Source organism: Orcinus orca, chromosome 2 (assembly GCF_937001465.1).
Source record: "Orcinus orca chromosome 2, mOrcOrc1.1, whole genome shotgun sequence".
Classification (NCBI taxonomy): Eukaryota; Metazoa; Chordata; class Mammalia; order Artiodactyla; family Delphinidae; genus Orcinus; species Orcinus orca.
The window spans coordinates 107,290,366-107,434,544 of record NC_064560.1 but is presented as its reverse complement, the minus strand read 5'-3'; the positions used below and the strand labels follow the sequence as shown (position 1 = coordinate 107,434,544).

At 43.1% G+C, this 144,179-nt stretch overlaps 1 protein-coding gene across 1 annotated transcript; it reads left to right on the top strand.

Moving 5' to 3' along the window:
* Nucleotides 1-63,065: 63,065 nt before the first annotated feature.
* GLDN (gliomedin) lies at nt 63,066-131,824 on the top strand. The gene is made up of 10 exons (XM_004281274.3): nt 63,066-63,617; nt 93,105-93,156; nt 107,419-107,436; nt 107,804-107,911; nt 118,048-118,185; nt 120,498-120,626; nt 123,318-123,401; nt 123,499-123,624; nt 125,163-125,313; nt 127,687-131,824. Exons 1-10 carry the CDS (start codon nt 63,255-63,257, stop codon nt 128,162-128,164), a joined length of 1,647 nt encoding a protein of 548 aa, XP_004281322.1. The 5' UTR covers nt 63,066-63,254; the 3' UTR covers nt 128,165-131,824.
* Nucleotides 131,825-144,179: the final 12,355 nt, after the last annotated feature.

Below are 144,179 nucleotides of genomic sequence, written 5' to 3'. Positions count from 1 at the left end.
CAAACCACCCTCCAACTTTAGCTGGGTGGGTGCTTTGGAGCCGAGCCTTTGGCCATGCTCGGATGGCAGGTTTGCCTACAGAACTCTCAGCTGCCCACTGTGTTCCCTTTCCTCCCCACTCCCCTCAGACAACCAGACAGGATCCTTCACCATCCTCTCCACACCCTTGCCAGAAAGCTTTCCTGAGTCTTTCATCTCTTCTTGTAAATGGGAGGCAACCTCGGCACCTTCTCTAGAGCTATTTGCTTTTTAAGCCTTTTTCCAGTGAATCAAGGAATAAAACCTGGCCCCTTTGAAGGGATTTATCATTAACCCTCAGGGGGCTGGAGGAGTTCTTCCAGTGCCCTGATGTCCTCCACAACACTCCTGCTACCAGACCCAGCAGAGGCTGGCGAGGTCAAGCGTGAACAGCCCCCGTATTCCTCCACCATGCCCCCGCCCCAACACCCAACTTCAGGCCCACCACAGAGTGAGCGGAAGGCAGACAGTGGGTATGAAACTGAGGATGAGTTGCAAACCCAACTGTTGAAGGCTGTCACCCCTGGCTGGTCCCAGCCTGCATGAGCCCACACTCCCCTAACTCCTCAGAGTTTCTTTTTATCTCACATTCCTGCTCAGTTTCCCAGGACCTAGCTGGGAATGAGGCAATGTGTTTCTCCTTGCACAGTGCCTGGCACATAGTAAACACTCAGTAAATGTTAGCTATTAGTAATAAGAAGAACAAATCCAGAATGAAATACTGGATGCTTACATAGAAGCTAGAAGGAACAGCCAGGGGACTGCCCAGTGGTGGGCAGCTAAATTCTCAGCACTTGGTGGACTGACTATTCATTTAATGTTTCTGAACTGGAGGGAGTTTCAGTTCTTTAAAGTGGAAACAGAACGCATTTTGCCAAATGACAACGATAAGAGTTCTTTATTATTCCTAAATCTCCAGGAAAGTTGAAAAAAGGTTTTTCACACACTGGCTGAACATCCTGCTCAATACCTAAGATCGAGGTTTATGACAAAACACCACCCATCTGTCTTCTGTCTTGGCTGCGAGAATTCCAACTGGTCAGGTGATGTAAAAGGTTTCATAGGACCCAGCACCGTCTGTGGAAGGAGGTAAAGCTAGTGAGATGTGTAAAACCAAATAAGCAAGCAATACTTGCAAGATTCTCACCTAAAGCTAGGGAACAGAAAGATGAACAGCCAAGGTTCTGCCTTCAGAGTCCAGAATTAATCTTGTTGCCTTAAGCCCAGGATCACAGCACTGCTTTCTTCCCTCCGCCTCCTCTGTCATGTTGCTCTACACATGGAGGTTGGAATTTTGCCTCCATTTCCTGAGACTCTGGATTTCCAGCTGGTCCTCTTGCACTTCCTTGACTTCTAACCTGCTCAGCCAGGGCACAGGTTTGCTCCGCTGCCTGAGACTTGTCACGCCCCCTGCCGTGAAGGCAAGAACACAGCACCTAGATGCAGGTAAAGCCCCCACTTCACTTTGAGCATCGCCAGGGCCCAAAAGCATTGCCCCCAAGCTCTACACTGGATCCCATTGGGTAGAACACTGGCTACCCTCCCCACCAGATGCCAGATTCTGTGTCACTTTCATCCCAGCCTGACTTGTGATTGAGCCAGTCAAAGTTTGGCAGAAAACTAGGTTGGAGGGAGATTATTTAAGACCTTGAAAGTCAAGATATGGTGGGGTCACTGCAGGTGTTTAAGCAGGGAATCCAAATGATCAGAACTGTACTTTAGGCAGTGGTGGTGGGCAGGGTGGACTGGATGGGCAGAGCCAGAAGGCTCTGGGAGGCTGGTTGCATGGACCCAAATAACTTCCCCTCAGGGTGGAAAGGAGGGGACCAATGTGAGAGATGGTTCAGAAGAACTGACATGGACTTGGGGAGGTGTAGGGGAAGGGGAACAACATTATTACATTAAACAACTAGATAATTGCAAAAACATCTTTTGAATGGCGTCTTTCCTGACTGGCTCCAGCCCCTATGAGCCCATGCTCTTCTAACTCCTCAGAGTTTCTATTTACTTGAGGTTCCCACTCAGTTTCCCAGGAACCACCTGGGGATGAGGCAAACCCACTTTAGAGGAAAATGTTCATGCTGAGAAGAAAGGGACAAGGGGACCAATATCTAGCAAGTGCTTATTGCAGAATGAGCATTGGTAGCATTCATGGAACATGAGAAAAACGGACCTTGCTTCAAAGGCTACACATAAAAGTGCAGAGCCAGAATTCCAACCTAGGGGTGTGACCCCAAAGTCTTTGCCCTTTGCAGTGCAGAGTGTTTCTCTAGAGAAGCCAGAAAGAGGAGCAAAATGGAGGGGGAAGATGACGGCTTTGAATGGGTTGAAGGGCTGGCAGAACAGGCAGCAGTCCAGTCAGCAGTTAGAACTGTGGGCATGGAGATCTGGAAATAGATCAGGAGCAGCAGATACAGATCTGATCATCAGTCACGAAGGAAACTCTGGGATACATCAAATCTCCAACATAGAAATAGAGATCAGGAAAGAAAGCTCAAGCTAGAACCCTGAGGGACATCCTTGGTTTAGGAACTAATGAGGAAGCAGAAAAGAAGCCATGAGAGTAGAAGAAAAGCCAGGAAAGGATCATTTAACTGGAGCCCAAGGAGGGCAGTGTAAAAACAGGAAAGAAAAGCCATCAGCTTAGAACACTTTATACTGACTAGCTGAAAAAATTAGAAGAGGCCAGCAGCTTCAGCAATTAGGAACACACTTGTGCTCTCCTGTCAATCAGATTCAGTCAGATGGTGGACAGAGGAGCTATTGAGCAGCAAGTGTGGACTCTTCTTTCAAGAAATTTGGCAGTAAAAGAGGAGAGAACTGGAAAAGGTAGGGTAGGGGAGGAAGACCCTTCTTCGGACCAGGATTGCACAGATTTAATCATTCATGTCATAATCCCTGCAATGCTCAAAGAGAGAAATCGTCCCTAACCAGAGTATTTATTGGCTCTGGACAGACCACACTTTAGTAGCAACAGTTTTACAACACCTCCCTTTCAACTCAAACTCCCTGGTGGGAGTAATTTTGCAATTACCACTGGCTGTAAAGTAACAAATCTCTGATATGATGCTAGAATCTTGGAGATCACCTCATCCAGCCCTCTACTCTATGCAGCAGCAGGAACAGCCCAGACTGGCAAAGGAGCTTGTAGACCCAAAAATCTACCGAAAGCTTTGAGCATTTTCAAAACGAGCCAATTGTATCCAACTTTTGCATATTTAATCTGTTCCTTGGCATTACCCATTTTTTCAGCCTTTGAATCAGAAGGGGCTGTCTTAGGAGGAACAATGTTAAAAGCCAAGGGGAAAGGCCAGTTCACTTAGGGCCACAGGTGAAGGGGCCAAGTGGGAGCAAAATCCAGCCCCTGCTTCCTTGCCTACTAGGATGTGTCCATCCAGATGGGACACTTTTTTCTAAATGGCACAAAGGAACGTAGGCTAGTGCGGGCTTGCTCATATGTTTACGATGGGAGAAGGGCTAGGGTCCTTCTGAGTGGGTTGAGAGTGGGTGCAGAGCAGCTGTCTCCTCAAGAGGACCCATTTTTTCCTGACGGGGCCCTCTAGCACTCACAGGCCTAGTCCCCAGCAGCCAGGCTCTCTGGCTTTCAGCCCAGGGTTGAGGAGAGGCTGGGATTGCTGGGGCTGAGTGCTCCACAGGCCATGGTGGTCTTGGGTAGGCAGGTCGGCTTCCAGAGGAGCACTGGATAAAATAGGGGAAGGGGCCAAGGTGATCTGCCGAGTTGTGGGAACAAGCCTTAGGTGTTCAATGTCTGGTTCAAATAGTGTCAACTGCGAAATCTGCGCAAATTATTTCAAACACAAAATTAACAAGTCTGAGCTAACCTCACCCCTGTCCTTGAATGAGCTAGGTGAGAGCAGCCTACAAGGGTTAAATCATGTGGAAAACCTTATTTTATTAATTTTTTTTAGGAAAAGAAAAGTGATATTTATTTTATTATTTTTTTATAGATCTTTATTGGAGTATAATTGCTTCACAATATTGTGTTAGTTTCTGTTGTACACCAGAGTGAGTCAGCCATATGCATACACATGTCCCCATATCCCCTCCCTCTTGAGCCTCCCTCCCATTATCCCTATCCCACCCTTCTACGAAATCCTTATTTTAAAATGGAGCTACATTTAGTCAAGAACCACTTAATGTAGCGTATGTCTTCAAATCATTGCCATTTGCTGGAGAAAATGTGCTTTAATTCCTTGATGCCAAAGAATGTCAGCTACATTGTGTAATGAAAGTAGAATAATTGAGCTACTTGTTCATTACAAAGCTCTCCAGCTGAATACCCCAGATTCTTCAGTGGCTGAGTGGGCTTGCAGTGAATTAACAACGTTCCTTCAAAAAAAATTTTTTTTGAGGTAGGACACAATGTTTACAATAGAATTTTTTGTGAAGTGCTACTAAATTCTTTTTACTCCAAGAAGGATCAACGCATTATTCTTTGTTGATAATGCCAGGATGATTCAGAAGGACAAGCAAAACGTTAACCAAGTGTTACACAGAAGTCCAGACAAGCTTTACTCTGGCCACTTTTCTCTCAGTTTCCGCCAGTGATCTTCCTTGACGTTTGTTTTCCTAATTTACTGCCCCTTTCTCACAGAGTTCCTGCCAGTTGCCTTGCCTCCAGGTACCTGAAACACCAATTTTCCCCCACGAACTGGAGAACCCCATAAAGGCAGAGACCATGTTGTATTTAACATCCCCGCCCTCAAAAACATGCAGTAGAGTACTTCACGCCTAGGAGGCTCTCAGGAAGGCACTGATGTTGGTTGGCTATAGAAAGCTAAGGTTAGGTGAGAGACTGGAATAAAAACGGATAAACGAAGTCCAAGCTCAGAAAGACTGATGTCACCGGGTATGACTGACACAGTCTCACATCTTCGCATTTCCTGGAAAGATTAAGTGAAGTGCCAGCTGAGTCAGGGCTGTCTCTGGCTTTGGGAAACTTGGCCGCACAGTGAGTCACAAAGCTCCGGCAGCAGTGGGGTTTGGGGAGTGGAGAGAAGAGGGAGAAAAGAGAGGAGGGACACAGTGAAACGTGGCCAGACCAACGAAGGCAGGCGGCAGACAGAAGCATGCTTCCAGGAGTATGGGAGCATTTAAAAGATCACAGATAGGTTGAGTTTGAAGAAAAGAGAGAAAGGCTCCGATTTCAGGAAGTTGCTCCTTGATTTGATTTTTCGGTTGATTCCAGAGAGGTGAGGCTAGAAGCTAGATAGCAGGAAGGTAAGAGGGGCTTGGTGGGAGGTGAGGGGGATGACGAGACGAAGATCTAAAAGCTGGCAGGGCGGTGCCTTTGTCAGACTGGGGCTGGGGAGGGGAGTGGATGCTGGCGTTTTATTTTAACAGCAACCCTCTAGGCAGTGGTTATGGCAGAAGTGGCCTTGAGAGAAAGAATCTGAGGAGCAGAGGAAAAGTACATTCTTCCTCTGAAATTGGAAGGAAATAGAAAAGAATGGCTATAGATTTGATTTGCTTCCATGAATCTCCCTCTCCCAGGTCAAGACAGTATACGGGGTAACGGGATGGAGACTGTCACAGTCACTTCCTTGTAGCGTTGTCTGGTCGCTAAAAAGAACAAATGAGCAGTGGTGTGGACCCACTGACCATCAAAGAACACTGTCACCTCTAAACTGGTGATCTCTAGAGCCAATCCATGGACCAGTGTCCTTCCGTGCTAAACTTCTCACTGAAATATGGACAATGAGGTCCTTTTCTTCATAGGGCCAAATTCAATGTAAAGCACTGCCCTTTATGCTGGATTATATCCTTTTTCACTTTTTTTGGTATTAAAATGTTCTTTGCTGAACATGAAACAATGATAGTAGATCAGAGTTTGGGTTTTTCCATTAATATCTTTACTTAGCAAAAGAAAAAAATGCTGTTTCTTGTGTGTCCCCCTCTACCACCACCATCGTTTATTTTTTTCATACTCCTGTTTGTAAAATAAATTCTTGGGAACCATTGTTCTCAAGCTAATGTTTCTATAGCTCTAAAATACAGTACAATTATTTTATATAAAGTATTTCAGAGCACCCAAGGAAACACATTTTGGGTTTGGTCTCCCGGGAGGATTAACCACCTCATGCCTGTGCTGCAGTCAAATTGTGAATTGTTTCCTGTTTCGCCTTGAAGATGAGTGGGACGACAAGTCTTTTCGACTCAACTATTTCCAAAAGGACCACGTGATGACTCTTGTGTACACCTCCCTCCAGACACACCAATGAACAGATATGTGGTGGGAAAGAAGCTCATGCAGCCCTGAGATCCCAGCCCTTTAGACCTGGAAGGAACTTTAGAGTTCATCTTGTCACCTAATCTGGATTATTCTATGAGGCCCTTTTTAAGGGAACAGATTTGCCCAAGGCTGTACAACCAACTAGCGGCAGAGCCAAGATGAGACGCTGAGTCTCCAAACCCCCAACCAGCCCTCACCCATCTCCACCTATTCCTAGCTCAGAATTATGGCAACCCCCTCTATTCCCAACAGGCAAGCCTCAAGGCCTACAACGGGAGCCTTGGCCCAGCATGCTAGGCCTACTGGGTGGTATATGGAGTAGAGTGCCATTTTCTCCTTTGTAATAATGGCTATTTGCCTCAAATGTTTAATGCCTTTCTGATTGTATGACTCAGAGCTGGTGCTGTAGCCTCAGTCCCCTCCCAGGGGGGCTTTTCTTCCAATGACCCAGGGGTCAGTTCGTGGTCCACCTCTGCTTCCATGATTTCAACAAGGCTTTCCTGCAAATGCCTCCACTGCCCTGCTCCCTCCCCCACTTCCCTGTTCAATGCCCACCCCCAAGAGTGGAATTATGTCTCTCGTGAACCAGACCTCATGGGAATTCCAGTTCTGCCGATTGGCACAAAAATTCTTATAGTAGCCTGTGAGGCTGAAAGATCAGGAATCTCTAGGGCTGGCAGAGACCTAGCAAAGGCACCTCATACTGTGACTGTAAGGGACATTGTGGACAGGGGCACCATGGAGCCATTAGAATAGGGGAGGATTTGGGCCACTCTGAGAAATGGGGGAGGACCCAGGAAAGCTTCACAGAGGAGACATTTGAGCTGGACCTGGAAGAATGAGTTAGAGGCAGAGAGAGGACTTTCCAAATCCAGCTCCCTGCCCCTTGTCATAGAACCAACCTTCCCCAGAGAGCAAAGCAGCAGCTACAGAGGAGACTCTCATTAAGAGCCAGGGAGGAGCTCCAGCTGGGGTGCAGCTACTGTTTGGGGTAGTGTAGAACCAAATGATCCTTCCTTACTGATTTGGGTTATGCCCCACCTGATAAAATAAGGTCATCTGTCCACAGACTATAAACTGAGATTTCATGCCCAAATGCCATTTAGGTTACTCTGTACTTTTGGCTTCTTTAATTATCTTTTTTAGAGTTTGTAGAATAATTTGAAATTTTATTGAGCCCATGCCATGAAAAATAAAGTGTAATAAATTAATGTTTTGACTATTACACTGGCAAGTTTAACAAGTTATATTGACATCTCACTATGATTTATGCCCTTGGGTAATGATATAATCACTTCATGGCGCCTGTTATGATAAGGTGCTCAGCTGGAGATGTGTCATGAGCATGTGTTTTCATGTGTATCATGGAAATTAACATAAAGGAATCCAGAAACAGATTCTATCTGTTGGAAAGAGCATTCACATGGGAATCAGGAAGACTTGGCTTCTTTCCCCACCTCAGCTCCTGGCACTAAGTCTCATCTCTAACTACCATCCACTTCACTTTCTCATCTGTAGAAGGGAAGCAGTTGCCTAGGGAGGGCAAAAAGGGAATAGATGGTTTCTAAGGACTCTTCCAGCTCTGTCATTTCTATGATGAAATTCAAGGAATTCTTTTATTGAACAGTGGTCCAGAACATTCCCTCCATGCCTGTCAATCTTGTGTAACGTTTGCTTCTGAAACCCTGAATCCTTGGCTTTCTCAGGAACCCTTAGCATTAGTAGTTTGCTGACTCAAAAATGCCTCAACTGCTAATGCTTATTGTCTCACTTTAGCTGTTGCTGAGAAAGAGCCAGCAGGGCTGGGGGTAGTGAGAAAAAGGAGCTGGATCTGGAGCAAAGAATCACCCCTGGGATAATGGATCACTGCTTTTCTTTGAATTAGAAAATGAAGCCTGAGCTGACTGCAAATATGAGATTGCTCATATGGCTAGCAGGAAGCTAGGAAGTGGGGTGCCTGAGGCCACGCCCCCATCTGCCAGCTCTGGGCAGGTTTCTGGGAACCAACAAAGGCATTTTCTGGCTCCTTCAGTCCTCTGCCTCAGAAGGCTCCATTCAGAAGCGAGAAACCTTCTGCCAAAACAGAGGACACTTCCTCCTAAGCCCCCCTGTACTCCTTGCCATTGTGGGTGGCATCTTCTGTCTCGTGTCACCTGGGCTTCTTGCCATCACCAGGGCTTCCTTTTGATCCCTGGTTTACATGGCTTTCTGTTGAGCAAATAAACACGCGTTCGTCCCCACCCCCAACAAGACAAAGGCGATTCATTCACAGGAGCTGCTGCCCAGCTGATAGGTATTCTGGCCTCCTTGCAATGCAGCCAGGCATGCTGCTGATCCCAAAGGTGAAAGGCTCTATCAGGCATTCTCATCCCCCGTCTGGCCAATTGCTACCCAGGATCATACAAGAACTTTGATATTTGCCTTTCCTCCCCTACTCCTGCCTCCACAGCTCTTAGTGGCTCTTAGGACAGAGCTGTTTCCAAAGTGGCCTTTGATCAGGTCAGCTGGAGCCTGGAAAGGATGGGCCATGTGGTCAGGGTTGCCTTGCTACAGCTGCTCAAATCCTACATCTGCAGATCTGGCTGTGCCTTTGGAAAGACAAGGCCATGAGGAGCCCTTTTGGGGTACTTTCCCACATGGAGAGGGAGAGAGAACAAGAAGCCCCTTTGTAGGAATGTAATGGCTGAGAAAACAAGTGCCACCTTTCTGGCTTATCCTGACTTTGGGGCTCAGCAATCTTCCTTTCACTTTTATTTTATGGCCTAGCAGGTGAGACAGGACCTTCACTGACATGCTCTCCAGCTTTTAGAGTTTAAAGGAGAGCCCAACCAAATGGTCTCTGAGTCTAGAGGAGGCAACATTGACTTCCAACAGGACACTCATGAAAGGTTCTAGAGGTGGTGACATTTGAGCTGGGCCAAGAGGAGAGGTAGGGTTTCACTGGGCAGAAATGGAGATGGGAGGACTCTCATTTATGCAGCTGCCTCTGTGTGAAGGCAGGAGAATTCAGAGCCAATCTGAGCAACAGGGAGAGTGGAGCGGCAGCCGATGAGGTAGGACAGACCACACCACTACAAATAAACATGCCCCTCCAGTTTGTCAGTCAGCCCACCGGGGAGTCCTGAGCCACCAGGAGTCCTGAGCCCAGTTTGAGTAACACTCTTTAGACTCTCTTCTTCATAGAAATTCACGAAGAGGATTTGGAGGGAGAAGTGACCCCTAAGAAGTCCTTAAAGGGCAGCTCCATGATCTCAACTCAACTTACTCCTTCTCTAGGCTTCTTTGGAATCATTCCAACAAATGTTTGGACTCTTCCAACATTTTTCCACATAAGTTACTGAGTGCTCTATGTTTTACCCCAAGCCACAACTGACAAGAAGGGCTACAAACAGCCTATTAACTTGTTGTTTAGGGCTAAGAGTCTTTAGAAATCATTTTGGTGCTTTTCAAAGTCATCTCCAGGGTGCAACAGAAAGAGGTTTGAGTCACTTGTGACAGCATTGAGTGAAACTGACCCCTTGCTCCCCTGCCAATAGTCAAGGCAGAGAGTTTCGGGAATAAGACCCTAAAGAGACTACTCCCACCATACCTGCCAGGCCTGCAGCTCTAGAACATCCTGTGCCAGAGGCCTGCAGAATCTGAGCAGGAACACCGCCAGCTCCTCCTCTAGCCCTAGCCCTACATTGGGAACCAGCTCCTGCTGCTTTTTCCTCCTATGAGGAATAGCCTTTCCCCTGAATTATATCCATCTTCTGTGCCTTTTTAGTGTGTCAAATGATCAGGGTTCCCTGTTAGTGCAACTGTTTTTTTATCTGTTTAAAAACTATAATAAGAAGGACATTCCCTTTAAGAAAATCACCACCCCAAGAAACAGAAAACAATAGTAGGGGACAAACTGTATTGGACACCAATATGATTGAAGGCCAGCGAAGTGCAATCAGAGAAACAGCAGGAAGGAGAAAGAGGCAAAGAGACGTGAACAGAAAGCTAAGAAAGGAAACCACCTCTCTAAGGAAGATAATGCAGTCAGACCAGGGGCAGGTGGGGATGGCTGTCAGAAGAGAAATCAGATCCAAAGAGACCTGCCATATTAAGGGTTGAAGAGGTACTTTGCTTGGGCTTAAAACGGGCATAGGAAAGCTGGACTTTGGAGGCAAACTACAAGGCAGACAGAGGCTGGAAAGACTCAGGACTGAGTTTGGAGGCTGAAAGAATACCAATGTGGGGAAATTCCCAAAGGCAATTTCTCACACTGGACTTGGCCATGTTGCCCCTTGTCATCTGCGTCCTCCTCTCTGATACCCTGAGGTTATTTGCACTATTCTATAGTTCCCACCCTACAAGGGCAGCCACTGAGCATGCACCTGAGGGGGCACAAAGCCTCCTTTCCAAATTAGGTCAGTTTAGCCTTTCTGGTCCTGAGTTGACCAGAGGCAGGATTCACCTAATTCTGGGTGCAGGGGCTACACCTCCAAGGCCAAGGCTCCTCCCACTGAGCTAGGTGTATAAAAGGTCAAGCAGAGAATGAATGTCCCCTTGCCACTCCTGAGGGTTCTCAGGATCAGGGCCACAGGGCTGCATGCTGATCCTACTCTGGCTAACCCACCGTGCCTTCCTTCATTTTCTTCTCTGGCCATCCAAGACATGATTCTGCTGTCTCAGGCCTGAGTCTTCTGCTCTTTATCCTTTGATTGTCTAGAACTGATTTATCTGCCATTTTCTTTTCCATGAAGTATCCTTGGGTTGCTTTGTCTTTCCAAGGCTAGGGTTACTGCTGGCTAAATTCAGCCCACTGGGAATGACTAGAATCCTGGAGAAATACTGGTTATGGTTGGGCTTAAAAACAAAAGTCCAAAGGGTGCAATGCCGCCGAAGATTAAGCAAAAATTGTTCTTGAAAGTTGTATAAACATTTTTAAAAGAGTAAAATTTGGGTAACAATTTCCCTGCCAAAGAAAAATTTTTACAAGATTCCTTCTGTAATCTCCACAAAATGGTAGAGCTACAATTCTAAAATGGCAACAAAGGGGAAAAGGAAAACTGGATTAAATATTTAAAGTATAGACTTCTTAAATACATTTCCCCTTTTGTATTTTATTATCATCCTGTTGCCCCTTCTTGACTTTTTTTTGTTCGCATCAAGCAACTCATTGCCATCTTCTCCCCACCTTGGGTCAGTTCCAGTCCTCTTCTCACTTCTATCTGCCTACACTCTTCAAAACCTGTGCCCATACTGTTTCTGCTGGCAGACATGAGCTAAACATGAACCTGACACTCTTGCAAATTCAAATGAACAGTCCTGAGCATCTTCACTCTTTGGGGTCCCATCTCCCACTCTACTGTGAAGCATCATTGCTCACCTGAGGGTGTTCGCTGATGGAGGACCTTGTTTAGGCCCAAAGGTATGTTACTGGCTCCCCTTCTAAACCACAGACACATAGGATAACGGGGCTGAGGGTCAGCCTAACCACCCTCAGAGAGCACTTGTCATTCCAACCCTGAGTTCTCAACTTTTAACCATTACTCCCAATAAACAACAACCTATTTTCCTCTGGGCAATATTGGGTAAAATGATAAAGCAGGCAAAGCGTCATCCTTGGTGTCCTCTTTCTAGAGAATATGCCCAGAGTCTCCTGGCCTCTTTCTCACCTTTCTCCAGCTATCCCCCCTACAGATCACAGTCTTGGACTGAAGGTGTCCGTCACCATAACTAGCACCACCTCCAATCTCTGCCTGTGGAAAGTTCCATCTCAGCCTCCTAGGTCCAGCTCAAATGTGACTTCATCTGGCAGCCCTTCCTTGATGTCCAGCCTGCATCTTTCTCTCTTCTGAAGCCCCATGACCCTTGGTATGGGCTTTGCTATGGTACTTGTCATTTTCTACCACTAGACAGTAAGCTCCTTGAGGGCAGGATCCATGTCTGATTCATCTCTGGGTCCCCTGCAGGCTGAACTCAGTGAACCCTTTCTGAGGCATGCAGAAACGGCTAAAGGACGAGTGAGGCTCTAACCATGGCACAATGTGCTATGCCAATAGGCTGGGAGGAACTCGGGCCTGGAGTCTACCTCTTCCTAAGGCTGGTCCTTACCTTTCCCCTCCCCTTCTCACTCCCAGCCATTCCTAAAGGACCTCTCTGTTTCACTGTCTTCAGCCAACTGTCACTGTGGGACAGAATCCTCTGGGAAGGCTTCAGCTGTTAACAGCTTAGAATGTTGCTGTTCCCAGAAGTCTCTGCACTGAAGGGAGGGGTGGGAGAGGGGAAGTGGGAGGAGGGTTGAAGGAGGTAAGGGTGTGAACTTTCACTTCCCAATGACTCCCCCTTAGTATTCTGAGTAGCTTTCCTTCTCTTTATGCCTATGCCGTTTAGAAAGATATATGTCCTGGCTCTTAACAGCCCTTAAATAAATAGTAATCATTCTTAGTATTGTCATTACCAATAAGTCAAGAATAGCAACAACACAGACATGTAAAACACAGAGCCCACCCCAAATACCTGAGCACTTGGAGGTGCCAAGTGGGAAATACAGATGGATTTTGGTAGGCAGAGTTTCTGGAACGAATTTTCTGAAAGGAAGGAGTTTTGAAGTATCTGCCTCCCTGGTGGTGGAAACAGTCTGAGCAAAGACGAGGAGGTGAAAACAAGCAGGTTGTGTGTGCACAGGGAATGGCCAATGACTGAAGAGAGGGCCCTTCTAAGAGACTGACAAGTGGAGCTGGTTAAAGGGCAGGAGGCAGTGGGAGGGGAGAGAGGGGCCAAGCTGAAGGGACACGTAATGACAAATTCAACTTGGAGTTGCAGTCGCATGTACTGGTGGGTCAGTAAGAAGAAATGTCCCCTAGGAACCTGAAGTTCCCAGGTTGAGAATGGAGAAGCTGGACCTAGGGTTACAGGTGTGAATGGATCTTGTAAAGCAGCAAGTGTGAGGGAAAGGGCGGGGTGAAGGATGCAGCAGGGTCTCCAAATGGAAAGTGTTGCAGGCTGACGATATAGTAATAGGAGCAGAGCTTCCAGCCCTTCCAAGTTCATCAATTACAGCAGAAAAGTCCAGAAATATAAGGCCGGGGGGGAAAGTACAGGATGGAGGAGAAGGTTGTTAGAAACCTGCAGTGTGCTCTACAGGCAACTTTGTTTAAAATAAATATTGACATTTTATTTAGTTAGTGATTTCAAAGATTAACATCTTCATTGCTTTTCTGGATTGGGAGATATATTGAGGGCTCTATAAATGTTGAGTTGAACTTCCCACTTGGCCCTCTCCCTGGTGCTAGGTTTGAATAAGTGTATCCCTTGTCTCGGGTGTTGTGGAAACCTTTGCTTTCTCCCCATTCTTCTCCCTTTAGCTGCCAGCCAGGCAGTAAATCTTGCCAAATAAAGTCACCTTTACATGACTTATGCTTCTCCTCCGCCCACTATCACTAAGATAACGATTGCTGCAAAATCTTGAAGGGAGAAGGCAGTCCTTTGCAGGAGTAAAACTCTCTCCCTATTTTTTTCCATCCCAAGTCATGTTAAAATGGTTTTCAGTGGATAGTGAGATGATGAGGAATGTTTATTTCTTTTTAACATCTTTATTGGAGTATAATTGCTTTACAATGGTGTGTTAGTTTCTGCTTTATAGCAAAGTGAATCAGTTATACATATGTTCCCATATCTCTTCCCTCTTGTGTCTCCCTCCCTCCCACCCTCCCTATCCCACCCCTCCAGGCGGTCACAAAGCACCGAGCTGATCTCCCTGTGCTATGCGGCTGCTTCCCACTAGCTATCTACCTTACGTTTGGTAGTGTATATATGTCCATGCCACTCTCTCGCTTTGTCACAGCTCACCCTTCCCCCTCCCCATATCCTCAAGTCCATTCTCTAGTAGGTCTGTGTCTTTATTCCTGTCTTGCCTCTAGGTTCTTCATGACATTTTTTTTCTTAAATTCCATATATATGTGTTAGCATATGGTATTTGTCTTTCTCTTTCTGACTTACTTCACTCTGTATGACAGACTCTAGTTCTATCCACCTCATTACAAATAGCTCAATTTCATTTCTTTTTATGGCTGAGTAATATTCCATTGTATGTATGTGCCACATCTTCTTTATCCATTCATCCGATGATGGACACGTAGGTTGTTTCCATCTCCGGGCTATTGTAAATAGAGCTGCAACGAACATTGTGGTACATGACTCTTTTTGAATTATGGTTTTCTCAGGGTATATGCCCAGTAGTGGGATTGCTGGGGTCATCTGGTAGTTCTATTTGTAGTTTTTTAAGGAACCTCCATACTGTTCTCCACAGTGGCTGTATCAATTTATATTCCCACCAGCAGTGCAAGAGGGTTCCCTTTTCTCCACACCCTCTCCAGCATTTATTGTTTGTAGACTTTTTGATGATGGCCATTCTGACTGGGTGAGGTGATACCTCATTGTAGTTTTGATTTGCATTTCTCTAATGATTAATGATGTTGAGCATCTTTCATGTGTTTGTTGGCAATCTGTATATCTTCTTTGGAGAAATGTCTATTTAGGTCTTCTGCCCATTTTTGGATTGGGTTGTTTGTTTTTTTGGTATTGAGCTGCATGAGCTGCTTATAAATTTTGGAGATTAATCCTTTGTCAGTTGCTTCGTTTGCAAATATTTTCTCCCATTCTGAGGGTTGTCTTTTGGTCTTGTTTATGGTTTCCTTTGATGTGCAAAAGCTTTGACGTTTCATTAGGTCCCATTTGTTTATTTTTGTTTTTATTTCCATTTCTCTAGGAGGTGGGTCAAAAAGGATCTTGCTGTGATTTATGTCATAGAGTGTTCTGCCTATGTTTTCCTCTAAGAGTTTGATAGTTTCTGGCCTTAAATTTTAGGTCTTTAATCCATTTTGAGCTTATTTTTGTGTATGGTGTTAAGGAGTGATCTAATCTCACACTTTTACATGTACCTGTCCAGTTTTCCCAGCACCACTTATTGAAGAGGCTGTCCTTTCTCCACTGTACATTCCTGCCTCCTTTATCAAAGATAAGGTGACCATATGTGCGTGGGTTTATCTCTGGGCTTTCTATCCTGTTCCATTGATCTATCTTTCTGTTTTTGTGCCAGTCCCATACTGTCTTGATTACTGTAGCTTTGTAGTATAGTCTGAAGTCAGGGAGCCTGATTCCTCCAGCTCCGTTTTTCGTTCTCAAGATTGCTTTGACTATTCGGGGTCTTTTGTGTTTCCATACAAATTGTGAAATTTTTTGTTCTAGTTCTGTGAAAAATGCCAGTGGTAGTTTGATAGGGATTGCATTGAATCTGTAGATTGCTTTGGGTAGTAGAGTCATTTTCACAATGTTGATTCTTCCAATCCAAGAACATGGTATATCTCTCCATCTATTTGTATCATCTTTAATTTCTTTCATCAGTGTCTTATAATTTTCTGCATACAGGTCGTTTGTCTCCTTAGGTAGGTTTATTCCTAGATATTTTATTCTTTTTGTTGCAATGGTAAATGGGAGTGTTTTCTTGATTTCACTTTCAGATTTTTCAATATTAGTGTATAGGAATGCCAGAGATTTCTGTGCATTAATTTTGTATCCTGCTACTTTACCAAATTCATTGATTAGCTCTAGTAGTTTTCCGGTAGCATCTTTACGATTCTCTATGTATAGTATCATGTCATCTGCAAACAGTGACAGCTTTACTTCTTCTTTTCCAATTTGGATTCCTTTTATTTCCTTTACTTCTCCAAATACTACTTTGATAGTTAATTTTTTTGTTTCGAAGGAAAAAAATTATATTGGACGTGATGGAGTTATCACTCTTAGAAAGTCTTCCAAGAGAATCTTCATAAGCCATGGAATTCCCAGTGACATGACAATACCTCTGTTTCCTTCAAGAGAAAATTCTTAGCATAATATTCAATGTTTTAAATTTATTTTTAAAAAGATGCATGAGCATAAACTCTACAAGGTAAGCTTTAGGGTTGCACTTCAAAATAAATAGTTTACTACCCCCCCCCATGGCTGCTTCTCTTCCTTTCAATGTAGGACATCACCCATGAGTATCAACTCTCCAATGCATTATAGGAAAATGTGATTTTGGAAGATCCCTAAGAATAGAATTGTGAGGGCATAACCTATGTCATATGGCTAGCAGGGAAACTCAGCTAGCAGGGAAAACAGTCATAAGGCTAGGACTGTCTCAAAAACAAATTCAGCCAATACAAACTTAACATGTGAACACAGGTGCTGCTCACTGGCCTCCACTGCTGCCTTGACACCCCCATGCTCTGGGCCAGCTGACGACTCCCTCTGTGTTCCCACATATTCTCTGCTCGCCTGCTGCTTGACCTTCCATTCATTGATCCAGCCTTTACTGAGCACCTGGTATGTGTCTTTGGCCCTGAGGTGACAGAATGGACATGACAGATCCCTGCTATAAAGAGACACACAGCCAAGAGGAGAGGCAGTTGTGCCAAGGTCACAGTATGACAAATGACTGCGGTCACAGAGGTCCATCCAGGATGTTAGGGAGCACAGCTCCCAATTCTGCTTGGGTGAAGGTGATGAGGAAGAAAAAAGGGAAGGCGGTCACACAGGAGGGGACACTTGTATTGATTCACCAGGCACACTGCAGAAGTGGCTATGAGAGAGGAGCTGGGAGGTGATGAACCAGAGAGGAAAGCCAGGGCAGGCCACATCAAGAGAAAGGCTCGGGAATGACAGTTATCTGGATCCTATTCTGCCAAAATGTGAAACGGAAGACTGAGCCACATTGACCTAGGACAGGAGGGAAGGTGACGTGGTAGGCGGAATTCTAAGGTGGCCCCCAAGATTCCAGCCCTCTGGTGCACATGGCTGTGTAAGTCCCCACCCCTTGAGAATGGGCAGGACTTAATGAATATGATGTAATTTCACTCTCGTGATTGTTACCTTATATAGCAAAAGGGATTTGTAAATGAAATCAAGGACCCTAATCAGGTGACTTCGAGTTAATTTAAAGGGAGATACTCTGGGTGGGCCTGAACTAACCAGGTGAACCCTTTAAAAGAGTTCAGGTCTTCAGAGAAGTCAGAATGATTTCAAGCAGCAGAGATGCTCTTCTGTTGACCTTGAAGAAGCAATGTGCCATGTTGTGGAGAGGGCCAAATGACAGGGAATGCAGGTGGCCTCTAGGAGCTGGAACTGACTTCTACCAACAAGCAGTGACGTTAGAAGAGAGCCCTTAAGCCTCAGATGAGACTGCAGCCCCAGCCAGCACCTTGATTTCAGTCTGAGCAGTGGACCCAGCTAACCCATACTTGGAGGTAAATTTATATTGTTTTAAGCCACTAAGCTTGTGGTAATTTGTTACATAGCAATAGAAAACTAGTACAGTCAGCAAAGGAGGGAGTAAATGTTGAGGACAGAGGATGTAAGATCTGGAGTCCTTTGAGAAGCTCGGAAGCAAGAGAGCGTCCTGGCCAGCTGGAGTCATTCAGTGAGAGGTGCTGAAATATAAAATCAAGCGAAGAAGACTTGCCCTCCTCCTAAGGATCCCCACGGTAGGGATTAAATCCATGTCTTTCCTTCTCAAGAGGAATGCTCAGGGGAGTGGTACTGGCTACAGGTCTGTGAGTTCTCCCACCCAACAGGAGACTGGTATAGAGAAGAGAATCTGCAGATGAAATTTACACTCTGGGGAGGTGTCAACAGTGGGTTTCCGTCAAAGGCAAATCCTTCACTTTTGTCCCTTGAAACATGGCAAGTTTCTTCCCTGAAATTTAGTCGTTTCCTAGAACTTCCTTTCATGTTGTTACTTGCTACCGAAGGCACAAAAACAAGCTCCACCATTTTGTGGTGCATTTTCAATTCTTTTAGAATATTGGAAAAAAAAAAAAAAGCACAACCATTTAATTTTGTCTCCGAGAAGAGCCAATATTTGTTTTTTCTTTCTTCTTCTTTAAAAAAAATTTTTTGCAAGGATCACACCAGTTTCTTTTGAACTGGTGAATCATTTTAATATTTGAATCATTTTAAAGGGTTCAGATGGACTATTTCTTTAATATTGGAAATAATTAGAGGTTATGTAATATGCACAGGAAGGACAAATAGCTTTAAAAAGAAAACCCTCCATCTCTTTTTCTTCTACCATCTCAAGGGCCCTAAGTCTCCACTAAAAACAATAAAACATTTAAAATGATAAAGTTATCTTTAAATGACATTTCAAAGCTCTAGTAGATTGTGCAATAGAATATTAAGTGCCTATTTTGTGAGAAAAGTATGGCACAGTGCTGCTGTCACATCCCCACATGGAAACAAATTACAGACATAACAATAGAGGATAATTACATGTGGCACGAGGAGTGCAGACAAAGGTGCAGTTGCAGAGGACGGGGAAATTGCCTAGAGACCAGGTGACTAGCCTTGAGCCCATATTTGAAAGAAGGGTAATCTCCTATTAGTGATGAGGACTGAGAAGGGGGGTGGGGCACTGGCATGGGGCAGGAAAAAGTTGGGAAGGTTGGAGGAGTCTAGGCATATTTGTGTAGCAATAAGTGAACCAGTTGTGTTGAAGGTGGAATTCACAGCAGGAAGTAGAGATGTTTGGAAAAGCAGGCAGCTGCGGAAGGTTTTGAGTCTAGATCTTTCCTGTATGCAGTGGAAAGCCACTAAAGTCGTTTGGATCCATCAAAAGCAAATGTTTTATGAAAATCCATGGTTGGTTGTGTTTGTGTGGATTGGTGGCAGGGAGACTGTTGGGAGTTTATGGTGAGAGTGATAAGGACCCAGCCAAGGCAGTGGCAAGGAGAGGAGAAGATGGCACTCAAAATATAATACACAAAAAAATCAAAAGGACATGGTACCTCTCTAGGGAATCTGTTGACATCACAAGCCTTCAAAGCTTTTGGCTGGGACGCTGTATTTTGGTGCGGTCCAGTGGTCTCAGGCAATCTTCCTTTCTCTTTCCAGAGAAATATATGTGGTCTTACTCTGACGATTTTTGCTTTTTTTTTTTTTTTTTTTTTTTTTTTTTGCGGTACACGGGTCTCTCAATGTTGTGGCCTCTCCCGTTGCAGAGCACAGGCTCCAGATGCGCAGGCTCAGCGGCCATGGCTCACGGGCCCAGCCTCTCCGCGGCGTGGAATCTTCCCGGACCGGGGCATGAACCCGTGTCCCCTGCATCAGCAGGTGGACTCTCAACCACTGCGCCACCAGGGAAGCCCCACTCTGACGTTTTTACAGAATTAGCTCATGACTAATTGAGAACTACAGGGATTAAAAATTAGTCACATCTGGAACAGAGCATTGTAATGGTGTAAAAGGCTGCTTGCTCTGGGGCAAGTGTGAGCCAACTTTTAAAGACTCTATTTGGGTGCAAATTGATGCTAAGAGATGCTGCTTGGACCCCAAGTTTCCATAGGCTTCCACATATCTTCTTACTTGGCTCCCTGCTAAGCTGTCTGTTTCTGGGTTGCCTCAGTTTCCTCCTCGAGAAATGCGTGTGATTCAACCTAATGCTAGTCTCATTTTCACCGCTGCCATTTTGATGTTGTTCTTGTCTCTACTCTTCAGCAGTCATGAAACTGAACACAGTCACCCAGTGCCTCGTACCTGGATTCTAGTGAAATGAAGGATGGAGACACTAAGGGTAAGAGCTAATTAACTACTGAGCACCAACAGTGTACTGGGTCCTCTGCTAGAAACTAATGAATGTGAAGTGCTTAGCACAGTGCCTGCTACAGTTGCGGCTCAATCAATGTTCATTTCTTTTCTCCTTGTTATTAAATTATAAAGAGGGCATGAGATGGTGAGAGAAAAGGAGCCAGAAGGGAGGTGGGCAAGGAGAAGCCCTGTCTGGTCTGCAATGCGACATGCAGGTAGCCCCGACCCTCCTGGAGCAGGAGGAGAAGCTGGTCCTCACTGACCAGTTAGGAAGGAGAGAAGCCTTCCACCTCAAAACTCTTAGCTCCCCTCTGAGCCAGGGCCAGCATTGAGGCCTGGGGGGAACTAGGAGGGATAACCCTGCTCCTCTGCTGCTTCTGAGTAATGGGGGACAGTCTTCTATCCCCAGATCACCCTCCTGGTCAGAGGAAAGTGTCTTGGAAAATGATCCCTCCCTTAACTTAGCTTTTCTTCCTTTGTATCATGGTCAGTTTCTGATTATTTTATTTTTTTAGAGAGGGGGATTAACACTTACTTGAATTATGATCAAAGGAGATCTAGTTCTGGAGAACATGGGACCTGGCTTCCTAGTGGACTTCTTCCTCTCTTGTGAGCGTCCAGATCCCATTGTCAGGGGCAGGGTCTCTTTTCCCCAAAGTCCTCCTCAAAATGACACACTTGTCACACAGCAGACTGCTATGGCTCTAGTGGCATGAGAAGGGAACATAGTTAGACCCTAAAGTCCTAGATGCTGACGCAGTGGAGAAAACAGAACCCATACTCAGGAGACCTGGGTTCTAGTCTATGTTTTGCTGTTAAGACCTTGAGAAAATCATGTCACCCTTTGAGTCGCAGTCTCCTTATGTACCATAGGAACCACAAAGCTTATCACAAAGTCTTGCTGGATTGTGGCGAGAATGGCAAGACAATTGATACACAGAGCACCCTTGCTGACTTATGGCACCTACTTGTGCTAGTTAAATGGCTGACCCCTGTTCTTCCTCCCATTTTTATCTCCTTTCCCAGATTCAACACTCTGGCCTTACTTTGATGTAGAAAGAGAAGGTAAATGCTTTCAAATAGAAAAGGCTGCAGAGGTGGAGTGATGGAGATAGTTTATCTCCCTTATGAAGGATTATATCCTTGGCAGGTGGCCTCAGCTTCTCCCACTCTTATTTTTTTAAATATCAGATTCCATTCTTTTTCCATTTCAAGTGCCACTCTGGACACTGTCCAATGTCTTCACTTCCCTTTTGAGTTCTGGAACCCCAAACCAGGTTGTGTTCTCTAAGACTATATATAGTAGGCAAGAAGACTGCTACACAGAGTAATCTTGGCATTTTGTAGAGTTCACAAAACTAAAAGTAGAACTTTATATACTGTTTGGTAGAAGTGCTTTGTGGTTTGTTGCCCTCAGAGGAGAGAGGCAATATAGATGTTTTCTAGAAAGGCAAAGCCCCAGAACTGGGCTGAGAAATGCTCTCTGACAATGTGTTGTGGTTTGGGGGCTCACAAGAGACCTTGAGAAAGATCTCAAGCTTGGGTCCTAAATTTCTAGTCCAAATTCCTGTTATTCCACTGGACTGTGAGCTCATTGAGGGCAGGGACCATATTTTAGCCATTTTTGTATCCCCAGGATATAGCACATAGGGGCATACAATACATCTTTGCTGAGTGAACATCTATATCAAGTATCTACCCAAATAAGGCAGAAAACTTGGAGCCATAGACTCCTGGGAGCTGGCACCACCAGACCAGGGTATATAGGATCCCCAAACACAGGTTCTGTCAGTGGGCTGCTTCCAGTAACACTTTGGGGAGCACCAACCAAAAGAGAAGGATTCCAAGTGTGTTGCTAGACTTCTGGTTCCAACCAAATGGAGGAGGCATGCTGTACTCTGTCTCTCCCACTGATTATAACTAAACACTCTGAACAACGATAACAACAAAGACAACTAACTGAGGACTTTGAAGAGTAAATAAAGCAGGGGGATTGGGGAAAAAAATCAAAATATGATGAATGACCAATATGGTAGCAGCAAGTTTCCTGGGATTTTTCTCCTGGATTTGACCTGTCCGTGACTACTGTACAGAGTTATGAAACTGCATGGCAGTCATGTACAGCAACAACTCCAAGAAAGAGCCCATTTTCTCTGGCCAAATGACCTGGAAGATTGGACCCTACAAGCTAGAGAGTGTGGACAAAACCCTGTTCTTTTTTCTCATATTTTTTATCTTTTAGTTCAGCTTTAAGGCCATAGGTAGCCCCCAGACTGCACTGCCACCATGCTAGCAGCTCAGATACCTAAAACCCCTGAGAGAAAACCTATAACTCTAGATAGAGGAACTCAGAAAAATTCACATAACCCTGTTATGTAAAGAGTATGAGGGTAGTTCTTATTTTTTTTTGTCTTGTCACTTTGTCCTGATTTTAAGAGGACCCAGAGTCTCATTACATACCATACAAAAAGTCCAGGTTACAATCTAAAATTATCCAATGTGATAAGAAGCAGAAAAATCTGACCAGTTATCAAAGAAAAGATATGATAATGTTGGAATTACTAGAAAAAAAATTTAAAACAGCTATTATACCATCCTTCATGATGTCAATGTAAACACTCTTGAAATGAATGGAAAGATAGAACATCTCAGGAAAGAAACAAAAACTATTCAAAAAAAAAAAAAAGGAAGGACAGCCAAATGGAAATTTTAGTACTGAGAAATATCTGAAATAAAAATTCACTCGATGGGCTTAATAGCAGAATGCAAATGCCAGAAGAAAGTATCAGTAGGCTGAAACATAGACCAATAGAAATTATTCAATCTGAAGAACAGAGAAAATGTTTGAAAAATAATGAATAGAGCCTCAGGGATCTGTGAGAGGATATCAGATGGTCTAACATACATGTCATTGGAGTTCTTAAGAGAGAAGAGAGAGAGATTGATAGAGAAAAAAATTTGAAAAAATAATAGCTGAAGATGTCCCAAATTTGGTGAAAGATATAAATTTACAGATTCTCTGCAAACAGTATATAAACTTAAAGAAAACTGAACTGAACATTCTACCCTTTCCTACCATCTTACCCACCAATACCCTCCTTCTTACCTGCCTGGACCCTAAAGACATCTGCGTTTTTGACCCTGGTGTCAGGGAAGGAGCACATGAATACAAGACATCAGGAGCTTAGTCCTGTCTCACTGACTCAAGTGTGAGACCCAGGGAATACTAGTTCCCCTGCCTAGGCCTCAGTTCCTTGTCTGAAAAATCTCAATGTTGAGCTACATGGTCTTCTAATTTACCTTCTAGATCTAAGATATCGATGATCAGTTCCTATGTAGACTTTTTCTACTAAAAAAATTATAACATTATTTATCAAAACCTAATGGTATAAAACAAGAGAACATTTTCCTGCCAAGAGTTTTGCACCTTTTGTAATGGTGCAAATGACTGAAATGGAGATAATCACAGAACCAAAAATGGAGTTTCAAAGCAACCAAAATGGAGGTTGGCTTTCCCCAGCAGCTTCCTACAGAAACTTTCAAGCACCATGGGAAGCCTGGAATTCATTGCAAAGGAAAGGAAGCTCTATAGAAAACTTTCACTCCCAGTAAACTCGTTTCAAATGTCATCATATTTTTCAGATGCTAAGGAATGGAATGGAATGCCCTCATTGCCTTGGATTCCTAGTGTAATGTCATCTCTCAGAATACATTAATTCCCTATGTCTGTAAACATGATAATAACTACCACTTGTGTAGCATCTTACAGTTAATAGAGTAGTTCTCATTTCATGCATTTTCTCATTTCATCCTCCCAACCGCTATCTTCTCAGGTAGATGAGAGCAATCACCTCCTGTTTTCTCAGAGAAAATAGTCTGAGAGAGGTTGAGAATTTTGCCCCAGACCATCCAGCACTAAGGTGGAGAAAGCGCCAACTGTTCTGGCATCCAATTCTGTCCTCTTTTCCCACCACCAAGAACCAGAGGCCCTGGGCAATGCCAGAGCCAAGCTGTGAGCTACAGCTACTGGGCGCAGGGCCAGTTACCCCACTTTAGAAGGGCAGGATGTAGTAGATTAGATCCTCTCATTTCATTCCTCCCGAGAAGAATACAGTGTTGAGAGTCAGCTCCAAGATGCTCTGTCCCTTTCGCGTTCCCTCATTTGCCCTCCAGCCGGGCTGTTTGGCTGGAGAGGCTTTCTGGTATTAGTCACAGAAAAGTTCTCCATCCCCACACCCTGTGTATGAAGGCTCTTTTGAAAAAGTCTTCTCTTCCGTCCCTCCAGTGCCTGTGAATGTGCTTGGCTTTAAGTCAATTAGGCTTGGGGACTGGTGGTTGTTTCTTCAGGTTTTGCCATTGAGGAGCTTTGAAGGGCTTTGCTGCATGGCCCTCACATCTGCTTCCACTCGGCTCTCCTCTCCACCAAGGAATTCTGTCCCCTCACATTCCTGCACATTCATTCAGCCTTCATGCTGCATTGATGTGCCCAGAGGTCTTCTTTTCCTCCCTGCATGAGCCATTTTCAGCGCATTTATTCACACATTGCCTTCATTTTCAAGAAGAATACAAAGTAGTTTCTTTGAGTGTGATAACTCTGAGTCATTGCATAGTGTCATCATTGCAAAACAAAAAGAAGTCAAAATGTGGGTGGGTTCATTCCCTGGCAAGGGAATAGGCCTTCTCTTCTTTGTTTTACCCTTAATGACTCATTCAACCTGAATCAAAGCTGAGTTGTCTTGGCCTTGGAACAGGAGGGTGGGGGTAGGAGGAGCAGAGGGTAGGCATCCTGTAAGCTGGGGCCTTGGGCCCAAACCCCAGGAACCATGTCCATGAGGCATGAAGAGGGCAGAAGGGACTGAGAAAACAGAGTGGTAGGATGGTGCCATGCAAAGCCCTCCGTCATCTCTGGTCCGCGTTCTTCCCTCTATAAAAACTTCAAAAGGCTCACATGAGTGGGTTGGGAAAGGACAGGGCACATGACTCCACTGTAACTATTTCCCTGAATCACTGTGCTTTCCTACCGGGGCATAGGAGTCTTGATTCAGGACAGGAGGTTTGACCCTCACCTGTTTAGGCACCTGGAGAGGTGGAGAGAGGAGGCTTTGGTGACACACTTAGGTCTGGATCCCACCTCTGCCACTTCCTGGCTATGTGACCTTGGAATAAGTACTTAACCTCTCTGAGTCTCAGTTTTCTCTTTGTAAAAAGAGAATAATTGTACTTATCTTGTTAAGTTCTTGTGAGGATAAAATGTAACATTTTCGAAGTGCCTAGCACAATGCTCCTGAAATTATCTCCTAGACTTCCTTGGCTCACATACAGGATGTGTAGGGCAGTGGACAGGTTGGCTTGTTGGCCTTGGATAGCCATTTAATCTCCCTCATGGGATAAGATGGGATAACATGTGCTTCGCAAAAGGATTGTGAGCATTAGAAATGAAGGCATGAAGAGTCCAGCACAGCTCCAGGGCACTGTGGCTCCTTAAGTGGTGCTGCTGGTCAATTGGAGGTTATAATTATTTACCTTATAGGTCGCTGTCAGGGGCCAATGCCCCTAGAAAGGGGTCCCTGGGAAGATTGCAGCAGTCCTTAGATCAGAGGCAATGTCAGAGACTGGAGGGTGGACCAAGACAGAAGACGCCAGCAGGTTTTGAGCCAGAGAACATGGGATCAGGGGGCCATCAGCTGGAGCCAGTACCCAGAGGTGTGGGGCAGGGTGGTCAGACAGGGCATGATGCCTGGCAGGACACTTGCCCCCTAGGGCCAGAGAGGCTGCTCCACATGCCCGGTTACGCAGCTGTGTCTTCCACAGTCTTGGGCTCAAGAAGTCTTTCTGCTGGGTCCACAGGCCTCACTCACAATGCAGGCTTCCAGGCAGGGTTCTGCAGGGGTCTAGAAATTGTAAAGCAGCACCCTGGTATAGCAGCTCTAAACATGGGGACCTGGGTCACTGCAAAAGACCCACAAGCATAAAAGCATTCCTTTGGGGGAAGGAGGACCTTTTGTCTTTTTCCTGGTAGAAGCTGAGATATGTGGGGTTTTGGTCATGCTGGGCTGTCTAGTGGCCCACAGACCCCTTGAGGTTCCAACACAAATGGCCTTGGGATACATGAAGAACTCTGTACCACTCTGAAAGAGCAATGAGATTCATCTCCCCAGTCCCACCTTTCAGCAAAAGTTTTAGTTGCATCGCCTGGAGAACCAGCTCTTTGTGGCTTTCCTAAGAAAACCACAAACAAACCATCTGCTAAAAAAATCACACACCGTTCTGCCTCAGTACTCCTACTTGCATCATTGTTCAGTCTGTAATGTCCTCTCCATTCACCAAAATCCTACCCATACACAAGGCCCAGCTCCAATCTCAACTCTTCCAGGAAGCCCTCTAATATCTGTCCAGCCCACAACAATTATCCCTTCCTTAAAACACACCGATCATGCCGCCATTTTCTTTCTGGATAGCTCTTATTCCATGGCTTTGTTTGTTAACATCTGTCTTTGTTATTTTAACATTTTTCTTTATGAATGTTAGTTTCCTCTGTCTTTCTAGTTTCTTACTTCCAACTAGTCACCAAAGACTGTCGGTTGTACCTCTCAGCAATATCTCAAATCCGTCAACTTCTGTCTACCTCTCAGGGCCTTTTTCTGGTTCAGGCCACCAGCACTGCAACAGCCTCCTAAGTGGTCTCCCCACATCTTGACCTGCCCCTCCAATCCATTCTCTGCCCTGAGGCTAGAGGACTCTTTCTAAAATACAAATATGCCTCAAGCATTTTATCCCACTAGCCTCAAGATAAAATATAAACTCTCCAACAGGCCTTTCAAAGTCCTGCCCACCTTTCCAGTCACATTTCTCAACATTCCCCACGCCTCTCTTCCACCGTGGTCACCAAGGCCTGTCCCACTCTGGTCATGATAAAGCCCTCTCAGCTTCTCACACACACACTCCTTTGGACATTCTATCTGGAGTACTCTTCCTTTCCACCCTCCGTGCCCCTTGACCTACACATCCTCAGTCTTCAGGTCTCCACTTCAATGTTATCTCACCCACTAAGCCTTGACCTTACCCCCAACAGCCTAGTCCAGGTGACATACTTGGAGTAGCTTGTCCCCTCCCATCAGGGCACTTTTAATTCCATATTGTAGTTGTCTGTTTACTGGTCTCTGTCCTCCACTGGACTATAAGCAATTTCAGAGCAAGAGGCATGTCTGCACAGTTTACTGTTGTATCCTCAGTGCTGCACCCAGTGTCTACATTTAGTAGATGCTCAATAAATAATGTTTTAATGAATGAATGAAAAGAAGAATGAATCTGTACATCCACATCTTCAAGGGCAGCAACCATTTCTTATGCTTCTTTTCAGGACCTCATTCAGGACCCTGTGCATTCTAGGTACAAAGGAAAGGAGGTAATTATTTGCTGTGAGCAAAAAAGCCTCATTATTTAAATAGCACGCTCCTCTATTTCTTGATGTTTCCCTCTCTCCACATGGAAGGCTTTTTGAGCTGCACGCCAGCAGGGATGCAGCTGACAACATGGTGACCTAGATCTGCCTGCAGGGGAGCTGGACAAGCAGCGTCCCCAGCCAGTATTGGGAGACCCACAGAATTCAAGTCCTCCAGAACCTGAATGGGCCACTCATCGCAGAGAAGCAGAAAAACCCTTGATAGAGTCCAGAAACTGAAGTATTAGTCCTAGCTCCTTCATTAGTCATGGGACAATGAGCAAATTACTTAGCCTTTCTGGAGTTCAGTTTCCTCATTCGTAAAATGTGGTAAGGGAGAAGGGCCAAAATGTATCTTCACTTATAGCTCTGAATTGTCATTCTATGAAAAAAACATGTCACCACATTCCCAGCAGAGGTGAAGAAGAATTGGGCTGTTTCCAACCTAAAGATCAGGACACCAGTACCATTTCGAACAAGGTAAGTATTTTGTAATCATAATCTCATCCATTGTATGAGGCTTTAAACTTGGTAGTGCGTTTTCATAATTTTTATTCTTTTAATAACTGCAGCAGGGGTAACCATATGGGTATGTCAGTATCCTCTCCCTCTTCCCTATCAATTTTATTAGAAATAGGAATATGCTCAGTTAAAAAGTATATTCCCCAGCCTCCCTTACAGCTAGAATGACCATGTCACTAAGTTCTAGCCAATAAGGTGATATGAGCAGAAGTCACATGTAGCATCCAGGAAGTCTCCCTAAAGGGAGAGAAGACAACTTTTGTGCTCGCTCTTCTCTCCTTTATGCTGGCTGAATGAGAATGAGAATGAGATGTCTGGAACTTGGCAGCCATAGTGTACCATGAGATGATGTGCTAAGAATGGTGGAACAGGAAGACAGAAGGAGCGTTGGTCCCTGATACCTGGAGCCACCATCCCAGCCCTGGGCTACTTCTGTTGGACCTCTTTTCTATGAGAGAGAAATAATTTCTATCTTGTTTAAGCTACTATTTTCATTTTCCTGTCACATGTAAGCAAACCTAATCCTAATCGATAAAATAATCATCTGTTTTATGCAAGACCCTGTGCTAAGTGCTGTAGGGAATGCAAAGGTGTTTAGACACACAAGATTTGGGCAAGAAGGTTCTGTCTGGGTATGAAGGAAAGGCTAAGAAACGTTTAGCTTCGCAGGTCCATGTGGGTATGAAGAGGATTTACAGGAGCTGAGATCAGGGAATATAATGAAAGGAGGTTGAATGCCAGGCTAAAGAGGTTGGATTTGATCCTATGACAGACAAATAGAGCAGATGACCTTGCCCCCAATTTTGAAATGAAGAAATCCATGCCTAGGTTACAGGACTTGTCCAAGGTCACCCAGCCAGGGAGTGACAGAATCAGTCTCAATTCTCTTGACACTTAGTCCAGAGTCATCCCACAGTTCTGTTCTGCCTTTGAAAGGATCTGGGGCAGAAAGTGTAAGAATGGAGATTTTACACTTTGACGTAGCCAGGTAACTGGACTGTGCACCCCTCCAATCACCCCCAAACCTGCAAGAGGAAGCTTTGGGAATTGCCAGAAGTCTAGGATCCAGACCTACCTTTAAGTCAGAGGACCCTTTCTGGGGCCCCTGCTTCACCACCCCCATGAGGCTGCTGTGGCCAGGGTGCTCCTTTACTGTGTAGTACGGCTCCAAGTGTCAGGCACAGTGCTGCGTGCTCTACATACATTGTCTAATTTACTGCCCTCAACGGCCTAACAAGAAAGTTATAATGCCCATCCCTATTTTACAGATGAAGATGAAGAAACAGAGGCTCAAAGAAATGAAGCCACCTACCCAATGTTGCTCAGTTGATTGAAAAGTTGAGGTAAAAAGCCATGTTTTTTCAACTCCATAGACCTGTTCTGAGCCCCACATTCTAACATCTTCCCAATCCCTGCCAAAGCATGGAATAGTCTCCTGTTCCTGCTCAGACTCCAAGGACTTACCTCGTTTGATGGGTTGACCAGTGCCAAGGATCTCCTGCCAGATTCCAGTTGTGCTCACGCCACCTGCAGTCAGGAGCCAGACTCCCATCCAGTAGTCACACCACCCATGCTCTGCACATGGCTCCATGTGGGTGAGGGATCTTCTGGGGAGAGAGTGGGCCCACAGATACCCAGACCTCTGTGACCTCAGCCCTCCCAGGGCTCTTAATCTTGGCTGGTCATGGGGCAGGGATATAAGAGTCCTCCCATTCTAGGTTCTAGAGTTCACAGATTCCAGTGAGCTGTTTCATGGGATCAGGGACACTCCATTCTTTGTGTCCTTCCTGTGACTGTCATGGTTAGAATGCATTTGTTCTGATTTGCACTGGCATCCATTCAATAAACAACTGGTCATTGGAACTGAATCTCCTATCATTGCCAGCATTTGGAAGGTTGAGTTTCACTGTGCAGGTCATCCAGTGTGTATCTTTCCAGTAATGTAGTATGTCCAGTGTTCCAACATGAACCACATATTCCTCTAAGCTGACCACCCCGGCTTTCTTCTGGAAATTCCACAGGAAACACCCTGAGAAGTAGCCTGCAGAGCTGAAGGCAATGCGTGGATCTTGGTCCCTCTGCATTCACTGCCCAAGTACGAGGGGCCAAGCACTTTGCCAGACTTTGCCCTGGGCCATCACCTGTCCACCCCATTGTTGTCTTGCACAACCTCCCTTTCCTTTGGCCAAACAGTTGCTGTTTCTTTCCAAGCTCAGCCTAGGATTCTTATCCCTACACCCTCTCCCCTAATCATGCTAAAGATGGAATATGTTCACCTTATTTTATTATAACTTGATATATCAGGTTTAGCCTAAGTCTAGCAGATTTTAATAGTTATGAGTAGAATATTCATCCATTTCCTTATAAACACTATAATCAACATTCCTATTCTCTGATGCACCACTTAAAATATCTGAAATCAGACATGAAAGAGTAATTTAAATTTGTTCATAACAAAGTTTTCTCTTTTTTATTTTTAAAAATTTTTATTTTATATTGCAGTATAGTTGATTAACAACGTTGTGTTAGTGTCAGTTGTATAGCAAAGTGATTCAGTTATACATGTACATGTATTTATTCTTTTCCCATTTAGGTTATTACAGAGCATTGGGCAGAGGTCCCTGTGCTATACAGTAGGTCCTTGTTGGTTATCTATTTTAAATATAGCAGTGTGTACATGTCAATCCCAAACTCCCAATCTGTCCCTCCCCCACTACCATTCCCTCCTGGTAAACATAAGTTCATTCTCTAAGTTCAGTGAGTCTGTTTCATTTGTATCATTTTTAATTAGATTCCACATATGAGTGATATCGTATGATATTTGTCTTTCTCTGTCTGACTTAACTTCACTTAGTATGATAACTTCCAGGTCCATCCATGTTGCTGCAAATGGCATTATTTCATTCTTTTTAGTGGCTGAGTAATATTCCATTGTATGTATGTACCACATCTTCTTTATCCATTCATCTGTTGATGGACATTTAGGTTGCTTCCATGTCTTGGCTATTGTAAACAGCACTGCAATGAACATTGGGGTGCATGTGTCCTTTTGAATCATGATTTTCTCCAGATATATGCCCAGGAGTGGGATTGCTGGATCATATGGTAGCTCTATTTTTAGTTTCTTAAAAAAACATCCATAGTGTTTTCCATAGTGGCTGCACCAGCTTACATTCGCACCAACAGTGTAGGCGGGGGTCACTTTTCTCCATACCCTCTCCAGCATTTATTGTTTGTAGATTTTTGATGATGGCCATTCTGACTGGTGTGAGGTGATATCTCATTGTAGTTTTGATTTGCATTTCTCTAATAATTAGCAATGTTGAGCATCTTTTCATGTGCCTCTTGACCATGTGTATGTCTTCTTTGGAGAAATGTTTATTTTGGTCTTCTGCCCATTTTTTGATTGGGTTGTTCGGGGGTTTTTTTGATGTTGAACTACATGAGCTGTTTGTAAATTTTGGAGATTAATCCCTTGTCAGTCACTTCATTTGCAAATACTTTCTCCCATCCTGTGGGTTGTCTTTTTGTTTTGTTTATGGTTTTCTTTGCTGTGCAAAAGCTTTTGAGTTTAATTAGGTCCCATTTGTTTATTTTTGTTTTTATTTCCATTACACTAGGAGGTGGATCGAAAAAGATATTGCTGTAATTTATGTCAAAGAGTGTTCTGCCTATGTTTTCCTCTAAGAGTTTTATAGTATCCAGTCTTACATTTAGGTCTTTAATCCACTTTGAGTTTATTTTGTGTATCATGTTAAAGAATGTTCTAATTTCATTTTTTTATATGTAGCTGTCCAGTTTTCCCAGAACCATTTATTGAAGAGACTGTCTTTTCTCCATTGTGTAGTCTTGCCTCCTTTGTTATAGATTAATTGACATAGGTGCATGGGTTTATTTCTGGGCTTTCTATCCTGTTCCATTGATCTATATTTCTGTTTTGAATTTGTTCATAACAAAGTTTTCTGAAGATATAAGCAGATTCTGTCAGATGCAGAAGCATATACAGTTCTTACAAACACTTTCACATGTTGTAGCATAGTCAAAATATCTCACCAGAGATAATAATTGAACCTTGTAGACATTCTTACAGTTTTTATACAATCCTCATAACCTGTCATTGTCACCAATAAGTGATAGCCAGTTAAGCAGTGGTATCCACATGATTACCAAAGGTTCATTGCTTCATTGGCTGCAGCAGTTTCATGAAAATCATGCCCTAAGTATTTTATATATAGCAATATGTTGCATTTATACATTCCTCTAGGAAAAATAAGCAGCTGGTGGGCACAAAAGGACTTTAAAACCCTGTACCACACTGCACATGTACTTGCTGTCCTTTTAGACAGGCAGTAACAGAGGTTGGCCAAAATCAGGCTAGGCTCCAGGCCCAGTTTACCTCTTAATAGTGTGTGATCTCTAGTAGGTCAACATTCTCTGAACCTCAGGTTTTTCATCTGTAAAATGGAAATGATAATAATGCCTGCTCTACTATGAGGTTGAAATGAGATCAGGGATGAGAAATCCCTTATAAGCCATGAAGCAACAATCAAACATTCATCATTTTTTCACACACATTTACTTTTAATCTTCGCAAGGCTAGGAGCTAGACATCATCATCCCATTTTACAGACATGGAGACCCAAGTTAACAAGCACTGGAGGGCCTGAGGTCCAAACCTAGATCCCCGTGTCAAATGCTCTTTCCCCTCTGTGCGATGGCACACCCTGTGGCCTGGTTCCTTGCTCACCACTATGTCATGAGCCATTGGCCTTAAGTCTGGGAGCAAATCAGGTTGTGTCAAGAGCTACACTCCGGGGAGAAGGGGGCCAAAGGAAGCCAGCCAAGCCCCTGAGGCCTCCACTGGCCATGAGCCCTACCCCAGGTCCCAGCTGCCTGACTTTCCCCAGCACAAGTGTGGTTGCCAAACACCTGTGGAGGGAGCACCTGCCTCCACCCCGGGCCCTGGGCTGAGGAAGCGCTAGGGAAAGCAGATGGGATTCGGCGGCACCACCTGAAGAGGCTTGTCATCTGGCTGAGGCAAGAACTCAGAGGCACAGCTAAGCAACAGTCCAGTACAAAACAGTACACGGTCAGGTGCCAAGTGAGTGGGGAAGACAGAAGGACATTCCCAGAGTCTCTGTTTATGGACACTGGCAATTCTTGAAGTTCTCTGTGGCCCCAACAAGACAAGAGATACCTCAGTCTGGGGAGACATGGAATCTGCATCATCAACCCCACTCCTGAGGTCCCTCTCAGCCCTCTCCCTTCATGACCTCATAGCTGTCTCCCTCACTGGCCTGTAGGCTCCACAAGGTCAGACAACAGACAGTTCCCTTGCCACACACGCCAGGCCTGACACAGAGTCTGTCCTCAGTGAACATCTGCTGGATTGAGCAGGCGGAAACAGAGCAGATGGACAGCACTAGGGACTCATCCTCTGGCCCTGGAGGCCCATGAGAGAGTGTGCAGGCAGGAAGGACCCTGTCCTGAGAAAGGGGAGGCCTAGGCCTTCACGGAGAGGAGCTCCCTGAAAAGAAAGGAGAATTCAGCAACATCCTGTGAACTACACTGAGAGAAACGCTGTTTAGAAAAGAAGCCTGATAACTGAAATTCCTGACAGCAGCAGCTAAGCCAGGGAGCACGCTCCTGCCTTGTGCCAGAGGTGAGAAGGTAGAGACGCAACTCCATTCCCATGCCCCTGTACGTGCGGCCTTCCCGCTGCTGGCTGCCAGGGCTGCTTCCTGGACTTGAGGTGGACTGAGTGCACAGGTGCGAGCACTTTCCTGCCTCCTTGCTGGCGGAGGCGGGGGTAGTCATCTGTGAGTTTTAAGGGCCCTGGCCTCTTTGGAGGAAGGCAGCCTGCTTGCCAGGCAGTGTTCTTCCCCTGATCTCCTGCTGAGAACAGATGGAGGCTTTCTCTGAACTGTGCAGCCCCTAGCCTGATTTGGAAGCACAAGGGGAAAATTAATACAGAGAGCTACTACATGCAAATGGCTCTCTCATTTTGTACACTGTATTTACAGAAGGGAACTGCTTTGGCTTTTAGAGAGAAGTGTGATGTAAGAGTTTGTTGCTGCTGCTGCTGTTCACCACCCAAGCTGTAAAAACAAACTGGAAATACTCAGATGTCAGTAACACCACCAAACCGCTTAAAAATATATCATAGGCCCCATTCAGTTGTCACTTTTAAAATTCCTGGTAGAATAGAGAACTTTCTGAGGAGAACTTGTCATACTCTAATGTTTGACAACATGTTTTCCACCTTCCCTCCCCAAACTCCCTTGTGAGGTCTTTGTGAGTACATTTGATTGCAACAGTTTGGGGTGAAACTAACTTACCGTGTGGCCTTGGGCAAGTCCCTGACAGCAGGACCTCTAAGTTTCTCTTCTGCTCTGGCTCTGGAGTCTTTTTCAGTTCCATGAGTCCATAACCAGTGATCCCATTAGGAAACAGTGCAGTTCCTAGAATTATAGGTCTGCAGGGAACACAACCCGCTTCTGGCTGAACTGTTCCTAAACTGCTTCTTACACAGAGCTTCCAAACTTTCAAGCCTCCAATGAAAGCCATTGAGGCTTGAATGAAAGCCTTTCAATGGCTCCAAGGAATTCAGTGTTTTCTGCTGTACCAAATGACTGCTGGAACCACAAGGGCCCTGGACAGGCCTTAGCTGGCCCAGTAAAAAGAAGGCAGTTGACCTTCTGCCCTCCTCCCAAGCTTCCTCTTCCAGTGGCCTCCTGGGCTGCCTTCTTTGTACTCATTCTCACAGCCCCACCACCCCAAGAGTCCAGGCCCTTGGGTGGCCTGCAGTTGCCGGCCACGCCTGGCTTCTCCAGCCCTCTCCTTCCCGCCTGACGAGAAACTCCTTCTATAGTATCTGCACTCAAGTGGGAAGGAGCCATCTGACTAACTCACGCTCAGGCTTAATGTTTCCTCAAGAATTGAAATACGGATGTCTCATAGGAGAAAAAAGTCCATTACATTCCCACAGAAATTAATTTTGAAGAGTTGAACTTGAGGCACCAAAGATGAACCAAGAGAGGGAGATGTTTTGTGGCATGGGAGGCTTCCAATGCCAGATTTCTGGATTTGGGTTTGGCCCTACCCTTTCTTTAAAAACTGTGTGCTCTTGGGAAATTCACTTAACCGCTCTGAAATCCAATTATTATGACTATAAAATGATTCTGGAGCCTCTGACCTACCCCCACAAGATGATGTGAGAGCACTTGCACACTGTAAAGTTCAGCACAGACCTACATGTCCGCACCCTGCACCACCTCCTCTGCCGGTGTGTCTGAAAGCAGCCCACTCCCTAAGTCAGCTCTCTTTCAGCTCTGCCATTCACAAGGCCTGCGGAGAAGACGCGGGAGGGAGAGAAGGATGCCAGTGCTTTCCCTTCTAGGCTGCCCCACGCTTTGTCCCTTCTCCACCTCCTAATCACTGCAGGGATTCCTCCCCCCCACAAGAAAACACTCCAAGTCTCTGAAGCTCACAGGCTGAACTTCACCACAGGCAAGATTTCTGACACCAACCGTAACAGGACAGCAGGAGACTGGCATGCAGGGCAGAAGGGAGGAGGGTCTGTGTCATGCATAAAACCAGGAGACATAGAGGTCTTGCTTTTTTTTTTTTTAACCTATACAAAAATGTGGCCCTTCTGACACTGTTCACAGCATCTCTCAGCCCGCTTGAAGACTGGGCGGCACAATGACAAGCTTAGTGCTATTGTAAAACCAGGCAGCCCATAAAATTGGGCTATTCCCACATTCTCCTCTCAGAGAACAGCCCTCCAACCCCCCAACACGATAGACACTCTTCTTATTTAAATGTAAACATTTCTCAGCATTTCCCAAGATCAGTATTTATAAATCATAAATACTATGCTGGCACTTATTCTAGCCATTCCTAATTATCATTAGGCTCATATGATGACAATGTGCTCCCATATAAATTTGAAAATTGTTCTAAAAATGCTAACAGAAACAAGAGTGAATAAAACAAAGCCAATTCACAGGACACTCAAACACTGTAAAGAGAGGGACCATCATGTTTATTAAGCCCCAGTCTGATGAAATTAAGTAATGCATGCTAGGTGACAAGGTCACACTGATCAGAGCTGGGGTATAACCCAGTTCTTCTAATCCAGTTCATGGCTAGTTGAGGATGAAACAAAAATAATATAAACTAAAAGGTAAATCTGAGCCAAAAAGATAAAAGGCAAATTCAAAGCTGTTTTAAAACTAAATGCGATTTTAAATCCAACTAACAAACATGTGGAAATTAAACTTAAATGAGAAAAAGCATAAATGGATAATGTAGGTTTCAGACAGGCAAAGTAAATGTTAACTGTAAACCCATTTCAGCTGTCCACCGATCTGGAGTTTTTACTGTCAGCCATAGGGATCCTAGTGGGTCGTAATTCTGAGGAGGAAGTGATTATATTGGGAAAACAGAGGTCATCGGCAAAACAATAACAAAATGCTGGGGCTCGTCTTCAACACAAATTGAAGTCAGAAGTGGAGATGTAACCTCATTTTTGGTGAAAATGACCAGGAAGAATAAACAAAGAAAGAAAACAGTTCTTTCTCTCCTTCAGGCAAAAGGGAATAAAATACCAGTAAACAAGAAAAACTAATAAAGAGAATTCCTAAGCCCAGATAAACAGTCCCCACTTTGATCGGGGTGGGTATGCAAACCAGGCTGCAAGGCCCTTATAGTGGTTCTGAAAAGCAAGCTGAGGAGAGATGCCTTGTGGGTGCTTGTAAGAAATTTCAGCCTAAAGATGTTCACCTCCTTCACCATCTGCTTTCTCTGCTCTGCCTTCTTGGGCTAACAGTATGATGCTAAACCATGGAGCTTGTCTCTCATGCTTACCCAACAATTAAGAGAATTCCTGAGTCCCCCCAAATTCTCTCAGTTTGATTAAGGCAGGTGTCCAAATCAGGTTGCTATGGAATAAGGATCTGTTCTACTGAACGCTGTCAACTCAATGCATAATTTACCTAACCCAGCCATGCCTTCCAAGAGGCCACAGGCAAAGCTCTTCTAGGAAAACAAAGGAAGAAAAGTGCATCTGCAGTATTTAAGTCGAATGTCCAGAACTCCTGGACAACGAGGAATAAGACTATAGCAAAACTAATAGGAACATGACATGGACCTTACAGTAGAAAATTCTTGCTGGGACAATTCTTAACTACAAAAAAATGTACAATGTGGCTCAAGTTTAATATTAAAACTAGTAAATCCCAGGTATCCAGACTTTCACTCATATTTTTTTTGATCAGAATTGTCTGTTACGTGAAGTACCTAAAGAAAGGAACAATGTACATATGACAGCATTCAAACTCAAAGGCACAGGGCCTTGGGAAGGGTCAGTGTAATGAGGGGCTTTAAAGCTTAAGCATCTTTTGCTTCATGGCACATCTATCTCTGCCAATGCATCACTGTGTAGTTCCTTTAAACAGTTGTTTACTGCATTTCATTGACTCATAGACTTTTAACCTGGAAATACGAACTGGCTTGTCCATGGCCATACAGCTAGCTGGTGGAAAAGTCAGGGATCAAGCCAGTCTTTTGAATCCAAATCCAGAACTGTGTTCCCTACACCCACTACACCTCCAGCTACTTTGTACACACTCCTAATCATCCAAAAGTAGCTCAGATTCTTGGTTTCAGGCAGTCAATAAAAGGTCTTAATTATCTAGCACCTCAAAATAATGAACACTTCTAACATTTAGAAGTAAAGTAACCTAAATGGAAGCTGGCAGGTGTTACATGGTGCCATATGTCACGCTGGTGATAGCCCAGCTCTCTCCTGCTTAAGCTCATGGCTGTTCTCCATTTCTTCTAGAATCAGGGGCCAGGGCTAATTAAATTGCAGATTAAAGCCCAAGGCACCACTAGGGGGCTAGCTGGTGAGCTGGGGCTGTTTATAAAGCACAAAACAGTCCCTTCTATTTGATTTCCACAGACACTGGGATTAAATTAGTAAAGCAATCCAATATTTCCTCCACATGATATATCCATTCATTCATTCATTCGTTCATTCATTCAACATTCTTAATGAGCACCTTAGGACACAGGACACATCAACCTCTCCCCTCAAGAAATTTACAATCCATTTGAGGAGATGATAGGAAATGAACTCATGGAAAGAAGTTAAGATGGAGCAAGCGTAGGAAGATCAGGAGAGGCGAGAGAGAGGTTCCTTGAGGAGGAACTGATCCAGGCAGCCTTCATGGAGGAGGCGGAGCCTATAAGCTCCTGGGAGGAACTAAGCAGGGAGCCTCTTGATCCTTCCACCCCTTGGTTAAACAAAGTAAAGTCTCAGTGACACTAAGGAGCAGGAAACATCAGCCACTTGCCTAGGGATCTGTTAATTTCTGAAGTTACCCCAAAGTGGAAGAAAAAGTTATTGGGGACCCAGTCTCCTCACTGTACACAGGCCCCCTGGGACCAGGCTTGGGACTGACAGACAGATGAGCATTTCTTCAGGACACTGGCTCACTTGGAATAGTGGCTCTCAGTCACATTAAACCCAGTGCTCTTTTTATAACAAATCGTTTGTAACTCTCCCTTTGTTATGCTCAAATGAAAACCAGAGGTAAAACAATCTGCCTATACAAAGAATTTCCCTTCTAAAATGCATAATTTCAGAAAAATTAATACATTCACTACATTATATTCAAGAAACAAAGAAAAGCAGTTTTAAAGTAAAATAATAAGTATGTCAGTACCTGAAAAAAGTGTGTACACAGCTACAACTGGAAGATCTAGTGAGTAGCTGGATGTCTGCACCTACATGCAGAATGACCATGAATACAGTAGATATAAATGCACACAGATACACACGTGTTTTAAGGGCCACTCAACTACTGTGATTGGCATTGCCATTCATATTATTTTCCAGAATGGTGAACAACCCTCAGTAAAAATTCTGAACAAAGTTTACCACCTTCATTCAATCTTGCACTCCTGAGAAATTCAATATATGTTAAAACTGTAAAAAAAAAAATCCTTTGTGTTTATATATAAAATGAAATTGGATGCTAGACCCAGATAATTATGAACAAGATTTTCACAGACATGAACATCCAGTGGGATGTTTGAAAGTCCAGCAACATAGTCCTTTGTGGTGTGGACTGTCCTGACCACTGTAGAACATCTGACATTTCTGCCCATGTCCACTAAGTATCAGTGGCACCACCCGCCCCCCGCCCCCATCATTGTGACGAATGCCTCCATAAATTTCCAGAAATGCTTCTTAACAGGTGGAACCACCCTCTCTGGGAAGTCTAAATAACAGGGCAGGGGTATATGTTGTTGTGGGGGAATCTTCCAAAAGCTAGAGTTAGGAGTTTTCTGCTCACACTATTGCCCTCTGTGATGGTTAATTTTATGTGTCAACTTGACTGGGCGGGCCATGGGGTGCCCAGCTATCTGGCCAAACATTCTGGGTGTTTCTATGAGTGTATTTTGGGATGAGATTAACATTTAAATCAGCTGAGTAAAGCAGATTGCACTCCCTAATGTGGGTAGGCCTCATCCAATCCATTGAAGCTCTGAATAGAGGAAAAAGCCTGACACTCCCTCAAGTAAGAGAGAATCCTCCTGTCTGTCTTCAAATTGAAAAATTTACTTTTTCCTGTCTTAGACCTTGAACTGAAACATGGACTCTTCCTGGGCCTTGAGCCTGCTGGCATTCAGACTGGAAGCACACCATCAGACTCCCAGGTCTCCAGCTTGCCAACACCCTCCACGTATTGTCGCCCTCCATAATGACATGAACCAACTCCTTATAATAAATCTGTGTGTGTGTGTGTGTGTGCGCATGTGTGTTTATGTGTGTGGGTGTATACAGACTATCTATATATTATCTATACTTTTCTGTATACACATCCTATTGGTTCTGTTTCTCTGAAGAGCCTTAACTAATACACTCTCACACAAGTTTGAGCCATGTCCTTGCCCTGCCCTGCCTCCTGCCTTCTGGTCCCCCATCCCAGAGTCCTGGGCTCTCACCATCATAGCCATAGTCCACCCTAAGATACCCTGAAGCACTGTATGAGGAGGCTCCAGCTTCAGCACACAGGACCCCACCCCACCCCAAACTCAGCATGAACCAGGCAGTGGCAAACAGGAAGGGGAGGGAAGGCCAACAAGGCACCCTTTAGAACTGACTGGCCCCTGGGGCTTTGGCCCCTTTTTCAGTATCTGTTTGGACATTCAGGTTTAGAGTCTCTTTTGAAACAGGGAGGACCTTGGGGAAAGACATCGGTATTAGTAGTGCTTCCCCAGGAAGGTCCAGAGGGCCAGGGCCAAAGGCAGGGAAGTTTTACAAGGTAGGCAGATGTAGAGACCCCCCTTCAAACACCACCTGGGATGGAGAGAGTTTCTCAAAGGAGCAACCTCTCTCACTGGACAGAGGAGATGGCAGTGTGCAACTGTGATTACTTCCCCTTCTGCGAGTGAATCCTGTAGTCAGGAAAGGAGGCCTCAGAAAGAAACTGTAGGAAAGATATTTCATTTTATCAGGTATTTGCTCACTCATTCAAAAATGCATTAAATGTCTACTGTATGCCAGGCATGCATTAAGTTCTGAGAATATAATGATGAGCAAGGTGTAGGCCTACACTTAAGGAGCTCACAGCCTGGCAGGAAGATAGGTAAAAAGGCAACTGTAAAATGATGGGATGTACACCAGGATAGGTAAACACAATTGCAGTGGGAGCACATAGCTGGGGCACCTAACCCTCCCAAGGAGGTGGGGTCAGGGATGAGGAAGGCTCTCCAGAGGGACCACCAGAAGTCAAGTGTTTTATTTATTGAAGTATAGTTGACATACAAATTATGTTAGCTTCAGGTATAAAACACAGTGATTCAATATTTTTATTTTTTATTTTTTACATCTTTATTGGAGTATAATTGCTTTATAATGGTGTGTTAGTTTCTGCTTTATAACAAAGTGAATCAGTTATACATATACATATGTTCCCATATCCCTTCCCTCTTGCATCTCCCTCCCTCCCACCCTCCCTATCCCACCCCTCTAGGTGGTCACAAAGCACCGAGCTGATCTCCCTGTGCTATGTGGCTGCTTCCCACTAGCCATCTATTTACATTTGGTAGTGTATATATGTCCATGCCACTCTCTCGCTTTGTCCCAGCTTACCCTTCCCCCTCCCCATATCCTCAAGTCCATTCTCTAGTAGGTCTGTGTCTTTATTCCTGTCTTACCCCTAGGTTCTTCATGGCATTTTTTTCCCTTAAATTCCGTATATATGTGTTAGCATACAGTATTTGTCTTTCTCTTTCTGACTTACTTCACTCTGTATGACAGACTCTAGGTCCATCCACCTCATTACAAATAGCTCAATTTCGTTTCTTTTTATGGCTGAGTAATATTCCATTGTATATATGTGCCACATCTTCTTTATCCATTCATCCGATGATGGACACTTAGGTTGTTTCCATCTCCGTGCTGTTGTAAATAGAGCTGCAATGAACATTTTGGTACATGACTCTTTTTGAATTATGGTTTTCTCAGGGTATATGCCCAGTAGTGGGATTGCTGGGTAATATAGTAGTTCTATTTGTAGTTTTTTAAGGAACCTCCATACTGTTCTCCACAGTGGCTGTATCAATTTACATTCCCACCAACAGTGCAAGAGGGTTCCCTTTTCTCCACACCCTCTCCAGCATTTATTGTTTGTAGATTTTTTGATGCTGGCCATTCTGACTGGTGTGAGATGATATCTCATTGTAGTTTTGATTTGCATTTCTCTAATGATTACTGATGTTGAGCATTCGTTCATGTGTTTGTTGACAGACTGTATATCTTCTTTGGAGAAATGTCTATTTAGGTCTTCTGCCCATTTTTGATTTGGGTTGTTTGTTTTTTTGTTATTGAGCTGCATGAGCTGCTTATAAATTTTGGAGATTAATCCTTTGTCAGTTGCTTCGTTTGCAAATATTTTCTCCCATTCTGAGGGTTGTCTTTTGGTCTTGTTTATGGTTTCCTTTGATGTGCAAAAGCTTTGACGTTTCATTAGGTCCCATTGGTTTATTTTTGTTTTTATTTCCATTTCTCTAGGAGGTGGGTCAAAAAGGATCTTGCTGTGATTTATGTCATAGAGTGTTCTGCCTATGTTTTCCTCTAAGAGTTTGATAGTTTCTGGCCTTACATTTAGGTCTTTAATCCATTTTGAGCTTATTTTTGTGTATGGTGTTAAGGAGTGATCTAATCTCATACTTTTATATGTACCTGTCCAGTTTTCCCAGCACCACTTATTGAAGAGGCTGTCCTTTCTCCACTGTACATTCCTGCCTCCTTTATCAAAGATAAGGTGACCATATGTACATGGGTTTATTTCTGGGCTTTCTATCCTGTTCCATTGATCTATCTTTCTGTTTTTGTGCCAGTACCATACTGTCTTGATTACTGTAGCTTTGTAGTATAGTCCGAAGTCAGGGAGCCTGATTCCTCCAGCTCCGTTTTTCGTTCTCAAGATTGCTTTGGCTATTCGGGGTCTTTTGTGTTTCCATACAAATTATGAAATTTTTTGTTCTAGTTCTGTGAAAAATGCCAGTGGTAGTTTGATAGGGATTGCATTGAATCTGTAGATTGCTTTGGGTAGTAGAGTCATTTTCACAATGTTGATTCTTCCAATCCAAGAACATGGTATATCTCTCCATCTATTTGTATCATCTTTAATTTCTTTCATCAGTGTCTTATAATTTTCTGCATACAGGTCTTTTGTCTCCTTAGGTAGGTTTATTCCTAGATATTTTATTCTTTTTGTTGCAATGGTAAATGGGAGTGTTTTCTTGATTTCACTTTCAGATTTTTCATCATTAGTGTATAGGAATGCCAGAGATTTCTGTGCATTAATTTTGTATCCTGCTACTTTACCAAATTCATTGATTACCTCTAGTAGTTTTCTGGTAGCATCTTTAAGATTCTCTATGTATAGTGTCATGTCATCTGCAAACAGTGACAGCTTTACTTCTTTTCCGATTTGGATTCCTTTTATTTCCTTTTCTTCTCTGATTATTGTGGCTAAAACTTCCAAAACTATGTTGAATAAGAGTGGTAAGAGTGGGCAACCTTGTCTTGTTCCTGATCTTAGTGGAAATGCTTTCAGTTTTTCACCATTGAGGACAATGTTGGCTGTGGGTTTGTCATATATGGCCTTTATTACGTTGAGGAAAGTTCCTTCTATGCCTACTTTCTGCAGGGTTTTTATCATAAATGGGTGTTGAATTTTGTCAAAAGCTTTCTCTGCATCTACTGAGATGATCATATGGTTTTTCTCCTTCAGTTTGTTAAGATGGTGTATCACGTTGATTGATTTGCATATATTGAAGAATCCTTGCATTCCTGGAATAAACCCCACTTGATCATGGTGTATGATCCTTTTAATGTGCTGTTGGATTCTGTTTGCTACTATTTTGTTGAGGATTTTTGTATCTATGTTCATCAGTGATATTGGCCTGTAGTTTTCTTTCTTTGTGACATCCTTGTCTGGTTTTGGTATCAGGGTGATGGTGGCCTCGTAGAATGAGTTTGGGAGTGTTCCTCCCTCTGCTATATTTTGGAAGAGTTTGAGAAGGATAGCTGTTACCTCTTCTCTAAATGTTTGATAGAATTCGCCTGTGAAGCCATCTGGTCCTGGGCTTTTGTTTGTTGGAAGATTTTTAATCACAGTTTCAACTTCAGTGCTTGTGATTGGTCTGTTCATATTTTCTACTTCTTCCTGATTCAGTCTTGGCAGGTTGTGCATTTCTAAGAATTCCTTCCAGGTTGTCCATTTTATTGGCATAGAGTTGCTTGTAGTAATCTCTCATGATCTTTTGTATTTCTGCAGTGTCAGTTGTTACTTCTTTTTCATTTCTAATTCTATTGATTTGAGTCTTCTCCCTTTTTTTCTTGATGAGTCTGGCTAATGGTTTATCAATTTTGTTTATTTTCTCAAAGAACCAGCTTTTAGTTTTACTGATCTTTGCTACCGTTTCCTTCATTTCCTTTTCATTTATTTCTGATCTGATTTTTATGATTTCCTTCCTTCTGCTAACTTTGGGGTTTTTTTGTTCTTCTTTCTCTAATTGCTTTAGGTGCAAGGTTAGGTTGTTTATTCAAGATGTTTCCTGTTTCTTAAGGTAGGATTGTATTGCTATAAACTTCCCTCTTAGAACTGCTTTTGCTGCATCCCATAGGTTTTGGGTCGTTGTGTCTCCATTGTCATTTGTTTCTAGGTATTTTTTTTATTTCCTCTTTGATTTCTTCAGTGATCACTTAGTTATTAAATAGTGTATTGTTTAGCCTCCATGTGTTTGTATTTTTTACAGATCTTTTCCCGTAATTGATATCTAGTCTCATAGCGTTGTGGTCGGAAAAGATACTTGATAGAATTTCAATGTTCTTAAATTTACCAAGGCTTGATTTGTGACCCAAGATATGATCTATCCTGGAGAATGTTCCATGAGAACTTGAGAAACATGTGTATTCTGTTGTTTTTGGATGGAATGTCCTATAAATATCAATTAAGTCCATCTTGTTTAATGTATCATTTAAAGCTTGTGTTTCCTTATTTATTTTCATTTTGGATGATCTGTCCATTGGTGAAAGTGGGGTGTTGAAGTCCCCTACTATGAATGTGTTACTGTCGATTTCCCTTTTTATGGCTGTTAGTATTTTCCTCATGTACTGAGGTGCTCCTATGTTGGGTGCATAAATCTTTACAATTGTTATATCTTCTTCTTGGATCGATCCCTTGATCATTATGTAGTGTCCTTCTTTGTCTCTTCTAATAGTCTTCATTTTAAAGTCTATTTTGTCTGATATGAGAATTGCTACTCCAGCTTTCTTTTGGTTTCCATTTACATGGAATATCTTTTTCCATCCCCTTACTTTCAGTCTGTATGTGTCTCTAGGTCTGAAGTGGGTCTCTTGTAGACAGCATATAGATGGGTCTTGTTTTTGTATCCATTCAGCCAATCTGTGTCTTTTGGTGGGAGCATTTAGTCCATTTACATTTAAGGTAATTATTGATATGTATGTTCCTATTCCCATTTTCTTAATTGTTTTGGGTTCGTTATTGTAGGTCTTTTCCTTCTCTTGTGTTTCTTGCCTAGAGAAGTTCCTTTAGCATTTGTTGTAAAGCTGGTTTGGTGGGGCTGAACTCTCAGCTTTTGCTTGTCTGTAAAGGTTTTAATTTCTCCATCAAATCTGAATGAGATCCTTGGTGGGTAGAGTAACCTTGGTTGCAGGTTTTTCTCTTTCATCACTTTAAATATGTCCTGCCAGTCCCTTCTGGCTTGGAGTTTCTGCTGAAAGATCAGCTGTTAACCTTATGGGGATTCCCTTGTGTGTTATTTGTTGTTTTTTCCCTTGCTGCTTTTAATATGTTTTCTTTGTATTTAATTTTTGACAGTTTGATTAATATGTGTCTTGGCATATTTCTCCTTGGATTTATCCTGTATGGAACTCTCTGTGCTTCCTGGACTTTATTAACTATTTCCTTTCCCATATTAGGGAAGTTTTCAACTATAATCTCTTCAAATATTTTCTCAGTCCCCTTCTTTATCTCTTCTTCTTCTGGAACCCCTATAATTCGAATGTTGGTGCGTTTAATGTTGTCCCAGAGGTCTCTGAGACTATCCTTAATTCTTTTCATTCTTTTTTCTTTATTCTGCTCTGCAGTAGTTATTTCCACTACTTTATCTTCCAGGTCACTTATCCATTCTTCTGCCTCAGTTATTCTGCTATTGATCCCATCTAGAGTACTTCTAATTTCATTTATTGTGTTGTTCATCGTTGCTTGTTTCATCTTTAGTTCTTCTAGGTCCTTGTTAAATGTTTCTTGCATTTTGTCTATTTTATTTCCAAGATTTTGGATCATCTTTACTATCGTTATTCTGAATTCTTTTTCAGGTAGACTGCCTATTTCCTCTTCATTTGTTAGGTCTGTTGGGTTTTTATCTTGCTCCTTCATCTGCTGTGTGTTTTTCTGTCTCCTCATTTTGCTTATCTTACTGTGTTTGGGGTCTCCTTTTTGTAGGCTGCAGGTTCATAGTTCCCGTTGTTTTTGGTGTCTGTCCCCAGTGGCTAAAGTTGGCTCAGTGGGTTGTGTAGGCTTCCTGGTGGAGGGGACTAGTACCTGTGTTCTGGTGGATGAGGCTGGATCTTGTCTTTCTGGTGGGCAGGTCCACATCTGGTGGTGTGTTTTGGGGTGTCTGTGGACTTATTATGATTTTAGGCAGCCTCTCTGCTAATGGGTGGGGTTGTGTTCCTGTCTTGCTAGTTGTTTGTCATAGGGTGTCCCGCACTGTAGCTTGCTGGTTGTCGAGTGAAGCTGGGTGCTGATGTTGAGATGGAGATCTCTGGGAGATTTTCGCCATTTGATATTATGTGGAGGTGGGAGGTCTCTTGTGGACCAGTGTCCTGAAGTTGGCTCTCCCACCTCAGAGGCACAGCACTGACTCCTGGCTGTAGCACCAAGAACTTTCATCCACACGGCTCAGAATAAAAGGGAGAAAAAGTAGAAAGAAAGAAAGAAAGAAAGAGAGAGAGAGAGAGAGAGGGAGGGAGGGAGGGAGGGAGGAAGCCAGGCAGGCGGGAAGGAAGGAAAGAAAGAAAGAACTAAAGAAGATAAAATAAAATAAAGGAAGATAAAATAAAATAAAGTTATTAAAATAAAAAATAATTATTAAGAAAAAAACATTTTTTTTAAAAAGAAAAAAAAAGGACGGATAGAACCCTAGGACAAATGGTGGAAGCAAAGCTATACAGACAAAATCTCACACAGAAGCATACACATACACACAAAAAGAGGATAAGGGGAAAAAATAATAAATCTTGCTCTCAAAGTCCACCTCCTCAATTTGGGATGATTCGTTGTCTATTCATATATTCCACAGATGCAGGGTACATCAAGTTGATTGTGGAGCTTTAATCCACTGCTTCTGAGGCTGCTGGGAGAGATTTCCCTTTCTCTTCTTTGTTCTCACAGCTCCCAGGGCTCAGCTTTGGATTTGGCCCGGCCTCTGCGTGTAGGTTGCCGGAGGGCGTCTGTTCTTCGCCTAGACAGGACGGGGTTAAAGGAGCCACTGATTCAGGGCCTCCAGCTCACTCAGGCTGGGGGCAGGGAGGGGTACGGAGTGCGGGCGTGACATTGCACCAGCCTGAGGCGCACCGTGCGTTCTCCCGGGGAAGTTGTCCCTGGATCCCGGGACCCTGGCAGCGGCGGGCTGCACAGGCTCCCTGGAAGGTAGGTGTGGATAGTGACCTGTGCTCACACAGAGGCTTCTTGGTGGCGGCAGCAGCAGCAGCCTTAGCGTCTCCTGCCCGTCTCTGGGGTCCGCGCTTTTAGCCGCGGCTCGCGCCCGTCTCTGGAGCTCCTTTAAGCAGCGCTCTTAATCTCCTCTCCTCATGCACCAGGAAACAAAGCGGGAAGAAAAAGTCTCTTGCCTCTTCGGCAGGTCCAGACTTTTCCCCGGACTCCCTCCCGGCTAGCCGTGGTGCACTAACCCCCTGCAGGCTGTGTTCACGCCGCCAACCCCAGTCCTCTCCCTGCACTCCGACCGAAGCCGAGCCTCAGCTCCCAGCCCCACCCGCCCCGGCGGGTGAGCAGACAAGCCTCTCGGGCTGGTGAGTGCTGGTCGGCACCGATCCTCTGTGTGGGAATCTCCCCAATTTGACCTCCGCACCCCTGTTGCTGCGCTCTCCTGCGCGGCTCCGAAGCTTTCCCCCGCCACCACCCGCAGTCTCCACCCGCGAAGGGGCTTCCTAGTGTGTGGAAACCTTTCATCCTTCACAGCTCCCTCCCACTGGTGCAGGGCCCGTCCCTATTCTTTGTCTCTGTTTATTCTTTTTTCTTTTGCCCTACCCAGGTACGTGGGGACTTTCTTGCCTTTTGGGAGGTCTGAGGTCTTCTGCCAGTGTTCAGTAGGTGTTCTGTAGGAGTTGTTCCACGTGTAGATGTATTTCTGGTGTATCTGTGGGGAGGAAAGTGGTCGCCGCGTCTTACTCTTCCGCCATCTTCCTCTCGTCCTCTCAGTATTTTTATACATTATGAAATGGTCACCACTATGAGTCTAGTTACCATCTATCACCGTACAAGTTATCACAATATTATTGGCTATGTTCCCTGTGCTGTACAGAACATCCCCATGACTTATTTTGTAACTGTAAGTTTGTACCTCTTAATCCTCTTTACCTGTTTTGCCCATCCTCCCACTCCCCTCTCCTCTGGCAACCACTAGTTTGTTCTCTGTATCTGATCTATTTCTGTTTTGTTATGTTTGTTCTTTTATTTTATTTTTTTTAGATTCCATGTATAAGTGATATCGTATGGTATTTGTCTTTCTCTGTCTGAATTATTTCACTTAGCATAATTTTGAAGAATGAATTTAAGTTGGGCAAATAGAGAAGGGAAGAAGGACAAAACAGGCTAGAGATGAGCGGTGCTATGGCAGGGAGCAGGGAAGGAGAAGGTACCTCCCGGAAGCTGGAAGAAGGAATATAAGGTACAGTGTGGAATGGTGAGAGACAGGCCAGAGGGAATAGGCAGGGGTCAGATCATGGGGGGCCCTGTATGAACCATGCCAGCAAGTTTGTTTTTCACTTTGAAGGCAATAGGAAGCAACCGAAATATTTTAAGCAAGGGAGTGACATGATCAGATTTGTATGATAAACATATCACTGGGACTGAAGAGTCAAATATAGGTGCATTAACTAGCAGACTGGGAACAGGAAGAGCATTAGGGAAAGTGCTGCAGTAGTCTGGTTGAGGCATGATGGGGACCCAAATTAAGGCACAGGGCAGAGAGGAAGGAAGGGGTATAAGGAATATCAAGTGGGGAAAGGATTCGTGTACACACACACACACACACACACACACACACACACATACATGCAATTGATTGATAAAATATTTTTTAAAACCTTGCCATCACTAATAAAGCAATAAAAAGTAAAATGGTATGCTGTTTCCTTCCATCAGCTTGATAAGGGTTTTTGTTTTGTTTGAGGGAATAAAGGAGCAGGAGACTTGGGGAAAGTTTGGATGTGTTGAGTTTGAGGTCACTGTGGGCCTCCAGGTGGAGACCATTGGTAGTTGGCTCTGTGGGTCTAGAGCTCAAAAGAGAAGCCTAGGCTACAGACAGAGTTTGGGAGTCCTCCATGGTAGGTGGTGGTCAGAAGCTTTGGAAGTAGGTGAAGTCACCAAGAGAGAGTCTACAGAGAGGCTGTAAGGCAAAACCCAGGAGAATACTGGCCATCAAGATGAACAGAGGTTGAAGAGCAGTTGAAGGAGGCTGAGAAGGAATGGTCAGAGAAATAGGAGGAAAACTAGAAGAAAGTAATGTCATGGAAGCCAAGGGAGGAAGGAGTGACAAGAAGGAGGGATTGATGAAGAGTGCCAAATGTTGCAGAGAGGTCAAACAAGACTGACCTTTAGGCTGAAAAGTATGTATTGTATTTAGCAAACAAGTCATCAGTGACTTCTTTTATTTCACTTAATGTTCATTATTTATTTCATCCCTCTCCCCCATTTCCTTTGTATTAATTAACTCAAGTTGCTGTTCAATTCTTTTATTTTCCTTGTTAGTTTGGGAGCTGTACTCTTCCATTCTACCAGCTGCCTCCTTTGTGTCACTCAGTCAGACCCATTATATGAAGATGTGTCCAACTATTTCCTCCAGATTCTCTATTCTCCTGCTGTTCTTCCTCCTCTGCAGGATGAAATCTTTAGAATGCGTTCACTTCCCACTCTCACACGCAACATGAGACCTGTGGAAAACTTTTACTTCCCCTCTTTCTTCTTCAGTACTTTTAGTTCCAGGTTTTTTCCCTTGAAATATGTCTCTTCTATTTTGAGCACTTCTCTTACACATTTCTAAATGGTCTTTTATTATCCATCCAAATATAACTAATTATATATTGTACAGATTCTTGCTCAACATTATTTGTTTTCTTTTCCATCCTCCCTCTATCCTGAAGCCTTTAAGCTGATTCATTTATTGTTTGGTTAGATCGTTTCTTAACATCTTTTTTCTCTGATAAAAGATGTGGGTGACATGTCCTTTGAATCCTTGCATATCCTCAAATATATTCCTATCCCTCTGACAGGGGAGTAAGACCTTGCTACAGTATTCTCAGTATACAGGTTTTTTTTTCTGGTAATCTTTGCCTGATTCACTCCAGTCTTCTCTGCCTCAAGTGTTATAGATAAGAAAGTTGATGCCCCCATGATACTTCTTCCTCTGTAAGTAACTTGTACTTTCTTTCTGGAAGAGTATAGGTTTTCTTTTTATTCTCAGACCAGTAATTTACCAAGCTATGACTCATTTGTCTTGCCCACAACTTACTGAAACCTTCCAACCAGCAGACTCAGTCCTTTAATTTACCTTGGAAATTTTACTTCCTATTACTTAAGTACTACCTCTTTTCCATCTACTTAATTTGTCTGCAGATCTTATCTTCTGGTTTCAGAAAGTCTTTTTATGCTCTACTGCAATCTTTACATCCTGATCTTATTTTTAAAGTTATCATTGTTCTCTACTATTGGTTTGGTTTCATGCAAGCCTCTTCTAAGTATTGCTCGTCCCTCTTATGGTAGTCTTTTCTTATGTCTGCTCTCTGGGCTCCATTCCAGCCGCTAGGGTACCTTAAGAAGGAGCAGACCCACAAATGGTGGGTATTAGTCCCCTTATCAAGGCCACAGGAGGAAGACTCTCATTTCCCAGTTTTCTCACATCTCCTATTCTCAGGAACAAAGATAAACTCAGTGCACCTGTATGATTCCTCTCCCTCTCATCTAGCCAGGTCCCTTTGCCAGGATACCTACTGATGCCAGATACTGGTGCCTTCTTATGAACACAGAAGAAGGGGCAATTTAGAGATCAGGTGCTTACATGCCCAGCTTTAAGAAAGCAGGATGATTCCATTCAAGAAGTCATCTCAGAGTAATATCTGAGATGGATCCAGAGTAGGAAGACCTGGGCCCTCCTTCCCCCCACAAACACACCAATTCAGCAGCAATTCATGGACAGATTCTCTCAGTGAGAAATCCAGAAACCAACTGAAAGTCTCATGCACCCCAGGCAAACAGTAAGCCAGACTTGCTGAAGCTACTAGGGACACCCTTTTGCCAGAATTGCTACCCCCAGCACAGCTCTATATGATCAAGAAGAAAAACCTTAGCTCCCAGTTTCTCCTAGGAAGGAAAAGAGTTGTTTCACATGTCCAGTGCCCCAACTTTTCTGAGGGGGCTTCCCATACAACTGGCTTCCATCTTGCCAGTCTTGGAGCTCTGATGTATCCAGCACAGTCTAACCACACAGAGGAGAACAGAGACAGCTATGTGGACTGGTAGATACCATGGCTTCTCCCCTCTACTCAGCACAGAGTGAACAAACAAAAGCCATAGCTGCCTGATTCTCCTTGGCAAGGGAAAGATTTCTTCAGGCTTCTAATACCACAACTTTCTGGGGGTTTCCTACAGGACTGGCATCTGACTTGCTTGTCTTGGAATGTTGATGTGACCTGGCAAAATCTAGCCACCTGGGGGCTAGTGAGAACAGAGAGAGATTTGGGCTGGCAGTCACCATAGTATCCTTTCATGTTTCAGCATAGAGCAAGCAGGTTTTTTTAAAAAACCCAGTTCCCAGATTCTCCCTGTGGAGGGAAGAAGTTGGACAGAGTGTCCAATGACCCTAGACACCTGGAGACTGCAAAGAACAAAAGAAATGGACTAGGTTAGCATGAACGACTGAGAGGCCCTCAGAATTGCTGGCCAGGCTGACTGGTGGGAGTCTCCTCCTGTACAAGGCCAGTCTGCTTTGTCTAGTGCACAGACACTAACACAGAAAGCCAAGGAAAAGGTGTGCCAAACAATGTAACAACATAAATCTCCAGAGAACTACCCTAATGAAATGGAATTATATGATCTATCTGACAGAGAATTAAAAATAACTGTCATAAAGGTACTCACTGGGGTCAAGAGAACAATGCATGAACAAAATTATAATTTTAACTAAGAGATAGAAAATGTTAAGAAAAGGACCAAACAGGAATCATGGAGCTGAAGAACACAATAACTGAACTGAGAAATTTACTAGAGGAGCTCAGCCACTCACTAGATTAAATAGAAAAAAGGATCAGTGAACTCAAAGACAAGTCATTGAAAATAATTCAGTCAGAAGAGCAAAAAGAAAAACAGAATGAAAAAGAGTGTAGAAAGCTTTAGGGACTTATGGGACATTATTAAATAGACCAATAGATGCATTGTGAGAATCCCAGAAGGATCAAAGAGAGAATGGACTAGAAAGCTTATTCAAAGAAATAATGGCTGAATACTTCCCAAATATGGGGAAGGAAATAGACATCCAGATCCAAGAAACCCAAAACACATCAAATAAGGTGAACCAAAAAAAAAAAAAACCCACAAAACCCCACATTAGGCACATTATAATCAAATTGTCAAAAGTCAAAGACAAAGAATTTTAAAAGCAGCAAGAGGAAAGCAACTTGTCACATACAAGTGAGCCACCATAAAACAATCAGTGATTTCTCAGCAGAAACTTTGCAGGCCAAAAGGGAATGGTATGATATATTCATAGTGCTCAAAGGAAAAAACTGCCACCAAAAATACTACACCTGGCAAAAACTGCCCTTCAGAAATGAAGATAAGGGACTTCCCTGGCCGTTCAGTGGTTAAGACTCCACGCTTCCGCTGCAGGGGGGTGTGGGTTCGATCCCTGGTCGGGGAACTAAGATCCTGCATGCCGTATAGTGCAGCAAATAAAGAAAGAAAGAAAGAAAGAATTTCCGGACAAACAAAAGCTGAGGGAGTTCATCACCACTAGACCTCCTAATAATAAATGCTAAAGGGAAGTTCTTCAAATTGAAATAAAAGGGTACTAAAAACAACACAATAGTATAAGAAAGCATGAAAATCTTGGTAAAGGTAAATATATACACAAATGCAGAGTTCTGTATTACTGTAATGGTGGTGGGTAAATCATTTTTAATTCTCGTATATAAGTTAAAAAACAAAAGTACTAAAAATAACTATAACTAAAAAATATGTTAAAAGAGATACAACATGAATACATGTAAATTGTGACAACAGTAACATAAGGAGGGTCAGGAGAAGTTAAAGGGTGGAGTCTTTGTATGTGATTGAATTTAAGTTATCAGCTTAAAATAGATTGTTATAACTATGAGATATTTTATGTAAGCCTCAAAGTAACCATAGACACAAAAATACCTAAAGTTACACAAAAGAAAAAGGAATCAAGGCCTATCAATACAAAAATAAAAATCAACAAAATACAAAGTAAGACAGCAAGAGAGGAAAAAGACAGGCAAAAGAATTACAAGATTAACAGAAAACAATTAACATAATGGTCATAGGAAATCCTTCCCTATAAATAATTACTTTAAATGTAAATGGATTAAACTCTTCAATCAAAAGACAAAGAGTGACTAGATGGATAAGAAAACAAGACCCAACTACATGCTGTCTGCAAGAAACTCAGTTTAGATTAAGGGCATACGTAGCTGAAAATGAAGAGATTGAAAAAGATATTCCATACAAATGGTAACCAAAAGAGAGTAAAAGTGGCTAAGCTTCTATCAGACAAAATAAACTTTAAGGCAAAAATTGTTACAAGAGACAAATAAGTATATAAGATAAAAGTGTCAATCTACCAGGAAGATATAACAATATATATACATATATACACACCCAACATCAGAGCACTTCAACATATAAGTAAACATCAACAGAACTGAAGGGGAAAATAGAAAGCAATAGAAAAATGGTAGAATATTTCAGTACCTCACTTTCAATAATGGATAGAACATTCAGACAGAAGATTGATAAGAAAACATGGGACTTGAACAACACTATAGACCAAATGACCCTAACAGATATACACAGAACATTCTGCCCAACAGCAGAACACACATTCTTCTCAAGTACACATTGAACTTTCTCCAGGGTAGATCACATGTTAGGTCACAAAACAAGTCTTAACAAATTTAAGATTATTATCTTTTCTGACCACAATGGAATTAAACTAGAAATCAATACCAGAAGGAAAACTGGAAAATTCACAAATGTCTGGAAATTAAACAACACACTCTTAAACAACAATTAACTCAAAGAAGAGATCAAAAAGAAAATTAGAAAACTACCTCAAGACAAACAGAAACAAAATACAATATACTGAAACATACGGGATGTAGCAAAAAAAATACTAAGAGGAAATTTTATTGAGATAAATGCCTACACTATAAATGAAGGAAGATATCAAATAAAAACCTAACTTTACACCTCAAGAAAAACAATGAACAAACTAAGGCCAGAGTTAGTCAAAGAATGGAAATAAAGATTAGAGCAGAAATAAATAGAGTATAGAAAATCAACAGGAAAAAACAACAAAACTAAGAACTGGTTCTTTGAAATGATAAACCCTAAGCTACACTAAGAACAAAAGAGAGAAGACTCAAATAAATAAAATCAGCAATTAAAGAGGAGACATTACCACCCATGCCACAGAAATAAAAGGATCAAAAGAGACTACTATGAATAATCATACACCAACAAATTGGATGACCTAGAAGAAATTGGTAAGTTTCTAGAAACATACACTCATGTATGTTTCATGAGACTGAATCATGAAGACAAGAATCAAGACTGAATCATGAAGACATAGAAAATATGAATAGACCTGTAACTCGTAGAGCGATTGAATGAGTAATCAAAAACCTCCCAAAAAAGTAAAGCCTAGGACCAGATGGCTTCACTGGTGAATTCTACCAAACATTTAAAGTAGTATTAATGCCAATCCTTCTCAAAGTCTTCCAAAAGATTTAAAAGGAGGGAGCATTTCCACACTCATTTTATGAGGCCAACATTACCCTGATAACAAAGGCAGATAAAGACACCGCAAAAAAAAAAAAAAAAAACCTGCAGGTTAACCTCCACGATAAATATAGATGTAAAAATCCTCAACAAAATACTAGCAAATTGAATCCAACAGCACATTAAAAGAATCATACACCATAACCAAATGGAATTTATCTCTGGGTTGCTAAAATCTTTCAACAGATGGAAATTAATTAATGTGTGCCACCACATAACAGAATAAAGGAAAAAAATCTCATGATTGTTGCAATAGATACAGAATAATATTTGACAGATTCAACATTCTTTCATGATAACAACCCCTCAACAAACTAAGGACAGCATAAAAGTACCTCCATATAATAAAGGTCATATACGAGAAGCCCACAGCTAACATCATACTCAATAGTGAAGAACTAAAGCTTTTCCTCTAAGATCAGAAACAAGGTAAGTATGCCTACATTCACCACTTTTAGTCAACATAGTACTGGAAGTCCTACCAGAGCAAATAGGTAAGAAAAGAAACAAAAGACATCCAAACTGGAAGGAAAGAAATAAAGTTGACCTTGTTTGCAGAAAACACAATTTTATAAATAGAAAACCCTAAAGACTCCATTAGAAACCGTTAGAATAAACAAATTCAGTAAAGATACAAAAATCAGTTGTGTTTCTATACACGAAGAGCAAACTATCTGAAAAGGAAATTAAGAGAACAGTCCCTTTACAATAGCACAAGATAATAAAATACTTAGGAATAAATTTAACTAAGGAAGTAAAAGACTTACATACTGAAAACTATAAAACTGGTGAAAGAAATCAAAGAAAATATACACAAATGGAAAGACAGTTTGTGATCACGGATTAGAAGACTTAATGTTGTTAAAATGTCCATAGTACCCAAAGTTATCTACAGATTCAATCCCTATCAAAATCCCAATGGCAGTTTTTTACAGAAATAGGATAAACAATTCTAAAATTCATATGGACCCACAAAAGACCATGAATAGCCAAATCAATCTTGAGAAAGAAGCACAAAGCTGGAGGCATCACACTTCCTGATTTCAACATATATTACAAAACTATAGTAGTCAAAACAGTATGGTACTGGCATGAAGACAGAAGTATAGACAATGAACCAGAATAGAGATCCCTGAAATAAATTCATGCATATACAATCAATTGATCTTTGACAAGTGTGCTGAGAAATACACAAAGGGAAAATTATAGTCTCTTCAACAAATGGTGTTGTGAAAACTGTATATATATATAAAAGAATGAAATTGGACCCTTATATCATACACAAAAAGCAACTCAAAATTTATTAAAGACTTAAATGTAAGACCTGAAACTCTGTAACTTCTAGAAGAAAACATAGTGGAAATTCTTCATGATATTGGTCTTGGTAATGATTTCATGGATCTAACACAAAAAGCACAGGCAGCAGAAGCAAAATAGACAAGTGAGACTACATCCAACTAAAAAACTTCTGCACAGCAAAAGAAACAATCAACAGAGTAAAAAGGCAACATATGGAATGGGAAAAAATATTTGCAAACCATATGTCTGATAAGGGGTTAATCTCCAAACTATATAAGGAACTCCTACAACTCCATAGCACAAAAACTAATAACCCGATTAAAGAAATGGGCTAACTACTTAAATAGACATTTCTCCAAATAATACAAACAGATGGCCAACAGGTACATGAAAAACTGCTCAGCATCACTAATCATCATGAAAATGCAAATCTAAACCATAATGAGATATCATTTCACACTGGCTATCATCAAAAAACCAAAAGTCAACAGTGTTGGTGAGAATGTAGAGAAACTGAAACCTTTGTACACTGTTGGTAGGATTGTAAAATGGTACAGCTGCTATGGTACAGTATGAAGTTTCCTCAAAAAGTTAAAAATAGGACTATCACATGATCCAGCAATCCCACTCTTGAGTATTCACCCAAAAGAATTGAAATCAGGATCTCAAGGAGATTTCTGCACTTCTGTGTTCATTGTAGCATTATTCACAATAGCCAAGATGTGGAAACAACCTAAATGTCCATCAACAGATGAATGGATAAAGAAAATGTGGTATATACATACAATGGAACATTATACAGCCTTTAAAAAAGAAAGAAATTCTGCAATATGAGACAACATGGATGAGCCTTGAGGACATTATGCTAAAAAGGCATTATGAAAAAAGTCATTATGAAAGACAAATACTACATGATTTCATTTATGTGAGGTATCTAAAATAGTCAAGTTCATAGAAACAAAGAGTGGAATGGTGGTTGCCAGAGACTGGGGATGAGCCAGGGAAGATGAAATAGAGAGTTACTAATCAAAGGATGTAATATTTTAGTTAAGCAAGATGAATACATCCTAGAGATCTGCTGTATAACATTGTACCTATAGTCAGCAATACTGTATCATATACTTAAAACTTTGTAAAGCAGGTAGAGCTCATGTTAAGTGTTTTTACCACGATAACATGTTTTGAAAGAAGGTAAAATGACACACAAGAATAATTCATTCCTAGTTGTTTTGTAAGATCGTGAAAAAAAGAATGAGAGAGAGAGAGAAGGATGGGAGAGATAAAGCCCAGTATCACAGCTGTGCACATCTCTTAGAAAAAAAGAAAAAGAAGTCATCGCAGTCAGGCTCTGTAGTCTGATCTGCACTCCCCCTGGCTGGGGACAGTCCTCCAATGCCTGGCTTCAGTTCCCTGGCTCTGTAGATGTAGTGCCATCTTCTCCAGTCTTGATATTGGCAGGAATCCCTTTTGGTCCCTCCCACTTAGCGTCTGGAGAGATGAGGCATATATAATCTTGCTTGTCACTCTGGCTTCTGATCCCAGGAAGAAAAGGTCCTGGGCTCTCAGACTCCTACTTAACCTTTCTTTCAGGTTCACTATTCATCTCTGAGATGCAGAGATGATGGTTCCACTACCTAGTCTCCAGGAAATCATATTCTGACATCATTGCTCTCTGTGAACCCTCCATAAAATGTTAGACTGGGGACTGGTTTCCTCTCCCTTGTGAAGCTCACACATTCTAGCATTCAGTGCTTACGCCGCCTTTGTTTTTAAGCCTTGGAGCCAAGTGCCACTCTAAGCCCTTTTCCATTTCATCAAATTGAATTCTTTCCCTGCCCTATTTTCCCCTACTTTCTGCCCATGATCTTGAGCATTCCTAACTGGCCAAAATTGGGGCCAAGAAGGTTCCCACTTTCAATGAAGAGGGCATGGATAAACGCTGGTGAGGTTACAACAGGATGATCTTGAGCAAGGCACTTAACCCCACCTGAGCCTTGCTTTTCCATCTGTGAAATGGTTGTAAGACTTACCCTGCTCACTTCACAGGCTTATTATGGGGTTCAAATGACATGAGAAAGTACTTTGGAAACTGAACTGCTCTACACATATAAAGCTTTGTTTTGTCCTTGCAAAAACAGCGGTTCAAGTTTCTTAAGTGGGGCTTTGCAGTATTATCTTACTTCCACGGATATAGCCATTTCAAAGCCAGTCTTGGAGCTCCTCTTCATATTTTTCCTTCAGCCTCTGAAAACAATCACTTTTTTAATTTACTGAAAGGCCATAACTCCAGATGAAAAAGAAGACTTTTCTCAACAGTCTGACAAGGTTACAATTAAGAGTCTACTAATGTTGGAATTTGGGGACCTGTCTGTCACTAATCAGGTGGATATGTGGACATGGAGATGTGCCCATGTCCCCCTTCAAGGAAGGACTTGCTGCAGGGAGTGAGGTCAAGGTGTGCCTCAGCTTCAAGAGCCGCCTGGCCCAAGGCCACACCTTCCCCAGGGCAGCCCACATCTGCCCTGTGACCCAGAGAGAAGAGGGAGGAAGCCCAGTCATTCTGGCCTGACACAGGACACTGATGGGCAATGCTCAATCCAGAGCTTCCCAGTGGGCTGGCCAAGGCTTGGCAGAACTGCACTGAGTTGGACTTCTCCTTCTGCCCAATCCTACTTCCTCTTTCTTTCCTTCATAGGTGCTGATCCCTAATATATATCTTGCACCCCAAATTGTATCTCAGTATCTGCTTCAGGGAACCCAGTCTGTGACAATTGGCTACCATGTGCTAAAAGGGCAGGATGGGATGGGGGGGTATGTTTACTGTAAACAAAGGAAACAAAGCACAGAAAGGGTAGAGGGGAAATTTGAGATAGCACTGCTGTACAACCTTGGATAGCTCCATGTCCAACAATAATTGGGCTGCTCAAAGGCCTAAGAAACTCTAACTATGATAGGTGGAAATCTGTTACCTGATCAACTTAGACCAAAATCTCATAAGGGAAACAATATCATCTAGCCTTATTCCTAACCCTAGGCATAACCTGATTTGGTGGTCTCAGCCTGAAGCACCAAAGGCTGACTTCTCAGAAAATGCAAATATCTGCTGGGTATTATATAAAAACCCCAGCTAGTATCAAGATTAGCCAAATCATCTCAATGTTAGTTGCAGTTATATTTTTCAACTACCTTTAAATGTACAGTGAAAGAGAAAGTGGCACTTTCTAGAACTCAATGTTTTCTTATTTCATTTGGAAAAGTGGGTTTAAAGGCTGAGATTTAGCCTGGTGCGGGTCAGAGATCATACATAGTTTCTGTAGTGACAAGAGCCACTGCAAACCCTGCAAGAAAAGGTAATCTTTGAAAATGAAACAGTGCCATCTGTCATCCACGAAACCAACCCCCCCCACACACACATACACTTAAAACCCCTCACTGGCTTCCCACTCCTCTAACAGTAAAGACCCCAGCCCTACAAAGTCCCACCCACAGAGACTGGCCCCTAACTCTGTCTCCAGCCTCATTTCACTCCCTCCCCTCCTTGCTTCCAGTGCTCTCCATGCTGCAGCCACATTGGCCTTCTTAATGGTTCCTCAAATAAGCCATGGTACCTCCTGTTATAGGGCCTCACACATGCTCTCCCCTCTGCCTGCAACTCTCCCACCCAAACTGTTACCTAGTTAATGACGACTCACCTTTAGTTTCCAACTCAAGCACCATCAGTTCCTCTGGGAAGCCTTCCCTGGCACCACACTCCACGTCTAGGACAGGTACCTCGGTGATATAATCTCACAGAATCACACTCCTTTATTTCAGGGCATCCATCTCATCATCTCATTTAGAATTATACCCTCTCATCTGTGAGTGCTTGGTTTATCTGTCTCCCCTCTTAGACTGTAGGCTTCAGGAAGGCAGGAATGGTGTCTGGGTTTGCTCTCTATCTTATTCCTAGTTCCTGGCACAGTTCCTGGCAGATAGTAAGCACTCGATTTGTTGAATAAGTGGATAAATGAATCATTAAATGAATGAACAAACAAGGAAAATGAGAGAATTTCTAACTTTGGTTGGGTGGCTTGAAGTTTCTTGGGGTTAAAATGTAGAAATGGGGAGTTAAAACCAGAGGTGGTTGGGCGGAAGATAGACGTACATGCTGGCAATTATTAGAGAGACTTTCTCCCTAACCGGTGGCAAAGAGGAAGGGTGGGGCTGGGGAGGCAGCAAAGCACCATCAGAAGTCACAACATAGCTGCCAACCTTTGGACCAAAATACCCAAGTGCCAGGCCTTAAAGTAAATGAAAATTATTCACTTCACAATCAGGAGAAAATGCCATGGAATTGAAGTTGGAGCATATTCTTGAATTGGATTTTATTCTCCAGGGCCCTAAAGTTAACCAGCTGGAATCATTTTCTAAGGACCATTCTATTTAACCTTTGGAAACGAAGCATCTGCCTTTTAATGGAAAAACTACTTCTCACCGTAAAGATAGCACATGATGTTCTTGGCTTCTTTGGTCTCCAGAAAAGGAAACTCAGATATCTCCCCATGTCCTTGCTGTATCTTGAACCCCCTATATCAACAAAACAGGCCAGATTAATAGCTAACTTTATTTTTTAATAATAGGTAGAATGTACCAGCTCATCCAGAGAATACTAGACAGGGCAGCCTACACAGACATATCAGCCTCTCAAAAAGTCTCAGGAGGCTTAGGAAGCCACAGATTGAAGCGCCCCACATAACCAATCTCAAAGTCACTGTATTCAGACAAAAGGCCAAGTTTACCACCCACTCAAAGTTCTGTTCCTTAAAAAGCATTGACAATCAATTAATCAAATATTACTACTTTGCACAAGTCCATGCTGTGATGGACACAGTGAAGAGAGGTCCCTTCCTTAAGCATACTATAACCCAACTAAAGAACTAAGATCTGGAAGAACTAAGAAGTTGGTCAACAGCACAGGCACAGTATATGGATATCAGCAAGTTCAGACAGCCCATAGCCAACCACACTAAAGTCCATTGAACATCTTCTACTGCCTGTGGGCTCTGAACCAGAAAGGGTGGGGATGTGTGTGTCAGGCTACTTTCACTCTCCTGACCATTAGACAGGCAGCCTTCCAAGGAAGGTGGGGCCTGTTCTGTGGCATAAGCAGGGTTTCATTCTTAAGCCCTACCACCACTACACACACATCATTTAACATAGCCTTGCCCTCACCATACAGCCTTTCATTCGTTTGTTAATTTGCTCATTTAACAGGTAATTATTGAATGGCCATTTTAAGCGAGGGACTGTGCTGGTTGTTGGGGGGAGACAGGGTTAAACAGGATGTGACCACTAACCTCAGGAGCTGTATACTCTGTTGTTAATGGTGGGCATTGGTGACAGATGGTCTGGCAATAGAAACAGATGGTCTGGCAATAGAAACTGTATGAATGTTAGGCTAAAGAGAAGCTCGGGAGGCTCCATGGGACTCCAACTGCTTACACTGAAAAAGCTGCTTGTCTTGTTCATTTCTGTACCTCCAACACCCATTACTGTGCCCAGCACACAGTAGGCGCTCAGTAAGTTTTTAGTGACATAATGAAAATCTTACTGGGGCCGACCGACCTCCAACTCTGTCTCTCCATGGCTTCTCCCCATTGGTCCTAAGCCTGACAGTTGGCATCCTATGCCTAGATGAAAAGAGATGAGGGCACATGGCAGTTCTTCCAATAGGTCATAATATGTTGGAGTTGGGAGGAACTGGACAACATTTTCTGTATCACCCCCATCCCCTCCCATACATCATGTCCCCATAGTTGAGGTCCTTCATGAACCACTTGGGCCTTCATGCTTTCCTGATTCCTCATCCTGGATGTTCTTTTAAGAATATGCAAGTTGGTCAATGTCCCAATTAAAACTCAGGAATCCAGACCTTGACACAGAACCTTGAAGCTCCAGCTGGCTCAGTGGCAGGGAGCCACCTCCTCCTCTGAGATAATGGGCTGTGGAAACCGCAATCTTGTCTTCTAGTTGTGGCTTCCCACACGACCAGGGCCTCCTGCAGGCCCTGGGGCCCCAGGGAGGCAGAGCCATTCTAGAGAAAGCTGAGTAAAATAGGGATGAAGAGGTCCTTGGAGGAGACTGAGAAGTGACCTCAGTCACTTGGGGGAGGGGGGGACAGTGGCCCTTGAGGCACAGCAAGCAAATGAGCTAACAGGAAATGGTGGGGGCTGTGAAGGGGTAGCCAGGAGGTATGAGGCAACTGCCCCCTCAAGTAAGACAGGCTAAGTAAGGTAAGGTCCAGCAGGGACCCAGAGTCCGAACCCTTCAGCCAGAGAGCACCTCAGAATCAGTCCAGAGTGGTCTTGGGACATGTCAAAGCCCCCCAGCTGGCTAGCAGCATGATAGGGTTTGAACCAGTTCTCCTGATTTCCACTCTGGAGTTTTTTTTCTCATCACCTTGCTACCTCCCAGATATGGGTCTCATGGGAGAGTTCTTGGCCTGTCACATCCTGAATAATCTCCCTTCACAGATAATTCCTGCTTGTCATGCAGGGCTGGGCTTTTCTGGATGGGTGGCTTTTTTAACCCTCCAATGCCAGCTGTTTCCCTGTCTCTAGCCATTCCCTTCCTAGGAAAGATCGAGTGGGGTCTTCAGTGGCCACATGAGGCCTTATGACCCTGGGGAGGAATGATAGGCAGCCTGGGACCCAGCCCAGCAGCAGACCTCCCAGGGACAGTGGGCACATGCCTTGGCATCTGGGCATGCTGATCCTTTTCTCCAGAGAGGGCAGTGTGGGGGGAGGAGGGGGTGGAATCCAGCGACTTCTCAGGCCATAAGAATTCCTGCTCTCCCCCTCAGTCTGACCCTCGTTCTGCCCGTCTGGGCCACGGCAATGCCCACGCGCAGGGCAGCGGGGGAAAAGGAAGGAGAGACGGGTTTGCTGGTTTGCTTGGCTGGGCACCAGGAGCGTGAGCCCTGCCCCCCTCCGCGGACTGTCTCCACTCGCTCCTCTCCCCCTCTCCGCCAGCCTGTCCCTCCGGGCTGCTCGGGCGCCACCACTACTGTCCCCAACCCGCCCCGCCAGCCAGGCCAAAAGGGCGGCGTGACTCACGGCGCTGCCACCAGCCCACAGCTTGCCCACAGCGTATAAAGGCTGCGGGGTTGAAAGGTGGCAGAGCCTTGCCCGACCTGGCCCGAGGCGCACAGAGTATGGCCGGAGGCGCGGAGCGAGGCCGCGGGGACGCGGGCTGGGGGCTGCGCGGCGCCCTGGCTGCCGTGGCCCTGCTCTCGGCGCTCAATGCTGTGGGCACGGTGTTCGCGCTGTGCCAGTGGCGCGGGCTGAGCGCGGCGCTGCGAGCGCTGGAGGCACAGCGTGGCCGGGAGCAGCGCGAGGATAGCGCCCTGCGCGCCTTCCTGGCGGAGCTGAGTCACGCACCTCGCCGGGCGTCCGCGCCACCGCCAGATCCTGTGAGCGCCGCGCGCAACAAGCGCAGCCACGGCGGGGAGCCGGCGCAGCACATCCGCGCCGAGAGCCACGACATGCTGTTGATGATGACCTACTCCATGGTGCCGGTAGGCGGGGTCTCAACTCCCCTTGACGCCCCCGCCGGGGTGAGCGGCGTACAGTGTGGGGAGAGAGCCCTAGACGCCCTCTCCTCCCCTGGCCAGACGGCAAGGTGCCGTGGGGAGAGGTCCTGGGTGTGAGCCCTCTGGGGAAGTCACCTTGGCAAGCACCTTAACCCTCTGGGGTCAGTTTCTTCATTGTTAAATGGGGGAGGGAGTGAAGGGGTAAGTCTTCCACCTCTGACGTCGTTCAGTCTGCAGATAAATGAGGGGAGTAGGCAGTGTTTTTAAGAGCCTGCTTCCTAACTTTGGACATAAGTTTTCACCTTCTGGTGTGCCAGGAGCCACAGCAGCCCCGGGCTGTGCCTGTGCAATTCGTAGGGGCCCCCTGAGAGCACGGAGGTAGCATTTCTGAGAGAGCGCAGGCTTCTTCAATAAAGGGATTCTTTCCCTGGCATGATCTAGTGTTCCGGCGTTTCACCTGGCCTCGGCTCATCAGCACAAGACTGCCGACCTAATAGTCTCTGTTTAAGTGAAAACAATCAGCCCTAATTTTACCAACCCCGGGACCTTTCTACGGAGAAACTTAATCTTGTGTCTAAAGTGCTTACAAATAGTGGAAATCAACATAGAGCAATTTTCTTAAAACGCAATGTCAAAGCTGTGGTTCATCATATGGGCTCTAAAAAGTCTATGGAACTTCAGAAAATGTCAGCGTGTGCTCTCGCAGGCGCGTGCATCTAGGGAGAGTCCATAGCTTTTCGTTAGATTTTCAAAGGGGCTCCATTGCACTACCCCCAGAAGGTTTAAGAAACACTGCTGTTAAAAAAAGTATTTAAAGCAAAGCCTCAGAAATCTGTTTTCTAGTGTTAACTTTCTTTGCTTTTGCTGATTTTAACTCAGTAATTATACATTTAGATCACATTGCAGTTCCCCATTTCATTTCATTATCCGTTACAACCACTATGGTCTTATTTCACTTTAAAATTACAAAGATTTCAGTTCTGTCACCTCAAGTCAAGTGTGAGCCATATTTTGGAATCCTAGGTATTTGAAGATAAATCCACTTAAACCTGTTATAGAAGTTTAAAAATATCTTACATGAGCTGAAGTGCTTTTAAAACTACATGGAGGACTTCCCTGGTGGCCCAGTGGTTGGGAGTCCGCCTGCCAATGCGAGGGGGGAGGGGGGAGGGGAGGAGGAGGGTGGGGGAAGAGTTCGTGTCCTGGTCCGGCAGGATCCCACATGCGGCATAGCGGCTGGGCCCCTGCACCACGGCTGCTGAGCCTGCGCTCTGGAGCCCCTGCGTGAGCCACAACTAGTGAGCCTGGGAGCCACAACTGCTGAGGCCCGCGCGCCTGGAGCCCATGCTCTGAGGCAGGAGGGGACCCTGCAATGAGGGGCCCGAGCACCGCGGCTGAGAGTGGCCCCGGCTCGCCGCGGCTGGAGAGGGCCCGTGGGCAGCGGCAGGGACCCAACGCAGCCAAAAATCAATCAATCAATCAAGGAGTATTTTATATAAAAAAGATAAAGTAAAACTACATGGAAGTACTACACACTTCAAACACATCTTTTGAGAAAGATCACATTTTCCATTCCTGGATTCAGTTTTTACCCACGTTATCATTTAGAAATCTGGGCCCAAGCAAAAATTTCAAAAAAAAGAACTCTGTAAAACAAAGAGATCTCCTTAAGAGAATTTACTCTTTCTTGGCTCTCCGCCACACATTTTGAGGGGTTTTTGAAATCATCTGAGAAGGATGCATCTGAACATCAACATTTTATATTTTTAATCCTGCTTTTAAGGTAGAGGCTTATGTATCCAAATTGCATCCTGTTCAGTCGCTAACCCAAGAGAACGCAGAGACTCATTTCTGTGTCAATATGAAAGCTGATTTAACTACCACCACCTGCTCTGTTGCAAGTCGGCAGAAACATTACATTTGTCAGGCTGAGAAGCACTTGTAGATTATCCCCAACTCATCTTCCACTTGCAATGGGTATGCTTTGACCTTTTGGAGTCACTGAGGGACTTTCTATGCAGGCCAGGAGAAAGCCACTATCATATTCCTCTTGGGAGTAGTTCTCAAACAGTAGGCTTAGGGATCACCTGGGAACATATTAAAAATGCAGATTTCAGGGCCCCACCCTCAGATTTGTAGAATTATAATCTCCAGAATTGGCTTCCTTCCTGATCCCCATTTCCCCCACCTTCCCAACCCCTTGATGAGTTTCATACAGGTGGTCTAGGTGCCACACTTTGAGAAAAGCTCCTCTAGCCCATGGCTTCTTTAATGCGCATGTGAATATTTTGGGGATCTTGTTAAAATACAGATTCTGATTCAGAAGGTCTAAGTTGGGGCCTGAGCTTCTGCGTTTGTAGCAAGTTCCCGCTGACATCAGTGCTGCTGGTCTGAGAAAAACACTTTGAATAACACCGTTCCAGAGCAGTGGTTGCACATTGAAATCATATGGGGAGTTTAAACATGACTGATACCTAGGCCCCACCTCCCAGAGATTCTGAATTAATTGATAGGGGTGGTGCCCACTCACCAACACAAAGGACCTTGGCATGCCTTCCTGATGACGGTCAGCTGTGTTAAGCATCTCACGCTCATCAGTTCTCCCTTGAGGCCTCTACTTTGGGCAGAGGAACCAACTTAATTGGTGAAAAGCCCTTTACATACTTTATTTTAGCAACACTCTCACCATTCACCTTTGCAGATTTTTCTCATTTTTACTCTCTGTTTTTCTCAGAACAGAGCATTATTCACATGAGGAAACAATTTTTAAGAACTTTCTCAGGGCACCTTGAGTAGAAAAGCTGCTAAGAGAACTATTTAGTGTACAGCATGGAGTTCAATGTGCCCACTTTTGAAGGTTGAAGTCTACACTTTCCCTTGCCCTTTTATATAGCACCAGTAGGTCTTGAATGAGGGTGAAATCAGAAGCCCCATGTCCTTAGAGATCTAGGAACAAAGAAGTAAGCTGTATGCAGACTAATTTCAGCATTTCAAAAAGTCTTCCAAAAAAGTCTTCTTAAGCCAACTGACACTTCTAAGTTCTGTGCTTTTGGCTGAAAGTACATCAACTCAGCGTGGTCATTCTGGTTAGCACAGTCTGACCGGAAACTGATTGGCAGCTGTAAATGACTTTGTTGAAAGGGCAACATAACTAATGATTACTTAAGTACAGTTAGTTTGGTACGGCCAAACACATTAAATCTTTAAAAGTAAGTGGCTACTTTGGAGAAAAGTAATAAAAGGGGCCCTGGGTACCAGTGAGTAATGGAACCCATCTGCCAGGAACTCCTGCAGGAGATGCTGCTTCTGTTTAGTCTCCACTCCCTCACCACCCCTCTTCTCCCTCTTCCTCTCATCAGTTGCTCTTTCTCACCCATTCTTCAGATCTCACTCTTATTGATGTTCTGGTAGCTTTATCATCCTCCCTGAAATCTTAGGTCGAGCACCCAAGAAAGTTTCAGTTCTCACAATGTGCACCTTAACAAGCTTTAAATAGATCAAAGATTTACATTTAAAAAATGAAACTCTAAAATTGCTAGAAGAAAATATGAGTAAATTCATTTTTAATTTTGGAATGGGGAATACCTTTCTTTCAAACTATAACTCAAAAGCCTGAAGCAAACAATGAAATAAGTAAATTTAACCACATTTAAAAGGCACACACAACAACAAAACTGCATCACAAACAATAAAAACAAATGCATACACCATAAACAGAGGCAAAAGATAAATGACAAACTGGAAAGAAATATTTGCAGCTCATATCATAGGTACAGGGCTACTCTTCTGAATATATATAGCAGTTCTAGAAGTTGATTTAAAAAGATAAGAATTTAATAGGGAAATCTGCAACAGAAATAGGAATTCAGTAGGAGTATGGAACAGATAGTTCTCAGGAAAAGAAATACAAATTTCTCTTAAAAACACAGGAAAAGAACTCTTGATTCAAAAATGCAAATTACAACTGCTCTGAAATATAATTTTTACCTGTCAGAATGGCAACTGCAAAGGTTTGTCGACATATTCTGTTGGGGAAACTGAAGGGAAACAGACATGCTCTTGCATTGCTGTTTGGAGTGCAAAATGCTACAACCCATATAGAAGCCAATTTGGCAATACCTTTGGATTACAAACCCATTTACCCTCTGACCCAGTAATCTTGCTTGTGGGAATTTATCCTGCACAACAGACTTTATCACCTCTGAAATGACGTATGCACATGGTTATTCATTGCAGAATATTTGTAAAAAGAGAAGACTATTAACCTGTGTCCACTACAGGACTAGTTAAATAAACTGACCTATACATCCACTGGGATACGAGGTAGCTGTAAAACAAGAATAAGTAAATTCTCTGTGTTCTGCTATGGGAACAATCCCCAGGATATATTTTAAGTGACAAAAGTGTAAGGAAGAAGGGGGAAAAAAATAAATGAAATTAACAAAAGTATTAGGGAGGGTGGGGATGAGGTGGGAATGAGCCTTTCACTGCATAGCTTTGTGCATCATTTTGACTTTTGAACCATGTGATTGTGTTACTCTTATCGTGAGTGAAAAGGCCATAAGCACAAGGTTGCATGGCAGCTGCCCCTGGGCTGGGGGCCATAGGGCATGGTAGGGACTGCTCCAGCCCACGGTTCATGTGCTGTGTCTATAGGGGAGGCTTTTGCTGTGGCTGCTGTATGAGAACGAGAGCCCAGTGTGCCTGATCTTTTAATTTTGTCAAGAAAAGTAAAAAATCTGACTTTTTATGTGAAATCTCTTGGCTTTGAAGTATTGACAAAAATTCCCTCAAAATGTTTTTGAATTGACTGGCAGTGTGTTGGGCAAACAACACTCACATTGTTAGGGGCCATGTTAGGACTTCCAAGCTTAGTTTGCAGCAGGCTCACCTCATAATAATGAGTAGTTTTGAACAAAAATGGCTTTATTTAGTTCCAGCACAACCTCCACCCCCACCACTGATCTCCCAGCCTGGTTCTGAAAGGATAGTCGTATCTAGGCCATTGTTATCATTATTGGTGGTTAAATGGAGATGGTTTTTTGCATTCAGTTTGGTTTGGTTTGTTTCATTTTGTTTTGTTTCTGGCTGTCTCTAAACATTAACTCCACCTTTGGAGGATGGAGATTTCCTGTCACTATGGCTTTTCACAAACATGTGTTCTGAAGGTCATTCTCAAGGAGGAGATTCCAGCTATGTTAAGCAGTAATGCATTATAGCAAACAGAACTTTTCATGATGATTGCTATGAGGTACACTTATATGGATCTATGCATTATCTTGTTTACAGGGGACAAAAATTACATTACCTGTAGTTACAACTTCTGCTTGTATGGATGCTATATTTCCTTGAAGGAAAGGAAGGTAACCCCTGCCTTTCCCACTCGAACTGGGTCACTTCCAGGGTGTAAAAGCTGAGGATTTAGACCAGGGGTTAACAAACTATGGCCTAAGGTCAAATCAAGCCTGCTACTTGTTTTTGTGCAGCCCATGACTTAAGAATGATTTTTAAATTTATAAATGGATAGGAAAAAAAAATAAAAAGAGGAATAATATTTCACGACACCTGAACATTATATGAAATTCAGGTTTCAGTAACCATAAATACAGTTTTACTGGAATACATCCATGCCCACTTGTTTATGTACTGTCTGTGGCTGCTTGACACATGACAACCGGAGAACTGAGTAGTTGCGCCAGAGACCATACGGCCCACGAAGCCTAATATATTTTCTGTCTTGTCCTTTGCAGAAAACTTTGCCAACCTCTCATTTAGACAGTGGTCCATGGGAACGGAGGGGTGCTAGGGATGGTTCCTTTGGAGAGCTAATTTAGTAAAATCAGGGGTCTTCTAGCATAGGGTTAACCCTGGAGTTTAAGACCTCCCACAAGGAAACAGAGCCCAGGACAGAGCTGCCCTGAGACTGTGGTTTCACTCTAGAGGGAGGCTGTGGGGCTGAACCAGCCCTTAAGCCTTTGCTCCCCATAAGCTGACTTCCCAAGTCAAGAGCAGTCAGTGTTAGGACAGCTTTTAGCCACCCATTTAACCCCATATCTAGGCCTTGTTTCACACCCCATCTATTCTCTTCAGTTGAAGGGGAGAAACATATACCCCATTAGGTCCTGTCACATGAAGTGGACCCTAATGAGAGCTCAGAGGCCTGATAGAGCAGAACAAAAAAAGACTGGGCAGCCAAAGTAATAACCCACATGGAGAGACTGGGAGGTGGGTTTCTGTGGCCTTCCTCATAGCAGCATGTGCACGTGGGCACTTGGGATGTCACATCTGACACTGTGGGGTTAATTTGCATGTTAGAAGCCATTTCCAGGTATCAAGGGTAAGAGAGAATTTGAAGCTACATCTCTGCTAAGACTGTGTCTGGTATTGGTACTGTGAACACACCCATAAACTTCACTCACGTATCAGGTCATGATGGTATGTGAGGAAGACAGGAGAGAGTTGGCCCCTTAGCTACATCCTTCAGACACTTTCTTCATTGACACATATTTTGCACACATGAAAATAAAGCATTCAGTGTAGATGTACAGTTGTCATGATTCTCTAAGGATTTATGTGAGAAACAAATGGGTCAAGACTGAGCATCTGGACCCGTAGGGACAGGGAAGTTGTGTTGACCACATGAAAGGCATTAAACCATTTGGACCTGCTCTCAGGTCCTGTGGCTATTCAAAAGTTCCTAGCTTCTTTCTAGCCAAAGCAGCAGAGGTGAGGGCAACAGGAACAAGCCTACTGAGCCTTTACAGCCTGAGCAGGATGGACCTGCTTGGGCTGGTGAATTGTCCACTCTCATCTTTTTCTGCTGTTTCCCTGCCTTTCCTTCAACCTTCACTGCCACTGTGCCAAGGATAAAATGAACTCAAAGTCATGGTCCCCCCCTGGAAAAGTGCCACTCCAGTCTGGGGAGACAGCAGAATCCCTCAGACCTGCCTGTCATTTTGTACCACTGCCCACTAGATGACAGGCTGAGATCCTTGGGCGGAGAGCCCTGTCTGGGTGAGTTGCAGAACAACTGCTCAGATCACGGGTCTTCCAATGCCAAGGGGCTGTTCATCCTCTGTAAAGCCCATGTCTCAGGATCCATCTTTGGCTGTTCCAAGCTCACCTCCACATGGCGCTACTGCCACCTTCAGCCATTGTGTTCCTGCCCTTAACTTGAGAGGCCTGGGATTCCTTCTTCACAGTCAGGTTTGCAGCCCAATTCTCTCTCCCTGATGCTTCCCTGAGGTATGTTGTGGCAGTCGTCTGACGCACGAGTCAGACGGATTCTCATCCCGGGCCCACAGCTTGGTAGCTGGGTGACCTTGGGCAAGTCTTTTAATTTCCCCAACCCTCAGTTTCCTCCTCTGTAAGATTAAGATAATAGCATGCACCTCATAGGGCTGTTAGGAGGTTTAAGGGAAATAATGTAGGTAAAGGACAGTGCCTGGTATAGTCAGATTTCCAGTAAGTGTTCATTGTTGCTGTTACTGAGATTAATCACTATGACTTTATCATGCAGCCCTCCTTGTCCAAAGCCCTCAGTATCTTGTTTCTGGGTTTACTCTTCATCTCCACTTTCTTCAGAATGCCAAGTTGTCTGATCATATGTGCTTTTATCAGCTGCTGCTTCGGGATCATATTTGGCCTTTTGAAGCCTAGGGTGGCATCACACCAACCTAAATCATCTTGTCATTGAAAACAAAACAGAATTAGCCTTGATATGGGAACAAGCCTTCTTCAACAGTTCAGGCTTTCCTGGGGCCTCACCCCTTCTTCATGGCCACTGATGACGAGGTTTGACACCCACTAGAAGAGAGCCACATTCACCCCATTTCTGACTGGCGTAGCTGTTGTTAACTCCTGCTGATTCCTGTTGGTGGCAGTCCTGAAAAAAGTTTTGGGTGCTTTCATTTGGAAAATTGACAAAATGTGAGTGGAAGGTAGAGCAAAAAACTTCTAAGAAAGGAGAACAATTTACTTCTTAGGGGTCTCATGTTCTCTAGGATGTAGGTACCTATGTGAGAACTATCAAAATAGTCTTTATATCTGATAAAACATACTTATCTGGAAAAAAAGACGTTTAAAAAAAATCTACATTATTCAAACTCTCCTTCCCTCCCTCCCCCCGCACCAGAAAAAATCCTTGGCCAAATCTAGTTGACATTCAAGCTTCATTTACATGCATTTTATCTACAGACTAAAGGTCATGTTGTGTAAAACAAGATGATGATTTTAGGTTGTAATTCTTCTACAAAGGGAGCATTTTTCAGCCCATCAGTTGCTTTTTTTTTTATGTAGCTCTTTGGGTTTTAATAGCTCTATATTTTAAGTAGATATAATTTACTTCTAGTCTGACTAAAGTTGAGACACAATTTTCTTTACTGAAAGGTAGAGTTAAAACAACAAGGCCAACTAAAGATCACTTAAAATGCAATTTGTTCTGAACACAATAGGTAGAATAACCCCTTCATCTTGCCACTCAGAAAGTTTCTTGTGCTTATCAAAGTGCTGGGAACTTTGGAGATCCTGCATTGGCTGTATGTAAAAACTGAGAAGGACTTGGAAATGCATTGTGGATAACTGTACCCAAGCTAAAATGATGAGCTGGCAGCTGCAAAATAATTCCCCAGTTTTTCAGTAATTTAGTGTGATTGGGGTCTGGAATCCTTTCTCTCAAAGGTAGAAAAGGCCTTCTCCCTTTAGGCAGCATTTGAGGACCTTGGAATCAATCCCTGTGAACAGGAAGACCTTTAGAGAAAAATCCTTTACAGTAAGCATCAGGGCAGTGACAAAGAGAGAAAATCAATCCTCACTAAAGTGATGAAGGCAGGTTTCATGGAGGAGACAGAACTTGTAATGGGCAATGAAGGGTTGGTGAGATTTGAGCAGGCAAGGAGGGAAAATCATTCCAAGTTCAGGTAATAACTTGAGCCAAGGTCTAGGGACAGGAATGAACGTAGTACAAGGCTTGGAAGAGCAAGAAGCTTTCCTGCACTGGGGAGTTTGGGCTGTGGGAGAGGAATTAAGATGGCTACATGAGAGAGAGCCTTGAATTTCTACTTTTGAAAAGTTGAGAATGAATCTGATGGGCAATTGGGAGAATTTTTCAAGGGGCAATCATGAAGAATGTGGTTTTATAGGACAGGTCTGTCTGTACAATGCAGGAAGGACTGCACAGGGGAGAGACAAGAGACAGGAAGAAAGTTAGGAAATTATTGCATTAGTCCAGGCAGGAAATGGTTCTGTCTGGCTAAGGTGATGGCATCAGAAATGGAGAAGATATAGATCCTAGAAATACCAAGAAATAAGGATGCATTGAAGTTGGGAACTAATTGGATATAAGAAAGAGAAAGGAGCCACCTGGTCCAGATCCATCCAAAGATGGTAGCATCATGGACAGAATTGAGGAACTTAAAGTGGGTTAGTTTAGAAGTGAGGATGCTAAATTTGTTTTGAGACTGAATATGAGAGGAAAAAGAGGGAAGGAAAACTGAAGGGTAAAAGAATATTCAAGGAAAGGAGAGCCCATTTCTTCCAAGAAGAATTCTGTCTTCTCTATGAGAGGTCTTTACAAGTCTAAAAATTAAAAGGCAGACCCGAAAGCCTTTATGTGTGTTTACTCCTAGCTCCCCTCTTAGCTGTGTGACCTTTAACAGATCACTCAACCTCTCTGAATCTCAGTTTCCTCATTCTTAAGAAGGCAATGACAGTAGTATCTACCTTAGGTGTTATCATAAGGATTCAATTCAATAATCTATGTGAAGTCCTTAGCATGGTGCCTAGAACTCAATATATGTTAGCTTGTTGTTACTGATATTTAGTATTTCTCAAATCCTTCCTTTTTGTGCTTCAGGGACTTTTGAAGCCTTGTAATTAAAACAATGGAGATTGAATCAATAGAACTTGCCAGAGAAAGGGCAGGTTCTAGAATAACTCCAAGGTCTGGCGTCTCGGGTGCCATAAGGGAAACACACAGACTTCTAGAAAGAATGTTATTTCCCAGATAGTCATTTTTATGGTTCATGGGTTCAATATATATGCTTGGTATTGAATTTAGGGACGTTAATTATACTAAGGATAATTTGCAAATATTTTATTCATGTTCAAGGTGAACTCATGCATTTATCCTTTCATAGACCAAATCTTTTGAACCCCATAGGAACAGCATGTTTGTCAAACCAACAGTTCCATCCAGCCAGTGTTCTGATGCTAACATCATCAACAATTATTTTGTGGGTGAGCATCTCAACCCAAGGGCCTCCTCTAAATATTTTCTGGGCTAACCACTTGTAGCTATTCTCTGAGCGGAGGGAGAAGGAGACTGAGCAGGGAGTAGGTTGACAAAACATCTTCACAAATGTTTTTGCTATGTACAAAGAATGCCAAAGGGCAGAGTTTGGGATAATGGATTAATTTTTTGTCCATTCCCCCAACATTGGACAAGTTACTTAACTATGGTTTATGTATACTTTTCTGACTATAAGGTGAAGATAAGAATGCTTAGATAAAAATCAAAAATTAACTGAAGATGCTTCTTGAAGGAAACAATGTGAGCACAAAATATTGTTATTAACAGTTAGTGAGAGATTATTCCAGCAGTACTCCTGCTTCAGAAAACTCCATTAGAGACCTGGGGGAGACAAGTGATTCTTAGCTCACTTCAAAACACTCATCTCTTCCACCCCTAACCTCTTCTGCACTTATTGTCTGTATCACACAACTAAAACTTTGTTTGTGTACAGTTTTGGTCTCTAATTTGTCATCTTTGGTCACCTTGTCTCTTTAAATATATCTCCACTCTTCGCTAGACCTCTAGTGAGGTATTTGATGAATACCTCTTCACTCATAAAATGCATCCACAACTCAGCAAGGGCAAATATAGACTAAGGTATCTGACAGTCTCTGAACCTAGTTCCTTTTCATACTAAGAGTTTTGGAGGTGTGTGTTAGTTTCGGCATGTAGTTACTGAGCACCTACTATATCACAGGCACAACTGTGGGTGCACAAGAAACAGTATGAACAAACCATGCAAATCCCTGTCCTGTTGGGGCTTATGTTCAGTGGGGGAAGAGGGGAGGAGCCGACAAGAACCAAAGTAAGTAAATTATCTACAATATTAGAAAGTGATGAGTGCTGTGAAGAGCAATAAAGCAGCGTTGAGGACTAGGGAGCAGGAAGGGGAAGATGCAACTGGAAGTCTTCTGGGTGGGGAAGGCCTCACTAAGAAGGTGACATTTGAGCAAAAACTTGAAGGAGGTGAGGGAGTGAGCCATGTGGAAATCTAGGGGCGGGCTGTTTAGGCAGAGGGAACAGCAAATGCAAAGACCCTGAGATAGGAGAGTGTCCCCAGAGCACAAGGAACAGCAAGAAGACTGGGAGAGGATAACTGGGGGAAGGAAAGACAAGAGGACCAGTTCAAGTAGGGCCTTGCAGGCTGTTGTAAAGCCTTTATGGGGAGTCTTTGGAGGATTTTAGGCAGAGGAGTGATATGATCTGACCTGCCTTTTCAAAGGATCACTATGATGGGCCTAGACTCTCTGTGTGGGGAGGGTGGGCAGTGGTAGCAGGGAGGCCATTTATTTAGCTACTGCAGTAAAAAAAGACAGTGGCTGAGGCCAGGGTGGTAGCAGTAGATATCTGATATCTATATATCAGATATATCAGATATATCTGATGTCCAGCTGATGGAATTTGCTGACAGCTTGAATATGAGGGGGGGAAAAAAGGAGTTCAGTGACTTCAGGGTTAGTGGCCAAGCAGTGGAAAGATAGAATTGCCATTAATGAGATAGAAGAATTGCAGATGGAATAGTTTTGAGGGGAATATCAGGAGTTCAGTTTGGGGTATGTTGACATTGAGATTTCTGTTAGATGTTCAAGTGAAGATATTGAAGAGGCAGCTGAATACCAGAGTCTGGGAGGGAAGGAATTCCAGTTGGAGGTATACCCAGGAAATAGTGGAGATGCTGAGCATGATAATACTCATGACCTGGACACAGGGAGTTTCTAACCAAGAGTCTATCTACTTCTTATTAAACCCAGATTATTTTACTTAAAACTCTTGTATAAACAACAAATTATATTAATTAACTATATTGCAAGCTTTTTGTACCCAGAGATTGTCTTACCTTTATAAACATAGGGCCCAACTTATCAAGTATTTGTTAATGAATAAATAGGTACTTCTAAGTCGTCAGAAATACCTTGGAAAGAAGTTTAAAAGAAATCTTTCAGGGATTAGGTAATATGTAAGTCAGTATAACAGATGCTAAGTGCCTGTTCCAGGCAGTGTGGGTGCACACTGAGGTGATAGGAAAAACAAGAAAGGAGCCCTCAGGGAACTCATCAGCTAGTGGGAGGGGAAAATCCTCAAGCACATATGACAGAACGAAGGATAGTAAGACCCGAAGAGAAGTAAGAATAAAATCCAATGGGCAATCAAGAAAGGTTTCAAGAAGAAGGTGGCATTTGAGCTGAAACTTGGGAGATGGGCATGGCTTCAGAAAGGGAAAAAGGCCCTTGAACGGCAGGTGGTTCGTTTTAGGTGGAGCATGAAAGAGGGAGATGTAAGAAATGTCTGAAGTCCTGGCCTTCATTCTTGAAAATTATTTTGAATATAGAATTGAGAATGTTTCCCTTTTAGTACTTGAAAGACGTCACCCCACTATCTTCTCACTTGCCTGTTTGCAATGAGAAGCCTGCTGTTCTTGTCTTTGTTCCTCTCTGTGGGTTGTGTCTTTTCTTCCTCTGGCTGCTCCTAAGATTTACCCTTTACTGAATGTTTTAAGCAGTTTTATTATTATATGCCTTAGTGTCATTTTCTTCATGTTTCTTTTGCTTGTGTTTTGCTGAGCTTATTGGAAATGTGGGTTTATAGTTCTCATTAAAATTGGGAAATTTTCTGCCATTATTTCTTCAGATATTTTTCTGCCCACCCTGCCAGCCAGGGACTCTAATTACACATGTATTGGGCTACTTTAAGTTTTTCCACAGCTCACTGATGACCTGTTTGCTTTTTAAGTCTTTTTTCTCCATGTGTTCCATTTTGTCTAGTTTCTATTGTTATGTCTTCAAATTCATTAATCTTTCTTCTGCTCTTAGTCCCACTCAGTGTACTTTTCACCTCAGACATTCTAACTTTCATTTCTATAAATTGGAATTGGGTGTTTTTTAATATTTTTTAATTTGCTATTTAACATGTTCAGTCTTCCCTCTAGCTTCTTTTTTTTTTTTTGTGGTACGCAGTCCTCTCACTGTTGTGGCCTCTCCAGTTGCGGAGCACAGGCTCCGGATGCGCAGGCTCAGTGGCCATGGCTCACGGGCCCAGCCGCTCCGCGGCATGTGGGATCTTCCCGGACCGGGGCACGAACCCGTGTCCCCTGCACTGGCAGGCGGACTCTCAACCACTGCGCCACCAGGGAAGCCTGCCTCTAGCTTCTTGAATGTTCTCTTTCCTGCTGAGGAATGAAGAATTCATTCATTCACAGCTTACTATGTGGAAAGCTATTGGCTATGTGTTGAGGTTATAAAAATAAACAAGATATATACTTCCCCTCCCCAAAGTGCTTACAATTAGTGGGGAACAAACAAGTAACCAGGCGATGACAAGAGTGCCCTGATGGGAGAAGTGAGGGATGCTGTGGGGGAGATAAGAACATCTCCAACCTGAGATGGGGAAGAAAGACTTTTGGGAAAGCGACATCAGAGCTACCGCTAGAATGATATACGAAGTGTGAGAATGACTAGGAGTTTTGCAACTTTTTTCTGATTGTTAATGTTTCCATTATAGTAACTTGGAAAATACAGAAAGATATAAAAACTCTAATTTTAAAAGTGGTTTGCACGTCAATAAGTTAACAAAGCATGGTGACTTATGGAGAAATTACCCTGTGATCCTTTCTGGTTTTTTTTTTTTTTTAATTGCTGAAGAATCATCAGGAGAAGAACAAAAAGAGCCCCACCTCGTTAGTCAGGACTCTGTTCTCAAGGTCTGAGTTCTTAGGGAGTTTTCTGGGAGAGGAAAACAGAGAGAGAGAGAGAGACTGCAGGAACTGAAAGACGCTGGAACAAGCCCTTGTTTTTGATGGTACAGGGTAGAACTTCTCAAAGTGTGGGTGGGGGTCATCTTCATCAAAGAGACCTGGGAGCATCTGTTTAGAAATGCTGATGTCTGGGCTACATTCTGGATCTGCTGAGTCAGAATCAGTGGAGGTTGAGTCTGGAAATCTGTATGTAGATTACACTCTAGGTGATTCTAATACATCCTAAATTGGAGAATCATTGGCCAGATCAGGTGGGAGAAGATATTAGAGGCTTGGTAGTTTGATGTTTAAAAGAGGAGGGCCCAGGAGAGGGTTCAAGGTGGCAGCATAGGAAGATCCTGAACTCACCTCCACCCACAGACACAATAAATCTACAACTACATACAGAATAATTCCCTCTAAAAAGGACATGAAAACTGGATGAACAGAGTCTCCAGAACAAAAGGTAAAAGGACAACATCAAGGCGAACAAGAGAAACAGAAATATGGTCATGCCAAGGAAAAAAACCACACCCTAGCCATGGAAATCCACAATCGGGAAGGATCACAAAGGCAGAGTTTTTTCTGAGGAGCAAGGGATTTGAGCTCCACATGAGGTACCCCAGCCCTTAGATCATGCACAGGAGAGATGAGCACCCAAAACACCTGGCTTTGAAAACCAACAGGAAATATGTCCAGGAAAATTATGGAACTCCAGAGAACAGAAAACCACAGCTTAAAGAGCTCATGCACAGACTCACTCAACCTGAAAATCAGTGCAAAAACACCAGATTGAAAGTGCCTGGACCATAGGTGAGGGGGACCCACTTACAAATCTTGAAGTATCTGCCAAAGAGGCAGGAACCAGTTGGGACACTACCCTGGGACTGAGACACTGACGAGAGCCATTTTTGTGATCTCAGGCTGCCTTGCTAATACTGACACTGGAGGGCACCATTTTGGAAATCTCTATATAACCTGTTAGCATCAATGGGCAGGCCCCACCAAGAGCCCTGCCTACCCCTGTGCCTTGGCCAGGCCTTACAGCCAGCTGTGCAATAACTCATCCACCAGTGCATGGAAGCCACCGTGGCAGCCACACAGCCATTTCAAGGACTAGCCCCACCCACCAGCATACAACAGCCACCACAACCAGGCTGCACAACCATTCATGGGGCCAGCTCCACCCACCAATGTACCGCAGGAGTAGCTACAACCTGAACACAACAGGAGGGCACATGCAGCCCACATAGGGGACACCCCTGATTACTGGCACTGGTGGCCAGGTGGGATTGCACTTCTGAGCCTCACAGGACATCTCCCACATAAGGCTACTTCTTCAAGACTGGGAAAGGTAGCTGATACATAGAAACAAACACAGAAAATTAGGCAAAATGAGGAGACAGAGGAATATGTTCCAATTAAAAGAACAAGGCAAAACCTCAAAATAGGAACTAAGTGAAATGGAGATAAGCAATATACCTGATCAAGTGTTCATAATAATGATCATAAAGATGCTCACTGAACTCAGGAGAAGAATGGACAAATGCAGTGAGAATTTCACAAAAAGATAGAATATATAAGAAAATACCAAACAGAAGTTGTAAATGAATTGAAAAAAATCCACTAGAGGGGTTCAACAGCAGATTGGATGAGGTAGAAGAAGAAATCAGTGAACTGGAAGACAAAGCAATGGAACTCACCCAAACAGAGCAGCAAAATGAAAAAAATAATTTAAAAAAATGAAGAATACCCTAAGAGAACTTTGGGACAACATCAAGTGGAATAACATTTGCATTATAGGGGTTCCAAAAGGAGAAGAGAGAGAGAAAAGGCCAGAATAATTATTTGAAGAAATTGTGGCTGAAAACTTTCCTAATCTGCAGAAGGAAACAGACATTCAAGACCAGGGAGCCTAGAGAGTTCCAAATAAGATGAACCCAAAGAGACACACACTAAGATACATTATGATTAAAATGGTAAAAGTTAAGGATAAAGAGAGAATCTTAAAATCAGCAAGGGAAAAACAACTTGTTAAATACAAGAAGAACCCCATATGACTATCAGCAGATTTTTCAGCAGGAACCTTATGGGCCAGAAGGGAGTGGCATAACATATTCAAAGTGTTGAAAGGAAAAAGCTTCCAATCAAGAATTCTCTACCAAGCAAGGCGATCATTCAAAATTGAAGGAAAAATTGAGTTTTCCAGTTAAGCAAAAGCTAAAGACATTCACCACCACTAAACTGGCTCTATAAGAAATATTAAAGGGACTTCTTTAAGCTGAAAAAATGGCACTAATTAATTATATGAAAACGTATGAAAGTAAAAGATTTCACTGGAAAAAGTAAATATTATATGAAGCTGGTGGATAATCACCTATAAAGCAACCAGGAATGTTAAAAATACAGAAGTAGTAAAATTAACTACAATTAAAATAATTAGTTAAGGGATACACAAAATTAAAAGATTTAAAATGTCTCATCACAAGTATAAATGTGGAGGGGTGTAAAAATATAAAGTTTTGGAATGTGTTCACATTTAAGTTGCTACCAACTTGGAACAGACTGCTACTTACATAGGATGTTGTATGTGAACCTCATGGTAACCACAGGGGAAAAACTTACAGTAAATACCCAAAAGAAAATGAGAAATGAATTGAAATATACCGCTAAAGAAAACCACCAAAACACAAGGATAGAAAGAGAAGAAGAAAGGAACAAATAGGAACCACAAAAACAGCCAGAAAACAATTAACAAAATGGCAATAAGTAAATACCTATCAATAATTACTTTAAATGTAGATGGAATAAATTTTCCAATCAAAAGACAAAGTAGCTGAATGGATTGAAAAAAACAAACAAACAAGACTCATCTATAAACTGCCTACAAGAGACTCACTTCAGAAGTAAGTACACACACACACTACTATATTTAAAAAGGATAATCAACAAGGACTTACTGTATAGCACAGGGAACTCTGCTTAATGTTATGTGGCAGCCTGGATGGGAGGGGAGTCTGGGGGAGAATGGATATGTGTATGTGTATGTCTGAGTTGCTTTGCTGTGCATCTGAAACTATCACAACATTATTAATTGGCTACACTCCAGCATAAAATAAAAAGTTTAAAAAAAGTGCAACAAAAAAATAAGAAGAAGAGGTAAGATTTTTGAAAAAAAAAAAAAAAACAGAAGAAGAAGTAAGTACACACACAGACCAAAGTTGAAGGATGGAAAAAATATTCTATGTAAATGGAAAAGAAAAGAAAGCTGGAGTAGATATACTCATATCAGACAAAATAGGCATTAAACAAAGACTGTAATAAAAGACAAAGAAGGGCATTAGATAATGATAAAGGGGTCAATCCAGTAAGAAGATGTAACATTTATAAATGTATATGCACCCAACAGAGGAGCACCAAGATATATAAAGCAAATAGTAATGGACTTAAAGGGAGAAATTAAAAGCAATATAATAATAGTAGGGAACTATAACACCCCATTTACATCAATGGATAAACCATACAGAAATAAAATCAATAAGGAAACAGCAGACTTAAATGACACATTAAACCAGATGTATTTTATTTTTTAACATCTTTATTGTAATTGCTTCACAATATTGTGCTAGTTTATGCTGTACAGCAAAGTGAATCAGCCACATGCACACATACATCCCCATATCTCCTCCCTCGTGTGTCTCCCTCCCACCCTCCCTATCCCACCCCTCTTAGCACCGAGCTGATCTCCCTGTGCCATGCAGCTGCCTCCCACCAGCTATCCACTTCACATTTTAGACTAGATATATTTTAATACAATAGATGCAGAAAAAGCATTTGTCAAAATTCAACATCCATTAATGATAAAAAACTCTCAACAAAGTAGGTATAAAAGGAACATACCTCAGCATAATAAAGGCCATATATGACAGACCCACAACTAACATCACACTCAACAACAAAAACCTGAAAACTTTTCCTCTAAGATCATAAACAAGACAAGGATGCCCACTCTAACCACTGTTGCTCAACATAGTATTGGAAGTTCTAGCCATAGAAACTTGGCAAGAAAAATTAATAAAAGGTATACAAATAGGAAAGGAAGAAGTAAAAACTGTCACTATTTCCAGATGACATGATAATATACATAGAAAACCCTAGACTCTACCAAAAAATTGTTGGAACTAATAAATGAATTCAGAACAGTAGCAGGATACAAAATCAATATATAAAAATCTGTGGTGGGAATTCCCTGGCAGTCCAGTGGTTAGGATTCTGCGCTTCCACTGCAGGAGGCCCAGGTTCGATCCCTGGTCAGGAAACTAAGATCCCTCAGAGCTGCTTGGTGTGGGCAAAAAAAAAAAAAAAATCTGTGACATATCTATACACTAAGAACAAACTATCCGAAAGAGAAATTAAGAAAACAAACCCATTAGCAATGCAAACCCAAATCAAAAAGAATAAAATACCTAGGAATAAAATTAACCAAGGAGGGGCTTCCCTGGTGGTGCAGTGGTTTAGAATCTGCCTGCCAATGCAGGGGACACGGGTTGGAGCCCTGGTCCAGGAAGATCCCACATGCCGTGGAGCAACTAAGCCCATGTACCACAACTACTGAGCCTGCGCTCTAGAGCCCATGAGCCACAACTACTGAAGCCCGTGCACTTAGAGCCCGTGCTCCTCTGCAAGAGAAGCCACCACAATAAGAAGCCTGTGCACCACAATGAAGAGTAGCCCCCACTTGCCACAACTAGAGAAAGCCTGTGTGCAGCAACAAAGACCCAACACAACCAAAAATAAATATAAATAAAATAAATAAATTTATATTAAAAAATTAACCAAGGAGGTAAAAGACCTATATGTTGAAAACTACAAGACATTAATGAAAGAAATTGAAGGAGTCATAAATAAGTGGAAAGATATTCTGTGCTCATGGATTGCAATAATTAATATTGTTAAAGTGTCCAAACTACCCAAAGCAATCTACAGATTCAACGCAATCACTATCAAAATGTCAATGGCAAATTTCACAGAACTTAAACTTAAATAAATAACTTAAACAAATAACTTAAACAAATTTGTACAGAACTACAAAAGACCCTGAATAGCCAAAATAATCTTGATAAAGAAGAACAAAGCTGGGGAAGTATCACATTCCCTGATTTCAAACTGTACTATACTATACTATACTATACTATACTATACTATACTATACTGTACTATACTATACTATACTATACTGATACTGGCACAAAAACTGACACATAGATCAGTGGAACAGAATTAAGAACTAAGAAATTAACCTACACATATATAGACAATTAATATATGACAAAGGAGCAGTAGAGAACATACAATGGAGAAAGACAGTCTCTTCAGTAAATATTGTTGTGAAAACTGGACAGCCATATGCCAAAAAAAAAAGGAAGAAAGAAACTAGACCACTATCTTACACCATACACAAAAATTAACTCAAAATAGATTAAAGACTTGAAAGAAAGACCTGAAACCATAACCATTACTAGAAGAAAACATAGGCAGTAACCTGATTGACGTCAGTCTTAGCTATGTTTTTGTGGATCTTACTCCAAAGGCAAGGGCAACAAAAGCAAAAATAAACAAATGGGACCAAATCAAACTAAAAAGCTTCTGCACAGCAAAGGGAACCATCAACAAAATGAAGAACAATCTACTGAATGGTAGAAGTTATTTGCAAATCATATATCCGATAAGGGGTTATTTTCCAAAATATATTTAAAAACTCCTACATCAACAACAACAAAAACCTGATTCAAGAAATGGACAGAGGATCTGAATAGACATTTTTCCAAAGAAGATATAGAGAAGGCCAACAGGCACATGAAAAAAATGTTCAACATCACTAGTTATCAGGGAAATACAAATCAAAATCACAATGAGATATCACCTCACACCTGTTAGAATGGCTATTATTGAAAATACAGGTAATAATAAATATTGGGGAGGATGTGGAGAAAAGGGAACCCTTATGCACTGTTGGTGGGACTGTAAGTTGGTGCAGCCACTATGGAAATTAGTATGGAGATTCATCAAGAAATTAAAAATATAACTACCATATGACCCAGCTATTCTGCTTCTGGGTATTTACCCAAAGAACACAAAAGCACTAATTTGAAAAGATATATGCACCCTTTTGTTCATTGCAGCATTATTTACAATAGCCAAGATATGGAAACAACCTAAGTGCCCATCGATGAATGAATGGATAAAGAAGATGGAATGGAATACTATTCAGCCATAAAACATTATGTAGTCATGCCATTTGTGATAACATAGATGGACCTTGAGAGTATTATACTAAGTGAAATTAGATGGAGAAAGACAGATACCATATGATTTCACTCAAGTGTGAAATCTTAAACAAAAAACCCAAGAAACAAAATAAAACAAACTCATAGATACAGAGAAGAGATTAGTGATTACCAGAGGCGAAGGAGGTTGGAGGGTTGGGTGAAAGTAGTCAACTGTGTATTGATGGATGGTAACTAGACTTATGGTAGTCTACTCTACTGTATACAGATGTTGAACTATAATACTGTACACCTGAAACACAAGTTTTTGAAAGGAAGAATTAGTTGAATTGTAGGACACTAAGTAAATAAATAAATAAGCGGGACCCAACCCTGGGACAGGTTGCATCCCTAACATCAGGGAGGGGGCTGCAGGTGTTTGATTACAGTGAGGATGAATTTTTTTTTCATATGTTTATTGGTGATCTGAAGTCATTGTGGGAGATTTTTCATGTTTTAACTCATTTTTTAATTTGTTTTTAAAAATTTTTTCTTACTAACTTACAAATACCTTTTATATAGAAAAGCTATTTGCTTTTAGTGTATTACACATGTTGCAATATTTTTCCCTTAGTAATGATTATAACATTTATTGAGAACCTAAAACTTGCCAGGCACTATGCTAAGAGCTTTACATATGTGTGTCAAAAAAGTTCTTATCCTAGTAACAACCTTATGAGGTAGTTGCTATTATTATCATTATTATGATTATTCCCATTTTACAGACAGGTCGCTGAGGCTTAGAGAGCATCCTGCTCAAGGACACAGAGCCAGTGAGTGAAGGAATTGGCACTCAGATCAGACTTAGCTGTATCTGACTCCCAAAACTCATGTTCTTTACACCACACCGTTCAGCCCTGGGTGTTATTTTTTAATTTTGTTTGCTGGGGGTTTTTTTGGTGGGAAGTATTTAAAATTTTCCATTTTCATGTACTCAAATCTATAAAGTCCTTCATTTATGGGTTCTTCTTTTGCTTTTATGCTTAAAATGTTCTTTCCTACCTCAGGTCTCAAGATCAAATAGTTACCAATATTTTCTCATAGTTACATATAATTTCACTTGAAAGCTGTTCCATTACATTTGCATGTGTTTAAAATACACAGAGATAGAAAGAGCTTTTCCCCTTTAAGAAACAACTCGCCAGAATAAATTGTACAATTGCTGGGCTTGAAAATAGGCAATTCAATACAAAACAACTTCTTAAAGTTGGATTTGAACTTAGTAACTTGATTTTTAGCTGCTACTTTTTCTTATGATTGGGAGAGAGCTGTGTCAGGATGAGATGCAGTATAAGTACATAAAACATCATGTTGTCTCCATGTTTGGGTCTATCTCCGACCTGGAGGAAGAAAGGTGTGAGCACAGGAGGTAGTGGGAGAAGGCGTTCTGAGCCTCCTCTGAGAGTGGCCCATCACTCCTGGTTCTGGAGCCGGGTCAGCATGTTAGCGTGAGGAGTCCAGGCTGTCAGCAGCTCCCAACTAAGCAGGCGACAGAAGGAAATGCAAAAGGACAGGCCATTCCTGAGAGGCAGCTGCTTGAACTGCAGACAGGACAAGGCTGAGAACTGGGGCTTGCTGGCACCTGAGGGGCTCCTGGTAGGAGAAGGGAATGGTTTAGGAAGAGAGTTATAATACCAATCGAGGCTTATATTTAATGGGTTAGGGCAATTATCAATTTATATCTGGCTATTTCTATAAATCCTACTCTGTTTTACATTTCGAAACTAGTAATCAGGCTTTGATTAAAATAGTATGAATTGACGATTTTTTAAAAAGCAGAATCAGCTGATTTACATTCAAATCATGAGAAATCATGTTTATGTAACACTAGTACGAACACCAAAAAGTTGTTTTTATAAGGACTCCTTCATTTACTCCTCAAAGCCACTCCCTGGGGTAAGTATTGCCATGAGTCCTGTTTTGTCAAGGGGCTGGGGAGCTAGTAGGGGATCCTGCTCAGCCAACAAGAAGCAAGTCACTCATCTCCCCCATCAGGTCAGACCTAAAGAAGGCCTCCAAGCACACCCGGGGAAGGAATTGCTCCTTCAGGGACTTCTGTCATGCATTTTTAGGTGTCCCCAGGGTTAATAAATGTCACAGGGCTGTTCCCCCAGGCCCTGATCCGAGCTGAAAGTAATCTTGCCGGAGACATTGGGTGAGGGCATTTGCTGGAACTGCCCCTTCCAACTGGGATTGCTGAGGAGGCCTGGGCCCAGCCTGAGCTGCTTCAACTTCTGTGACTCCCCAGCCTTTGTGTGCAAGAGGGCTGGCCAAGGCTGTGGGTGGACTCTAAAGCAATACATGTGAACTGTTTGTTCAGCATTTTATTAGAGAATCCAGGCAATTACTGAGGCAGGGTGAGAAAGAGGGCGATGGGAGGCCGCACCGTCACTAGCAATTCAGTTCAGCCCTTGTAAGCTACTCAGGAAAATAAATGCCTTAGGGACAAGTAGTCTGAGACCCCTGCTCCTTGGAGGGCAGGCTGGTCTTCACCTCCATTCTGATCTACTTAGCAAAGCAGGAAGAGCTGGGGAATACCATGTTTTCCCTATGGCATTGCATTTTCATTGATGTTTGAGACTCCTTTTCATTCAGCACCCCAGTCTCTACCTGGCCAACTCAGGCCTAACCAGGTATTTCTACTCAAGACAGCATGAAGTGTTTCTGTTATTTTCTGTTAGCCATGTATCAGGGACCCTATAGGATAACCCTAGCATCTCCAAGCTCCTATTTTCTAAGGATTAGTGGAGTGTTTGCCAAAAAGTTTATCTTAAGCAAACGGGCACAAAGAGAAACAGGTAACCACATGCTAGATGTTCGGTTCCCATATACTGCTGGTGAAAAAAGGAATAATATCTTTGGTTGAAGAGCACATTCCCCTCCCAATTGATTGCGTAGTCAATAATGAAGTATTTATTGAATATCTACTATGTGCTCAATGCCATTCTAATGCTGGCAAAGGGACCAGATGAGTGAATGCGGTGTACAGGAAGAGTACGTCTCTACCAATAGGAGCCTATCTGATTGAGGAGCCCGAAAAACATGACAGAGCGTGCCAACAAGCAGCCATGTGGTGATGCTGCTGGGCTGTAAAGGGGGCAGTTAGTGGGAATGGGTGTCTTTGGGGAAGACTCGTTAGGATTTAGCTGGGCTCCGAGGATACCAGTTTCAACTGACAAGAGCACTCGGCCCCAGGCCATTAGTGTGGGATGGCCAGGGTTTGTTCACTTGCGACAAATGCCTAGACCTTTGGCTGATCTTCCTGTGAAGCTGCAGGAAGAAGGTCGTGACTCAGTATTTCACCCCGTACATAGCAAACCCCACCTTCCTGTTGGGGTTTGCAGATTGTCATCACCACGTCTTGGTCCCAGTGTGAATTCCTGCCTTTCAGAGGGATGAGTCCAGGGTAGCTCACCGCAGCTTCAGACCCCATGAGGGCTTCCGCCAATACCTGTGGTCTAAACCTGCAGCAGCTGGGCCACCACATTCATAGCTCAATGTTTTCTAAAGGATCATTTGTGTACACAAAATAACAGCAATTTGCATAATTAAGGAGCACCATAAAGGGTATTCAGTTGTCTAAGAAAATGGAATTTAAGTTACAAAATAGGTCAGATCTGAAAGGTGACTTGGAATTTAAACATTGTTCCCCCCAGCAAACCAGAACCTGTACTTGGGGAACTTCAGAGGAGCCATGACAGGACACATTATTTTAGCAATACATAAACTGGTGATGACAGGCAGGTTTGCTCCCTTACTTTTTCGTGAATCAGTCCTGAGAGTAAAAGGTGAGAGGAAGGGAGTTCAAGAGGGAGGCCAGCCAACCACCTGAGGTTTTGTGTTCTGATGATCAGTGGCAGCACACGGCATTTAGCTCTATTCATTCTGATGAGAAACACTTTTGATTAAACCTTTCTCTTTTGCACAGAAGAGATTTCTTGAAGTTGATGCATAATCAACTGGTAAAAATCTAATATCTTATTCACATTCAAAGTAAACTAAAGCAAAAATTTGCATTTCCTGTTGAATTTCAGACAATTCCTTTTGCAAAGGCTAAATGGTATGAAAAAGTAGATGCGGAGGAAAAACAGGACTCTATTCTGGAACCAGCTAGGGGAGGCTGGGCCAGCTACTTCACTTGCTTTCTTTGGACCTCAGCTTTCTTATCCCTCCTCCCCTGACTCTAGGTCTCCAGGTGTCCCTCCCCACTTCCTCCCCTGATTCCTCCTGGGAGCAGAGTTTGAAATCATCTATCTAGTCCAACCCTCTCATTTTACAGATAAGTTAACCCAGACTAGCTTCATTCTATTTGGTTTTTTATTTGGAGGGTTGGCAATTTATGTGGGAAAAAGAAAAATCTTATGACTAATGAACAATTTGAAACTTACTAGACAGCTGTTCTGGTTCATTCTATGTCCATTTGTCTAGAAGCAACAGAGATCTGTCCAGGTTATTCCAAGTGATGGGGGTTATTGTGAAGGCATGATATTTGGATTCCCGGGAAAGCTGGATCATTAGACCCATCTTTTGGCTTCATATAATGCTTGCATGCTCTCTTCTCTCTCTCTGAATTATTAAAAGCATAGCAAAGTAAAATTCACCCATAATCCCAACATATCTTTTAAAACAATACAAACTAAGAAATGAAAATCCCCCTTTTATCTCCTGGTCTCAGTCTCCAGGAGAAAAAAAATCTGTTAATGGTTTGGTTCATGAGCCTTCCAACTTTTCTCTGTGCTTATCCAGACATATCTAAATATTCTTTTTCAACCAAAAAGTTGTATTGTGTTATATGGCTTGGGCTGCACCTTGCTTTTATCACTTAACAGTATGCCAAGGCCATCTTTCCAGATTAGTACATATAGATCTACTTCATTCTTTCTCATCTGTTTAACAAGTGCCTTACTGGTGAACATTTAGATTTTTTGCATGCCTTTGCCATCACAATGTTGCAATAAGCATTCTTGCCCAGATATCCTTGTATAAGCTTCCTGCAAGTGAGATTCCCAGTTCATAGCATTTTCTTTCTCATAGAGGCTGCCAAATTAGTCCCATCTATTTTTAGTTTGAATTAGATCCAGCTCAAGCCATCTGATGCCAGATTAGCAAGAAGTCCATTACTTTTCTTCAGGGGCCCCTTCCTTGCCCATGAATTTCCTAAGATCCCATGAGTCCTACTGATCCAGTGAGACCAGTTCTGTATCCAGAGAGAAAACTGGAAGGTCTGGTCAGGCCACTAATGGGACCCATTTTGGCTGTCTTTTCTCCCATTGCTGCCATATGTTGTCAAAGCTGAAAACAAGTCCCCATGCCTTATAAGGCATGGCAAAGACCAGTGATGATGGCCAGTGTGATTGGAGCAGAGCAATGGGGGAGAGCAGGGGGAGATGGCCTCGACAAGGGGCAGGGCCACCTCCTGGATGGGTCCTGCCCGACACCCCCAGGACAATGAGCTCTAAGACCTCTTCCAGCTTCACCGTTCTCAAATCCTAAATCAAGATCTAGGAAGCCTTGTATACCAAATATGACTCCTTAATTTGACAAGCTAGATTTTGTGACTTTCAATTTTGACTTTTCTTATTTTCTTCCAAACTTTTAATCATTATTATCAGGAAAAAAAAAAAAGTTTCTGATTTTCTTATGGCCATACCTTTTCATACCATGTTTTACCTTGGTACAATCTTATATAGACCATGTTTGTTAAAAGAATATTCCCGAGTGAAGATTAACACAATTTATCTAAATTAACTTTTAGCATATAAATGAAGCCAAAAGATCAGGGAATGAAAACTCCTTCTTCATCATTTTTTATAGAAGCTGTGCCAACTGCAGACCAGTGATGAGCATAAAAGAGAGAAAGGTTAATTTTCCCTATTGATGCTTCTGTTGTTTCTAACTACTCCTTCTGCTGTGATCCCCCAGGCAACAGATGAAGCATTGTGAAGCCTCTAATGGTCCTCTCAATGGACAATTATACATTTTTTAAGATGATAAATTTTGTAGTGCAGCTGATTGCATTAATTTATGAGCGTGACTAAACACAGTGAATCGAAATTTCTTCTGGTTACGTTAAGATACTCATCAGAGCCATAATAGAAAGTGCAGTAAACCTGGAATCAGGAAACCTGGAGCTGAGCCTGTCTTTTCCAAGAGCAAGCTGTGTGACCGAATAAATGACCTCACCTCGCTAAGCCTCTCTGTTGCTATCTGTACAAAAGGGAGAGTTTCATGGCCCAATATACTTCAGCTCAGGGAGTGGTTGTGTCTGGGAGGGAAGGGTGTGTTTTCTGAGGGGCACCTGGGATGCTCTAAAGCCTTGCTTAGCTGAAGGTGGTGTATACATGTTTGTTTTATTATTCATCTTTAAACTGTTGGCACACCTTTCATATTTTTGTGACATGTATGATATATTTCACAATAAATTTCTAAAGCAGTTAGTAAGCACCTGCTGACACACTTCACAAAAAGTAAATACCATACAAGTTTCCCTCTGGATCTCCTAGCAAACAAAATAAACCTAGGTAGAAGACAAAACAAATTTTCCCTTCAAACCAAAACATGTTCTTTTTACAAAGAGTTTAATTGAGAGAGAAATCAGCGAAAATTTTGAATAAAACAGAAGGGCCAATCATGCTTAGTATAGCTCCCTCTGACCCTGGCTCTCTACTGCTCCTTACTTGAGGAGGAGTTTTTAGGTTTCAGTTCTCCTTCTTAGGTTTCTCTCCAGAAATATTCTAGAAAGTCAAAGACAAAGAGAGAATCTGGAAAGCAGCAAGAGAGAAGCATAAAGTAGCATTTTCGTATGTACTACTTTTTTTATATAAATGAAAGGACACTATACATACTGTTCTGTACCTTGTATTTTTTCGTTTATCTTGGAGATCTTTCAATATCAGCTTTATGGATTTAAATTTACTCTTTTTCACAGTATTTCCTTATGTGAATATGCTACAATTTCTCTAACCAGACCTCACTGATAATTATTTAGGTTGTTTCTAGTTTTTGCTTTTGCCCACATTTTTGCAACAACCATCTTTGTACTTACATCTTCTCATGCATATATGAGTGTATCTGTAGAATAAATCTCAAAGTGTAATTGATGAGTCAAAATGTAGATCCATTTAAATTTTAGTAGATATTGTCAAAATGCCATCCAAAGAGGCAGTATCCCTTTACATTTCCATCAACACAATATGAGAGTGCTACTTTCCTGACACCCTTGTGAGAAGTGCTCTGTTATTCTTTTTATTAGCAAACCTAAGAAGTAAAAATAGTATTTCATAATTTGATGTTTTTCTTCAACTGTAAGTGAAGATAAGGCACTATTTTTTTTCTTTGAACTTTCTGCCTGGTTCCAATGCCCATTTTCCTTTGTTTTTGTTTTTTTCCCTTTACTTATTGCTTTGTAACAGCTCTTTATATACAAGCCCTTTGCAATTATTTTTCTAAGTTTGTGTTTCTCCTTTGTTATTGTTTGTAGTATTTTACCTCTTGCAGAAATTTTTAATTATTAGACAGTTGAATTTATCACATTTTTCCTATATATAGCATGAGGGTTGTTTCTTTCTTAGAAAAGTCTTTCTTACTCTAATACCATTATAAATATTTTTCCCAAGGTTTCCTTCAGTATTTTCACTAGTTTGTTTTTAACTTTTAATTTTTTGATTAATGGGGCTCACTTAACTTGTTTAGTGTAAGGAGTGAAATAGGGATCCATCTTTTCAATTTTTCCCCACATTTCTATCCAGCTGTCTCAACTCCATTTCCCAACTAATGATGTTTCTTCCCACAGTTTTGAAATGCCACATTATTTGGGTCTAAAAATTGCTCTATGTATAACTTTTAAATTCTTGGATGACAAATTGATAAATTAACTAAGTCATTCCAGGCATATCCAAGGAACCATCAAAACAGTAGCATAAATAGAGTTTGCTTATCATATGCCAGGCCCTGTTGTAAGAGTATTGCATGTATTCACTCATTTATCCACATAACCATGCTTTAAGTAAGGTAGGTACTGTTAACTCCATTTACAGACAAGGACACTGCAGCACAGAGAGGTTAAGTAATTTTCCCAAGGTCACACTGCTTGTGAATGGCAAAGCCATGATTAACACAAGCAGTTTGACTTCAGGATTCATGCCTCTCTCTGCACTCTCTGCTGCCTCCACAAAACAGAAAACACTTTTGTGTGTGCTTCCTACATGCCAGGCACTGTTCTAAGGGTTTCACATATAACTTCACTAAAGCTTCACAACAATCCTAAGGTGTAAGTACTACAAATATCCCCATTTTACAGATGAACAAACTGAGGCAGAGTGGAACTATAGAACAGAAAGGGAGAGGGGAATTGTGTGAGCTGAGGCCGGAGAAGGAGGAATTTTGCTGTATCTTCAGAGCAGCAAGGAGTCACAAAAGTGTTTGAAGCAGGACTGACCTGATCAGATTTGGGTTTTGTGAAGCTCATTAGCAGCAGCATGGAAAATGCATGGGGGGAGGAGTGTAAAGTGGTGTGTGGGAACCAGGTGTCAGGATGGTACCACAATGCAGTGACCATGTATTCCAGGTGGCCATCCAGTGGCAAGTAGGCAGTGTCCACATGGCATGAGAATCACTCCTCTAAGGACAGTTTCCACATGCCAGACATGGAGCTGCCTAACCTTCAAGACAGCTACTCATATAATCTACAATTTCAGAGGAAACCAAAGTGTCAAGGAGTTAAGTACCTCACCCATACTCATTCAGATAGTTAAGTGTTTGCTTCTGACTGCTAAGCTCACCAGCCCTCTTTATTCAGACCCACAGATTGAGCCCTTCAGACACTGTGGGGGCCAGCCTGGCTGTAGATTTGGTGATTCCTTCCCCATCCTCGGCCTTCTCAGAGTTTGGTAGAAATCAAGGAGATTCTGTTGACAATGTTGATAGATGAGCTGCAGATATAAAAAAAACTTTAGATCTTTTAAGGGTTTCTTTTCAGTTTTAGGTTAACTTTTCCTCGGACTTCTACATATTCTCCTGAAGTTATTTTGTTAATTTTTATCATTGCTTTCTGCTTGTCTGAATAAAGGGCAAGTTCAGGGTCCACTGCCTACCATACCGCTATTAATGGTTCTCTCTTCCTGCAGATCCGAGTGATGGTGGACCTGTGCAACAGCACCAGGGGTATCTGCCTGACAGGTAGGCTGGCCGAGCACTGACCAAGAGCAGCTTATGTGGGAAACACATATGCTGGCCAAAGGGCTGGGGCAGAATGAACGCCTAGGAACTCCTTAGGTTATAAAAATATATGTTGGTTTACTTGTATACCAGATGTTTTCAATGGGCTGAAAATCAATAGTAATATAATTTTGAAAAATAATAATATTTTTGGTATTGCCACAGAAATACAGCCATGGAAAATAACTAGGTCTTGGGTAATTAGAAATATTGTGGTACCCTGAACTGAGGCCATTGATGTTTTCCTTATTTCCATTAGTTTTTTAAAGGGGAAAAGAAAGGAAAAAGACCTTGCTAAATAGTAGAGAGCTCTTACCAGAAGTAATTATTTCCCTATATCATACATACAGCTTGAATGGGAAGCTCTAGATGCAAACCGCTAATTAGTTAAGAAAATACTTTTTATGAAGAGTGCTTTGTGTGGTGCCTACTATGTGCTGGGTGGGACTGGAGGTTGGTCATACTCTGTCCCGCTCCACGCAGTGAATCAAGGACAAGTAGAAAGGAGGGAGGGAATTAACCTCAAGGCACATCAAGCCTTAGGACCTGGAATGGCTGGTGGATGGGGCAGGGGAAGCACACAGTGGTCTTTTGTCTTGTTTTCTTTTGGCTGCTCCAGGTCTTAGTTCCCTGACCAGAGATTGAACCCACACCCCCTGCAGTGGAAGCACAGTCTTAACCACTGGACCACCAGGGAAGTCCCAGGGGAATGGTCTTGATGTGATTATTCCAGAGTCTTAGAGAGACCAGCCTCTTGTCTCAGGGCAGGGACGCCTGCCTCCTGCCCTTCAGAAGCTCATGTGGGGAGCACCTGTGCTGGCCAATGGGCCAGGGACAGAATGAATACCTAGGAACCCTTTAGGTTATGAAAATACATGTTGGTTTGCTTTTACCATATGTTTTTACTGGGCTAAAAACCAATTATAATGTAATTATGAAAAATAATAATATTTTCAATATGGCCATGGAAAATAACTTGATCTTGGGTAATTAGAAATGTGTGGTACCTTGTGCTGAGGCCAGTCACCCAATTCATCACCCTCTGCCCCAGCCAGGCACTAACCAGGCCCAAGGATGGGCCTACGGTGCCTGATTTCAGACACTGCATTTCCTGCCTCTGAGAAGGGGGTGTAGCATTCTGAGGAAACAGAGGGAAATTATTTTTGCATTAAATGTGTATTATGGAGAGGTCCACATCCAGAGGGCAGAGTGGGAAGACCCTGAGCTCACTCCCTCCCATGGACACACCGAAACTACAATTACTTATAGAACAACTATCTCTGAGAACCACCTGAAGACTAGCAGAACAGATTTTCTAAACTAAGAATAGAAAGCAAAGGACTCAGTGAGACAGGCAGGAGTGGCAGAGACACAGTCTAGTCCAACCCACACCCCCAGTGCAGCAACCCACACACAGGAGGGACGTCACAGACACAGAGATTCCCCCTGAGGAGCAAGGGCTACAAGCCCCACATCAGGCTCCCCAGCCTGGGAGATCTGTACTGGGAAGACAAGCCCCCATAATGCCTGGCTTTGCAAACCAGTAAGGTTTACGTTTAGGCGAGTGGAAGGGCTGTGGGAGACTGAGACTCTCCTGAGGGGCTTTCACACACATTCATTCACTCTGACTCCCAGCACAGAGGCAGCAGCTTGAAAGTGCTTGGGTCACATGAGAAGGAGACTCACTGATGAATTTTAAGGCGTGTGCTAGAGGGGCAGGGTTCTGGGGATGGAAGCACTGGCAGGCACCATTTCTGTCACTGTCCATCAACCTGACTAACACTGTGTGCCCCACCCTGACTTTCCCCTGAGGACCCACTCCAGGTGGTCCCTCCAAAACACTTTCTGCCCTGCCCCAACCGCTGGGCAGCCCTGGCTGGCACCAGCATCCCTCCAAAGTGGCTCCCACTCCAGGGGGCCAGCCCCGTACCACAGAGCACCCACAATAGTCCCAGACTGGCCTCGAAGTCAGTTGCACTGAGGCCAGTCCCGTGCATCAGCATGCCCACAGCAGTGCTCTGGTGACCAGGGGGGATTGCACCACTGAGCCCCACAGGAGACCTTTCACGTAAGGCCACTCTTGCAAGACTAGGAGATTTAGCCAACATCCCTAATACATAGAAACAAACACAGAGAGTTAGGCAAAATAAAGAGACAAAGGAATACCTTCCAAATGAAACAACAAGACAAAACATCAGAAAAGGAACTAAATTAAACAGAGATAAGCAATTTATAAGATAAAGAGTTCAGAGTAATAGTCATAAAGATACCCACTGACTCTAGAGAACAATGGATGAACTCAGTGAGAATTTCAACAAAGAGAAAGAAAATATAAAAAAGAACCAATCAGAACTGAAGGATACAATAATTGAAATGAAAAATACACTAGAATGAATCAATAACAGATTAGAGGATGCAGAACAGATCAGCAATCTGGAAGACAGAATAGTGAAAATCACCTAATCAAAACAGTGAAAAGAAAAAGAATTTTAAACAATGAGATAATTTAAGGGACCTCTGGGTCAAGCAAACATTTGAATTACAGGGGTCCCATAGGAAGAAGAGAGAGAGAGAGAAAGGGACAGAAAACCTACTTGAAGAAATAATATCTGAAAACTTCCCTAACTTGGCAAAGGAAATAGACATCCAAGTCCAGGAGGCACAGGGAATCCCCAGAAAGATGAACCCAAAGAGGCCCACACCAAGACACATTATAATTAAAATGTCAAAAGTTAAAGAATCTTATAAGCAGCAATAAAAAAACTAGTTATGTACAGGGAAACCCCCATAAGACTATCAGCTGATTTTTCAGCAGAAACTTCATAGCCAGAAGGAACCCCTATGTTCATTGCAGCATTATTTACAATATCCAAAATATGAAAGCAACCTAAGTGCCCATTGATAGATGAATGGCTAAAGAAGATGTGGTATATATATACAATGGAATACTACTCAGCCACTAAAAAAGAATGAGGGCTTCCCTGGTGGCTCAGTGGTTGAGAGTCCGCCTGCCGATGCAGGAGACACGGATTCGTGCCCCGGTCCGGGAAGATCCCACATGCAGCGGAGCGGCTGGGCCCGTGAGCCATGGCCGCTGAGCCTGCGCGTCCGGAGCCTGTGCTCCTCAACAGGAGAGGCCACAACAGTGAGAGGCCAGCGTACCACAAAAAAAAAAAAAAAAAAAAAAAAGAATGAGATTTTGCCATTTGCGGCAAAATGGATGGACCTAGAGGGTAATATGCTAAGTGAAATAAGTCTGACAGAGAGAGACAAATATTGTATGATTTCACTTATATGTGGAAACTAGAAAACAAAACAAATGAACAAACATAAAACAGAAACAGACTCACAGATATAGAGAACAAACAGGGAGGAAAGGGGGGTTAGGGGGTAAGTGAAATAAGTGAGGGAGATTAAGGGGTACAAACTTCCAGTTATAAAATAAATGAGTCATGGGGATGTAGTGTCCAGCATAGGGAATACAGTCAATATTATTGCAGTAACTTTGTACTGTGACAAATTACTAGACTTATGGTGATCAATTTATAATGTATATAAATGTTGAATCACTATGTAGTGTACCTGAAACTAATATAATATTGTAGGTCAACTCTACTTCAATTAAAAAAAGAAAGAAAAAATCCTTTTATGGAGTAAATGCACAGCTCTCATGGCCTTTAAAGATAACCACAAGACTTTGAAGCCATCTGAAGCTTGTGTTGGATCTCCTCAGTCTATGGCCCCAGGCTCTGGGGAGGTCCTGGTCACTTCACAGTGCACAGTGTGTGTGCAGTTGTAAGAAACCTCTTCTGCAATATTCTCCCCAGTACCTCTCGTTACCTGCTGTGTGTTAGGAGCTCAACTCTGGTTGAGTCTGTTGAATGACTAAACCTGTGATTTATGTAAGTGATTAATAGGAGTGGTGGGCTGGTAAGAAAGATGCTTCTCTGAGGAACTCTGTGTCCAAGTCTGACTCTTGTTCGCTTAGTTTAGCCTCAGAGAGAAAAGCCATAATCCTGTGGCTTCTTAGAAAATGCTAATTGAGTTACTCAAGTCACATTTCAGCCCTCACAGAAAATTAAATATCTTCAGAACAGCTTGATCCTTTATTCTGAAACCCTTGTGGCTTAAGCACCTTTCTTCCATCGCCGGGAGTCCCTTTTCAGCGTTCCCGTGTGTGACAGTAATGAGCGCTAGAGAAATGCTCAAATGGATGGAATTACAGGCACAAAAGCCCTGTTGAGAGGCACAGGAAAAGCCTCTTTCTTTCTGAATTTTATAGTGATAGAATGAGAGCCAAGCTGTTCAGTGAATGTGGGCTGGAGCTATTGAGACCACTTAGGAGAGACTGGCGGGATCGCATCTATGCTGGAAATGGGTTGAGGAGGTTATTCTTTGGCACCTAAAAATGCTTTTCAAATGCCAGCCCCTTCATTTTTCATGATAGCTTGAAATTGGGCCTCCTTTTACACAGAAAGCCCTTCAATTAAAACTTAGGTGTGAAAAGTGCAAGTTGAAAGGCAAGGAGGTACCTAGGGATAGGCCAAGCTGCCTGGATTGGGGGCGGGGAGATGACAGGACCCAGGACTGAATTGGGGAACTTCGGGGAGAGGGGCAGAGAGCCTTGGTCCAGAACTCCCAGAAAATGCCTTCAGGAAGGATTGCCAGGGCAGACCCTGGGCTTGGGGCCTGAGAACAAGATGTAGCTCCACACTGGATTCATCTTTAAAAAAGCAGGTGCATGTGACTTGAGGCTAGTCCAGCTGTGACCATGAAACCCCATTCCTGTCCCTTTCCCAGGACTCAGCTGTGGTTGCTCTGGGGACAAAGACAGATGCCGTGTAGTTTTGTGCATCTGGTGACCTCTCAGGTGAATAGTGAGGGCACTTCACTAGCTAGAGTAGTCTGGGGTTTTTGCTAGTGCAGAGTTTGTCAAATGACATGTGGTTTTCTGGATGCATCTTACCCCTGAGCCCAGGTTTCCTTGGGACCCCAGAAGCATATCTGCTGGAAGAGCAGATATCTTGAAGAAGGCAGGTCTTGGGTAATTCTTCACCTCCAGTGGCCTCCACGTAGGGGCTTGTTGGAAAATCTCTAAACCATAATATTGCTGAACTGCTTGTTGCAACAGAGTTGCTTGAAATCCACAGTGCCCATTCTCCTTGCAGCCACAAGACTCCAACCCAGTGATAACACTTCTTATCCTATTTCCAGGCAGACATCAATAGTGGATCACAGTTGCTGCCAAGCATGGCCTCGGGTCTCAGGTCATTCTTTTCTGGTGTTGCAGAAAGTTGTACTAATTGATTAGAATTGGCACTTGAAATAAAAGCTATTTGCTGGAACTTCCCTCGTGGTCCAGTGGTAAAGAATCCGCCTTCCAATGCAGGGGACACGGGTTCGATTCCTGGTCAGGGAACTAAGATGCCACGGGGCAACTAAGTCCACGCACCACAACTACTGAGCTTACACGCCTCAACTAGAGAGCCTGCGTGCTGCAAACTACAGAGCCCACGCACTCTGGAACCCACCCGCCACGACTACAGAGCCCACACGCCCTGGAGCCTGCACGCCACAGCTAAAGAAGAGAAAACCCGCACGCCACAACTAGAGAGAGAAAACCCACACGCCACAACTAGAGAGAAGCCCATGCACCGCAACAAAGAGCTCGCGTGCCGCAACTAAGACCCAACATGGCAAAAAAAAATGAAATTAAAAACAAAAAAACGTATTTGCCATCCCTACTGTACTCATTTTTAAGGTTGCCATGGTCATAATCCAAAGTTGAAATGCACCAAATAAATGAGATTGGACCAAAGCTTCAGTTTAATGGGGGCATGTGAGGAAAGATACATACTTTCCCATGTCAGGTGCCCTGGGACTGGCAGAATAGCTGGCAGCAGGGGTGGTTGCAGAGGATGGACCAGCAACACAGAGGGTGGGAACTGAGGCCTCAAATCTGTAGACAGTTCAACCCTTGGTAAACAAATGGATAGGCCATTCTCAGAACAGCTAGTGTAGCTGATGATGTTCTCACTCAACTGGCCTCACTGAGCAAACTAGCAAGTTGTTTTAGTGTTGGTGGATTCGGGCTCCAAATGTGGATTCGGGCTTGGACCCTGTCAGGCCATCCCGTAAGGAAAGCCAAGCATGCCTGCCTCCCAAGGGAAAGAGGGGATCACCCCCACTCTGGCCAGAGCTCCTCTCTGGCACTGAAGCTGTGGCTCGCATGAATCCTGAGCCCCAGGGAGTCCTTGCTGGGAGCAGGAGTAGGAAAGAGTCAAGACTACAGACCTCGGAGGTGTTCCAGGCCTGGAAATATCAGGTTTATGAAGTTGCATCTTTCACTAGCTCTTCCTTTGGCAGCAGAACCAGGCCTTACTTTCTTTTCTTTTTTTTTTAACATCATTATTGGAGTATAATTGCTTTACAATGTTGTGTTAGTTTGTGCTGTATAACAAAGTGCATCAGCTATACGTATACATATATCCCCATATATTCTCCCTGTTGCGTCTCCCTCCCACCCTCCCTATCCCACCCCTCTAGGTGGTCACAAAGCACCGAATTGATCTCCCTGTGCTTTGCAGCTGCTTCCAACTAGCTATCTATTTTACACTTGGTTGTGTATACATGTCAGTGCTACTCGGTCACTTCGTCCCAGCTTGCCCTTCCCCCTCCCCATGTCCTCAAGTCCATTCTCTACGTCTACAACTTTATTTCTGTCCTGCCCCTAGGTTCGTCAGAACCATTTTTTTTTAGATTCCATATATATGTGTTAGCATACGGTTATTTGTTTTTCTTTCTGACTTAACTTCACTCTATATGGCAGACTCTAGGCACATCCACCTCACTACAAATAACTCAATTTCACTTCTTTTTGTGGCTGAGTAATATTCCATTGTATATATGCGCCACATCTTCTTTATCCATTCATCTGTCAATGGACTCTTAGGTTGCTTCCATGTCCTGGTTATTGTAAATAGAGCTGCAATGAACACTGTGGTACATGTCTCCTTTTTCTTTTTTAATAATTTAACTTTTTTTAACATCTTTATTGGAGTATAATTGCTTTACAATGTTGTGTTAGTTTCTGCTGTATAACAAATCAGTTATATGTATACATATATCCCCATATCTCCTCCCTCTTGCGTTTCCCTCCCACCCTCCCTATCTCACCCTCCTAGGTGGTCACAAAGCACTGAGCTGATCTCCCTGTGCTATGCAGCTGCTTCCCACTAGCTAGCTATTTTACATTTGGTAGTGTATATATGTCCATGCCACTCTCTCACTTCATCCCAGCTTACCCTTCCCCCTCCCCTTGTCCTCAAGTCCATTCTCTACGTTTGCATCTTTATTCCTGTCCTGCCCCTAGGTTCTTCAGAACCTTTTTTTTTTTTTTTTTTAGATTCCATATATGTGTGTTAGCATACAATATTTGTTTTTCTCTTTCTGACTTACTTCACTCTGTATGACAGACTGTAGGTCCTTCCACCTCACTACAAATAACTCAATTTCGTTTCTTTTTATGGCTGAGTAATATTCCATTGTATATATATGCCACATCTTTTTTATCCATTCATCTGTCAATTGGACACTTAGGTTGCTTCCATGTCCTGACTACTGTAAATAGTGCTGCAGTGAACATTGTGGTACATGACTCTTTTTGAATTTTGGTTTTCTCAGGGTATTGCTGGGTCTTATGGTAGTTCTATTTTTAGTTTTTTAAGGAACCTCCATACTGTTATCCATAGTGGCTGTATCAATTTACATTCCCACCAACAGTGTAAGAGGGTTCCCTTTTCTCCACACCCTCTCCAGCATTTATTGTTTGTAGATTTTTGGTGATGGCCATTCTGACTGGTGTGAGGTGACACCTCATTGTGGTTGTGATTTGCATTTCTTTAATGATTAATGACGTTGAGCATCCTTTCACATGTTTGTTGGCAATCCGTATATCTTCTTTGGAGAAATGTCTGTTTAGGTCTTCCACCCATTTTTGGATTGGGTTGTTTGTTTTCTTGACATTGAGTTGCATGAGTTGCTTGTATATTTTGGAGATTAATCCTTTGTCAGTTGCTTCATCTGCAAATATTTTCTCCCATTCTAGGGTTGTCTTTTCATCTTGTTTATGTTTTCCTTCACTGTGAAAAAGCTTTTAGGTTTCATTAGGTCTCATTTGTTTTTGTTTTTATTTCCATTTCTCTAGGAGGTGGGTCAAAAAGGACCTTGCTATGATTTATGTCATAGCATGTTCTGCCTATGTTTTCCTCTAAGAGTTTGATAGTGTCTGGCCTTACATTTAGGTCTCTAATCCATTTTGAGTTTATTTTTGTGTATGGTGTTAGGAAGTGTTCTAATTTAATTCTTTTACATGTAGCTGTCTAGTTTACCCAGCACTACTTATTGAAGAGGCTGTATTTTCTCCATTGTTTATTATTGCCTCCTTTATCAAAGATAAGGTGACCATATGTGCGTGGGTTTATCTCTGGGCTTTCTATCCTGTTCCATTGATCTATCTTTCTGTTTTTGTGCCAGTACCATATTGTCTTGATTACTGTAGCTTTGTAGTATAGTCTGAAGTCAGGGAGCCTGATTCCTCCAGCTCCGTTTTTCGTTCTCAAGATTGCTTTGGCTATTCAGAGTCTTGTGTTTCCATACAAACTGTGAAATTTCTTGTTCTAGTTCTGTGAAAAATGCCATTGGTAGTCTGATAGGGTTTGCATTGAATCTGTAGATTGCTTCAGGTAGTATAGTCATTTTCACAATGTTGATTCTTCTATCCAAGAACATGGTATATCTCTCCATCTGTTTGTATCATCTTTAATTTCTTTCATCAGTGTTATAGTTTTATGCATATAGGTCTTTTGTGCCCTTAGGTAGGTTTATGCCTATGTGTTTTATTCTTTTTGTTGCAATGATAAATCTATTTGGATTTTTTGGCTTCTTATTTTCCTCTACCAGCAAGGCTTTGGGAAATGTGTAGCCACTTCCTCTGTGGTCATTGATGTGCTAAGCAGGTCACTTGGGTCAGGCAACATCAGTTCTGACACCAATCCAGGGTGAAAAGGGAGGCTACTAAATGGAAATTAGAGATAAACATTTTCTCCTATGACTTGGAATGGCTGTGGTGGGAGGATCCAAGGAGTCAGGTTTTTCAGAAGCCTGTAGCGTTAGCCACTGGTCAGCGCCTGCCCTTGAAGACAGGAAGTGAGACTTACACTTCTTTATTGTTCACCCCCCATAACTCTGGTGCCTATATATCCTGTCTCGATTAAGATTCTACTGTTTGCTTGTAGCAGGGACCCATTAGAGCTTATCTGAGGAAAAGTGGGTGAGAGATTATAAATTATTAAAAAGATAGAGGGATGTATTTGTCAAGCTAGGTTTGGTCATGCTCTGGTAAAAATTAAACCTTAAAATCTCAGCGGCTTAACATAGCAAAGGCTTATTTCCCACTGCACAAAGTCCAGCGAAATTTGGGTGACTCTCCTAGGCAGTTCTGGGGACTCAGAGATCCAAGTGCTGCTGTCTTGTAGCTCCATCATCTGAGCACCAGGCACCAAGGTCACTCCCAAGGGAAGAGAGGAGAACAAAGGATGGCACCCATTGGGTGCTTTAAAAGGTCAGGCCTGGAGGTATCTCACTTCCCCACCCCCACCATGGAAGGAAGGCAGGGAAACGCAGTCTGTCTGTGGGTCCAGGAAGATGACAATGAAACCCAGCCTGGTGAAAACAAAGCTTGCCTCATGAGACAGAAGGGTATCTCACAGACAGACCAGGAGGGCAGTGGGAGCAGCCTGACCCAGGGAGCTGGAGCCAGGAACTGGAAAGCCACTGGGAACCCACACAGCTCCTCTCTCAGCCTTTCTGACTCTCTAGCAGACACCCAGTCCCTCATCTCTGCTTCTCTCTCCTTCATTTTCTTCTCTCTGCAGACTGACAGTTTTCACTGTGCATGGCCGTCCACAGACCTCTACTTTACATAAGTAAGGACATTGTGGGTCAACTTTAGACTGCAAGGAGAAAAAAATCTAAGTGGTTCAGCTCCTACCATGCATCTACCCAATTCTAATCAACTCCAGCTAGGAGTGTTGGGTGGGGTAATCACCCAACCATTTGCAGGGCCCAGTGCAAAATGAAAATGCAGGGTCCCTTGTTCATGAAGCAGGAAAAAGCCTTTTTCCTGTCGTCCACAACCTCTCTTGACATGCCATGGTGGGGCTTTTTATTTGCTACTTAATGTTGTACTCCTTGAGGCATGGGCTACTCACCGCATGAGTACAGACCCTCACAGGCATAGGGGCTCCCTGGGACAAAAGCATGCAGGGCACACACCCAACGCTAGCCTCCCCTGCACTCGAGCCTGGGCCCCCACTGGGGTGGCAGGTGGCAGCAGACACTGATGGGGCAGGGAGTGGGGAGGACACGTCAAGGGGCACAGGAGCAGGCAGTGGAAAATCTGTCCTAGGGAGGCAGGGAGGAGATAGGAGGCAGGGCCACATACCAACCAAGACTCAAAGCCCCTGGGCCGTGCTCCACTGTCCCATCAGACAAAGCACAAATTCAAAGAAAAAATGGTTAAGAATGTCCAAACGGCAACTGCAGAGCATTTAAACCCAAGCAGGGAGCTCCCTTCTTAGCGTGGAGTCCTGTGTAGCTGCACTGCTGGCAGGCCCAGGAAACAGCCCTGCGTACAGTGTTAACATGAATGTGGCTGCCCACACGTGTTCCTAGAGGGTCTGTTATTCCAGAAGAGGAGAAGGGTCAGGAGCTAAAAAAAATTCTGAAAGATGGTTTGCTAAATAGCTAGTAGGCACACATTTGACATTTGACATTATTATAATGACTTATATTTGGGGCTTCTTCTGGGTGTAAGGGGCCGTGAGCAGCTCAGTTGGCGTCCCAGGATATTGGGACAGTCATCGTCACTGTAGCACTCTGCTCCTGAGCTCTTTGGAACCGTTTGTCATCCTTTCTCTTCTGAAATTCTCTCGCTTCAAGGCATGAGACCTGCTGGCTTCCCTCCTCCATCTTCAGATCATTCTCTCTTTCCTGGTGCTTCTTCTATCACCTGCCTCCCTCCAGATGGGGTATGTCCCCCTCTCTACATCCCCAAATTTGGCTCAGACATTTCACTCTTACCTGAAGGCTAGTAGCTCCCAATATTTCTAAGGTCAGGAACCCCTTTAAGGAGAGTGACTGACTCTTTTCCCAGAAATTTTTCACATCAGGTCGAGGGGACCCAGGACCAACTGCATCCCATACACCTGTGGTGCTTGGTAAAAATGCCAGTTCCTGGGCCTTACTCTAAATCCAAACCAAATCAGAATCTCCAGATGGGGCCTAGGTATCTGCATTTTTACAAGCATTCTAGTTGATTTTGTGGCCTCAAATGTGTCAAAACTGTAGCCATAGGGTATCAAGGATCTCAGGTCAGTCAGTGTCAAGAAACCCTAATCTAAACACTTCGTCATAGTGATACCCTTGGCCATAACTAATGTGTCCTAAGTATACAGCTCCAGCCAGGCCCTCTCTCCAATACTCCACTGCATGGAAATGGTTATTGGACTGTCCTCTTTTTTTTAAATTAATTTTTATTGGAGTATAGTTGATTTACAATGTTGTGTTAGTTTCTGCTGTACAGCAAAGTAAATCAGTTATGCATATACATATATCCACTCGTTTTTAGATTCTATTCCCATATAGATCATTACAGAGTATTGAGTAGAGTTCCCTGTGCTCTACAGCAGTTTCTTATTAGTTATCTATTTTATATATAGTAGTGTGTATATTGTCAGTCCCAATCTCCCAATTTATCCCTCCCTGAGAACTCTTGAAACCTACTATATACAGTTGATTATTGCTTGTTTACCTTTTTCTACCAATCTGCACATCTGAATTTGGCTCCATCTGCAGTCGGGACTGACGATTGATTGATTTCTTCTGACAGCTCTCAAAGGGCCATATCACCTCCTTACCAGGGCATGTGTGTGCCATCTGGCGGTAAACTGACCACACTGACTACAGGCTACACTGACCCTAGAAAATGCTGTGCCGTTTTCAGCAAATCATTTTTGCCCAACATAGGACTGTATGTATTGAAAGCATACCTTCAAACACTTATTCTTCCAAAAGTTTTCATGTCTGTCAAATAGGCTTATCAGTATCCAGGCTCAGTCGTCTGAGAGGCCTCCTCAGCTGTCTCCTACCCAATCAGACATGGACATGTCCTGCCCATTCTTCTGCTGAAATACCTCTCGAATGTCTAGCTCCCTCTAGAACTCTACAGTCACCAACCGCATTTATCTACAACCTTGTCCCAAACTTTAACTACAAAGATCCTCTGGATATTTTCTCCCTGCCCCACCCCCTTCCTTCCCTGTCTCTTTCTCTCTCTCATCTCATTCCCTAGTTCTATTCCACATCCATCTACGGAGAGGATATCAAACACACGCAGATATCAGTGTCATCCCCCGCTGCTTAAGAATCTACTGTAGCTCCGCACTGCCTTGCACATACCGTCTACACCCCTCCACTTGGTCTTTAAGTGCTGCTGCCCCACATCCCTCTGCCAAGTATACACCTCAGCCTCATCTCTACACACTCCAGCTGAGCCATTCTTCCTCCTTTCTCTCACCCTGAATCACGCAAGCTCCCACCCCTGTACCTTTTCTCCAGCTGGTCTCCTGCATGGGATGCCCAGCCCTCACCCCTGCAGCCATCTCAGGCCACTGTGTCTTCAGAGCCACAGCTCAAGGCTCACTCTCTCTGAGGGCCTTCTCTGACTGCCATGTGCCCAGACTTCCCCGGTACCTCTGTAGGGGTTTGCTTCTCTGTAGCTCCCTCATCTCATTGTGGTTTCAAAGTATTCGCCTTCCTCAGATAGGTTGCAAACACAGCAGACACAAGGATCAAGATTTCTACTTATGGGAAGATTTTGGTGCACACAGAAGTGCTTAGTAAATGGTGGTTTTCTTTTATATATATATATATATATATATACACACACATAGATATATATATATATACATAGATATATATGTGTATATATATATATTCTTATTGGAGTATAACTGCTATTCAATGTTGTGTGTGTTAGTTTCTGCTGTACAACAAAGTGAATCAGCTGTATGTATACATATACCCCCATATCTCCTCCCTCTTGCGTCTCCCTCCCTCCCACCCTCCCTATCCCACCCCTCTAGGTGGTCACAAAGCACCGAGCTGATCTCCCTGTGCTATGCAGCTGCTTCCCTCTAGCTATCTATTTTACATTTGGTAGTGTATATATGTCAGTGCTACTCTCTCACTTCGTCCCAGCTTACCCTTCCCCCAGTGTGTCCTCAAGTCCATTCTCTACATCTGCATTTTTATTCCTGCCCTGCCACTAGGTTCATCAGTATAAATGGTGGTTTTCTGAAGAGTCACAGGCTTGGATCTTTAGAAAGACCTACCCACTCCAATATTGGTGATTGTTATATGTGGTCCGGAGAAACAAAAGACCCTCAACTGTTCACGTTGCGACCTCACTGGCTTGTCCAAGTGCTTAAATGGAATAATTGACACTAAGACTATTTGTGGAAGCAAAATTATTGTGTTAGATTATGTGTAAATTATTCACGTGAACCCCTTAGATCCTTGGGTAATTACACACTAAGAAAGGTATCTGTTACCTGATCTGGGCCCTCGAGCTTTCTCAGGCTATTTTATGCAACAAAATAGAGACCAAGCAAACCAGCTTCTGCTCTCAATTCCCCTTGGTGGCCTAGAAGAGACAGGCTGGCTGGATGAGCGTGTTTGGGGCTGCTCCTGGGACACCTGGATCTCAGCCATGCAAAAGCAGCACTTCCTGACACCTACCTGTGCCAGGGCTTCACTAGTGCCCACCCACATTGTCACCAAGCCTCATTTAATTACATTGATTGCTTGAGAGATGACTGATTTATGAGTCTATAGTGAAGCCACTTAGAAATTATTCTTAGTCCATTGGAACTTAAGCAAAAGTGGTTTTGATTGGCAAACGGGTCTTTGTTGAATTGTTTTTAAGAATCTTTGGGCAAATATACTGAGTTCTAAATAAAAGGCATGGGGTGGTTCCTTAGGGCCCATAGATGATTAGTACGTTTTAAGAGGGGGAAGGTGCTCTTTGTTTTTTGGGTTGTGGTGTGGGCTTCACTTTCTTCCATCTGTGGTTTATCATCTAAATTTCTTTTTCTGTTGTAGGACCACCTGGCCCAGCAGGTAAGAGCCCATGGATTTTCCAAGTTCATGGGAAGGATATGGGTGGCTGGCCCCCCAGGATCACTCATAAGGGACTGAGGCAGGGAAGGAAGAAGAGTCTGAAGGCAGCCTTGACTATCACTGTGTCCCCCTCCTCTCTACCCCAATCACCAGCTCTCCTGTTCCCTCCCACTTGAGAACTTGCTGTCACCATTCCCCACCTGTCACTGCTTCAGGCGGGGGCAGGGAAGGTAGAGAAGGAAAGGAAGAAGCAGGAGAAGATCTGGAAGAGGCGTCAATGCCTGGCCAGTTTCACTGGCTAAAGGAAGTCATGTTAACTTCTGTTAAGATTTTTTTAAATGTTCCCATTTCCCGTGTTTTGATGCAGGACCTCCAGGAATTGGTGGGTTACCAGGACACAATGGATCAGATGGACGGCCTGGTCCCCAGGGCCCAAAAGGCGAAAAAGGAGCAAATGGAAAAAGAGGAAAAATGGGTATTTTGTCACTCTTCTAATTCATTTCCTTGTTTTTTGTCTCCATTATTGCATTTTGGATGAACCAAAGTTGGCGCAGTGGGGGAAAAGTGCTGCATCTCTGAATGCAAGGCTGGTTAATGCTTGCCTGGAAGCGGCTGTGTTCTGGGGCAGCAAGGGCCTTCTCTTTGGTCCAACCCTGATAAGATTTATATCCAGTCTGCCCGAGAGAAGCAGTATACCTGAGAGCTGATGTCCACTCCTCTGCTTGCTCTGATGCAGACAGACAGATGGAAGGGGCAAGAGTGAGCAGTCCTGGAGAGGGGCACTACACGGGCTGTGAAGGCTGTCTGTGCTGGTACCCCAAGTTCTCTCAAGGGTCGTTCCTGCCCGACCCTCTCACTGCCTGCTCCTGCCCAGCAGATTTTTGTGTTTGACTGAAAATCAGTTGACTGATACTGACCTCTAGGTTTTCCTGGCTGGAGGAATCACTAGAATGATTTGAGTAGAAAGGCAGCATCCAGGCTGACACTCAGGTTGTGTGGTCCCAGCTGTCAGGGTCTCCTGTCCTGGGGTCACAGGACTATTAAGAAGATGTGGCTGGCATCTCTGAGAGACCTCCTGTGCCCTGCTGTGAGTGGTGGCATTGCCACCACCCAAACAAAGACCTGGAAACACCAAGATGTCAGATGTGTCAGGGAGCAGTGACCAGCAGGGGCTCAGGTAAGGCCTGGCAGGGTCTGAGGGCTGGAGGCTGGGGCAGGGTGAGTTCTGAGGGGCTCTGAGCACCAGTCCTGGGAAGTCCATGGGGAAAACCAGGGCAGAGTCACCTGAAGAGAGCTGGCACATGGCACAGTGGAGGCTTGAGGGCAGGGGTTAGAGACTCCTCAGGACGCTTCAAGGAAGGCGTGGTTCTTAGCCACAGCTGAGGGTGGAGGCTCCACTAACCCTCTTATCTATTTTCAATCTCTTGGTTACACTGCCCCAACTCACCTGGACAGGCCCCAGGCTAGAAGAACCACTAGAACAACTCTTCCAGACAACACAGGAACCCCTTCCAGCGTTTCTGCTCTTAAACAATTTGAGTGAGAGCCAGTGGAAAGGGAGGAAATTGTTGAGGGGCTCTGCCACTTGCCAAAAGCCTGCATACCTGTGTTCCCAGGGGCAGCCTCTGTGAAAATGGGCCCACGCAGCCCATGTCAACTCCGTCCCCAGAAGTCCAGCAGTTACAGCCAGAACTGCAGAGCAGAATGGACCCTTACATGTCAGATAATAACTATAATTATAAATGAATATCAGCATCAGTTAATGATGACCGTCAGTGTTCAGGCACTTGGTTTATCCCAGAAAGACCCCAGAAATGTGATCCAGTCCTGAGGATTCAGTAATGAGTATTATGAGAGCCAACAGTGAGGGGGAGGGACCACCATGCAGCACTGGATGTGGGTCAGGTGAGAAAGGGGTAGCTCCAAAAAGGTCTGAGACAGATCTCTAGCTTTGAAGAGATATGCTTAGCATGCAGCCCACAACCCAGTGAGGGCAGAAAAGAAAAAGTCTGTTTATTTCTGTAAGACATATTTATGTGGCAGGTATTATTCTAGATGCTGGAGATCCAGAAATGAAAAAGCTGACAACATCTCTGCCCTCATGAGGCTGACATCCTAGTCTGGGCAGACGGACAATCAACAAATAAATAGAATATATTGTCTGTTACGCGGTGCTAAGTGCTAAACAGAAAAATAGAGCAAGGGGAAGGGATAGGAAGTGTGTAGGGTGGGGCGTGACTGTAGGCTGGGAGGCCAGGTGAGCCCCCTGAGAAGGGACCTTTGAGCAGACACCTGGAGGAGAGGAGAGCGCAGGTGGCGGACTGTCTGGGGGAGAGGGTTCCAGTGGAGCCTGTAAGTCCAGTGTACCTGCAGACGCTGAGGAGTGGCAGGGAAGCCAGCGTAGCCAGACAGAAAGGATGAGAGGTGAGCATGGTCAAGTTGAAACCAGAGAGGTAACAAGACCAAATCAGGTTAGCCCTGAGAATTTTAAGAACTGGGGTTTGTACTCAGACACCTGCCCTGCACACCTCCCTGGCAGCCACACAAAGGAGCCTGCAGGAGGGAAAGGAGGAGGTTTTGAAAAGGCTACCTCTATGAATAGGTTGTTGGAAGCATTACTCAGCCCTCGGCCAGCTCAGACTCTAGCCTGGACCATCCGACGCCAGAGCAAGGGCTGTGCTGTCCCCGTCACCCTGCCAAAGCCGCATAGCTATGCTTTCCCTCCCCTGATCCCTTCCTGAGCCCAGGATGGATTCCCATCCCACCCAGCAATCAACAGAATTGCAGGAAGTGGGAGGCAGGACGAGAGCTGGCAGGCCCACGGAGGGGAATTGGCTTTATTCCAGGAGCCATGAGAAGCCACGAAGGGGTTTCAGGTAGGAGAGTGACATGATCACATCTGCCTTTCTGTAATACCCCCACCGCTGCTGGTGGGGGACACACTGGAGTGAGCGCACAGGCGCTGCTGTTAGGGAAACAGGGCAGAAGCTACTCAGCGTGAGGGCGGAAGGGATGCAGGTGGGGTGTGCAAAGGCCGATGAGCTGAGTGACATTTGGGGGTGAAATCAACAGGACTTGGGGGAAGGTAGATATGAGGAGGAAGGGGAAGGGGTCACCAAGACTGACTGTGAGATTTTCATCCTGCCTGACTGCTCTTCCCTGAAGTGAGGGGCCCCAGATCGACTCAGGTCCAGGGAGACAGTCATGGCTCAGCATGGGATGTGCTGAGTTTGAAATGCCTTGAAACATCCAGGAGGAGGGGGGCCTTGAAGATGCAGGTCTGCAGTTGGAGAAGTCCCTGGGGTTAGAGGTATACATTAGGGTGTCACCCAAGGCAATGGGCTTGTGGGCCAGGGTGCAGTCCCTTAGGGAGGGAGCTACCAGCAGAGGAGAGCCTGGGTCAAGCCCTGAGCAGTAACAGCGTATAGTGACCAAGTAGAAGGGGAGGAGCCAGCAAAGGAGGCCAAGGACAGACTGAGCAGCAGGAAGAACAGCAGGAGAGGATGGGAACATTCGTCAGCAAATACTTATTGAGAGGGTTCCAAGTACTAGTGGGGAAACAAAATAGACGTAGCCCCTATTGTGGAACTTTCCATCTTTGGTGGGGAGGCAGACATAAATAGTCAACGCAAATACATCTGTAATCACAATGTGAGGTGCACATTTGAAGGAAAGAACAGGGTGTTATAAGCTACAGTGCAGAGAGGGCGGGTCGGGAGGTAACATCTGAGGTCAGACCTGAAGGATGAGGGCGAGGCAGAGGGTTGCCCAGGTGGAGGGCACACACCTGCCAAGGCCCTGCTGGGGCAGCTGGGGGAGGGGGCGTGCAGCAAGGTGAGATGGGAGGCGGGGGCCAGGCCCTTCCAGAGCCTTCGGGTTAGTGGTCTGGGGTCTCTCTCTGTCAGCCACAGGGACTCATGCGGGATGTGACCTGCTGGGCCAGGATCATGGCTGTGGAGAACAAAGGACCGTCATTTCAGCTGAGAGTTCCAGGATCGTTAGTGGTTTGCCAGGCAAGGGGTGGGAGAGGGGAGGAGTGGGCGTGCGTTCCAGAAAGAGGGAACAACAAGTGCTATTACCAAAATCAGGAAAAAGAGACTGTGTTCCACAGAGATAGGACTGGGTTAGGCTGGACCATGCCCTCTAGCAGTGATCCTCTGGTCAATAGTAAATAGCTGACATTTACTGTCAGGCACACTACCTAGTCCTCTCTACACTCACCTCATTTAGTCTTCACAACAACCCCAAGGAGATGGATATTTTTACCAGCCGTATTTTTCCCAGATGAAGAAACCTTATCTTTCTGTTTTCCAAACAGGTCAGGCCCAACCTTGTCCCAGGGCCTTTGCGCTGCTGTGGCCCGGCCCTTCCTGAGGCCCATCCTTCCCACAGAGCAGATCTCAGCTTATAAGTCACCTCCTCTTCAAGATCGTCCCTGACCTCTGTGTCTGGCCCCTGCCTCACCAACTCAGTCACATTCCCTGTTCTTTTCCAATAACATATCACTCCCTGAAATTCTCTCCCAGTGTTGCCTGTTGATATGCCGATGGTCTGACTCCCTAGGGAGAACGTGAGGTCCATGAGAACCAGGCCATGTCACTCTCGCTTAGACTCAACCTCCAGAGCCTGGAACAGCCAGCGAAAGAGGGCAATCAAGTCATGGTTGAACTAATGGACGTAACTTGTCCAATGTCCAAAAGCTAATAAGTGGAGGAGGTGGGATTTGAACCCAGGCCTCTCTGACTCCTGGACCCCTGCTCTTAAACACGACTGCACTAAACGTCTAGGCTCGAGGAGGTCGGGCCCAAGCTGTGAGAGCGGCGTTAGCCCGAGCCGAGGGAAGGAAGGCTGGGCCTTGGGAGCTAGTGCTGTTAATTGTCGAAGGATGATGCTGAGTCTGACCCTGAGTCTTCCCAGGAGGCTGGGAGAGCGCCAGCCCTTCAGAGAGGCCCGCAGGACGTGTGCAGGAACGCACAGTTCAATTAGTACTAACCTGTCAGGCAGAAAGAATGGTCCCTGCTCTCCTGGCAGAGGGGAGCCAGGAAAGGAGTTCTGGGAGCACCTGCCTCGAACCCCGACTGGCTCTGAGGCCTTGGGCAGGTCAGTCCCTCATTGGGCCTTGGTCTCCTCTGTACGCTAAGGAGGTTGTCTTCCAACAACTCTAGCATGGCTTCCGGTTTTTAAACAGCCTGCTCTAGTGTTTGCCTATGAAGGAGAGACTATTACTTGGCATAGCTCTCAGCCAACCCCAGCTGAGGCTCAGTAAATAATTAATGAGTGAAAAATGAAGGAATGCATGAATGAGAAGAATAGAACATAATTTCTGTCCATAAGAGCTTACAGTCCTGTTGAAAGAGAAGATATAGTGTATATACAGGATGAATTCAATAACTGGTTATTCTGATATGAAGATGCTTTATACTACACACCAGAGAATACTGCCGGAAGAAAAATCTGAACTTTGCTGTGCAGATAATGAACAAATAGGATCCAGTGTAGAGGACGGATTGTACAGTAGAGACAAGTGTAAAGGACAAGAGAGATAAGTGTGATCAACATCTTGGACACAAACAGAGGGGAGATGGGGAGGGCACTGCAGGGGGGAGAACAGAAAGGCCACGCTCAGAGGAACTTCTAAGGAGGCTGCCCCTGCGTATAAGAGGGGACCCAGGTGAGCCTGGGGTGGGGTCAGGGCCTTTAGCTCCATGTCTGCTGGAGGCCGCCGGGAGCCACTGCGGGCTCTTGAGAAGAAGACTAACCTGACGAAACCAGAGTTTAGAGCTTTAGACCAACAGTTGTTTCCAGGATATTGAAATATGAAGATAACCCTCAATGTCTGACCTTAGGGATGCTAAGAACAAGGGTGCAGTAGGCCAGAGCCAGAGCTTGAAGTCTTGGTTTGGGTCCCGGATCTTCCGCTTACTAGCTGTGTGCACTTGGGCAAGTTACTTAATCACTCTGTTTCCTTATCTGTAAAATGAGAACAGTCATAGTATCAGCCTCATAGTGCTGTAAGGAAGATTAAATTAATTAATATATATATAAAGTGCTTAGAATAGGGCCTGACACATAGCAAGTGCTATGTTAGTGTTAGATATTACTGTTGTTGTTGTTTCCAAGGGTGAGGAAGGAAATCTGAGTGGAAATGCCTGTATTTATTTGAAAACACTGACTTAGATTTAGAGAGAAGAATTGGACTTACATGTTGTCAATTTTGCAACTAGCGTCTTTTTCGAAGTTTGACGTGCTATGCCTCAAAACCAAGCATTTTCTTTCCCTCCATCTGCCTCTCACTTTCTCACTCAAGAGTTAATGCCTCAGTGTCTTCTCTAAGAATCGAATCTCCACCAAAACAGAAATAAACGCCCTCCTCCTTATTCATCCCAGTCTTGGGTCCGGGTTTTTCCTAACACCCTTGGCTCCCTTTCCTCTGCCTCAGTCGATCACAGATGGTCCTGCCAAAAATAAGATGTCCTCCCTCACCCCTTGCAGTGAAGATGATGGCGTTGACCCCAGCTGGTCACACAACCCCAAACTCTAAAGCTGGGAAAACAGCTTGTTTTGAGTGGGCGCCACCGGGGAAGGAAAAGAGCAGAAAGCCACACCCAGCGCCCGAGCGAAGCAAGAGGAATCTGGCCTTTCTTTCCTGGCAGAATGTGCTGACTCAAAGCCTGCCAGGAATCACGGGACAACAATGCCGAGGTCCAGGCCACACAATGTTTAACAGTGTCCCTGTGCACAGCTGAGTCAGGGGAAGGTAGAAAGTGCCACATTCAAGTCCTCGGATGAGGTGGCGGTATACTTCTGACACACCATGGCCAGTGCGTGGCCAAGACAAAGGAAAACTTTGTGGAGGCAGCAAAGACGGTACGTAGTCAAAACATCCCCTACCCTTTCTTAATGAAAGCTGAAAAATTATCATGCAGACATAGCTGAGAGTCAGAATACACCCATAAGCAAAGGTCCTTAATATCCTGAGCTTTAAACACCTGCCCCTGTGCAGGCTGCATTATAGCAGCTGCATTACAGTATGAATGTTTTTCTATTTCACGCCTTGCCTTTTTGAGAAAGGGGGAAAAATGCATAAGAGGAAGGAATAAAAGAAAAGAAGGGGAAATCAAACGATTATGCAGAGGCTCTTTGTGACTAGAATAAATGCCTGAAAAAGAAACCCCTTAAGTAACTAGAAGATACCATTTCCCTGAGCATTGCTGAATGTAGGTCATGTGACACCTTTAGGAGGTATCAGTTATACTCGGTGCATTGTGCTGGCTGGACACTATGGCAACATTCTCTTTTGTGTCCTTCAGATAATGTGCTAAATTGCCTATTTAAAATACTGACAAAAGAACGTGTGCTCATGCAGAGGTCCCTGATTAAGAGAGGTCCCTGCTCTTCTTCACATCCTCTTCCACTGTGTCCCCAGCAACTCCATCAGTGCAAGATGACACCCAAGATCACCCCTGGCAGAGGCAGGGAACCAGGGGCTTCTGACCCCCATCTACAGCTGAATTGCATGGTTTCCACTGAGTTGTTTTTTTTAGTAGTTGGCTGAAATCTAGTGAATATTTCTTTGTTCACCACATTTTTTAACAGTGATCAACACTTTAAGTTTCTTTCATATACTGCTGACTTCCTTGGGATGGTCTGTGTAGGGTGCCTTGAGTCTGGAAGACCTTATCATTCCCTCGGCATAAGGGAAAGCTGCTAAGAGCTCCAGATGTATGTTTTAGGGAATAATGGCCTCCGATGGCAGTGCAGAGTATTCCAGCACGATCTGTGGTGTGATGTGATATAACAACCTCCCCATTGCTGCAAGGGCTTGAAAGGAGCCAGTCGGGTGGTGGAGAGGGGCTTTCAGGGTTGGATGGGAGGTTAATCTAAGTGACCCCTAAGGTGCCTTCCGATCTGGAATTCTATGATTCTCTTTGGACAGCTGTATAGGAATCCTATGGGGCTGGTAGGAAGTTGGGGGTAGGGTTCAGAATTGGTCTTAAATCTGGGGGGAAGACAGTTGCAGTGGCACAGAATGACAATTGGAGAATGGGGATTGGCCGAGTTGATGGGGCACAGGAGAGGGGTGAATGGGCAGTCACTCAGCCAGAACCTATAAGAAGGGGCTTGGGACTGGCAAGGTAATTAGAAAAAACAATGAATGCTAAGCCCTCTTGGTTAAAGAGGTTGAGAGAAACTGAAGTTTTGCACTAAAACTTGCCTCTGGCTCTTCCTTATTGCCTGAAATCTCTGCCCCTTTGAAAAATATCTCTATTGAGCAGTATCTCCAGGAGGCTCTTGTCAAAATGAGCAAATGATCCCTGCAATAGGGTATCGTATTAACTGATCCATATCTGGCAATACCTTTGCACAATAGTAAGTAATCACTTTCCCTTTCAGTGTGCCTAGGTGCTCATGAGTTCTAGCAACCTTTTTGTAGATTTTCTACATAAATAATCATGTCGTCTGCATATAAAGACAATTTTAATTCATCCTTTCTAATCTGTTTGCCTTTATTTCTTTTTCTTTGCTTTATTGCACTGGCTAGAACCTCCAGTAGAGTGTGAAATAAAAGTGATGAGAATGGATACCATTGTCTTTTTCCTGATCTTAGGGGGAAATCATTTAGTCTTTCATCATTAGGGATGATGTTAGCTGTAGGTTTGTTCATAGATGCCCTTTTTCAGATTGAGGAAGTTTCCTTCTATTCCTCTTTTTTTTTCATAAATTTTTATTTATTCATTTGTTTTTGGCTGCTTGGCTGCTTTGGGTCTTCATTGCTGCGCGCGGGCTTTCTCTAGTTGTGGCGAGTGGGGGCTACTGTTCGTTGTGGTGTGCAGGCTTCTCATTGCAGCGGCTTCTCTTGTTGCGGAGCACAGGCTCTAAGCACACGGGATTCAGTAGTTGCAGCACGCGGGCTCAGTTGTTGTGGTACGTGGGCTCGGTAGTTGTGGCTTGCAGGCTCTAGAGAGCAGGCTCAGTAGTTGTGGCGCACAGGCTTAGTTGCTCCGCGGCATGTGGGATCTTCCTGGACCAGGGCTCGAACCTGTGTCTCCTGCATTGGCAGGTGGATTCTTAACCACTGCACCACCAGGGGAGTCCCCTTCTATTCCTCATTTGATGAGAATTTTTATTAAGAATGGGTGTTGTATTTTATCAAATGTCTTTTCTGCCTCCACCAAGATGGTCATATAATTTTTTTCTTACTTAAATTATTAATATGCTACATTACATTGACTAAATGATTAAACTACTTTCAGTAGTTTAAACTACAGTTTAGAGACATCTGGCTGGGTAGTTAAACTACTTTCTGCTCAGTTTAATCCTTTTGAAGCTTGTTTTTAAGCTTTGTTATGATAGATCCACGGCAGCCTTGACTCTTGGGCTAATTTAGCCTCACTACTAAGAGAAGACTTTCCAAGGACTCGACCTAACAGCGCACCATTCTCTGAGATCTCTCTGCTTTGACTGGTGGGAATGAGAACATTTCCCTGTGCAAGCTCTGAGAGTTGTGTAGTGAGTGGCTTTCTTTTCATTCTTTTCCCTACCTTGTAGATTTTCACCCTGCACAGACTATTACTCTGACAAAGACTTGAGGAAACACCTCTGAAGTTCTCCAGAGCTCTTTCTATATGATTACCCCCTCTCTCATATTCTGTCTCATGAATCCTAGCCACCTTTATCTCCCCAAACTCTACTTTTTGTCTCCTCACCTCAGTGAAATTGGTGGGCCTTGTTTAGGTTCCCCGTCCCTGAGCTGCTGTGTGGAAACTACTATGAGCCGAGGCAATCATATTATGCATGTTGTTTGCTTCCTTTCTCCCAGGCATCAGAATACTAACTATGCTGCTGTCGTACAATGCTGAGATGAGTCACTGCATAGATCTTGACTATTCCTAGCTGTGGGTGGTAGGACTGTAGTTCCTATAGTGATGCCTCCCTGTGAGCAGAGACAGAGATTTCCTCCATTATATTTTGTTCACACTATCACCATCCCTTGTAATGCTTGTCCTAAGGCAGCTTTACCTGTTTTGCTACTTTGATTAAAAGCATTTTGCATTGGAATGTCACAGAAAAGGGCATTGGAGTTGGAATCAAGATTTTTGCTTCTCACTTAGCATCAATTGTAACCCCTGAGGCCTTAGTTCCGACTTCTGTAAAATGAGAGTAAGGATAACTGACCAGCCTACCACTCCCATGTTGTGAGGAATATACCAGATAATGCAGAGGACAACATCCACCCTTATGGTGCCAAACAAACCCCTCTGAGTTCTCAGTCCTTCCTGCTGGGGTGAGGAGGGCGTGGGGTGGGGGAGGGCAGACTTCCAATTAGGCTTTACCTTCTTTCTGCTCTTGCTGTGACTGTCCTTCTAGGGGTTCACTCCTCTCCAACCTGTTGGCCCAGCCAAATGTCTCTAAAAAGAATTCAACAGAAGCACCTGGAGATACTATTCGTTCATGAATTGAGAACATGCTGCTGTCCTAAAATGGTTATGAAGTGTTATGTATTTGGTTTCTGAAGCTACTTCACCTTAAAAATACAAAGTACGATATTACAAAGTAGTTAGTGTGCCAGAATTCCCTGCACAACAGGCTAATAAATCTTTTTTTTCTCAGGGCCACCTGGAGCCACAGGAACTCCAGGGGAAAAGGGAGACACTGGTGAGCTGGGCTTGACTGGAAATGAGGGCCCAGCAGGGCAGAAGGGTGACAAGGGAGACAAAGGGGACGTGTCTAATGATGTACTTCCTTCAGGTAAGGGGCTGGCGCTCAGGCTCTCTCCCAGGGTGAATGGGCCCAGAACTTGGCCTGGCTTCTAGCACCAAGGCTGCTCCGGGTCTTCTCTCCTTAGCTGCCTATGTGCCCATCTGTTTCTCAGCATGTTTTAGAGTTCTGTGCTTTCAACAAGGAGAGAACCATGCATGTAAGCCCAATGTTTGTTGGTGAGACCAAATCTGATATCTAAGCATGAGCAGTTGAGATAATGCAGGTCTAAGTGTCATGGCTGGATGGATTTCAGATGAAGTAAGCTTCCTTTTTCCAAATAGCTATTAAATCCAGCACAATCCAGAACAAGACAAGTAAGCGAGCAATTTCAAATACCTCAGAGGACAACAGACAGAAAGCACAGCTTCAGAGTTGAGCTAGAGCCATCCTCAGGCCCTTATCCTAAGACTTTTGACATAGAATTGGGGGAGACATCGTTGCTGATCTTCTTTTTCTGGTTTTCAGTCCAGGTTAAAAACAGATAATTGCTGTCTATGGGGGAGGAGGTGGAGGCACAGCAAGCCTCAGAAAGACAATTACATGGTGGAAAGAGTAGGCGACAGCTGATGGTCATGGCACAGAAAGAGGCAGAAGAATTTTAAAAGCACACTACTTTGGAGACCATTTATACCATAAAAACATAACTATCCTATTAATGTGGTCAATAAGCATTTTTTAATATCAGAGAACACCATTTATGAATTAGGGATTTTGCTAGTAGCTGGAAATAGGAATATGAAAATGAGTTAAGACATAATATCTGTCCTCAAGAAGCTAGGATGATAGATGTTCAGAACAATGACCCTGAATCAGTTGCCCATCCAGCCATTCAAAATTTATTGAGCATCTGCTATTTGCCAGGTACTGTGCTAAGACCAAAGCACCAAGGAAAGATCAAATTAGGTTTAGCATGCTTTGTTTAACAAACAGGGGAGTTGCCATGCAAAATACGTAAAATGTAATAAGTGTTTTGACAGGATCATATATATGTGAATATACTTTGAAAATATAAGGTCATGTTATACACAGTTATACGGGAAATCTACACATCCAGAATACCACACTCCCCTATACTACCAGACAAGTGAGGGTGACCACAAACCATTCAGGAAAGCAACATCTCTGAGTGTACCCCAGTTCTAGAGAACAGGCCAGAGCTGAGTGTGTCCTCTTGGCCAGAGAGCAGAGAAGGAATAGGAGGGTTGGACTGTGTTTGCCCTGCCTGCAGATCTCTGCCCCTTCCACAGTGGGCTTAGACCCACTGTTAGCCTCTGTGACCCCTGCTTGCCTACACCAAAGCAACTGAAAGTGCTTATTTGGTGGGGCTGGGAAGAGGCAGCTAAAGAGATCTTAGATCACCAGTCAGCCCAGGAAAGGAGGGTAGAACAAAAGGACTGAATATCCCAGCCTAGCGGCATCTTTATGAAAGTTCCATAACCAATGGCCCCTGCAAAGGGCTGTACCCACACTGGCCACCTGAAGCTGGGAGTGTGTAGGGATTCCACCTGCTGATGTGTAGAGAATCCAACTGTCTGAGCACTCACCCCGATGACTTCAGTGGATTCTCACAAGTCAGGACAGGGAGTATGAGACAATCTGGAAATGAAGAACCAGTCTCGGAGGGTTAAGCTGCCTGCCCAAGGTCACAGAGCAGGACAGGAGCCCCTGATTTCTTCTACCACATAGAGGCATGTTTCTCATACCTGACATCTTAGGAAGAAAACATCTTAGGAAGAAAACATCTTAGGAAGAAAACATCTTAGGAAGTTTTTAAAAATACAGATGACCAGCTTCCCCACCATTTTGATCTAATTGATCTGGGAGGGGGCCCAGGCATTAGAATTGTGTTTGAGCCCCTTGGGTGATTCTAATAAGTAGTCAGGGTTGAGCCTTCCCAACATCAGCCAATGAAAAAAGGTTGAGCTTAGGAGCAAGACATCCCTAAGGGTGAGTCCCAGCACTATTCCAGTTGTGACCTGGGGCAAAGCACTGAACTTCCCTGAGACTCGGGTCACTGAGGAACCGCTGATACTAGCTCACAGAGTGGCTGAGAAGGACAAAGGGGAGGAGATTTATAAAATTCCTAGCACAATTCCTGGCACATAGTTGGAACTCAGCCCCTGCTATGGGTGTTCCCTCGACTCTGTGTGAACAAGTGCTGGAGGACATCTGTGTCTGGGAAGGGGGACTCAGCAAGCCTTCCTGGAGATGCTGGGTCCCCTTCTCCCTTGTTTGAAGCCCATCTCTGCCAATGGCTCTTTAATCAACCCCCATCCCTGCTTCTCTCTCTCTTTCTCCAGGTGCCAAAGGTGACCAAGGCCCACCCGGCCCACCTGGGCCCCCGGGCCCTCCGGGTCCCCCAGGGCCCCCCGGAAGCAGAAGATCCAAAGGCCCTCGCCAGCCAAACATGTTCAACGGCCAGTGCCCAGGTCACCCACCCCTGCCCCAGGGAACCACCTCTTCAGTTAATGATCCCAAACTCTCAGGCTTCACCCAGGCTTTGTGACCAGATTTGTTTTAAACAGAGGGAAATTTTGCCCAAAGCGAGTGTCCCCACCTTGCGACATGTTCCTGGGAGGCCTGAGCAGTCTGCCTGGGGTGAGGACTGGTGGCAGGTTTAGAATTGGGCCTCCTACCCCCTGGCCTCATCCCTCTCCCTTCACTTATCACCAGACTCTTTGCTCCTCCCTGCCAGATCCGCCATCCCTGGAGCATGAAGGGCTTGACTGATGCTGGGGAGATGGAGATGATGGGGAGATTCAGATCGGCTAACTTCCCACAACACCCCAGTACTACCATCACCACCACTAATGTTGATGTTCCAGGCACAGGGCTAAGCGCTCAGTTCATTTAATTCTACAACAGTCCTATGATATAGGAGTCGTATTCTTACCAGTTTACAGATACAAAGCTGAAACCCCAGGGAACTACATAGCCTGTCCACGGTCACTCAGTTAGTAAGTGACAGAGCTAGGATTCAAACCCAGATGTGCCTGCTTGTAAAGCCCCTGCTTAGAGCATCTTCCTTTCAGAGACGGAAGTCCACACTTTGAGAATAAGGCAGTCAAGGCCAAGGGACACCTGGTCTCTGGCAGGCCTGGACGGTTTGTTCTTCGGCCAGTTGTTACAGGGGTGGCCATGGGGTTGAAAGCTAAGGAGAAATCAAGGGCCCTATTAACGGGAAATCCTTCTAGGGTAGAGCTAGAACTTCTCCCCACAGTGGTGACCGGGGACTAATTCACCTAACTTAGGCCGTGAGAAAGCACAACTTGATGCCTTGCTTCCTGGCAGAGAGGAGGGTCCTGACTGGAGTTTCTTTGTCACTTGCTGTGGATTTCATTGCCACTTTCTTAAACATCTTTCATTCTGTCTGGTGCACTGTTCTTTCTGGAAGACATTTGGGGAGCACACACAGTCAGAGTGGGTGAATCTGAGCTTTCAAAGATGTTACCACCCCCAGTAAATGGAGCCTAATTACATCCTGCCCAGCAGTTATCTGCCTGTTAAATCACCACAGAGCTGCTTCCGCCCCGGGTCAGTGCCACCCCCTCCATTAGCATCACCCTTTGTTCAGCCTCCCTTGGACTGTGAGCTCAGTGGGAACCTTCCCCCGAGCGGAGGCGAGGTCTGACCTTGCTCTTTGGGAATTCTGATTTGCCAGAGGCTCTGTCAGCAGCGAGAGGGGTGCTGGAGAGGTGCTCTCCTCCACCTCGCCTGTCCACCAAGAGGCTGGTCTGCAGGGGATGGGCTCCAGGGTTGTGAAAACTGCTTTAAAAGAGAGCCCGTTATCTTCCACTCTTCCTCCTGGAAATGAGTCCTCCTTGCACCCAGCATCTGAACTTGACCCTCTCTCCTGCTCCAACTCCCTTGCTTTAACCCCCATCCCACTCCCACAGCCTTAGAAGCTGGTGGGCGCTACATGACTTAATGAGGGCCTTTTCTTCAGACTAAGAATGGGAGGGTCTCTCTGTCCCCCTCTTGTGCAAAGCCCAAGCCCCTAAGAGGAAACTCCAGACGAAACCCAGGACAGCAGCATTGCGTGGTGGTGGGGGGAGTCTAACAGATCCTGAGACTGCTCTCTTTGGGTGACAAAGGGCTTCAGAGAGACACAGGCTCATCCAGCTAAAGGAAGATTAGAGACCACGGAGGGTCCTGCCTCCTTATTTTGCCGATAAAGAAACCTCTCTAGTTTATTCTGGGAGTTTCCCTAGTGACAGTTGAGGTGCTCCTTTCTATCAAGCAACCACAGGGTGATTGGAAATCCTCAGAATTTGTCTAGGGAAGTGGGCCTGGCCTTTCTCAGAAAGCCTGATTTGCCCCAACCTGCCCCCAGGTAGGGGGTCCTTACCCCCAGGCAGTCCACTCCCTCTTATCTTCACAATGACCATATTCCTCCCTGCCTCCTGTCCTGCTTCTGCCACCCCGAGCCACCTCTCCACCAAAGGTCTGAATTAAGCCTGTTTGCTAAGGGGAACAATGACAAGCCAAGGAGGATGAATTTGAGCTCAGTTGTAGCCTCAAACCAACTATGGATCAGGTACCCCTCAAGGACCTGGGTCCTCCAGGCCTTCAAGCAGAAACAGGTGGGAAATGGGGTGGGAAGGGGCTCAAATCTCTCTGTGCTGGGCTGCCTCTAGGCTCATTCTTCCTCTGTGATTCTACTCCCTGGCAGTTCAGGAAGACAGGGTAAAGTGGGTCATCCCATCATGAGACTGCTCCCTCATCCCCATCAGCTTCCCTGAAAGTGAAAATCCCTCCAGAAAAATGAAGACTGTGATAGATTCCCACTGGCCCAGAGGGACCAGGAACATGTCAGTAAGCCTGTCTTTCTCCCAGGTTGCTCAGGGCTTGGATGGCTGACTCAGGTGACATTTTCCTGATTGTAGTATCTTAGCAACTATTGTCATGGAACGCTTGTTGGAAACTCCCCGGGGAGGGGAAAAAATTTGGAAGTGTATGACTTGGGGCTTAAAAGCAAGCAAGCAAAAACCTCGGTGAGCCTATTGTAAAGGATGCTTATGGAACTAGAGTCTGGATTGAGGTTATGTCACCAGTTATAAAGCTATATATATCTCACTGTGCCAACTAGTTTGCTCTGATTATCATTGTTGTTGTTTTAGGTGAGACGTGTGCTGTACCAAATGATGATACCTTGGTTGGAAAAGCTGATGAGAAAGTCAGTGAACACCATTCCCTGCAAGCAGGTACAGAAACAAAGCATCCTGTTTTAAAATTCAGAAATCAGATGGCTAAAAGTCATAATTGGTAGGTGGGTAACTTTCCTTTCTCTTCTTTTGGTAGAATCCATGATCACGTCCATTGGAAACCCAACACAAGTTTTGAAAGTTAAAGAGACGTTTGGGACTTGGATAAGAGAGTCTGCTAACAAGAGTGATGAACGGATCTGGGTTACTGAACATTTTTCAGGTGCTTTCACTTGGCGGATGATCCATATCTGTGTTGTAATTATACCTTTCATCAGTTGCCCCCTTTCAGGCTCATCCTATTTCTGTGTCTGAAGTCCCTGCTAATTGGTGTAACAGACTTGCTCTTTATTTTAGAAAGCCCAAATGAGTAGGCAGAATACTTTTCTCAGTTGAGCACACTGGTGACAAGACTTGCAGTTCAGGTCACAGGGGCATGACCAGGGCACCCTCAGTGTAGCTTATTCCAATTTTCAGCAAAGTGTCCAGAAGGAAACAAATAGCATTATGACTTATGGGTTTATAAACCCCAAAAACCGTAATGTGGAAGAAATGTCGGAGACAAATTCTTCTGCATGGTCTATCTTTCTTTAAGGAGAGTACTTTTGGCCACTTTTCTAAGATATCCGTGGGCAGAGAGCCCAGGGGAGAGGGTGAAGTGTCATCTTGCAGGTCTGCTGCATCTGAGCATGACCCTGGTCACACTGCCTCAAAGGAATGTGGTCTGGAATTGCCAGTGGTAGTAGCAGTGGCCCCATGACAGAAGAGGCCTGGCCATACCTACTAGTCAGAGCAATAGCTGAGATACACTGCTTCATTTCATCAAGGCTCACACGTCAGCTGGCAGTGACTGCCTGGATGACCAGCTGAGAAGGATTGTGTGGCTCAAAAGGAAAGAACAAGGTCATGAGTCAGCATGGCCACTGTGGAGTGCAAGAGGCAGAAGGTGACTGCACGGTGCTCTTCCCGATACAGGCCTATGTCAGCCTGATAGAAAATGTTATAAAATCGTAGGGGAGAGGGTGATGCCATTTTCCTGGGAGGATCAAAGCCAACTCTGTGGTTACTATGTTGAAAAGATGGTTCGGAAAAAGAAACAAAACTGAGTTATTTGTAGTGAGGTGGCAGGAGCTAGAGTCTGTCATACAGAGTGAAGTAAGTCAGAAAGAGAAAAACGAATACCGTACGCTAACGCATATATATGGAATCTAAAAAAAAAATGGTTCTGAAGAACCTAGGGGCAGGACAGGAATAAAGACGCAGACGTAGAGAATGGACTTGAGGACACGGAGAGGGGGAAGGATAAGCTGGGATGAAGTGAGAGTGGCATTGACATATATACACTACCAAATGTAAAATAGCTAGCTAGTGGGAAGCAGCCGCATAGCACAGGGAGATCAGCTCGGTGTTTTGTGACCACCTAGAGGGGTGGGATAGGGAGGGTGGGAGGGAGACACAAGAGGAGGGGGATATGGGGATATACGTATGCATATAGCTGATTCACTTCGTTATACAGCAGAAACCAACACACCACTGTAAAGCAATTATACTCCAGTAAAGACGTTAAAAAAAAAAACTAAAAAAAAACGATGGTTTGGGAATCCATAGAAGAGAATTGGCCTTTGAGTTTGAGAGCCTGAGACTCTTGAAAGTGGACAAGCACCCTTACAGGACATCTCACTCTCACCTTCCATCCTTTTAACTTCCTCCCCCGACTCACTGCCAAGCTGTGATTGCCTTTCGCTGGCTTCCCTCCTGCAGGCCTCAGGGTGAAGGAATTCCAGGACCAGCCCTCACTGCTGAACGGCAGTTACACGCTCATCCACCTCCCGCACTATTTCCATGGCTGTGGGCACACCGTTCACAACAACTCTCTCTACTACCACAAAGGAGGCTCCAACACCATAGTGAGGTGAGTCCCCTGGGGCCCCTGGCACCCTCCTCTCTGCCCCACAGCCCATCCTTCAACGACTTAGGGGAAGGGACTGTGGTTCCATCATCTTTATGTCCCCAGGGGTGACACACAGCCAGAGATCAGTGAGGGTTTGCTGACCAAATGAACCACAGGACACGATGAGTGAGCCCCATATCTGCATTTATTGCTGGTCTGGACACCAAGAGTAAGGTCAGGGCCAGAGAGAAGGAGGCCTGGAGTGATAACAGCAGGAGCTTTCTCATCCTTTGGGAAAGGAAGCAGCGGAACCCAGAGCTCCCTCTAGCAGGAAGGTATCATACCCTGAAATCAGTTTTGCTCTGAAAAATGTTGGGTATGAAGAATTTCATGTCACGGCTGAGATCACCGAGGACTAGAGACTGCAAGGGAAAGTCAGGGTTCCCGCCTTCAGATCGCTCTGTCATCCTGACGGAGCCCTCGCCAGGCCACCTCCCCTGCTCCCTCCGCTTTCCCACGGGGAGGGGAGGTGGCCACACGGGTAGTCGGTGCCCAGGGCAGCAGCCCAAGCTTCCTGGCTTCACACAAGAATTGCTGAAAGTTGTCTGCATGGCTCCGGAAGAAATTGAGTTCTGGGCTTTAGAGGCAGAAGCGGGTCATCTTGGGCAAATCAAGAGAGCAGTGAACTCAAGTTCCAACTCTCCTGCCTACTTACTCGTGGCCTCAGGGGAGAGACTCCGCCTCCTATGATCTCCATGTCCTCATTAAAAATGCAAAGGCGGACCAGAGCCTCTGCAGCCCTCCACTCTGAAATGACAATTCCAGTGTTACGAAAGCCACGGTCCTCGTCATTCCAAACAAGAGACAAGGATCTTGAGGGAGGACTGGGTCCCTTCTCTCTCTCCCTCTGTGAGATCCAGCTTCAGCAACCTTGTTGGTGCTGCAGAGCTAGGCTAGGATCGGGGCAGGTCTCCTAGTACATCGTGCAGTTAAACCAGCCACATTGGACACACGTGTCAGCCGTGGCTGCAAGCATCCCCTCCTGTGCCTCTTACCCCCCGCTAATGGGCTTCTGCACCACCTCGTCATCTGGACAGCATCTTGCGCTAACAGAACAAGATAACTGACCCTCCTCCCGTTGAGAGGCCCTCTCTCCCCAGACACACTCCTTTCTGTGACATGTTTTCATTCAATCCTGTGGCTCCTGGGGACCGCTGTTACATGAGGTGGTAGGAGGGGAGCTCTGGGGTAAATGAGCCCAAAGGAGGACTGGCCACCCTAAGAAAGAGTCTTCTGATGACACTAAGTTTGCGTGAGGCACTGGTTAGGAGACCTATGCTGGGGCCCTGCTCCAGTGCCAGGCCACAGACTGGGAGGAGAAGGAGAGGCAGACTGGAATTAGACGCTTTTTTTGCTGGGAGAGGCAAGCCTCATCAAGGAATGCAGTTGTAGGTGCCAGTACTAGTCAGGAACCCAATGGCAGTCCTGAATCCCGGGCATTCAGAGGAAGGAGAACCCCGAGAGCTGAGATGGGCAAGCAGGGCCTTCTCAAGCCCTCACTCTTGTTTCTTTTCAAGCTTACTTCAGGGTTTCTTGATTGGTTTCAAGGTCGCTATGTTCCAGTGCATACCCGCAGCTTCACACCCTTCACAGTTCTGCTGCTCAATGGCACCCTCTAGTGTTTTTTCCTTTTCCTTTATAAAGCCTAAAGTTCCTGAATTTTCATTCCTGCAGTTGAATCATAATCCACTTTTGATATGATCTAGATGTGGAGTCTGCCAAATCAGACGGTCTCTGGGAGCTGAGGGGCATGGGCTTTCATGCCGTCACTTCATTGATCCAGTCACTTACCAGACAAGAAAAATGACGTCACAGCCGTGACTTTGCTGCTTTGCTTCTCAGTTGGTGACTTCCTTCGTTGAGCCTCCTGTGAAACTTTTGTCTTAAAACTCCAGCATGGAGTAGACGAAGAACCCCCAAACTTGGAGTCAAAAGCCTGAGTTTAAACTCTGGCTCTGATACTTACCTGTGTTCCTGGGCCAGTCACTTCTCCTTTTCTCATTAGTAAAATGAAACGACTGGACTAGATTATCTTTTAAGGCCCCTTGCAACTTTGAGAGGGCATTTCAGGAGGTCAGCAAACACCTGAGGATTCAGGAGGTTAAGGAATTTTATCGGGGTCACATGGCTAGTAGGTGGACACTGAGATGTAGTCACCATCCTCTACATCCTTGCTGCTCACAGCACTGCAGATGGAACAGTAGAATGAGCACAACCTGGGAACTTACTAGAAATGCAGTATCTCAGGCCCCACCCCAGTTTAATGGAGGAGCCTAAAAAACCACTCTTGTCCAAAAAAATGGTGGCTCATATCTACTTTTTTATACATTTCAGATTTGAATTTGGCAAAGAGACATCCCAAACTCTGAAGCTTGAAAATGCCTTGTATTTTGATCGAAAATACCTCTTTGCAAATTCCAAGACGTACTTCAATTTAGCTGTAGATGAAAAGGGCCTTTGGATTATCTATGCTTCCAGTGTGGATGGCTCGAGCATCCTTGTCGCACAGCTGGACGAGAGGACCTTCTCTGTGGTGCAGCACATCAACACCACGTACCCCAAATCCAAGGCTGGCAACGCCTTCATTGCCCGAGGGATCCTCTATGTCACGGACACCAAAGATATGAGGATAACATTTGCCTTTGATTTGTTAGGAGGGAAACAGATCAATGCAAACTTCGATTTAAGAACTTCCCCATCTGTTCTTGCCATGTTATCATACAATATGAGAGACCAGAATTTATATTCTTGGGAAGATGGCCATTTAATGCTTTATCCTGTACAGTTTTTGTCAGCTACATTAAACCAGTGATGGTATGCATTCTATTCCCCTCAGTAAATTTCAGCTGTTCTCTGGTACCATGCATATCCCAATAGAAAACTTGTCTTTAAGGGTGGTCAGGTACTTAGCTGTCATAATCACATGACATGGGTATTTATATGGTTGGTGACCCACTTTTAATTCAGATTCTGTAGGAGAAAATAACAGATTGGAACTCAAAAATGGCTGATATTTGGTGATTCCTTTACAAACTAGCTGGGCAAGTTACCTCTCCCTCTTTAGGTTTTGTTTTCCCCACTGGTAATTTGAAAGGGCTGGCTAAGATGATAGGTAAGATTTCCTCAAGTTGTAGGGAATTCTGTGATTCTTAGTTGTTGCCGCTCTCACAACTTTTACATATTTGGTTTTGTTTTTTTGGTTTTTAGCTACATGCTGAGCAATTTTACCTCTGAGTTGATCAGCCTGATTGCTTGAGCAACAAATTCCTTAGTGATGACTTGGTGCCTTGGAAGCTGCACTGACCCCTTAAGGCTGCTGAGGTACCTTATTACCCCTAATGTATTACCTTTCTCTGCATCTGCACCTGCTGCCAGAGCACCAGAGTGGCCATTATCCTCAGCTCCTGATTACCACTCCAAGATTAGCAAAAGCCAGGAACAGCTACCTGCTCGTGTTTCCTAATGAAACAGAAACAGGCCCTTCCAGGTTCCTATCAATTTTTGATCATGCTGATACGCAGGTTGGGTCATAAACATTGAATCCTCAGGTCTTGCAGGGTTCTTCTGCCACAGATATGGATCTGCTATCAGAGTAAATTCTGTGCTAGTGGGCATTACTCTGGCGAGAACCTTGGGAAGCACTTTGCAGTTTTCAGAAGAGAGGCACCATTCGTGGTTATTATCTAGAAGAGGGATGAGCAAACTATGACCCTCAGGCCAAAGCCAGCCCATCGTCTGTTTTTGTAAACAAAGTTTTATTCCACACGGTCACAGGCATTTGGTTATGTATTATAGTATATGACTACTTTTCCTCGACACTGGCAGAGCTGAATCACTGCGAGAAAGTTGAGTAACAGCCCTAAAAACCTAAAACATTTACTCTCTGGCCCTTTACAGCAGAAGTTTGCCAACCCCTGATCTAGAATATAAAGTGAGCCTGATTCTTGAAAGGGCTTATTCACCTGAGCCTGTTTGTTATATTTTGTTTTGTTCCAGATGAAAAAGTGGTCATTTATATGGCTTGAGTTTTTGGTAAAGAAGAAGGGTGAGAACAGCATAAAATTAAGTGGCCCTCCCAAAAAGTAGTTAATGAACTGTTCTTACCCTAATATAATTTTAAAGAATGTGATCTGGTTCCTTCGGATGCAAGGAGAAAATATAATTTAACCTGCTCCTAAATGCCCTTAGATACGCATATTTTCTGCCAATTCAGTTCTTCGAACATCCTTCAGCCCAGCACTGAGGCCCAGGCAGCGCCACTGAGAGTCGAAAGGAATCTGGAAAGTTTCTGCGGTCCTGCAGCCAGGAAAGAGACCTAGGGAAATACTTATGTAAAGATTTTTCAGCAACTTGCCCTCACTGAGTACATGAATGTATTGGGGGGAGAGCTTCTGAAACTATTTCACTGGAGCCAAATCGATTCTCAGTGGCCCTGAGTCCTGGTTTTATACCTTATTAATAGAAGCATTTTAAAACTTAGGGAATGTACAGATTTAAATATTTAAATCTCCCCACACCCTGCATAAACCTAGGCAGCTATTAGGGAATTTATTATTGTTGTGTTCTCAAAATAATGGGTATTTGAAACTTTTTTCCTCACTTTTTAATTAGATTGGTTGTGCCATCTCATCACAGCTTTTAAAAAATACTCTCTTCAGATTCATGTTTTATAACAAAGTAAAATAGAGTTTCATGTTCAGGATCAATGTGTTTAATATATACTAGTCTTCTTTTAAACTATTTAAAAATATGCATTGCTGTTTCTGGACATAGGGGACCTGAATATGTATATAATTTCATAGTGATAGTTGTAATAGTAATATATACAATACTAATTGTATATACAGTAGCAGCCAAAAGAGGTTACTTATTGAGTTAGCACATATTTCTTTTAGAAAAAAAGTTTTAGAAACCCTAGTCTTTATATTTGAACTATCTTAGCACCCTTAATTTTTGGTAAGGAATCATATACTCACTCACTCACATATACTCACATATAGCGAAGTTTATACTGGGATTTCTCTCTCTCTCTCTCTCTCTCTTTTTTTTGCTATGGCAGAGTAATATAAGGACAACTGAGTTTGACCAACAAACAAAAATGAGTAATTTCATAATAAGGGTGACAAGTTTGTCTTTACAGAGTGAAAAGAATTCAGATTTTACTAATTCTTTCCTGCAAACAGTGTTTGATTTAAAAAAAATAAAAGAGAGAAAGGTTTGAGCTCACTGCTAAAATAGAATGTACCACCTAATGTTTTTAAGTCAAGATATCATTTTAGCAGTTTACATTGTCACTTATAACCAAAGTTACTTTTAAAGCACTTTCCAAATGTTTGCACTTCTGATGTCAGAATCAAACCAGATAATTCTCTAATTCTTCTTTAATCTAAAGCAGATAGCTTCCCACCAGGAAGTAAATAAAACCACCCCTCCCAACCTCAAATGTGGGTGAACCCTATTTCAAAGCATTTTCTTGCAAACTGATAATGTGTCCTATTGAAGCCATGTGGTGGTTATGGGCTCAACGTATCACTAAGCACAGGTGTTACGACAAAGAGTCCTGGGGGAAAAGTTTTAAAATGAGGAATTCTGATCTTAGGTACCTTCACAGTCTCTTACCTTCCAAGTTTGCAAGATAAAAAAGTCAAACGAGACACCAAAATGCTTGAAGAACCAGGTGTCATTTTATAGCTGCGCAGACTACACTTTGGCTGTGACTGGCTGTTCACAAACCAGATGAAGGAGAAGTTCGTGATCAGGCTTTTCAGTCTTCATGAAGCTGCTGTGACCTGGTGTACCACACTGCATTCAAAGCCATAATATCCAGTCTGTAACGACAGATTCTGAACTATTCTGAACAACAAATGAATCATGGTGAATGTCTCGTTTTTGGTTGGAATTTATTTAACTTTAATCTAATTGGTCAATAAAAATAATCATTGCTGAACACAATCACGTGTTGAAACAAGTGTAGTGTTATCTTTACCTCTTATTAATTTACATGTAATATTTAAAAGAAATAACAACCAAAAACCAATATTGTGGTAGAGTTATATTTGTTGCTCCTCTGTTCAAACTCTCACAGTTTGCTAGCTCTTTTGAATATTGAAAAAAATCATTGATATGGACTATGTTTTCTCTATAGGAAAACATGAAAAAGGTACAACTAGTTACTAAAACTAGATACTTACAGACATAAATGCAATGAATATTTGCTAACTTATTGGCTTAGGTGAGGCAACTACAAAGGACATGACTTTTTAGGCTAAAAATAAAGAAGAAGAAATTTTTTAAATTGGATTTGTGTGAATTTGGGCAAGTCTCTCAATCCCTCAGAGCCTCTGTTTCATATGTAAAATGTGGATAATAGTACTATGTACCTCCTTTGATTTTTCTATGTGAAATGAGAAACGCTCTAAAAATTATATGATTCTTAATAAATTATAAATGCAACTTTTATAGTTCATCCCTACAGGGAACCAGGGTGACCCTGTTATTCTTACAGCCTTATTCAAGGGCTGCAGAGATGAGTGAGGGGCACAGCATCAACAGTTTCTATCTATTGGTCTGTTTGATGAGGTAGTTAACACTTCATGTCACCAAAAAATGGTCCCTTAGTCACACAACAAATTTACAATAAAACTGCCCTCAAATAATGAAAAAACAATTCAAGGACCTGCTGCCTTGATCTACACAGCTTCTTTATAACCTTCCCTAGAAGTGTCTCTGTTACTGGGAGGCCCAGGCATGCGCTAATGATGACTTTTGTCTTTAAAATAATACAAAGCAAAAAAGAAATAAAAGTCCATGAAGAACATAGCCTTGCCCCTTTAATTGAACCATTCAGACCTTGCATGGGATGTTAACATATCCAATCTTATAGCTGTTCACTCTGAGATTTAAAATAAGAAAGAAATTAACTTGTCTTCCTACCTTTCCCTCCAAGCAATTTGCCATGATCAGTCTCAAAAACTGAGCTACTTGAAAAGTGGTGGTTAAACTACTTTCTAAAATCTAAAAAATTAATTTTAAAATTGCTGAAGTCTTGTGTCTAGCAATCTGGCATGGTCAGTGTCCCAAACTCATTTGCCAAGAGGCCACATACACAATCACAGGATTACAAATGGTCAACACTAGATAGAACCTTCACAGAATACCCACTCCAACCCCCTCTCATTTAAAAGCCTAGAAAAGTGAGGCCAGAGAAGATTCACCCAACATCACAGCTTAAGTGCCAAGGTAAACATGAGACACTGTTTGCTGACTTTATGATCAAGTTTTCCACCTAACTCTGCCACTTTCAAAGGAAAGATCTGGTCTCTGTAACAGGAAAGAGAAAATAATTAACTTTGAAGATTGTTTCAAAAGGCATTCCTTTTTGAAAAGCTCTATCTAGAGGAAAATGCCAAATCAAGCCTAGTCAGGCAGAGAACACTCCCCACCAAAGAATTTCTCAACAGTCATCACCTTCTGACTGTTGGTAGATAAGCATGCTGAAGCAGCACCACCTGTTACTCTAAAAACTGCCCCACCACTGGACAATCCTTCCCGCCCAAAGTTTTAGAGACATCAATACAACTACTGCCTGTTGTTTACCAGCTATGGGCCATGGTCTCTTCTAGGCAATCTGAACACATTATTTCACTTAATCATAGATGCTCAAGTGGAAAAGTCCTTAAATATCATCTGTTCTCTCTGCTCAATGTTTTAATCCTCTCTCCAAGCGTAGTAGACACTGTGATGCACTCACCGCATGGATTCCACTTCAGGAAAGACTTTCTGCCCCTGGTGCTGGGAGTGCTGTTGGCATTATAGCCTTCAGCCGTCAGTCCCTTCAGGAATTGCCTCGTCTGCAGAGATCCCCTCCATCCAGAAAGCACTCCCTCATCCAATGACGGATCAGTGTGAGTATAAGGGCCTGGACAGCTCAGCCCAACTTGGAACTACTCTAAAGGGCCATTCTAGTGCCAGAGATCCCCAGGGCTCAGCCAAATCTGTCACTGGACCTGCATCACAGACTGACATTTCCTTCTGCCCTCTTGCTTCCTTCTCCTCCAATCCTTCCAAAGGTACTGATAAAAAGGGCACTCTTTAATGACATCCTACTAGCTAAACTCCATCTCAGAGTTTGCTTCCTGAGGAACGCAACCTGTTGTAGAGTTACTAGGTGAAATACAGGATGCCCAGCTAAATTTTAATTTCAGGTAAAGAACAACAATTTTTTTAGTATATAAATATGTCCCGGATAAGGCATGGGATATACTTACACTAAAAATTTTTGTTTTTCCGAAATTCTTACTTAACTGAGAGTCCTGTATTTACATTTACCAAGTCTGGGAACCCTAACCATATGTGGTCCCAGAATGAAGCCACTGATGGGGCTTTGGAGCTGAGTGCTTCACCACCCTGTTTGCAATAAGGACCTCATGGCTGAGAGTAGATTGAGCACAGATAGCCACTGGAACAATGTGGTGGTCCAGTCATTAGAACTTTCATTGGTGGGAAGCTGGACTTGGTATAGCAGTGAAAAGAAATACATCAGCTAATGTTTTATATCAGGTGTTTGAGATCATGGAGAAATAGGGACTAAAAGGATAATGAAATCAGGTGGCTATTGCTAAGCTTGATTGACCCTCTAAAAGGAAAAAGATAATAAAAAGCTGAGAGCAATTAATTGCCAACTGAAAGCTATGTGGGAAAGCTCAGGGCCTCCTTAGCAGCGCACAAAAAGGCTCTTGTCTCCTGAAGTAGAAGGGCAGAAAGAGCTGAGGACCAGACCCCAGTCTTGAAGATCAGCTCCAAAGAAGCTTTTTGCCACGCTCCAAAGAAGATTAACCTCCCAACAGAAGAAAGTCGCTATACCCAGGTGAGGACCTGGCCAGAGGAAGATTGGGACTCTGCCATTTGGGATGGAGATAATCTGGGTCGGCAGTTTCCAAGTTGCAGTTTGTGTAGTGTTTGTGGTCATTTAGAAACAAGGGGGAAGTTCAAGGATGCATTAAATCAAGCTTGTTGGCAAATTTTTTTCTGTGAAAGGTCTGATAATAAATATATTAGGCTTTGTGGGGCACGCGGTCTCTGAACTGTTGCAACTCCTGAACTCTGCTGTTGTGGCTGAAAACACTCAGACAGTACGCCAATGAGTGAGCATAGCTGATTCCAATACAACTTATGGACACTGAAATTTGAATGTTATCATTTTCATGTGTCACAAAATGGTTTTAACTATTTAAAAACATAAAAAGCATTCTTAGCTTGCAGACTGCACAAAAAAGGTGTGGGCCAGATTTCACCTACACCTGGTTTCAAGTTGCTGAAACCTGGTGTGATCTTGTGATTTATAATAAGAAATATATATTGGTCTTTGTCTCCTTTCTGGCACAGAACTCCTAGACCTCAGAATTTCTTGTGATGAGAGCCATAAAGGTGTCTTTTGTTGTTAATGAAGTGACTTTTGGAAAGCCCCTAGGTAACATAGCATAGGGGCAGGTTGCCATTATCGCCAACCATGATTAGAGGGTTGGAACTTTCAGTCCCACACCAACCCCTGGGGAGGGGAGAGGGGCTGGAGGTTGAATCAATCACCAATGATTTAATTATGTAGGCATAATTTAATCAATCATGCCTGTATAATGAAGTCTCCATAAGAAAACCAAAAAGACAAGGTTTGGAGAACTTCTGGGTTGGTGAACGTGTGGAGATTTGGGGACAGTGGTGCCCTCAGGGCATGAAAGCTCCAAGTCCTTTTTCCATACCTTGCCCTATGCTTCTCCTCCAACTGGCTATTCCTGAGTTTTATCATTTTATAATAAACTGGTGATCTAGTAAGGAAAATGTTTCTCTGAATTCTGTGAGATGCTGTAGCAAATTAATCAAAACCAAAGAGGAAGTCATTGGAACTTCTGATCTATAGCCGGTTAGTCAGAAGCACAGGTAACAATGTGGACTTGCAATTGGCATCTGAAGCAGGGGCAACCTTGTAGGACTGAGCCTTTATCCTGTGGGCTCTCATGCTATCTCCAGGTAGATAATGTCAGAATTGAGTTGAATTTTAAGACACCAACCAGTATCCAAGAATTTCATAGTGGGAGAAAACTCCCACACATCTGGTGTCAGAAGTATTCTGTGTTGTAGGAGTGTGAGAGTAAAGGGGAAATGTGGAAAACTGAGTTTTTCCTTATTCACCTGGGTTAAGTCATGCCACCCCAAATGGTACTTTTTTTTACATATACATATATCCACTCTTTTTTAGGTTCTTTTCCCATAGAGTTCATTCCAGAGTATTGAGTAGAGTTCTCTGTACTATATAGTAGGTCCTTATTAGTTATCTATTTTCCAAATGGTACTTATATTTAAGAACATTTTACTCCTACAGGATGGGGGTCATTGTGTCAACTTAAAGATTGTTGCACAAACAGGATACAATGCTTCATTTTCTCCAAAGGAATACCACAGTGGTTGGCAACATCAGTGTCATCATCATAGTTCACATTTATTAAGTACTGACTATGTGCCAGGTGCTGTACTAAATGCTTCACATGTATTAACTCATGTAAGTCTCATGGGAAGCCCATAAGGTACAAATCTTATCCCCATTTTCCAGATTAAAAGAGATAAACTCACTCACTCTCACTCGGTTTGTAAATGGTAAAATTAAGATTCAAATTCAGGCAGTCTGACACAAGAGCCCACACTGTTAGTAACTATTCTTTACTGCCTCTCAGAAAGAAGCTTAGTATTCCTCCATTCTTTCCAGCTCCTTTGACCCTTCTAGTACAGTAGCAAGGGCTAAAGGCACACCCACATGAAGGAGGTTCGACGAGTCCTTTTCTGTCTTACTTGGTTGGCCCCATTCCTAGGAGTCTGGCATTGAAATACGTATTGGCAACCTGATCCATTGGGCAGAAGATGTAGCCATCTTTCTGCTTGCTAACTCTCTTTGCACTGTATCCCTCTTTTTGCTCTCCAGGTGTACTCTGGCTAATATTAACATAGGCCCTCCAGCTTTCTTTTGATTCATATTAACATGGTATATCTTTTTCCATCCTTTTACTTTTAATCGGTAAGTATCATGTTAAAATATTTTTTTGTAGGCAGCATATATTTAGGTCTTGCTTTTTTCCCCAATCTATTTCTGTCTTTGAATTGAGGTAAACAAGGGACTAGTAAACTATGGCCTGCTGTGCTGCCTGTTTTTGTAAATGTTTTATTGGAACACAGCCACATCCATTTCTCTATGTATTGACTGTGGCTGCTTTTGTGCTACAACAGCAGAGTTAGGTAGTGACAACAGAGACTTTATAACTTGCAAAGGTAAAATATGTACTATATGGCCTTTAAGAAAATGTTTGCTGATCTGTGGTTTACAACATTTACGTATGATGTAATTGTTGATATGATTGGTTTAAATCTACCATCTTGCTATGGTCTCATCTGTCCTTTGTTCCTTTTTTTCTCTCCTTCTGCTACCTTGTGGACTAATGAAAACTTTTTTATAATTTCACTTTACTTCCTTTCTTCGCTTATTAGTTACATTATTTTGTGTTATTTTACTTTAGTTTATACTGTTTATCACAGTCTATCTTCAAGCAATACACCATTTTACACATAGTGTAAGAACTTTTTGACAATATACTTTCATTCTTCTCTCCTAGTCTTTGTGATATTTTTGTCATATATTTCACCAGTACATAGGTTATAAAACCAGAAGTATATTTTTATTATTTTTGCTTCAAGCAATCAATTGTCTTTTTTTTTATTGGAGTATAGCTGTTTTACAATGTGTTAGTTTCTGCTGTACAGCAGTGAATCAGCCACACATATACGTATATCCCCTCTTCCTTGGATTTCCTTCCCATTTAGGTCACCACATAGCATTGAGCAGAGTTCCCTGTGCTATACAGTCGGTTTTCATTTGTTATCTATTTTATACATAGTAGTGTATATATTCAGTTGTCTTTTAAAGAGATATAAATAGTGAGGTAAAAGTCTTTATATAATTTATCTATATAGTTACCGCTACTGGTGCTCTTCACTCTTTTGTGTAGATCCAAACATCCATCTGGTATCATTTTCTTTTGGTTTCAAAGACTGACTGCCTTTACATTCCTTTTACATTTCTTATTGTACAGATCTGCTGGTGACATTGACCTTTAGCACATTTAAGTCTTTATTTCACATTTGGGGGGAACAGGCAATCATTGCTTTGGTTGGTTTTTTTCCCTCCAGTTTTATTGAGATATAATTGACATATAGCATTAGTTTTAGGTGTACAACATAATGATTTGATAAATGTATGTATATGTATATATAATGCAAAATGATTATCACAGTAAGTTTAGTTAACATCCATCACCTCACATAGTTAAAACTTTTTTTTCCTTGTGAGAAGTTTTAAGATCTACTGTCTTAGCAGCTTAAAAAAATGTAATACAGTATTATTAACTATACTCAGCATGTTGTACATTACATCCTCAGGACTTATTATATAAATGGAAGTTTGTATCTTTTCAACACCTTCTTCTATTCCCCCACCACCACAACACCCTCCTCTGGCAACCACCAGTCAGTTCTCTGTATCTATTAGTTTGGGATTTATATTTTCCACTTTTAAGAAATCATATGGTACTTGTATTTCTGTCTGACTTATTTCACTTAGCATAATGCTGGTGAGGTCCATCCATGTTGTCAAAATTGGCAAGATTTCATTCTTTTCATGGCTAAATAATATTCCATTGTATGTATATCACATTTTCCTTATCCATTCGTCTAACAGTAGACACTTAGGTGGCTTCCATATCTTGGCTGTTGTAAATAAGGCTGTAATGAATATAGGGGTGTATATATCTTTTTGAGTTAGTGTTTTCATTTTCTCAGCTAAATACCCAGAAGTAGAATTGCTGGATCATATGGTAGTTCTATTTTTAATTTTTTGAGGAACCCTCATACTGTTTTCCATAGTGGCTGCACAAATTTACATTCCCACCAACAGTGCAAGAGGGTTCCTGCTCCACATCCTCACTAACACTTGTTACCGCTTGTCTTTTTGAAAATAGCCATTCTGAGAAGTGTAAGGTAATATCTCATCATGGTTTTAATTTGCATTTATCTGATGATTAGTGATGTTCAACATATTTTCCTGTACCTATTGGCCATCTGTATATCTTCTTTGAAAAAATATCTACTCAGATCTTCTACCAATTTTTAATCAGTTTTGTGTTTTTTTGCTATTGAGTTTGTTCTTTATTTATTTTGGATATTAATCCCTTATCAGATGTATGATTTGAAATATTTTCTCCCATTCAGTAGGTTGCCTTTTCATTTTGTTAATGGTTTCTTTTGCTGTATAGAAGTTTTTCAGTTTGATGAAAAACTTGTTTTTCATTCCTATTTGTTTTTGCTTTTGTTGCCTTTGCTTTTAGTGTCAAATCCAAGAAAATCATTGCCAAGACCTATATCAAGGAACTTACCACCTATGTTTTCTTCTAGGAGTTTTATGATTTCAGGTCTTATATTCAAGTCTTTAATCCATTTTGAGTTGATTTTTGTGTATAGTATAAGATAGTAGTCTAGTTTCATTATTTTGCATGTTGCTGTCCAGTTTTTCCAAAACCATTTATTGCAGAGACTGCCTTTTTTCCACTGCCTGTTCTTGGCTCCTCTGTCATAAATTAGTTAACCATATGTGGTTGGGTTTATTTCTGGGCTCTCCATTCTGTTAACTTATTAACTTATCTCTCCATTAACCTACGTGTCCGTTTTTATTCCAATACCATACTGTTTTTATTACTATAGCTCTGTAATATAGTTTGACATCAGTAAGTGTGATGCCTCCAGTGTTGTTCCTCTTTCTCAGGATTGCTTTGACTATTAGGGGTCTTCAGTGGTTCCATATAAATTTTAGGATTATTTGTTCTATTTCTGTGAAAAGATGTCCTTGGAATTTTTATAGAAATTTCAATGAATCAGTAGGTTGCTTTGTGTAGAGCAGACATTTTAACAATATTGATTCTTCTAATCCATGAGCACAGAATTTATTTGTACCTTCAATTTCTTTTTTTTAATTTTTATTTTATATTGGAGCATAGTTGATTAACAGTGTTGTTAAACTAACAGTGTTAGTTTCAGGTGTACAGCAAAGTGATTCAGTTATACATATACATGTATCTATTCTTTTTCAAATTATTTTCCCATTTAGGTTATAACAGGATACTGAACAGAGTTCCCTGTGCTATACAGTAGGTCCTTGTTGGTTTTCTATTTTAAATATAGTAGTGTGTGTGCATGTCAATCCCAAACTCCCAATCTATCCCTCCCCCCAACAATTGCCCCCGATAAGCATAAGTTCATTCTCTAAGTCTTTGAGTCTGTTTCTGTTTTGTAAATAGGTTCATTTGTATCATTTTTTAAATTACACATATAAACGATATCATATGATATTTGTCTTTCTCTGACTTAGTTAACTTAGTGTGATAATCTCCAGCTCCATCCATGTTACTGTAAATAGCATTATTTCATTTTTTATGCCTGAGTAATATTCCATTGTATATATGTACCACACTTCTATACATATATCTGTTGACGGACATTTAGGTTGCTTCTGTGTCTTGGCTATTGTAAACAGCGCTGCAATGAATATTGGAGTGGATGTATCCTTTCGAACCATGTTTTTCTCCAGATATATGCCCAGGAGTGGGATTGCTGGATCATAGAGTAGCTCTATTTTTAGGTTCCTAAGGAACATCCATACTGTTCTTCATAGTGGCTATACCAGTTTACATTCCCACCAACAATATAAGAGGGTTCCCTTTTCTCCACACCCTCTCCAGCATTTATTGTGTGTAAACCTTTTGATGATGGCCATTCTGACCAGTGAGAGGTTGAATCTCATTGTAGTTTTGATCTGCATTTCTCTAATAATTAGTAATGTTGAGCATTTTTCATGTACCTCTTGGTCATCTGTATGTCTTTGGAGAAATATTTATTTAGGTCTTTTGCCCATTTTTCAATTGGTTGTTTTTTTGATATTGAGCTGCATGAGCTGTGTGGAAATTTTGGAAATTAATCTAGGTCTCATTGTTTGCAAATATTTTCCTTCATTCTGTGGGTTGTCTTTTCATTTTGTGCATGGTTTCTTTTCCTCTGCAAAAGCTTTTGAGTTTAATTAGGTCCCTTTTGTTTATTTTTATTTCCACTACTCTAGAAGACAGATCAAAAAAGATATTGCTGAGATTTACGTTGAAGTGTGTTCAGCCTATAATACTCTAAGAGTTTTACAATATCCGGTCTTACATTTAGGTATTTAATCCATTTTGAGTTTATTTTTGTGTATGGTGTTAGGGAGTGTTCTAACTTCATTCTTTTACATGTAGCTGTCCAGTTTTCCCAGCACCACTTATTGAAGAGGCTGTCTTTTCTCCATTTTATATTCTTGCCTCCTTTTCAAAAATAAGGTAACCATATGTGCATGGGTTTATCTCTGGGCTTTCTATCCTGTTCCATTGATCTACATTTCTGTTTTTGTGCCAGTACCATACTGTCTTTATTACTGTAACTTTGTAGTATAGTTGGAAGTCAGGGAGGCTGATTCATCTAGCTCTGTTTTTCTTTCTCATGATTGCTTTGGCTCTTCAGGGTCTTTCGTGTTTCCATACAAATTAAAAAAAATTTTGTTCTAGTTCTGTGAACAATGTCATTGGTAATTTGATAGGGATTGCATTGAATCTGTACATTGCCTTGGGTGATGTAGTCATTTTGACAATATTGATTCTTCCAGTCCAAGAACATAGTATATCTTTCCATCTGTTTGTGTCATCTTTGATTTCTTTCATCAATGTCTTATAGTTTTTGGAGTACAGGTTTTTGCCTCCTCAGGTAGGTTTATTCCTAGGTATTTTATTATTTTTGATGCAATGGTAAATGGCATTGTTCCTTTAATTTCTCTTTCTGATCTTTCATTGTTAGTGTATAGAAATGCAACAGATCTCTGTATTTATTTTGTATCCTGCAACTTTGCCAAATGCATTGATGAGCTCTAGCAGTTTTCTGGTAGCATCTTTAGGATTTTCTCTGTATAGTATCATGTCATCTGCAAACAGCGACAGTTTTCCTTCTTCTTTTCCAATTTGGATTCCTTTTATTTCTATTTCTTATCTGATTGCTGAGGATACAATTTCCAAAAATATGTTGCATAACAGTGGAAAGAGTGCACATCTATGTCTTGTTCCTGATCTTAGAGGAAATGCTTTCAGTTTTTGAGAATGATGTGAGCTGTGGGTTTGTCATACATGACCTTTATTATGCTGAGGTAGGTTCCTTCTATGCCCACTTTCAGGAGAGTTTTTATCATAAATCAGTGTTGAATTTTGTCAAAATTTTTTTCTGCATCTATTGAGATGATCACATGGTTTTTATTCTTCAAGTTGTTGATGTGGTGAATCATGCTGAGTGATTTGCAGATATTGAAAAATATTTGCATCCCTGGGATAAATCTCCACTTAAATCATACACCACTTGATCATGGTGTATGATCCTTTAAATGTATTATTGGATTCAGTTTCCTACTGTTTTGTTGTGGATTTTTGTATCTATGTTCATCAGTGATATTGGCTGGTAATTTTCTTTTTTTTTTTGAGAAATCTTTGTCTGGTTTTGGTATCAGGGTGTTGGTGGCCTCATAGAATGAGTTTGGGAGTGTTCCTTCCTCTGCAAGTTTTTGGAATAGTTTCAGACGGACAGGTGTTAGCTCTTCTCTAAATATTTATTTTTAATTTTTAAATTTTATTTATTTTTTATACAGTAGTTCCTTATTAGTCATCAGTTTTATACACATCAGTGTATACATGTCAATCCCAATTGCCCAATTCATCCCACCCCCACACCACTTTCCTCCCTTGGTGTCCATACATTTGTTCCCTACATCTGTGTCTCAATTTCTGCCCTGCAAACCAGTTCATCTGTACCATTTTTCTAGGTTCCACATACATGCATTAATATATAATATTTGTTTTTCTGTTTCTGACTTACTGCACTCTGTATGACAGTCTCTAGATCCATCCATGTCTCTACAAATGACCCAATTTCGTTCCTTTTTATGGCTGAGTAATATTCCATTGTATATATGTACCACATCTTCTTTATCCCCTCATCTGCCGATGGGCGTTTAGGTTGCTTCCGTGACCTGGCTGTTGTAAATAGTGCTGCAATGAACATTGGGGTGCATGTGTCTTTTTGAATTATGGTTTTCTCTGCATATATGCCCAGTAGTGGGATTGCTGGATCATATGGTTATTCAATTTTTCGTTTTTTAAGGAACCTCCATACTGTTATCCATAGTGGCTGTATCAATTTACATTCCCACCAACTCCCTTTTCTCCACACTCTCTCCAGCATTTGTCATTTATACATTTTCTGATGATGCCCATTCTAACTGGTGTGATTTGCATTTCTCTAATAATTAGTGACGTTGAGCAGCTTTTCATATGCTTCTTGGCCATCTGTATGTCTTCTTTGGAGAAATGTCTAGTTAGGTCTCCTGCCCTTTTTTGGATTGGGTTGTTTGTTTTTCTAATATTGAGCTGCATGAGCTGTTTATATATTTTGGAGATTAATCCTTTGTCCGTTGATTCGTTTGCAAATATTTTCTCCCATTCTGAGGGTTGTCATTTCGTCTTGTTTATGGTTTCCTTTGCTGGACAAAAGCTTTGAAGTTTCATTAGGTCCCATTTGTTTATTTTTGTTTTTATTTCCATTACTCTAGGAGGTGGATCAAAGAAGATCTAGCTGTGATTTATGTCAAAGAGTGTTCTTCCTATGTTTTCCTCTAAGAGTTTTATAGTGTCCGGTCTTACATTTAGGTCTCGAATCCATTTTGAGTTTATTTTTGTGTATGGTGTTAGGGAGTATTCTAATTTCATTCTTTTACATGTAGCTGTCCAGTTTTCCCAGCACCACTTATTGAAGAGACTGTCTTTTCTCCATTGTAGATCCTCGCCTCCTTTGTCATAGATTAGTTGACCATAGGTGCGTGGCTTTATCTCTGGGCTTTCTATCTTGTTCCATTGATCTATGTTTCTGTTTTTGTGCCAGTACCTTATTGTCTTGATTACTGTAGTTTTGTAGTATAGTCTGAAGTCAGGGAGTCTGATTCCTCTAGCTCCGTTTCTTTCCCTCAAGACTGCTTTGGCTATTCGGGGTCTTTTGTGTCTCCATACAATTTTTAAGATTTTTTATTCTAGTTCCATAAAAAATGCCATTGGTAATTTCATAGGGATTGTATTTAATAGATTGCTTTGGGTAGTATAGTCATTTTCACAATATTGATTCTTCCAATCCAAAAACACAGTATATGTCTCCATCTGTTGGTGTCATCTTTAACTTCTTTCATCAGTGTCTTATAGTTTTCTGCATACAGGTCTTTTGTCTCCCTCGGTAGGTTTATTCCTAAGTATTTTACTCTTTTTGTTACAGTGGTAAATGGGAGTGTTTCCTTAATTTCTCTTTCAGATTTTTCATCATTAGTGTATAGGAATGCAAGAGATTGATGTGCATTAATTTTCTGTCCTGCAACTTTACCAAGTTCATTGATTAGCTATCGTAGTTTTCTGGTGGCATCTTTAGGATTCTCTACGTAGACTATCATGTCATCTGCAAACAATGACAGTTTTACTTCTTCTTTTCCAATTTGTATTCCTTTTATTTCTTTTTCTTCTCTGATTGCCATGGCTAGGACTTCCAAAACTATGTTGAATAATAGTGGTGAGAGTGGGCATCCTTGTCTTGTTCCTGATCTGAGAGGAAATGCTTTCAGTTTTTCAACATTGAGAATG

Bases quoted from the DNA above. Each gene is read 5' to 3' on its own strand.
- GLDN (XM_004281274.3), top strand. From the start codon at position 63,255: ATGGCCGGAGGCGCGGAGCGAGGCCGCGGGGACGCGGGCTGGGGGCTG. The intron at 63,618-93,104 runs GTAGGCGGGGTC...CTCTTCCTGCAG, and splicing joins TGACCTACTCCATGGTGCCG to ATCCGAGTGATGGTGGACCT. The intron at 118,186-120,497 runs GTAAGGGGCTGG...CTCTTTCTCCAG, and splicing joins TAATGATGTACTTCCTTCAG to GTGCCAAAGGTGACCAAGGC.